Source organism: Arachis hypogaea, chromosome 14 (genome assembly GCF_003086295.3).
Source record: "Arachis hypogaea cultivar Tifrunner chromosome 14, arahy.Tifrunner.gnm2.J5K5, whole genome shotgun sequence".
Lineage (NCBI taxonomy): Eukaryota > Viridiplantae > Streptophyta > Magnoliopsida > Fabales > Fabaceae > Arachis > Arachis hypogaea.
In genome coordinates, this window is record NC_092049.1 from 96,800,161 (window position 1) to 96,944,339 (window position 144,179).

At 37.6% G+C, this 144,179-nt stretch overlaps 2 protein-coding genes, 1 long non-coding RNA gene and 5 other non-coding genes across 12 annotated transcripts; 3 read left to right on the plus strand and 5 right to left on the minus strand.

Moving 5' to 3' along the window:
- The first annotated feature begins 56,916 nt into the window (after nucleotides 1-56,916).
- On the plus strand, nucleotides 56,917-57,024 carry LOC112745845 (small nucleolar RNA R71). The gene has a single exon (XR_003173753.1). It is a non-coding gene; the product is annotated as a small nucleolar RNA R71 (small nucleolar RNA).
- Nucleotides 57,025-67,731: 10,707 nt separating this feature from the next.
- Nucleotides 67,732-67,839, plus strand: LOC112746603 (small nucleolar RNA R71). The gene has a single exon (XR_003174479.1). It is a non-coding gene; the product is annotated as a small nucleolar RNA R71 (small nucleolar RNA).
- Nucleotides 67,840-74,806: 6,967 nt separating this feature from the next.
- Nucleotides 74,807-75,651, minus strand: LOC140178309 (uncharacterized). The gene is made up of 2 exons (XR_011871005.1): nucleotides 75,505-75,651; nucleotides 74,807-75,263 (listed from the first exon to the last, which is right to left on the minus strand). It is a non-coding gene; the product is annotated as an uncharacterized lncRNA (long non-coding RNA).
- Nucleotides 75,652-75,723: 72 nt separating this feature from the next.
- On the minus strand, nucleotides 75,724-81,605 carry LOC112743532 (cystathionine beta-lyase, chloroplastic-like). 3 transcript variants are annotated; one of them, XM_072214325.1, is made up of 11 exons: nucleotides 80,305-81,605; nucleotides 80,181-80,226; nucleotides 79,714-79,784; nucleotides 79,514-79,605; nucleotides 78,111-78,263; nucleotides 77,896-78,009; nucleotides 77,644-77,811; nucleotides 77,410-77,515; nucleotides 77,280-77,321; nucleotides 77,131-77,187; nucleotides 75,724-75,854 (listed from the first exon to the last, which is right to left on the minus strand). In XM_072214325.1, the coding sequence occupies exons 1-5, from the start codon at nucleotides 80,346-80,348 to the stop codon at nucleotides 78,259-78,261; spliced, it is 258 nt and encodes an 85-aa protein (XP_072070426.1). In that variant the 5' UTR covers nucleotides 80,349-81,605; the 3' UTR covers nucleotides 75,724-75,854; nucleotides 77,131-77,187; nucleotides 77,280-77,321; nucleotides 77,410-77,515; nucleotides 77,644-77,811; nucleotides 77,896-78,009; nucleotides 78,111-78,258. The 3 variants fall into 3 exon arrangements, with proteins under 3 accessions (XP_072070426.1, XP_072070425.1, XP_072070424.1); XM_072214324.1 differs by lacking the exon at nucleotides 75,724-75,854 and adding an exon at nucleotides 76,901-77,052; XM_072214323.1 differs by lacking the exon at nucleotides 75,724-75,854 and having other exon boundaries at nucleotides 76,901-77,187.
- Nucleotides 81,606-82,624: 1,019 nt separating this feature from the next.
- On the plus strand, nucleotides 82,625-86,130 carry LOC112743533 (tropinone reductase homolog). 3 transcript variants are annotated; one of them, XM_025792781.3, is made up of 5 exons: nucleotides 82,625-82,981; nucleotides 83,332-83,539; nucleotides 84,293-84,509; nucleotides 85,140-85,252; nucleotides 85,744-86,130. In XM_025792781.3, the coding sequence occupies exons 1-5, from the start codon at nucleotides 82,893-82,895 to the stop codon at nucleotides 85,912-85,914; spliced, it is 798 nt and encodes a 265-aa protein (XP_025648566.1). In that variant the 5' UTR covers nucleotides 82,625-82,892; the 3' UTR covers nucleotides 85,915-86,130. The 3 variants fall into 3 exon arrangements, 2 of the variants coding, with proteins under 2 accessions (XP_025648566.1, XP_029147974.1); XR_011871006.1 differs by having other exon boundaries at nucleotides 82,761-82,981; nucleotides 84,279-84,509; XM_029292141.2 differs by having other exon boundaries at nucleotides 82,762-82,974.
- Nucleotides 86,131-92,378: 6,248 nt separating this feature from the next.
- On the minus strand, nucleotides 92,379-92,485 carry LOC112745233 (small nucleolar RNA R71). The gene has a single exon (XR_003173171.1). It is a non-coding gene; the product is annotated as a small nucleolar RNA R71 (small nucleolar RNA).
- Nucleotides 92,486-104,460: 11,975 nt separating this feature from the next.
- Nucleotides 104,461-104,564, minus strand: LOC112746715 (small nucleolar RNA R71). The gene has a single exon (XR_003174584.1). It is a non-coding gene; the product is annotated as a small nucleolar RNA R71 (small nucleolar RNA).
- A 32,015-nt stretch (nucleotides 104,565-136,579) lies between these two features.
- On the minus strand, nucleotides 136,580-136,687 carry LOC112745919 (small nucleolar RNA R71). Its single transcript, XR_003173824.1, has one exon. It is a non-coding gene; the product is annotated as a small nucleolar RNA R71 (small nucleolar RNA).
- Between the last annotated feature and the right edge of the window lie 7,492 nt (nucleotides 136,688-144,179).

Sequence of the window (144,179 nt, forward strand, 5' to 3'; positions counted from 1 at the left end):
GTTTTTATTTCTCTTGCTACTATGAATTCTCACCCATTTGGCTATGAGTTTGGTTACAATCATGTTGTAGGAAGAGGAGATTACAATGAGAGCTTGGATCAAGGATGGGACAATCAAAGACGGGAGGAGCCACAAGGATTTGATCAACCCTCTTGGCAACAACCACCTCCAAGGTATTATCAACAACCATTCTATGATACTTACCAAGACAATGGTTATGGTGGACCTCTTCGTGACAATCAACACCCACCACAATATACCTATAAACCCCCTCCTCAACATAGCTTTGAACCACCATACTCACAAGCCCCTTTCCACCATTCACCTCCATATGATCCTAATCCTCATCCACCATACCAACCACATTATGAGCCATATGAACCATATATACAACCACCCCAATTCCAACCTAATTACTTCCAAGAACCACCACCTCCATACACACCTTGTCCATATCCATCAACCCAAGAGGCGTATGATCCTAATTATAGAATTCAAGCAGAACAAGAGTCAAGGGATTGTCTCAAGGAAACACTGGATAAATTTCATACAACCCTTCATCAATTAGAGCAAGTGGACATCTGGAAAGTACACGAAACTCTCATGGCTAAAGCATCTCAACCTGAGAACAAGAAATTGAAGTGTGTTGTGCAACAAGAAGAAAAGATGGAGAGTGTTGAACCACCACAACCTTATTTTGATGAACCACCCTCATATCATGAACCTTTCCTCCCAAGTAATGAACCCTCATATCTACCCCAATCTTCAATGAATGACACTCTAAGTGTTCTTCTTTAAGGACAAAGAGAGATGCAAAGGACAACACAAGAGTTTGTAGCTACCTTGACCGAGGTAGTAGGTAATTTAGCCTCTCTGCGCTTCGATACTCAAAGCACTTCCATGGCTACATGTGGAGAATTATTAGAAGAGCATAGCATGAAGGAGACACTAGAAACTCCGGTGGACAATGAGGAACGTGATTTTATATTGTAACAAGTGGAGGAAGCCGTAATAGTTAAAGAGGAAGAAGTGGTTGAAGACTTAGGAGATGCTGAACCTCTATGGGAATCTAGAGTTGTAGAGTATTCCTACAAGAAGATTGAAATTGATGTCAAGAAGGCCAGTGCACAACCTCCATGGCATATTCCTTATGAAGACTTGGATGGGATAGATCAAGAAGCAAGTTCCCTTGGTGATGAGGATCATGAGTCAAGTCCTCCTAGTGATGAATCTACATCCGCAAATGAACTCCTTGAATATGAAGACTCTTATCTGATTGAGTCTAAGAAGGATGTGGAAGTGAAAGTCTTCGCAAGGGATGAACGGGAGTTGAGTTTGCGTTGTCAAGATCGTTGGAGACTTCTCTACCTAGGTTGCCATCTACTCCTTCACTTGAGTGGATAAAACTTATCTCTATTCGCTTTACAGTCCCACTTGAGTATGGTATTCTTGAAAGCGATGGTCAACTTAGGAAGCTTTGTGGCATTAAGCGTAAGAGAAGAATGTTCAGTGGTTGGAGTTGCAAGTCAAGGCTCATCAAGGTTGAGACTTCAAGAGCTAGTTGCAAGGGTTGGGCTAGTGATAATTTGGTTGGATCTAAGAGAAAAGTTTGGTATTGCATTGAGAATTCAGACTGCTTGCCACCCCGATTGGAGCGATAATGAGCTACTTACAGACGGGTGTAGAAACATGATTTGGGATCCTGTCATACAAGAGGATCACCTTTGGAAACTCAGAGCTTGTGAAGAACTCCATCAAAGCTTGGGGAATTTACTTGGTATTGATAGAGTTTATTGGAAGTCCAAGCATTGGTGGCAGTTTCAAGATGAATTCAAGCACAAGCCACCATGACAAGGAGCTCATCAAATGTCCAACTTAAGGACTTTAACTAAAAGTGCTAGGTGGGAGACAACCCATCATGGTATGATCTTTCATTTTTATTCTTAGTTTTATTTTATTTTAATTTTATTAGTGGTCATTCATAATTTCTGCATAATCATCTGCATTCTACATTCCGCATAAAAAAAGAGAAGGGGATCGACGCGCAAGGGTCTACGACGCGCACGCGTCATTTGTGTATGCGCAACTGAACAGAGAGTTGCGCGAGAGACGCGCGGGAGGGGTGCGTGGCGCACAAGCCACGCCACACGTACACGTACCTTACGTGTGCGCGTCCCCTGCAGAAAATTCAACCCACGCGTAAGCGTCAACGACGCGTACGCGTGGGGATGAAAATCGGCGTAATAAGTGTGCTAATCCAAGAGTTATGATGGTTTGGGGCTGGAACTGTGCTAGAGGCACAAAATCACCCGCGCGTACGCATCCCTGACGCGTGCATGTCCTTTCGCTTCCATACCACCCACGCGTACGCGTCGTATGGCTAATGCAGTTTTCACGCGCACGTGTTCTTTGCGCGCGCGCATTGCGCCCTGTTTCTCATTCCCTTCTCCTTTCTTCTATCCTTTCTACTTCTTTCTTCCTCCCTTCTTACTTTCTTCTTCTTCATTTCCTTAACTTCTCATCCTTATTCTCTTTCATTCTATTTTACATATCGTATTTGCATACTTTTCTTCCTTGCATTTTAATTTTGTTCATGTTTTTATTTTCTTTTCTAAGTTTATTATTTTCTCCGTTGGTATTCAATGTTCTTATTCAACTGTTGTATCTTTTCTGGTATTATTTTGGTGCTTAGTGCCCTGTTTTACATGAATTTATACTGTCTTTCATTACCCACACTCCCCCTCATTGTTACAATTTTTGCACTATTGATATGCCATGTGCCTCTACTGTTTTCTCACTTGCATGTTGTAGCTACCATGTAATTGAGACCCTCATTATTCGGCATTAACCCACCCATACTTTATTTGTTTTCTTATCTTTATTTCTGGGTTACTTTTCTTTCTTTTTCTCTTCTTTCAGGATGGCCACCGAGAAGGGAAAGGGAAAGCTTCTCAATGGGTGCGACAGACAAGTCCATCTGTACAATCTTTGGAGAAAAGCATCAGTTGTAGCAGCTCATCCACTTGCACATCTCAGCATGCACCGAGGACGGTGCACTCTTTAAGTGTGGAGAGGTCGATACCGACTTCCGTGGGTTAGTTATTTCCTATTTCAACACCAATGTTTAATTTTTCTTGTTAAATTAGTTGTTTCATTTGCATGTTTGATTGCATGTTTGATTGATTTTGTGCATGTTCTTCTACCACTGCTTGGTTGGAGTGATAATTCTTTTTCAAGAAATTATTTTATAGAATTTCACTAATTTGAATTAAAATTTTTATTGAACTTGTTTGAAGAAATATTATAGTGGAATATGGTTTAGAGCTTGAACACACAAAACCTGTGAGATTTTGAGCTTAATTATATGGTTATATTATTTAACCATGGTTTTTATTCTTGTGTGTTTTCTTCTCTATGATTGCAATCTATAATTTGTTCCATTATATATATTCATTGTTTAGCGTATTCGCATGCATACATATGATTGAGGCCATCATTTGTTATAAGCTCACTTATCCCAAATAGCCTACCATTTCAATTACCTTTATTTGCCACTTTGAGCCTTTTAATCCTCATTTGTTCTATATTTTACCACATCACTAGCCTTAAGCGAAAAAATAATTAATTACCCCAATTGAATCTTTGGTTAGCTTAAGATAGAGATTGTGTATCAATTAAGTGTGGAAAACTGTGGGAACTTGGGTTAATGGGAATGTATTGTGTTTCTGCTTTACGTGAATATTGGGAATTTGGGTACCTACTCATGTGAAACCAGAAAAATACCATGTGCATTGATATGTTATGTTTGCTTTCATGTTCAAAAAAAAAAAAAGAAAAGAAAAGAAAAATAAATAAATAAATAAATAAATATTACAATATAAATAAATAAATAAATAAATAGGAGACAAAGTTACCCCAATGTTAAGTTTAATAAAAGATCAATGCATATGTGGTGAAATTAAGGAAAATTTGCTATATGAGTATGTGATGAAAAAGTGGGAATTTTGGGTAGCTAGGCATGATTTTAGAATTACATAGAGAGTGTGTGTGTTAGGTAAGAGCTTAGGTTAGTCAAAGATTCATATTATAGCTCACTTGGCCATACATATATCCTCACCCTTACCTTAGCCCCATTACAACCTTGAAAAGCCCTCATGATGTTTGTATTTGTACATTAAATATTTGTTGATTGGTTAGATGAAGAACAAAATTTTAGAAAGCATTACCAGAGAAGATTAGAGTGAATTAACCCTAGACACATGAGCGATTAGAGTGCATATACTCTTCCAGTGAGGGTTCAATGCTTGATTCTGTGTTCCCGGCTTTCATGAGCTATCTTCTTACAAGTTTACTTGTCTCTTATTGTGTGATTTGAATTAGTGGAATCTGATTTATGTTTGTCTTGGAGAATTTGTTTACTTTTAACCAAGTAGGTAGAAGTATTTTTACATTCAGTTACATTCATATAGATATGTTGTATTTCATAAGTTTTACCACTCCTCTTCACTCCTTTATAGCTTCTCTTGAGCTTAGCATGAGAACATGCTAATGTTTAAGTGTGGGGAGATTTGATGCACCACTATTTTGTGGTACATTTTATGCTTAATTGAGTGGATTTCATCCACTAAACTCACACTTATGCATATAAATTGCATGTTTTACATTTTCCTTCCTAATTCTGTGCTTTGATTGAAAACATGCTTCTTTGGCCTTAAATTTGATATGTTTAATCCTCTCTTATTACCATTTGATGCCTTGATATGTGTGTTAAGTGTTTTCAGGGTTTATAGAGTAGGAATGGCTTAGAAGATGAAAAGGAAGCATGCAAAAGTGGAAGGAATATAAGAAATTGAAGGAATTGCTAAGTTGTCCAGCCTGACCTCTTCGTACTAAATCGATCATAACTTGAGCTACAGAGGTCCAAATGAGGTGGTTTTAGTTGCATTGGAAAGCTAACATCTGGGACTTCAAAACGATATACAATCTGCTATAGTTTCTATGCAGTTAGGTGATGCGCATGCATGCATCACGCGTACGCGTGACCTTGCGAAAGTTCAATCGACACCATGCATGACAGAGCCACGTGCTGGACGTATCAGAAAATGCTGGGGACGATTTCTGGGCTATTTTTGGCCCATTTCCAAGCCTGAAAACACAGAATAGAAGCTGCAGAGTGGGGGATTCATTCATACAACTTTCATTCACATAATTTTAGGTTTTAGATGTAGTTTTTTAGGGTTTAGGGTTTAGGATTTTAGGATTTTAGGTTTAGCTTTTCTTAATTTTAGATTTCTACTTTGCTTTAATTTAGTTTTCTTCTACTCTTATTTAGTCTAGCACTTTAGTTCTCTTCTCTTGACGATTTATTTATTTATCCACTTTAGTTTATGAACTCTCATGTTAGATTTGATTTTCTTATTAATGCAAGTTGAGGTATTTCATATTTATTGCTTCTTCTATTATTTGTGATTCATTGATGTTTGCAATTGGTTGTTTGGATTTAATATCCATTGCTAGTTTTCTATGTTTTTATGTTGTGACTTTCAAGTGTTTGATAAAATGCTTGGTAAGGTTTTAAATTAGATTTTTCTCCTCTTGGCTTTGGTAGAGTAATTAGAGACTCTTGAGTTATCAAACTCCTTTGTTGATTGATAATTGAAATTTGCTAGTTGATTTGAATCCCTCTAAAGCTAGTCTTTCCTTAGGAGTTGACTAGGACTTGAGGAATCAAATTAATTTATCCACATGACTTTCTTTCATAGTTAGAGGTTAATTAAGTGGGAGCAATGGACAATTGATGTCACAATTGATAAGGATAACTAGGATAGGACTTCTAGTTCTCATACCTTGCCAAGAACTTTTCTAGTTATTAATTTACTTTCTTGCCATTTTATTTCCTTGTTCCTTATTTCAAAAACTCAAAAAGATACTATCTCATAACCAATTATAAGTAACACACCTCCCTGTAATTCCTTAAGAGACGACCCGAGGTTTAAATACTTTGGTTTAATTTTATTGGGTTTGTTTTAGTGACAACCAAATTTTTGTATGAAAGAATTATTGTTGGTTTAGAAACTATACTTGCAACGGAAATTTACTTGTGAATTCTTTACTAGCAAAAATCCGTTCATCAAGTACAGATGCTGATTAATGGCAACTGTCTCAATAAGCTCTTGAGCTTATTCAATGGTCTTTCTCATGTGTATGAAACCACCAGCAGAGTGGTCCAAAGACATTCTAGCCATGTCTGAAAGTCCATAATAGAAGATGTCTAACTGTACCCATTCTAAAAATATTTTAGTGGAACATTTTCTTAGCATCCTCCTATACCTCTCCCAGCGTCATAAAGAGATTCACCATCTCCTTGTTTGAAGCCTTGGATGTCCAGCCTCAGCTGGGTAATCTTTCTTGGAGGGAAATATTGGTTTAAAAACTTGTCCACTAACTATTTCCAAGTTTTCAAGCTTGCTTTAGGCTGGTTATCCAACCACCTTTTTGCTTGATCCTTTACAACAAAAGGAAAGAGTAATAATCTGTAGAAATCTTGGTCTACTCCCTCACTATGTACTGCGTCAGCAATCTTTAAGAAATTTGCCAGAAATTCTGTAGATTCTTCCTGAGAAAACCCAGAATACTGGCAATTTTACTGCACTAGAGTAATGAGTTGAGGGTTTAGTTCAAAGCTACTTGCTCTGATGTGAGGTATGCTAATACTTCTTCCATAGAAGTCAGCAGTGGGATTTGTATAAGATTCCAGAGTTCTTCTGAACTCTTCATTCCCATTTGGGTTTATGATGAAGAAAGGTAGAAGATGAAGAAGGAAGAATGAAGATAGAAGGGGTAGAAGAAGAAATAGAAGTAGAGAAGATAAACAGAATTAAAATATTTTTTGTTTTTATTTTATTTATTTATTAATTTCAAAAATTAAAGTTAATTAATTAAAAGAAATTGAAAATTTAATTATTAAATTTCGAAAATATGAGAGAGAGAAGAAGAAGCGAATTTTCAAAAATTAGAAGAGAGAAGAAGTAGTTAGGAAGTTTTGGAAAAAGAAGAGAGAGAAGATAAGCAATTAATTAAGAAAGATTTGAATTTAAAATAAGTTAGAGGATAAGAAAAGATAAGATGAGAAATTAAAAAGATTTGAAAGAGATTTGATTTTAAAATTTTAAAAAGAAAAGACAAGATAGAAAAGATAAGATAAATTAGGTAAGATAAGATAAGATAAGAAAGTTAATAAAAGATAAGTTTTAAAATTAAAAAGATTTGAATTTTGGATTTTAAATTTGAAATTTAAATTTTGAATTTTAAATTTTAAAATTTTGAAAAAGTCAACAAGATAAGATAGAGATTTGAAAAAAAAGATTTGATTTTTGAAAAGGTTAAATTTTGAAATTTAAAATTTGAAATTTAAAATTGAATTTTGAATTTTGAATTTGAAAATTGAAAATTGAAATTGAAATTTTGAAAGTTAAAATTTTAAATTTGAAATAAGATAAGATAAGATTTTGAAAAAGATATGATTTTTTATTTTTGAAAAGATTTGAGTTTTGAAAATTGGAAACTAAGATAAGATAAGATAAAAATTCAAAAATTAAAATCTGAATTTTTAACTTAAAAATTTCGAAAATATGGTTAGGATAAAAATAGAAAAGATATTTTTTTATTTTTGAATTTAATGATGAAAGAGAAAAACAAGTAAAAGACTCAAGACTTAAAATTTTTTGATCTAATGCCCCTAATTTTCAAAAAATTTTTTGGAGGAAAATACAAAGGGACACCAAACTTAAAAATTTTAAGATCAAACACACAAGAAATACAAGAACACTTTGAAGACTAACAAGAACATAAAGAACAAGACTAAAAAACTCAAAGAACACAAGAACATGTAAAGAACACTAAACTTAAAACTTTTGAACATCAATCATAAAATTTTCGAAAAATTGAAAGAAAAACACAAGAAAACACTAAACTTAAGATTTTTAGAAAATCAAACACAAATTTTCGAAAAATATAAAGAAAATAAACAGGAAGACACTAATTTTAATAGAATTTTAGAAGAAGATCTCAGAATTTTTTAGAATTGGAAAGTAGGAACATGCAAGACTCACCACCAAGAACAACGATTAAACAAGGAAAATAAAAATAATTTTTTTTGAAAAACTTTTTAAATTTTTCAAAACAATTAAGAAGAAGAAAATAAAAATTAAAAGACTCAAACAAAATCAAAGATCAAACAAAGGAAAGAAAAATATTTTTGAAAAAGTTTTTAATAATTTTCGAAAATTGAAAAAGAAGAAAATAAAAATTAAAATACTCAAATAAAATAAAAATTACCTGATCTAGGGAGCAAGACAATCCGTCAGTTTGTCCAAATTCGAACAATCCCCGGCAATGGCACCAAAAACTTGGTAGCACGAATTCCCACACTTTTGTACTATTGTACCTGCAAGTGCACTGGGTCGTCCAAGTAATACCTGAGCGAGTTAGGGTCAATCCCACGAGGATTGTTGGCTTGAAGCAAGCTATGGTTATCTTGCAGGTCTTAGTCAGGCAGATCAGAAGGTTGTTGGAAGAGTTGTCAAATTTGCATTAAAGGATTATCATATGTAATACTCTATAAATAAAAAGGAATCAATAATAGAGATATGTTGAAGGATTAGAGTTGCTTTGTCTTTCTGAATTAACTCTGGTATTACTGTCTTTTTTGCTTGTGAGTGATCTTTTCTAGGCAGGCTGTATGTGATCAACGCTATGGAACGTGGTTAGTGATCTCCTCTGCTACAGATTGAACGCCATTGGCTGTGGTCATCCAATCTGACGAAGAGTGAAGCGCTTAACACTTCATTCTCTTGGCGATCCTACTCAAAACGCCACAGATAAGGTCGAATCTTCCAAATCAGAGAGTGTTGCTTCTTAGGGTTCTAGCCTATACCACGAAAACCCTAATCTTCCCGGAAATCGGATGAATTGGTGTCTCGAGAAGTCCCTAATGAAGTCGTGGATTAGCCGTCTGAGAGATGTATAAACATAGTTGTTGGCTCGTGCTTTCCAGTCACGTATTCACACGAACCCAAGTAGACGCAGGTATTTGTCAGGCACGTTCATCTTAATGTGATGAACAGAGCTGATTGTCTGATCATCCTATTCACCACGATGAAGATCGAGTATACATCTTAGAAATAAATCAAACACGGATTGAAGAAGAAACAATAATACTTTTATTAATTTATAGGACTCAACAGGGCTCCTCCCCTCAACCTAGGAGGTTTAGAAACTCATACTAAAAGTAAAAATACAAAGTAAAACGTGTATGATGGTAAAAGTGATGTTAAAAAGTATTCGAATAACATGAATAAAATACCTTAAATACTAAACAATGACTAGTAAGGGTAAAGCAGTCTTCTTAGTGCTAAAATCTATTTCTAGGGCCTACTCGGTGAGTGTTTGGGCTGAGTTTTGATAAGATCTATGTGCTATGAGGTCTCTTGGGCATGGAACACTAGTTAGGGGGTCCTCTCTGGGCGTTTGGATGCTAGGCTCTGCTCTTTAGGCACTGGACGCCTGGAAGGGGGTAGGAAGCTGGCGTTGGACACCAGTTTTAGGCCTTCTAATCCGAAGCAAAGTATGGACTATTATATATTGCTGGAAAGTGCTGGAAGTCAGCTTTCCATAGCCGTTGAGAGCGCTATATTTGGACTTGTGTAGCTCCAGAAAATCTCTTCCGAGTGCAAGGAGGTCAGATCCAAACAACATCTGCAGTGCTTTCTCTGTCTCTGAATCAGACTTCTGTTCCATCTCCTCAATTTCATCCAGGAATTACCTAAAATTGCATAAAAACACAAAAACTCATAGTAGAATCTAAAAATATTAATTTAACACTAAAACCTATAAAAACTTAATAAAAACTAAATAAAACATACTAAAAACTATATGAAAATGATGCCAAAAAGCGTATAAAATATCTGCTCATCACTACTCCAATTTTTTCCTTAGATTAGATTTAATTTCTGTTTTATTTACAATTTCTTGCAATTTATTGTTCTAGCGCCTTTGTTCCTCAATCCTACTTGCTTGTTATTTCCTTCGCTTTGTTATCCTTATGTTTATGCACTCTTGATACTTTAGATTTTTGTCAATGCAATTTATATGTTCATGTTGTTATTGCTTTCTTCAGTTGTCATTGTTGATTTCTTTCAATTGGTAGTTGTTAGATATTATTATTGTTGCAATTTTACCATGCTTTTATTTTGTGCCTACCAAGTGTTTGATAAAATGTTTAGTTGGATTTTAAATTAGATTTTTGTATTCTTAGCTTGGATTGAGTAATTTGGAGACTTGAATTGTCAAAGTCTCTTGAGTTTCTAGTTGGCTTGAGCTTCACTAACTCTAGTCTTTGATTAGGACTTGTGAACTTAAGTTGATTTGCTCAGTTGACTTTCCTTCAATTGTTAGAGCTTAACTAAGTGGGAGCAATTTGCAATTACCATTACAATTGACAATGATAATGAGGATAGGAATTCCGATTCTCAACCCTTGCTAGGAGCTTTCTTAGTTATTAGTTCGTTTTTCTCGCAATCTATATTTCCTTGTTCCTTATTTCAAAAACCCCAAAAAGATACAATCTCATAACCAATAATAAACTATACTTCCCTGCAATTCCTTGAGAGACGATCCGAGGTTTGAATACTTCGGTTAATTTTATTGAATTTGTATTTGTGACAAACAATCTAAACGTTGATTGAGGTTTAATTGTTGGTTTAGAACTATCCTTGCAACATGATAATTTTTGTGAGAATCTTTACCGACATTTTTCCTTCGTCAAGTTTTTGGCACCGTTGTCGGAGAATTACAAATGTGTGCCTTATTATTGGTTATTGTGAATGTTGTGAATATGTTTGCCTTTTCGTTTCTTTGTTAGTTGTTTCTAGTTTTAGGAGTTTATTTTCATTATTTCTTATTAGTTTTGGTTTTTATTTTCTCGTTACTATGAATTCTCACTCCTTTGGCTATGAGTTTGGTTCAAATTTTGTTGTAGAGAACGGAAGCTACAATGAGAACATGCATCAAGGATAGAACAATCAAAGGTGAGAGGAGCCTCAAACTTATGGGCAACCATCTTGGCAACAACCTCCTCCAATGTACTGTGAGCAACAACCATTCCATGATGTATAGCAAGACAATGGTTATGGTTGACCTCTTTGTGACAATCAACAACTACCATCATACACCTATGACCCTTATCCCCCACAACATAGCCTTCAACTATACTCACAAGCCCCGTTTTAGCAAACACCTCCCTATGACCCTAATTCTTATCCCCATACTAACCACCTTATGAGCCAAATGAACCATAAATAGAGCCACCCCAATTCCAACCCAATTACTCCCAAGAACTATCACCTCAATATATACCACCTCCAATGTATGTGAATTTTCAACCACAAGATGAATTTTTCTTTCCACCACAACCCTCCATAGGGGAATGTCTATATCATCAATCCAAGAGTAATATGATCCTAATTATGTTAGCCAAGCAGAACAAGAGCCACGGGATCATTTTAAAGAAGCAATGGATCGACTTCAAGCAACCATCCATCAAATGGAGCGAGAGAAAAGTCGAAAAGCACATGAAGCTCTCATGGCTAACAAATCTCAACTTGAGAACAAGGGACTGGAGTGTGTTGTGCAACAAGTGAAAAAGATGGATGGTGTTGAACCACCACATCCTTATCATGATGAACCACCCTCCTATTATGAACCCCTTCTCCCAACCAATGAACCCTCATATCTACTCCACTCTCCAATGGATGACACCCTTGGTGTTCTTCTTCAAGGGCAAAGAGAGATACAGTAGATGACACTAGAGTTCATAGCTACCATGACCGAGGTAGTAGATAATTTAGTCTCACTGCACATCAACACTCAAAGTACCCCATGGTCACATGTGGGGAATCTAATAAAGAATGTGGTATGAAGAAGAGATTAGGAACTCCGGTGGAAAATGAGGAATGTGACTTTGTTTTGGAACAATTGGAGGAAGCCGTAATTGTTGAAGAGAAAGAAGTGGTTGAAGACTTAGGAGATGTTAAACCTCCATGGGAATCTAGAGTTGTAGAGTATTCCTCCAAGAAGCTTGAAATTAATATTGAGGAGGATAGTGCACAACCTCCAAGGCATATTCCCATGAAGAATTGGACGGAATAGATCAAGAGGCAAGTTCCCTTGGTAATGATGATCATGAATCAAGCCATCCTACTAATAAATCTGCATCCACAAGTGAAATCCTTGAGTTTGAAGAGCCTTCTCCCGATGACATTGAAAGAAACGTTGAGATAGATTCCTCTCAACCTCATATTTATGATTTGAGTGACAAAGAAGAGTTGGATGAATTCTGTGAGGAAGAGCTTCAAAGTGAAGAATCTTTTCAAAAGGTGGAAGTCCTTCGGCAAGATTGGACAGGAGTTGAATATGCTTTGTCAAGATCGTTGGAGACTTCTCTACCTAGGTTGCCATCTACTCCTTCATTTGAGTGGGTAAAACTTATCTCTATTAGCTTTACTGTCCCACTTGAGTATGGTATTCTTGAAACAGATGGCCAACTTAGGAGGCTTTGTGGAATGAAGCGTAAGAGAATGATATTTAGTGGTTGGAGTTGCAAATCAAGACTCATCAAGGTTGAGATTTCAAGAGCTAGATGCAAGGGTTGGACTAGTGATCAATTGATGGGATCTAAAAGAAGAGTTTGGTACTTAATAGAGAATTCGGATTGCTGGCCACCCAATTGGAATAATGGTGATCAACTTAAAGACAGGTGTAGAAACAAGATTTGGGATCCCGGCAAACAAGAGGATCAACTTTGGGAGCTCAAAGCTTGTGAGAAAATTCATCAAGGCTTGGTGAATTCACTTGGAAATGTTGGAGCTTATTGGAAGTCCAAGCGTTGGTGGAAGTTTCAAGATGAGTTCAAGCACAAGCCACCATGACAAGGAGCTCACCAAATGTCCAACTTAAGGACTTTAACTAAAAGTGCTAGGTGGGAGACACTCTATCATGGTAAAATCTTCCTATTTTCTCTTTTATTTATATTGGTATTAAGTTGAATTTTCAATTTTAGTTGGGTTTATTTGGTTTAAGTTGTGGTTTCACCTTTTTAATAATTTTTGGCATTAATTTGATAGCTTGTTGGTTCAAAAAAAAATTTTCATCCCACGCGTGCGCATGGCTGACGTGCACGCGTGATATTGAATTTTCCTCTCTGGTATAAAAACCTGAGAGTTGTGCTGGAACCATGCGGGTGGGGTGCTAGGTGCACAACCCAACCCACGCATGCGCCTCACTGATGCGTACGCGTCACTTGATCCTTTGGCCATCCACGCGTAGGTGTGGACGACGCGTGCGCGTCGACGCCAAAATTTTGATGGTCTAGTACTAAAACCCGAGAGTTGTGCGGGAACTATGCGAGTGTTGTGCGAGGAGCACAATTCACACCCACGAATACGCGTGAAGACTGACGCGTACGCGTCACCCTTTCTTTTCTGCTTTTCACGCGTATGCGTGACTGATGTGTACGCGTTGACTCCTCAATCTGCAACCGACGCGTGCACGTGGATGACGCTTACGCGTCACTTCGTCTTCTCCTTTCTTCTTCTTTCTTCTCTCCTTTCTTATTCTTTCCTCTTTTCTTTCTTCTTCCTTTCTTACTTTATTCTTCTCTCACTTTTTCAAATTTTACTTCTCATTTTTTTCTTATCTTTCTTTTCTTTTACTTATTACATTTGCATACTTGCATCCATTGTATTTTAATTTTGTTGTTTTTCCCTTCTTCTCTTTTCTATATCTGTTGTTTTAAAATTGGTGTTAAATGTTCTTACTCAACTGTCGACTATTTCTTCCATTGTTTTGGTGCTTAGTGACTTGTTTCCTATTGTTGAGTGATATTATTTAGAGGTCAATGCTAATCTTTTATGACACTTGTATTTCTTTTGTATTGATATGAATTTATATTGTCTTTCATGACCCACTCTCTCTCCCCCATTGTTGCAATTCTTGCACTATTGATATGCCATTTACTTATACTGTTTTCTCACTTGTATGTTGTATATTCTTTGGTATTAACCCACCCATATTTTATTTGTTTGCATATCTTTGTTTGTGGGTTATTCTTCTTCCTTTTCCTCTTCTTTCAGGATGGCCACCAAGAAGGGAACCAGAAAAATTCTAAATGGAGCGACAACAAGTCCCGCCGCACAATCTTTGGAGAAAGCGCATCAGTTGGAGCAACCCGTCCACTTGCACATCTTTGCATGCACCGAGGACGGTGTAATCTTTAAGTGTGAGGAGGTCGATACCGACTTCCACGGGTAAAAATTCCTTTTTCCCAACACCAATTCTTACTCTTCTTTGTTAGTTAGTTATTGCATTGCATAATAGATTGCATGTGTAGTTAGTTGCTTGCATAATAGTACTACTTGGTTGAAGTGATGAATTCTTTTCCAAGAAACTATTTTATAACATTTCACTAATTTGAATTAAAATTTTTGTTGAACTTGCTTGAAGAAATTTATTTTGGAACATGGTTTAGAGCTCGAACACATAAAATCCAGTAAGATTTTGAACGTATTTGATTGGTTGCATTTTATCAACTAATACTTTTTTTGGTGTGTGTTGTTCTCTCTAAAATTATGATCTTTGTCTTGCTTGATTCTATATTTCCATTGTTTGATGTATGCATATACTTACATGATTGAGGCCTTTGTTTCACTATAGCTCACATACCCATATGGCCTTACCCTTTCATTATCCTTTGCAAACCAATGTTGAGCCTATTTCACCCCATCTGTTCTTTACTTTAGCACATCATTAACTCTAAACGAAAAATAATGAATTACCTTAATTTGAATCCTTGGTTAGCTTAGACTAGTGAAAGTGTTCATGATTTAAGTGTGAAAAAGTTGGGTTTGGCAATATTTAGTTTGGAAATTGAGTATGTTAGACTTTTTTGTGAAAATATGAAAAGAATGGTGAGGACATGTTCATGCATTCAATACCTTAATCGTATGCATTGAAAAAACCAAAGAAAAAGAAAAACCAAAAATAAAAGAAAAAGAAAAAGAAAAGAAAAATAGCAAATAAAAAAAGGGAGGACAAAATGCCCCAAAGTAAATGGTGGTAGCAATGCATGTTATGAATATGTGGTAAACATAGTTAATGGGTAGTTAGATTTTGTATGTTGATTACATGGATTGTCTTAAGTTAGGTGGAAAGTTTAGGTTAATCAAAGATTCAGATTTTTGTCCACTTGACCAAATACAATCCTACCCTGACCCTAACCCCATTACTGTAACGACCCAATTTCTGGTACGTCATGATCATACTAGAAACTGAGCGCTACCAACTTGTCTACCTATCTATTATCTATTATTTATTATATGAGCCTGATTCGTTGTTAAAAGCGTAGTTATTTTACGAGGTAATTTTTTTTTTAAACATTTGGATTAATAGACGAAATCATTCATAAGCAATTCACAACTGATAGCAGATAAAACAGTTATAAACAACCACACATAAATACATCTCAAGTAGTTAACAACATTCAGTGATTCAGCCTTTATTATAGTATATAGTTTTAGTTAGAACACCCCTAGATATAGCTAGATAATAACTATATACATATATATACATACAACATCCCAAGCCCTGACCTGTTCAAGAAGTCCCTAAGCTGGCGCTCAGGCTAGCCTAGACTCTATACTCACCTAGTCCCTCTAAACTACTAAAGCGAGGGAAACTACGTTCTAGGTCTTCAAAACTCAAGTCAAGTGGAACGTCATCAAAAGATAGAACATCATCTGCTACTCCTCTGCACGATCAGACTTTTCCACAAGACGTCTCTCTAGTACCTCATGAAGTAGCCACACAATAGGAATCTCGTACACAGGATTTAGGTTAAAGTGCGCATACGAACGGGGTGCAGACGTTGGCTGGTCTCACAGTATATACATGTAAACAGAGAACGATATTTACCCTAGACTCCGAAGACTATCTAGAGCAGAATCCTCTTCTTGCGAACAGTCATCAGCGAACTATGGTAAGGTACTCTTATTTCCATCTGAAGGGGGAAGGGAGAGAGAAGGGGTAAGAACTGGGGAGTTCTTAGTAGGGTCGGGGTTATTAGTTACGTTCATTTACTTGGGGTCGATTAGCAAACAAATAACATAATACAGCGAAGCAGTAAACAGAAGATAAAGATAGAAAGAGAAAGTAGAGGCAATAGAAAGTAGAACACAAACAAAAGAATACAATAAAACACAGAAATAGTATGCAAGCAGACAAACATAAAGAAATAAACCACACACAGAAAGGAATGCAACAGAGAATGATGCGCAGACAAGAATGATGCATGTCTAGCCCTAGTGCAGGTAATGAGCTCATCTGTCGGTTACTAACCCGCTCCCGACATTATCTAGCAACCTCTGTCTGGATAAGGCTTTCCTATTGGCTATACCCCTGTGTACAGGAAATAACCCCTCTGCCACCACAGGGTCCACTGCACGCAGGAAATAACACATCTGCCACTGCAGGGATGTATGCCGACACACCTTCTGTATACAGGAAATAACCCCTCTGCCACTACAGAAATGGAACAGGTGGTCACGGTACTTCTGTAGCAGGAAATAACCCCTCTGCCTTACAGAAATAAAATATGGATCTGTACCGCAGGAAAGCGTTCTCAGTGATCACACCATTATCTATCTGACTGCCTCTCTGCAGCAGATGATTATACAAGTATATCTGGAGTTGCCTTAACGCAACAAATGAATAAACACATCTCTTGGGCCTACAGAAATAACACCTCTGTAAGTGAACTTCGGCTTACAGAAATAGCGCCCCTGTAAATGAACTTCGGCTTACAGGTATCACAACTCTCTCTAGGTAAACTTTGGCCTACAGGAGCAACACCCTGAGATACACAATTGATATTCACTGCAGGTGAACTTCGGCCTACAGGAATAACAACTCACTGTAGGTGAACTTGGGCCTACAGGACCTCTAGGGCCAATGGAAAAGCAGCAGATGAACATCCAACCGAACATCATGCTACAAGGCTTAACTCTTTATTCTTATACTCTTCTCTTTATATCTCTTTACTCTGTTCTGGTTTCTCTTTTCTCTGTATCTCTCTACTCTGCTCTAATTTCTCTATTTAACGTATGTATTTAAAGCTTATGTAAATTTCGGTATGAATAGTTAGTCTGTCCCAAGTATAGGTTCATTAAGTCTATACTAAAACAGTTTAACTTTTCATATAATACCTAACCCTAGTCGCGACTCAAGTACTAACTAAGTTGCCCTAGTTCGTTCACTAGTTTGTGTCTGTTTTTCTGTCGTTAAAACTTTACAGACTTTTCTTTGGTTTTTATCTTTTCTTTAACTTTTTATCTTTCCTTTATCTTTGCCTCACTAATATGTTCTTACCACTCCCTAAGTGTTTTATGAAGGTAATTATCAGATTCTGCGCTTAAAGTTGTCTTTCTAAAGCTTTTACAGAAAACTGCCTTTTCCGTATTATTTTATTATTTTTATTAAAATATTATTTTTAATTAAATATTATTATTTAATATTTTATTATTATTTATTATTTTATTATTAAATTTTCGAAAATTAACTTACTTTTACTTTTAACCTTTAAAATTCACTTTTTACCACCTGTAACTTTTAATATTTCTACTTTTACCATCCTAACTTCCAGAAATTACAAAATAACCCCTCAAACACCAAATTAATTACTTCCTTGCCCTTTTATGAATCAAAAAGGTGTTCTTCATTGTTCTTCATCACACTCAAAGTGTTCTTCATGTTCTTCATAAATTCTTCAGATTCTTTCTCTGTTTTTACCCGTTTTTCAGTCTTTTCAGCAACCGATTTTTACCAAAATTCAAAATAAAATTGCAGCCACTAAAACCCCATCTTTTCTACATGATTTTAACACAAATTGAACCCCAATTTAAGGTCTATGGTTCGTTTTTCCAGCAGCCATGAAGAACACAAATTCAAAGTTGAATATCATCAAATTTCATCAAATTTTCACCAAAATTTCAACAAGAATTACTCATATAAACAATCAATTTCAAGCATAACCAAACCATATCATAATCACACAACTCAAACACAATCAATCAAGATTAAATTCGTCAATCCCTACCTGGTTTTGCTGCTCCTAATTTGGTTAAACTTTCAGGTGATCCTTAAGCACTTTTTCCTCCTAAATCACATCAAGAACAACTTTAAATCCAAAAACTCTCAACTGACCAAATCTCACTCAGTATGTTAGGAAGAGATATCTCACCTTAGACTTGCTGGAAATTCACGTTTCTTGGCCCTCAAGTCAAGTTAAGCATGATTCCTAAGGAAGAACATCAAGAAAACACATGTTTTGCATGGTTTTCCTTGAAAACCGAATTGAAATGGGAGGGAGACAGCCATCTCACCTTATTTCCATCCTTGATAAGTTACATGGTTATGTAGAGGAAGAAGAGAGGATCATTTTGGTGAAAACGGAGTTTTGATTTGAGTTTTAGTTCAGAAGAAATCAAGCTTTGAAGATTAAGTGTTCATGAAAGTTTCTCTCTTTTCTCTCTTGTTATTTTCGGCCAAAATGATGAAATGAGACAGCCTTGGAGGTCTTGGGGGTGTAAGGTGAGTTGTGATTGGTTGGCTTGGAGGTGGATTAAAATAATATTAAAATATCTCTGGTGTACAACTACTAAAACTAGGTGTACTGGAACACTCGTAAAAATATCTCTAAAAATTATTTTTTGAGCTACTAGCATAAATGACACTAGTAACATATTTATTATGAGAATAGAAAATTTATAATGAGGCCTTAGCATTGCTAAATTCATCAGAGAGTGCTGGTGCTAAGCTGCACCAGTAAACCGTAAACCCGGTTAAACCGATTTTCTGTTTTTAACAAAAACAGACCAGATAACCTTATAATGTCATTCAAGCATTTTTAATACTAATATAATGATAATATTATACTATTATCTCTCTCCTCTCATGAATCGAGTCCGGTTCGTCAAACAGAGACTATTTACGAAAATCAGAATCAAAACTGCCAACCGATACGGTTCAAAAACTAGGTTCTTCGCGATTGTATTATCGAGCTTGCCTCAAAGGAGGTTCTAGCTTAAAGATGACATAATGATAATGAGGATTGAGATGCTTGATGATATAGCAGAGGTGTTCCCTTTACTGATCTTCCGGAGAAATCCGTACTTTCAGAAAAGATCTCATGTACTCGAAAATTAGGGTTGTTACAATTACAACCCTTAAAAGACCTCTTGATATGTGTATTTGTGCATTAAATTTTTGTTGATTGGTAGAAGAAGAGCAAGCCTTAGAAAGCAAGGTTAGTAGAGAATTGAGAGAATCAAACCTTAAACACTTGAGTGATTAGAGTGTATACACTTCCGGTGAGGGTTCGATGCTCGATTCTTTGTTCCCGACTTTCACGAGATTTCTTCTTGCAAGTCTATGTGTACTTCATTTTATGATTTGAATTAGTGGAATCCAGTTCATATTTGTTTTTGGAGAATTTGATTTACTTTTAACCAAGTGGGTAAAAGCATTTCGCATTTAGTTGCATTCATTTAGATAGGTTGCATTTCATAAATTCTACCATTCCTCTTCACCTCCTTTATAGCTTCTCTTGAGCTTATTCTGAGGACATGCTAATGTTTAAGTGTTGGTAGATTGATAAACCACTATTTTACGGTTTATTTTATATTGAATTGAGTGGATTTTATCCATTATTCTCACACTTATACATATAATTTGCATGTTTTACATTTTCCTTCCTAACTTTGTGCTATGATTGAAAACATGCTTCTTTGGCCTTAAATTTGCTAATTTTAATTCTCTCTTATTACCATTCGATGCCGTGATATGCGTGTTAAGTGTTTTCAGGTTTTATAGGGCAGGAATGGCTTAGAGGATGGAAAGGAAGCATGCAAATGTGGAAGGAACACAAGAAATTAAGGATTTTAGAATTTGGTAGCGACGCGCACGCGTGGGTGACGTCTACGCGTGGCCAGTGAAAAGTCTAGCGACGCGTACGCGTGGCTGACGCGTACGTGTGACGAGCGTCATGTGCTACATTAAACAGAATTCACTGGGGGCAATTTCTGGGCTGCTTTTGACCTAGTTTCAGGTCCAAAATTACAGATTATATGCTATAGAGTGGAGCTAGAAGGGGAATCATTCACTTCTCATTCACACTTTAGGTTTTAGGGTTTCTACTCCAATTTTTTTCTTAGATTTAGATTTAATTTCTGTTTTTATTTACAATTCCTTACAATTTATTGTTCTAGCACCTTTGTTCTTCAATCCTACTTGTTATTTCCTTCGCTTTGTTACCTTATGTTTATGCACTCTTGATACTTTGGATTTTTGTCAATGCAATTTATATGTTCATGTTGTTATTGCTTTCTTCAGTTGTCATTGTTGATTTCTTTCAATTGGTAGTTGTTAGATTTTATTATTGTTGTAATTTTACCATACTTTTATTTTTTGCCTACCAAGTGTTTGATAAAATATTTTGTTGGATTTTAAATTAGATTTTTGTATTCTTAGCTTGGATTGAGTAATTTGGAGACTCTTGAATTGTAAAAGTCTCTTGTTGGTTGGTGATTGAAAGTTGCTAGTTGGCTTGAGCTTCACTAACTCTAGTCTTTGATTAGGACTTGTGAACTCAAGTTGATTTGCTCACTTGACTTTCCTTCAATTGTTAGAGGTTAATTAAGTGAGAGCAATTTGCAATTACCATCACAATTGACAATGATAATGAGGATAGAAATTCCGATTCTCAACCCTTGCTAGGAGCTTTCTTAGTTATTAGTTCGTTTTTCTCGCAATCTATATTTCCTTGTTCCTTATTTCAAAAATTCCAAAAAGATACAATCTCATAACCAATAATAAACTACACTTCCCTGCAATTCCTTGAGAGATGACCCAAAATTTGAATACTTCGGTTAATTTTATTTGGTTTGTATTTGTGACAAACAATCTAAACGTTGATTGAGGTTTAATTGTCGATTTATAATTATACTTGCAACATGATAATTTTTGTGAAAATCTTTACCGACACTTTTTCTCCGTCAATAATGCTTGCAACAGTAGTAGTACTTCACTCGAGTAAACTTACGTATACAACACAACTATTCTTTGAATGTTGTTCTTAAAAAGGAGCTTGATTATATTGGCAATAAAAGATTCTCATATATTTTTAATATAAAACAAAAAATAAAGGAATTTTAAATATTATTTTATCATTTTAAATTACTAAATTTTAAGTATAAAAAAAATCAGTGTATTGATATAAGAAATTTAGTGTTATTAGAACTAACATTAGTTAGAATCATTAATTTTTATATCTATTAATTTAAATAATTTAAATATTTCTTCTCTTAATCCTTTTAGTTTACTTAATGGCTTACTTTCTCCCATAGGTATTAGTTTTAAACTATGGCTAAACTAACATCTTTCATTACTTTCTCCCATAGGAATTTGTTTTAAAGAATGGCTAAACTAGCATCTTCATCGAATCGAATGATGCTTTTGGCATTTTTAGGTTTAATTATTCTATTGGACCTTATAATTTTGTGAAATTTTTAATTGAGTTTTTATATATATATTTTTTAATTGGGTCCCTGTACGAATTTTTTTTCAATTAGGTCCCCCTTGATAGTAATTGACTTAATTTATAAGGACCCAACTAAAAATATTGGTGCAGGGACCCAAATAAAAAAAAGTGTATGGACCAAATTAAAAAAATTTTTGGTATAAGGACTCAATTAAAAGAAAAAAAAGTACAAAAACCTAATTAAAAATTTCACAAAACTATAGAAACCAACAGAATAATTAAACCGCATTTTTATTAGAGTAGATGTTTAAATAAAATTTAATTACAGGTATGTTGTACACCTTCTCTGTATCTTATGTATATTATGACTATGTTGGTGGGTATTGTCTACAACACCTCCAATATTCTACTGACGTGGCTTTCCAAGGTTTTTTACAACTCTCCAATCGTCATGGTATCTATATCATTGGATTCTAATATCGTAGCCACCACATGGTCATATTTCATCGGTAAGGTGCGAAGAATTTTTTTCATCATTTTATTATTGGACATATTTTTTTCATAGACTCTCATCTTATTGACAAGATTTGTAACACGAATAAAATATTGCTCAACAGTTTCTAAGCTAGACATCTTGTACCTTTTATATTCTCTTCGCAAAGACTATAACTTTGCTTTTTGGGCTTTATTTATACCTTTGTACGACAACTTCAACATGTTCTATGCCTCTTTTGTACTTTTAGTATTTGCTATTTTGCCAAACATCGTATAATCTACACCTTAATGAATTTAAGATAGCGCCAATTGATCTCTTTTTTGTTGGGCAACATCTGCTCCTTCTTGTAAACCCAATTCAATGAAATTCCACAGGTTTTGAGCCTTCAAATGAGTAGACATCAAAGTCTCCCAATAACTATAATTGAATTTTTTTATCTAATTTGTGATCGGATCACACAATATTAAAAGTGTCTGCCATATTGACTCTATGAACAAATTATGTGAGAATTCTCCCATACCTGACGAATTTTCAAAGACTTGGCACTGGATTATACTGGCTCTAATAACAAATGTAAATAGAATACCTACAATTAATTAGTCTTAAAATCACTTACTCATATAAATAATATTATCATAATTATTTTTATTTCTCAAATTTATCAACACTCATTAAAATAATAGAATAAAAGAGTACTTCTCATAATCATGTTTATTTTCATTTCAAAGAACACATTATAAAATACACAAGTATAAACCTATGGTGAATTATAGTGTACAGAGCAAAAAGTCATACAGATTTAAAGATATGCTTACGTGGCAAAACCTAAACCACACATTCTAAAGCCACACTTTTCACTTAAAACCGTAACTCTTCACAAAGAAAAGCGTCACCTAATGGAAAAAAGTAAATTAGAAGATTTAAGAGAAGAAATAATTAAGTTATCAAAATTAATAGATCAAAAATTAATGATTTTAACTAATGTTAACTGTAATGACACCGAATTCTTAAAATCAATACAAAATGATTTTTCTCAAAATCTTTATTTTACTATAAGTTTTATTGAAGGACTTCAAAAACCTGAAAAAACTTATTTTTCACACGGAATTTCTAAAAAATGTTACCATGAAAATGATTCCCCACATCTTTATCATACTTTTAACCCACAATTAAATTCTATAGTAGATATGCTTGAAGAAATATTAGTATCCATAAAATTTCAAAGAAATAAGGAAAAAGAGAATCCCAAAGAAGAAAAATTTCAAAATATAATCAACATAACAGATTTAAAAGTAAAACCACCACTAAAATTATGAATATTGAAGAAAAATTAGAAGAAGTTACAATGCTTTTTAAACAATTAAAAATGGCTCAAGAAAATAATATTATGGAACAGGGATTTCAAATAGAAGAAGAATTAGTAAATTCTGAAAATATAGAAAATGAAGAACACATTCTAGATTATTCAAGTGATGAAGAACCAGCAATTCCAATACAAGTAAAAAATAAAGCTGGAACATCTAAGGATAATCAATCTCAATTTAAATGGGAAACAGGTTTTGATAATTATGCTTTTAAAAAAGAGTTTATAAATAAAGATTCAAAATATACAAAAATACCATCAAAATACGTTCCTAAAATCCAGGAAATGAAAGGAGAAAGAATGCTCGATTTAGACTGTAAAAAGAATGAAAAAGAAATTTTCGAAAACTGGTTGAATTCCTTCTTATTAGAAGCCTTTACTAATCCAAAACATAGTGAATTGTCTGGAAGAGACATTTGGAATTACATAGGGTTTCATACTAAAGGAACTATAAGAGATTATATGACATCAATAGAAAACCAAATAATAGAAGAATTAGCAACAAAAATAACAGCTTATGATAAGATATTATATATAATGATGATTCTATATAAAGAATTTTTTGGAAAAAATATTATAGATCATAGACAAGAAGTCTATAATAAAGAATATCAAGAAGCAAAAAACCATTTAGCTAATATTCAGATATATGATTTATGTAATGTGGAGTCTTATATATGTGAATATAGAATACATTATTACAAATTAAAAGAAGAAGATAAAAATCATTATCTTAGTATGTATATAACAAAACTTCCATATCCTGCTAATGAATTTATAATGGGAAGATTTATAAGAGAAATAAATAGAGGGACAATTGAAAATAATTTTGGTGGAGCAACCTCTGCAATAAGAGAGGAAATAAAAGAACGTTGTATGCAAGAAGCGACTCAAAAAAGATTTGCAAATATAATTAAAATTTGCTGTCAGGATAATGAAGAGATACCTCAAAAATATGGTCTTAATAAAAATTTTCAAAGAAAAAGAAAATATCAATTTAGAAAAAGAAAATACTATCCAAACTGGAGAAAAAAGAGGTATTTTAGAAAGAGAAATAACAATAAAAACAAAAGACAAAAAAATGACTATTGCCCAAATAAAAAAGAAAATTGTAAGTGTTGGTATTGCCAAGAAGAAGGACACTATGCAAATGAATGTCCAAAAAAGAAGGATAAAAAGGATCTTACCAAACAAATAGAAATTGCTAAGTTTTGTTTCATGGAACCATTAGAAGAATCTGATGATAACCTAGACTATATTTTTGAATATGTCTCAGAAACAGACTCAGAGACTGAGTAATAATGCCACATTTATTACTATAAAAATATCAGAAAAGTTTATAAATGCTTTCATAGATACTGGAGCAACACAATGCTTTGCTAGTACAAATATAAAACTTGATTGGAAAAAATTAAAGAAACCATTAAGAGTTAGAATAGCTGACAAATCAATACATAAAATTGACCAAAAAGCAGAGATGGCTGAAGTTTTTATTCAAAATTATAGGTTCATTGTTCCATCTATATATATGTTAGATTCTGGAATGGATTTTATCATAGGCAATAACTTTTTAAAGCTATATCATCCATTCATTCAAGAATTAACATATATAGTTTTAAAAGCTCCACACGATTCTTCAATAAATCAAAAATCAAAACGTATAAAAATACCAACTACTACTATAGATAAGATCTTAAAATTTAAAATATTTTCTATATTAGAAACATGTTATTTAAATTTATACTTTCAGATAAATATTCCAAAAAATAATCTTGAAATAAAGATAGAAGAACTTTTGGATGAAATTTGTGCTGAAAATTCTTTAGATATTAAAAATACAAATAACGAATTAGTAAGCATTAAATTAAAAGATCCTACAAAAGAGATAAATGTTCCAAATAAAATTCCTTATTCCGCAAGAGATAGAGAAGAGTTCTCATTAGATTGTAAAGATCTTTTGGAAAAAGGAATTATAAGATTAAGTAAAAGTCCTCATGCGGCTCCAGCTTTTTACGTCGAAAACAATAATGAAATTAAAAGGGGAAAACGAAGAATGGTTATTAACTATAAGAAGATGAATGAAGCAACTATTGGTGATGCTCATAAACTTCCAAGAAAAGATTCTATTTTAGAAAAAATCAAAGGAGCAACTTGGTTTTTATCTCTTGATGCAAAATCAGGATATTGGCAACTTCGTTTAGACGAAGAAACAAAGAAATTAACTGCTTTTACTTGCCCAACAAAAGAATCAACAAGTGTGTTGCTCTATGAATGGAATGTATTACCATTCGGATTAAAACAAGCCCCAGGTATCTATCAAAGATTTATGGAAGAAAATCTAAAAGAGTTAAATGAATTTGTTTTAGTGTACATTGATGATATACTAATTTTTACAAAACAGGATAAAGAAGATCATCTTCAAAAATTATTAATAGTTTTAGAAAGATGTAAAGAAAAAGGATTAGTTCTTAGCAAAAGGAAAGCAAGAATAGCAAAACAAGAAATAGAGTTTCTTAGATTAATTCTATCCACTCAAGGAAAGCTAAAACTTCAACCAAATGTTTTAGAAAAGGTAAATTTATTTCCTAATAAAATAGAAGATAGAAAACAATTACAAAGATTTTTAGGGTGTATAAATTATATTTCTGATTAAGGATTTTTAAAGAATATAACAGAATACACTAAAAGCTTATTTCCAAAAATAAGTACTAAAAAAGAATGGAAATGGGATGAAAAAGATAGTATGCAAATTCAAAGAATTAAAGAATTATGTGAAAAACTTCCAGAACTTTATATTCTAGAAGAAAACGACTACTTAATAGTGGAAACAGATGCTTCAGACATAACCTGGTCAGGATGTCTAAAAGCTAAGAAAGCTATAAAAAGTTTGGAACAAGAAAAAGAATCACTAGATTCTAAATATTCCCTAAAGGAATTACTTTGCAGGTATATTTCAGGGACTTTTACTCCAACAGAACAGAGATATACCACTCATGAAAAGGAAACTCTAGCAGCAATTAAATCTCTTAAGAAATGGAAAATTGATTTACTACCCAGAAAATTTACATTAAGGACAGATTCAAGTTACCTAACAGGTTTCATACGATATAATTTAAAAGTTGATTATAATCATGGACGATTGGTAAGATGGCAATTATTTTTGTTACAATATCCAATAAAAATTGAATATATTAAGGGTGATAAAAATGTTATTGCAGATACATTAACAAGAGAATGGAGTTCGTCTACAACACATTAGATCAAGAAATTCAAAAATATGAGAACGAACTCGAAAAATGCAAGCATTGTCAGTAAATAAGGACACAGATCCAATCCCTCAAGAAGGCCATTGAAGCAATGAAATCAACACAACAAGTAAAACCATCAGAGTTCAGCCAGCTAAGCATGGTGGACAAATCAGGTGAAGAAAAAATTTCAGAAAATAAAACAATTGCTGAAATCATTAAAAAATCCACCCAAGATAAAAAATATTATGTAATTTATAATGGCCCCATGAAAGGAGTATATGATGCCTGGGAAAAAGCAACACCATTCACACATCAATCAAGGATAATTCATAAAGGAGGGTTTCTAACACTGGAAGAGGCAAAAGAATCCTTCAGGGAATATGAAGCTCTCCATCCAGAGCAAACCCTAAAAAGAGTAGATAAAGCTCCAATTCAAACCCAGAGAACAGGGATAATAAGAAACATTCCTACAAGGGCTGAAATCAAGGAAAAGAAAAGGGTCTGTAGATCTAATCTCAGAGAAACCCTTAACATAGTCCTGAATTGGACTGAAGAAAAAAGGGCAATTTTGGGATATTATCTTATTGCCAAAGAACAGCTAACAAAGCTGGTTATATTTCCAGATGCTTCCCCATCTGACACCTATCAGTTTTTCCAGTATGGATTAATTGATACAATTTTAATTTTTAATGATCTAAAAATTATTAGTGAGTTTCCTGCAGGATTCGTTGATGCAGTAAAGAGATTTAAAAATATGATTGACAATGTAAATCCAAGGGATATATCCCTAAAATTTACAAACAGTCAACCTATTTTTAATGAAGAAGAAGAATGCTTGGTTCTAGCACACCAAGTAATATTCATGTCCGTCTTCCCAGGAAATTTTCAACCAATTGATCAGATTCAAGATTTAACAATTTACAGTCATGAAGGAAGGCTAGCCAGCACATTAGCAAGGGTCTTTGAAAGAACTCAAAAAATAACGAAGGAATCTCACACAAGGATTAATTATAAAAGTAGAAATACCCTGCTTGTGTCCAGTAAAAGAAATGAAATTGAAGAAAGAGAGATGAGACTCTTGGTGGAATTTGAATCAGCATTCTACAACTTATCTGGACTTTTAGAAAAGCTCCCTGAAGGGATAAAGAGGAATCTCTGCTATTTGATAAAAGACAGAGAAGACCACAAGTGCCAGATATGTGCCTCAGAGATATCTGAAGAAAGCAATAATGAAACAGAATCAACTCACATGATGAAGGAAGAAGACAATGCATCTGAGGGTCACATGATAAAAGAGGAGGACAGTGCATCTGAAGCATCTCTCAACATTATTGCATAGTGACGTAAGTACTTAGGTCATAGAGCACCAACAATGTAGCTGGTGCAAGAGAACAAACAATGACGTAAGCAATGACGTCATAAGAAGGGTAAGGATGAGAATTGTCCATCAAACCCAACTATTATAAATAGGTTGCTTAGGCAATTGTAGAAGGCATCAGACAATAGGAAGCAGGAGGTTAAGAGTACTCATATGCTAGGAGAGCAAGGAGGAAACTGCCGAGGCGATTCTATAGTCTGAGGAAGAATTCCCTTAGGGAAAAATAATTCTAAACTCCCCTCTGGAGTTAGTATCTACAATCTCCCCTCTGGAGATAAAAACACCTTATGTAAAATATACTAAATAAAGGAAGTTTTTCTCCAGAAAGGTACATCTTTATTCTAGTCTTTCAATTATGAATTATTTAGAAAGTTTAGAATTAACAGAAGAATCTGATTATTATAGATTAACTGCTTTATTAGATAATAAAAAACAGACTGTTCTAAAAACAGAATTAAATCTCAAATCAAATGAAAATTTTAATAAACAAAATCTTTTAAAAGAAGTTTTTAATAGAAAAAATATAATATACTATGGAAAAATTCAACTTGAAGCCCCTATAAAGATAAAATCCGCCAATGGAGAACTTGAAATAGCTTTGATAAATGATGAAGAATTGAGTAAACAGATTGAGAAAATTAAGGATCAACAAAAAAGATCTAAAATTGGATGGATTCATATTAGTACTATACAAGTCTTAATCAAATCTACATATATGAAAGGAATTAATTCACCAATAAGCTTAGCAATCTGTGACAAAAGAATTACTGATGACCCAATAGATCAAATAATTGGAATTGTTCATGGAAACTTGGCAAACGTAAATGTTAAATTCAATGCCCATCATGGATATGCTATACCTTTATCAACTGAAAATCTTGGAAGATTTATAAGTTTGGCTTATAAATTTCACAGAAAGAATCTAATGGAACAAGACGATTGTAAGACCCAGAACTTTTGAAAAGTCTTATTATGATCAAGTCTCAAATCATATAGTTATTTATAGCCTTAATTTCGAAAATCATTTTATTAAAGATGATTAAGGCAAGTTTTGATTTATTGAATTTGAGATAAGTTATGGTTATTATCCAATTTTACAATTATTGGATTATTTTCTATATTTAAATCATATAGTTGGTAGTTGTGAAATAATAAGGATTTTTATATGATTCGGATTAAATAATTAATATTTTAAATATTAATACTGTTACTTTGGAAAATAAAGGGTTTAATTATATTATTTCTAATTATTTTGATTTGGACATTTTATTGAAAATAAAGTGTGAGATTGATGAGTAAATAGTATTTTTATACATTATTATTGTTGGGTTAGAATTTATTTTTAATTACTATATTATCCTTATTTTTTAAGTAAAATTACTAAAATGCCCTTAACCCTAATTTTTGAAAATGAAACCCTAATTCCTAACTCTCAGCTGCCACACCCCAACCCTTCCTTTGCCACAACAGAATGCAGCAGCCCTCTCTTCTTCCCAGCAGAACGCAACACACAGATTTGTGAAAGAAAGAGAGATCCGGAAGGGAGAAGGAGGAAGAGCGGCGCCGGCGGGCGTCACTAACGCCGCACCGCTGTGTTGCACCGAGGAGGGGGAACCGGAGACGTGGGACTGTGCGGTGCCGGCAAGGAGTGTTGTCACTATTGCTGGCGCCGAGGAGAAGGAGAGACTGCGCGACAATGAAGGAAGGGGACGCGGGCCAGAGACGCGAGGAGCGCCGCCATCGAAGCTGCCCCGTTCATCCCTGCCAGTCGTGGTTCTGCCACCCATCACCCTATTTCGTCGCTGGAGACCTCGGAGCCGCTGCTCGTTGCGCCGTCCTTGTCGCCACCACTGCTTCCATGTCTTCCAACGGCGCTGCTATCGCCACCGTGAGTCCAGAAAGGAAGCGTTGCAGCAACTGAATCCCGAGAGGGACACGTTCACGAGACAGGAGAAAGAGCTGCGGGGAGAGGGAGGCCATGCGTCCCGTTGCGCGTGTCACTGCCCAAGGACCACTGCTGATCTGTGCTGTGCGAAGCCAACGGCGCTGTTCCTGCCGCCGTTAGCGCTGCTGGGGTTCCGGCCATCACTGTCGTTGAGGGAACTCATCGGAGTCGTTGGAGGTTGTCACCGCTCTTTGTGGTTCTGTGTTGAGTTGCGCCGGTAAGCCTTTGCGGCCGGAAAATACCCCTGCTGCCGTCGCCGGAAAATTCTGCCGGTAAGGGTCTTGTCATTAGCCTCCGTCCTTTTGAATTCCGAGAATATTATGGTCACTACATGTTGGTTTCAATTGTCGTGATTGGAATTCGTCGCCGCTGCCGCTTGAGGTGGCTGCCGGGCTGCCGCCGAACTGGTTCGGAGACCGCCGCTATTTTGGTTCAGCCATTCCTTCTTCGGTTCGGTAAGCGTTTTCGATTTTAAAGCCCCTTAGTTACTGTTCTGTTATCATACGCTGAGGTTTGTGGCGTTAATTGCTATACGATTGAGTTTCGGTTGTTGTATGTTGCGATTAGAGTTGTTGAGATTGTTGCGAAAGTGGCTTGGAACCGAGGTTTTGGTTGCCGGGATTTTGATTGTTGATTTCGGGTCGAGGCGGAAAGGATTTTGTGACGCGTTTGGGCTATGGTTTTGCGTTTTGAGGTAGGGGCACTTTCCGAAAACTATAGTTTATTATTGGAATTATTACATATGGATACTTTTGTGAGATATTGTGTATTTGGTGATTGTATCTGCCTTATGTGTTATTTGATTGACTCGAATGATTATGGATGTTGGTTTGGTTGAATGGTTGAGCGGCTTTGTGAAATGTAATGTTTTGAAGTGATTCTTTAAAGATTTGAAATCTGAGTTTAATCCGTTGAGGATTGATTTGATTTGAGTCAATTATTTGATGATTGTGAAAAGTCGAATGCACTTTTGAATTCAGCCTGGTTTACTTTAATTGACTTGATCTTGGACAAATGATTTGTTACTGCATCGTTTCTTTAAAGCTTTGGAAATGAGTTAAATCGGTTGATATTGAGTTGATTTTGAAATGGTTTTCTTGAGATATGCCACTGAGGCGACTGTTGGATTTAGCTTGCCTTGAATTGATTTCTGGTTTTGAGCTATTGAAAAGGAATGAGAAACGGTTTAGTTGGGACCCGAACCGGGTGGCAAAAGTCCAAGTTTTAGGGGAGGTGCTGCCGAAATTTCTACAAAATCCTAGTCTTGTTTAAAAAGTTATTTAAAAAGGGTTGGATTTGAGAAATTGTATTATTTGATTTATTAAGAGAATATTTATGTTTTCAAGCTTAATTTATTTAATGAACTTTATGCGTTGAGTTTGGCCCATTTAGAAATGAGCTATTTCTACCGTTTGAATCACTGAAGGAAAGAATGATGCTCTAATATTGATTCCAATATAAAAAGGGTCTTTTAGTGATTTCAAAGGAATCTAGACTTTTAATTGAGTAATTAAGTTTGAGGCATTTTGGAAGAGTTAGAAAAATGGGTTCCAAAAAGAAACCGGAAAGTGGTTTGATTCAAATGAACCGGTTCTTTTTCAAATGAGTTGATTTTTGGACCGGGTTGGAACTTGTGATTTTGTATGGCCGGTTTTATAGTAAATTCAGTTTTATTTACTTGAACCGAGAATCTATGATTTTAAGAGTTTCAATGAATTTTAAGGAATTGATATAGGTTGACCTTCCCTAAAGACTTGGGACTCTGTCGAGAAGCTTTTGTTATAAAATCCCATTGTTGGATGAGTGATTTTGAATACTTTGAAATAAATCCTTAACTTGCCATGGTTTTGGAAGTTTTTGAAAGAGAATGCCGAGAGTGGCTTTGTTTTCAAAAGGAGACTCACTTTGAGTAAATTTGGCTTATGAGCCTGAGATGATTTGAGAAAATGAGATCTTTAAAGCCAAGGCTGAAAAGAGTTGAAATTTGATTTCAGAGTGAAACGGCTTGAGAAAAGTAATTTATGGCTTAAATTCCGGTTTTTTGAATTTAATGATGTTGAACGGTGGAAGTGCTATTTTGTTATGGGCCGGAATGGCTGTGTATGATTATGAATATTGCCTGGTTTTAGATTGAACCGTGAGCCGGAATGGCTGTGTATGATATTGATTTATGGCTGAATGCCGAATGAGTTATGGGCCGTATGGCTGACTATGAATTTTGAATTTAAGCCGGATGACTGAGATGGATGTTGATCCATGGCTGGAACTGAATGAATATATGTTTGAGATACCTGGGTAGTAGCAAGGGTTGTGGTTCGTCCCACTTGCTCCAGGTCAGAGACTGTGACGCCTGGGTAGTAGCGGTAGTAGTGGTGATTCCACTCGCTCCAGGTTGAGCTTTTAAACACCCGCCTGGGTAGTAGCCGCAGTAGTGGTTATTCCACTGGCTCTGGGTTGAGCGGGTAGTAGCAATGGGGTTGTAGCTCAAACCTACTTGCTCCGCGATGGGTGTTTCTGTCCATGGTTAGCTACCAGGACGTGTCGGGTTGGCTATATAACCGACAGATGATATCATCAGCCACTAGGGACAGGCATGCATCATATGCATTTGTGTGACATTGGTTGGGTGTGCATATTATACTTGGTTTGCCTATGTGATTAATTGCTAACTGTTCTACTTGTAATAACTGTTTGTTTGTGCTTGAACTTCCTATCTGTGTTTGCATCTGGGACTCTGTTGGATTGTGGTGATTGGTTGTTGGTTGGATTGTTTGGGCCTAGGGCCGTGGTTGGAAAGAGATGAACTGATGGTTGATTTCGGTTTTGTGTTTCTGGTTTGGAATAAAATTATGAAAGGCTATTTTGGTTCCGCATAGATAAACCGTTTTGAAAGGCTTTTGAGTTTTTGAGAATTGAACGGTTCCTCTTTCAGAAAAGATTTCCGACTTTACCTCATTGAAAACTGTTGTTTTTGAAAAGAGGCATAAGACAGTTATTAATCACTGGTGCGGTTATCTTCATGTATCCTATTACAGTAATTCCCAAAAACCCTCTACTGAGAACCCTTTCGAGGATGATGTTCTCACCCCCTACATTTTTCCCCTTTCAGGATATGGGCGCAGAAGTTACGAAGAGCTTATTTAATTGTTGTTGTGATGCTCTGTATTGTTTTAGTTATGGTTTATTGTACCCTCGCCTTTATCTTGATATATATTCTGTAAGAGGGATAGGAATTGTATTGGTTAATGCTTGTAATAATATTTATATATATGTATGTATATATATATGTATGTACTCTTTATGAGTTTCTGTACGTTGTATGGTATGCATGGATGTACGTTGTATAGCAAAAGTATTTTTGGGAGCGGTATTGCGGTTTAAAAGTTTTAAACGGGCTCATATTTTAGTATTAAATAGTATAAGTATCGTCGTAATGTCCGAGCTATCAGAGTCGCGCAGCCGGAAGCGTGAGCTTTGGTAGTTAGGGTGTTACATTATGGTATCAGAGCAGTTCTTCCTGTAGAGCCTGAGGAATGGACTGACTATGCTTCAATTGCATACTCTAAGCTTTTGTCATGTATTAGGTCTTGTCGGATGACGAGAATTAGAGTTTTATGCACATGACGATCTATTGATTAACGCTGTTAGTCTTGCATTGCATGATTCTTGGTATTAAGTTTGGCCGGCTTAATACTAGTGAATTATGTACATGAAAGCACTAATGGGTTATCATAGATAATATGCGAGTTTTGAGCAAAGCAAATCGCGGGTTTTGGGAACGTTGGAAACTATTTCTCGAGGCTATTCAGTTGTGTGTTTTGGATTTGTTCGAGTCGACCTGTTCTTTCATAGCCTAACTTGAAGTTCTTGTTTGCTACTCCTCTTGAAAAGTAATTTGATGTTTCCACTCTGTTTCTCTATTCATATGCAATCTTGTTTGATCTTAAGAGCATATGCTTGCTTAAAATCCTTGTTGCATCTATCTTCCTCTATTTGAATTCTTCTTGAATCATGTATTCTTTGATATGGCTTTGAACTTGTCCTAATGCGCTGTGCATTTTTAACTCCGGGATTTCGAGTCCATTCTTAAAGAAATTGTTGATTCGGTTTTTCTCTTATTTGACAGTGATTACAGCCAGTTTTGAGACTTTTATGAAAATTGCTGTTGAATAGATGTATACTTATCTATATATGAAACTTTGAAGATTTCTTACACAGTTTGACAACTATTTATTTCTAATGCCTCGCCTATACTTTTACTGGTTTACTGAACTGTATTTACTTTAAATACAAATTTACTTTCTAGTAATTTTACTATAGTTCCATCGCACACCTTTATCTGATTATGCATTTGGGCATTTTTCGAAATTCTGGGAAGAAGGAATTCTTCGCTTTTATTCCGGTTGATTTTTGTTGATAAACTTTACCTAAATTATTTTTAACTTGAGTTCGGTTTAGCATACTACATTGTTGATGCCATTGTTGTTCTTTTGAAAATGTTGGACTCATAGCTTTCTTCTTATGAACGGACTCGTTCCTTCTTAAGTTTTTCACCTCTATGAATGTCATACATGATTCTGTTTTTAACTAATCTTTTACATCTTTTAAACATTACCATTGATCTTGGTTTTTCTTCTCTGGCGAATCTCATCCTTATGTGATTCAGTTTGATTCTTTTCGAATTAGTGCATCGTTATCCTCTCATTGTCTTTACAAGAGTTTTTCGTCAAAGATTTATCCTTGGGAAATTACTAATGATTGAGTCGCCTTTCGTATGACTTTTGTATTCTTTTGGATCAATTGAAAGCTTGTTTGATGACTCATGCCTAGTGAATCTTGTTTGAACTACTTTGGTTTAAGCTCCTTTCTTGTATAGCTTGACTCCTTTTTTTGTACATCTTAAACTTCTTGAATGTTCTTCTGAGATGGTGATTTCAAGAACACTTTTGGAGTCTTGTTTTTAACTTTTAAAGGAATTTTGAATTTTCTTTGAAGAAATATTAAACGGAATTTATTTTCTGTTGCTTGATTGAGATTGAAACCATTGTTCAATTTTGACGAAGTTAATTTAAAGTTGGCATGCGCTATTTTAAATGAGGTTTTGGAAAGCTTCCTTGTTTAGTGGAAATCGGTTCGCTTGTAACGCACCACTTATTTCCTTTACCAAATTGTAAGCAAATCTTTACCTCGGAGTTTCTTTTCTAAAGAGAGTTTAACTTCCTCTTTCGTCCTTGCTATAAATGTTATGCACGCTTGTTTGAGTATGAACTTTGAGAATTTTTGAACAAGCATTTGATTACTTCCGAGTTTTTATGAACTGCTTTTGGTTAAGTTGTGCACCTAATTATCTTTCTAAAAGAGTTGAGGAAATATTTTTGCTCTCAGCTAAACTTGTGTATAGTTGTTTTTAAAACTCTACATAATCTACTTCGACGTGAAATTGAACTAGAGCAAAGCCACGTTTATGCTTTTGTTACTCTCTTGAAGGATATTTGTTGCTTAACTTTTCTTTTAGATTGCGAGGTGATTTTCCTGCAAGTTTTCGATTCTTTTAAGAACAATGTATTCAGAAGTATTTTTAATCATGCTCTTGAGTTTTGTGAGCTTTGCCTTGGGTTTGAGATATTCTCTTTTGTGAACCTCATACTTCTTCGACTCAGCTTGAATTTGTTCAAACTGATGCACTGATTTTCTTCTTATTGATCCTATTTAACTTCTTCGATCCAAGGGTCATCTTTGAAGTTGTCAATTAAATTGAGTCTAGCAAACTTCATTGCTTGAGTGTCCTTGTTTATCTGGATCTAGATACATTCTCCCAAATCTTTGAGTACTATCCTTGACATTTGACTCTCCTTTCTAAAGTCTTGTATCCTTCTGAGTAGACTCGAGAATTATTTTGATATCACGTGCGACCTGTAGACGTATACGTAACGCGATGCGTTAGTTCTTTAAGGCGTGATGTGTGCATACGAAGTTAAAGCGGTAGGTGTGCAACGTATGAGTTGTGCAACGTGATGTGTGCATACGAAGTTAAGGCGTGATGTGTACTCTTTATGAGTTTCTGTACGTTGTATGGTATGCATGGATGTACGTTGTATAGCAAAAGTATTTTTGGGAGCGGTATTGCGGTTTAAAAGTTTTAAACGGGCTCATATTTTAGTATTAAATAGTATAAGTATCGTCGTAATGTCCGAGCTATCAGAGTCGTGCAGCCGGAAGCGTGAGCTTTGGTAGTTAGGGTGTTACAACGATGAACCATTTTCAATTACATATGCAATAAATTATACTTTAACAAATAGGCATCATAGTATAATATTTAAAAACAGAGAAAGAATTTATGTCGATGAATTATTTCAGAAAATTGTAAAAACAGAAATACCAAAATATAAAGCTATTGAAAACCCAGTTCTATTATTAAAAGAACCATCAGGAAAATTAGTTTCATCGAATTTTCAAATAAGAGAATCTAAAATTAATAGCCCTTTAAGTTTATCTAAGTTAAAGATTAAAGAAGAAAATTCTGAAATAAAAGAATTAACAAAAAAGGTCGAAAAATTAAATGAAACCCTAAACACTAAATTATGACAATAAATAAAGAAAAAATATATGTAACTTATCAAGACAAGAAACAAGAGCTCTTTGAAAGAGAAAATCGGTTGAATTATTTACAGTTTTTTGAAATAAATCAAAGAGCATTTGAAGCTCTAAAAATAATCTATGACAAGTTGAAAAGAGAAGTTGAAGAGCTAGAAAAATTAATAGAATCTCTAGAAAATAGTGATGAATCGATGATAGAATTTGCAGAAATTCTAAAATAAATAATGAAGCATACAAAGATTGAAAGACCAGAAAATAAAATAAAAAGAAAAAGGGCGAAAAAATTAAAAAGTAAAATAAAGGAGTATAAAAGGGAATTAAATAATCTTCAGTTTGAAATTGATGACCTTATAATAAAAATGATAGAAATAAGAATAAATATAAACAAGTTGGAGTTAAACTTAAAAAATTTATAAATGCCTGGAAAACCATATTATGACTTAAAAGAATTAAAGCTGTTGAAAGAAAAAATGGAGAATGAAGTTGAAAAATTAAAAAGATATTTAGAAACAACAGAAAGTGTAGAAAAAAAAGAAGTTTTTGAAGATTTGAGAAATTATATTAATGAAAAAGACAAACAGATAAAAGATTTTATATACAATAATCCATGCAAAAAAGAATATTATAAACTAAAACAAGATTGAAAAACTATAAAAATGAAATCAGAATTATAAATACTAGTAATAGTAGAAATAGTCAACACTTTTAATTATGAATTTGCAAATTATTTAAATAAAGCACCACCAATCGAATCTATACAAATTATAAACTTATTCGAAGTAAAATATGAAGAGTTAATAGAAATTTCGAAAAAGAAATTAAAAGAAAAGTCGACTTTAAAAAATTGGTATCAGAGCCAAGTTAACGATTAAGGGTAACACTTTCTCGTTAAACAACACTTTTAGTGATACGCTTTTAAATCAATAAACAACCACAAAAAAAATATCTGTATAAAATATGTATAAAGTGAATCTTTACACTAGTGTGACCCTAAACCTATTTATAGACAAGATTATTTAAACAAGATAATATTTTTTAATTGCTAAAAATCAAAGGCTGTATATATATAGGCAGCTAATCTTGCATTGTCACTTCTCGATAACACCACTTGCTTGATATTTTCGTAGCCTTGTATTTGATAATGACACCAAATTGATTATAATGCGTGTTGATGAAGGTTGTCGAGTCTTCTATGTTGACGAAAGTTGTACAAGTTGATAATGAGTTTGTAGAGTCTTAAAAATGAACCATAAATTTGTAATGACTTTGAATTTAAATTAAATTTTGTTTTTGACTTTTTAAACTTTGTTACTTGCATACAACTTAATTTAATTTTACAAACATTTTACTAAGTATAAAACATAAGAAGAAAATCGAATTAATAAGATTAGAAGATTATGAGAAACCATAACGAAAAACATTACAACAACTCAGCAAGTACTCAAATCAAATTTATATAATAATGAACAAGTTTAACCGACTCGGGTCGGGTGACAGAGCCCTAGCCCTAACTGGTTTAATGATTAAGCCAGATTACTGAATTTAGTTTCGTGTGTTAACTAGATCTGAATGAAATTTAGCCAAATCTAGCCCAAACCAATCAAATTCAAGTTGGACTTTCAAGTCAAATCAGACTATGAATATCCCTAGATAAAATTATAATGTTGGAAGAAAGAAAAAAACGAAAAAAGAAGTAAAAGAATAATTTCAAAAAATTATGAGTGACCGATTGATTATTGGCTTTCAGGCATGATTGATTAATAAAATATACATAAATAAAAGTTAGTGAACTTATTGTAACACTTTTAGCATAAAAAAGTTGTCTTTTTTCCCCTTAAAATACTGACTATACTAAATGGATTTTTGGGAATAAACCAAAAATAAGTGTTTATTAAGTGAAAAATATGAACATAAACTATTGCTATTTATTTATTGGGTGTAGTCGTTTCTGTATGCACATACCCGAGTAATCATCCAAATTCAAGGTCTTAACAGGGCCGGGTGTAACGGCATTTACTGGAATTTTATCTTTGGTCCATTCAATGCTTGGTTCGTAGTCAATTGATTCATTGCTCTTGAACATGGTTGATGTTCGGTTGGTCGGATACCGGACGGATCGGGTTGGTATACTGGTTGGTAATGGGGGTCTCGCCTCGTCGTGAACTGTTGGTCTGGTGCAGGCGGGGTCCCGAGCACGTCTTGTAGAGAGGGGGGTGTCACCTACAAAGACACTCCGACGCTCTAGTCAGTAATGTGCAGGCGAAAAAGGGGGGAGAGTGATGTGTGACGTACCGTGGGGGAAGGGTAAAACCTTCCCCTTATATACTGTGTCAGAGGTGGGCCCTACAAGGACAGGCCCACTTTTTCCGAGACGTTCTCCCACAGCTGTAAGTGAGCTGTCTGGGATGCGTGTCCGGGTCGGTTGCGGGCGCCTCACCCTCGACCGTCCGGGACGGGTGGCGCTCAGGTCGGGCCGACCCGTGGAGGGTTTGGGCCAGGTCGTAACAGTGCCCCCACGCGCCAGTGATAGTCGTGGGAGCTATTAGTGGCGTGTTATTTCATGTTCCATTCATCGTCGTCAGGTCGGCCGCCCGTGGAAGGGACATGCCCCCTGCGCGCGTGTCTCTTGGTTGTTGAGGCAACCGTTTCGTCGCTTCGTTCTTCGTGCTGAGCATTAAATGCTCATAATGGGTTGCAAAACCCCATGCGCAAATACTATTTTGCCCCCAAGTCTTTCGCGCTTCCTGAGTGGCAGTTTTAAACAGTTTGCCTCAACTTTTTTCCCCTTTACACTCCTGTTTCTTTCATTTCCCTGCTATCTCCCTCTTCTTCTTTCTCAAATTTCAGAGCGTTGTTGCAGTATCCTCGTGCATCTTCCCTTCATCCTTCTCAGTTTTCGCAACAAATTCAGGTAATCCTTGGACCTCTCTCTTTTCTGCTTTGTTGTTGTACGCCTGTTGTTTGCATTTGCTTTGTGTTCTTGCTGTCTTGTTTGGTTTTTGTTGCTAGATGATCTTTTAGTGCTAAGTTGATGTGTTAGGGGAGGGGTACCATTCCAGTGTAGGTTTTTAGGTGGCTTGCGTGATAGGTGTAGCTTTGGCCATGCTTGAGCTTAACTGTTGAATAGGATGGACATAGTTTCTGGGTTTTTTCCGGACTCCCGATCTCATAGACTAATGGAGTGGTACCCCAACTGTAGGTATGCCTCGCGTCGTCTCCCGGGCTTCTGTTTCCGCCGCGAACTATGACCCCTACGCCTGGGTGACCTCAGATGTGAAGGACTCGCTGAACCAGATGGATCTGGAGGAGTTGACGGAGTTCCGGCAAGCCGGGTATCTGTGCGGGGGGACAGATGAGGAGGCCAATTACGAGACCTTCGTTCCTGCCCCCAACGAGCGATTGTATGAGATTAATTTCCGTTCTCCCCAGGTCGCCGACTGGATTTGGTTTTACAAAGCCATGTTCACCCAGGTTGGCGTTCGCCTACCATTTTCTGATTTTCAGATGTCGCTTCTTAATCGGATATCCGTGTCGCCATCGCAACTCCATCCGAACAGCTGGGCTTCTATCCGCTGTTTCGAGATGGTTTGTGAATATCTCGAGCTGCCGGTGTCAGTGGATGTCTTCTTCTTCTTCTTCAACCTTACCAACCCCTCCAAACAAGGGAATGCGAGGAAAGGGTTCCTGTCCTTCCGGTCTGCCCAAGGCCGGAGGATATTTGGCCTGTTCGAGGACTCTTATCATGGGTTCAAGGACAAATTCTTCAAAGTTCGTCCCGTTGAAGGTCGCCATCCCTTTTGGTTATCGTTAGAGGGGGAACGCCTCATCCCGACTTATTGGAGCTTCGGAGCGGGGTCTAATTCTTTCATTAAGGTGACCTACAAGGGAATGTCCCTTGTAAATAAGAGGATTGCTGATGTGCTGTTTGCTCTTTTTGGAAAGAACCCCGTGAACCCCCACCTCTTTATGGGTGAATGGGAGTCCGCCAGGAATTATATTTGTGAGCTGTTCTGTCTTGTGCTTTTGCATTGTTTGCTTTTTAATTTGTTCTTCCCGACTTCACGACTAACGTATTTGTTTCTCTGTTGTAGTGGAGATGTTTGCTTCGGTGACCGGACTCGAAAATTTGGTCAAGACCTTCTTGGAAGATAGCGATGAGGAGAAGGCTGACGAGAAGGATGCCGGGAAGCCGAAAGGCCCTTCCGGGGATAATGAGAATCAAGCTGTACCTTCCTCCCGGGACGTCGAGACGTCCGATAAGAATTCCGCCGGGAGGCAGGCTTCTCCCACTCCCGGTGAGACGGCCGGTATTGAGCAGTCGCCCCCTACTCAGCGGGAGCATGATGATCTGAAGCTTGTCCCCACTCCCAAAAGACGAAGGGCATCTTCCAGCCCAGAGGGAGCTCTCACCGTGATGGAGAGGAACTTCAATGCTGGGGCCTTTATTGATAATCAACTGATTCCCGGTACGGAGGATCACTTCCTTGGAACCGAACTCGCAGGGCAGGCGAGGTGGATGTACCGTACCCTTCTCCGTGGGGCGGTGATAGCCCGGAAGGCCGAGTTCGAGTTGTTGGGCATGCAGGCGTTGCGAAGGAAGCTCGATACTGCCGCCCAGGCCAACAACGAATTCAAGGTCCAGGTTGAAAAGCTTCAGGAGCAATTGGCCGCGGCGGAGAGGGAGCGCAAAGGATGCCGAGGAGAAGGCCGCGTCCTTTGAGGAAAAAATAAATGCCTCTGACGCCACCGTCTCCCGTTTAACCGAGCGGGAGATGACTCTAGAGAGCCAGCTCAATGTCGCGCAGGGTCGGGTGGTCGCTGCGGAGGAGGAACGTGACGCGGCCGTCTCGTCGGCTGAGGCTGTGCGAGCTGAGGCGGGAGAGTTGAAGAGGAAATACAAAGCTGTCAGGGAGCAGGGAAATAACGCGATATTTATGACTGAGGAGGCTCTCAAGGCCCAGGTGAAGATCGTGGCCCCAGAATTCGATACGTCGGCTATTGGAGTCTTCAAAACAATCCAGGACGGCAAGGTTGTTGATATGCCTCGAAAATGAGCTCTTGTAACTTTGTGTTTTTGTGTGGCTTTGTAAGATACTTGTTATAACTGTTGAGACCTTTGCTACTTTTTAGTGGTCGCCTGGTCGGCCTTTTATTATTGCCTTTATTCTATTTGTTTAGTAGCACCTATGTTTTGTTACCGTTTTTCTGGTGTGGACTTATTGTTTGTGTCTGTTTTGCCGTTTATGTTGGTAACGGTTGGAACCGTCTTGGTCGTGTTATCACGGCCGTTAGTCATGGCTATGATCCGACTGGCTCCCGGGGTGATCAGTCCCGAATTGCCGTTGAAGAACGCGATTGTGTGGAATACGTATTGGGAAATAGTAGATAAAAGAATTTAGACAAGTAAAAATTAGTCGTTAGCCAAACAAATTCGTGAACATGGCAGGTACTTGATAAAGATAAATAGCTAAGAATTAACACGTGAATAGAGTAAGCGTCTATTGGCTCATCAGGCCGCTTGGCCAGTGTGCCCAAGCTACGAATAGAATCTCCTTAGGTTACCTTTATTCCACGTTCTTGGGATTTCTTTGCCGTCGAGTCTCTCCAGCTTGTAGGCGCCTTTGCCGAGCACTTCTTTGATTCTGTAGGGACCTTCCCAGTTTGCCACCAGCTTTCCTTCTCCTTGAGTCAGTAAACCGACGTCATTGCATCGCAGGACGAGGTCTCTTTCCTCAAATTCCCTCCTGAGGACTTTAATGTTGTAGCGCAGAGCTATTCTTTGTTTCAGTGCTGTTTCTGACAAGTGGGCCATCTCTCTGATCTCGTTCACCAGGTCCTTTTCCACTGCTTCACCTACTCCTGCGAGAAGTAGTCGTGGACTCGGTTCGCCAATTTCCACAGGTATCACCGCATCGACCCCGTATGTTAGGCGGAAGGGGATTTCTCCAGTGGAGCTTTGCTCGGTTGTCCGGTAGGACCAGAGGACCGAAGCGAGCTCGTCGGCCCATGCGCCTTTCTTGTTGTCTAAGTGCTTCTTGAGGCCTAGTAGGATGACTTTGTTTGCGGACTCCACTTGTCCGTTCGTCTGGGGATGTTCAACTGAGGAAAACTTTTGTTTTATCCCCAGGCCGGTAAGGAATTCCGTGAACTTCTTGTCAGTAAATTGCATCCCATTATCCGAAATGACGACCTCCGGGATACCGAAACGGGTTATCACCTGTCTCCACATGAACTTCCTGCAATTGGATGAGGATATGCTGGCTAGTGGTTCAGCCTCTATCCATTTGGTGTAGTAGTCGATGGCAACTATGAGATATTTAACTTGTCTTGGGCCGACAAGGGAAGGGCCCCAAGAGGTCGACTCCCCATTGAGCGAAAGGTTGGGTAGACGTCAGTAGGCTCAGCTCGGAAGCCGGCGCTTTGTGGAAGTTGGAGTTTTCTTGACACTTGACGCATTTTCTGACAAATTCTCTGGAGTCTTTCATCATTGATGGCCAGTAATACCCAGCTCGGATGAGCTTCCTCGCTAGGGCTTTGCCCCTGATGTGGTGGCCGCAGCATCCTTCGTGGACTTCTCTAAGTATGTAGTCCGTCTGGTCGGGGTGCAAGCACTTCAATAGGGATTGGCTGAGTCCCTTTCTGAACAGTTGTCCTTGTATGATTGCATATTTGGCTGCCTCCCTTCTCAACGTTTTGGTTGTCTTCTCATCATCAGGTAGTTTGCCATGTTCCAGGAAGTTTGTGATGGGGTCCAACCAGGATGGGCTTGATTCCGTCAAATGGAGGGCAACCGTTGGCTCCTTTACCATGCCCTGGATGAGGGATCGGTTGCCCGCTCCCGGTTTTGTGCTTGCTAGTTTAGATAGGAGGTCCGCCAGTGTGTTCCTCTCCCTTGGAACGTGTTGGACCGTGACTTCCTGGAATTACCTGGTCAGTTCTTTAACCTTTTCCAAATACCTTTGCAGCAACGGGTCTCTTGCTTGATAGCTTTCGTTCACTTGCGAGGTGACGACCTGTGAGTTACTGCATACTTCCAGCCTTGTCGCCCCGACTTCCCGGGCTAGGGTCAGTCCTCCCAGGAGGGCTTCATATTCCGCTTGATTGTTCGATACGGGGAATTCGAACTTGGTCGATTTCTCGTATACGACCCCGGCTGGGCTCTCTAAGATGACCCCGGCGCCCCCGGACGTCTGGTTGGAGGCCCCGTCCACATGGAGCCTCCACCGTGTACCCGTCTCCTCTAGGGGATCGCCTGTTACCTCCACTAGGAAATCTGCCATTGCCTGGGCCTTGATTGCATGTCGGGGGCTCGTAGTGCAAATCATATTGGGAGAGCTCGATGGCCCAAGTCGTCATCCTTCCTGCTAAATCAGGCTTTTGGAGCACTTGGCGAATTGCTTGGTCCGTTCTCACGATAACACGGTGGCTCTGGAAGTATTGCCTCAGCCTTCGAGAGGAGGTTAGGAGTGCCAGCGCCAGTTTCTCTAATTTGTTATACCTCAGCTCTGCTCCTTGTAACGCCCTGCTTGCAAAGTAGATTGGTTGCTGAGCCTTCCCTTCCTCTCGTACCAGCACTGCTGCAAGCGCTTCCTCCGTTACGGCCAGGTAGAGGTAGAGTGGTTCTCCGGCCATTGGCTTCCTGAGCACCGGAGGTGATGCTAGGATCTCTTTGAAGTGGTTGAACGCTTTCTCACATGCAGGAGTCCATTCGAACGCTATCCCCTTTTTCATCAGATTGAAAAAGGGCAGGGCTTTTGCTACCGATGCGCCGAGAAAACGGGATAATGCCATAAGCCTTCCTGCCAATCGATGTACGTCTTTGATGCAACCCGGACTCTTCATCTGGAGAATCGCTTGGCATTTCTCAGGGTTGGCTTCTACCCCTCTTTGGGTTATCATGAACCCTAGGAACTTCCCGGCTTCCATGGCAAAGGCGCATTTGAGCGGGTTGAGCCTCATGCCGTTTTCTCGGAGGGTCACGAACACGCCCCCCAGGTCATTTAGGAGATCGTCAGGTCGTGTGGTTTTCGCAAGGATGTCATCCGCGTAGACTTCTACTGTCTTGCTTATGAGCTCGCTGAATATCTTGTTCATCAGCCTCTGGTACGTGGCGCCAGCATTTTTCAAGCCAAACGGCATCACCTTGTAGCAATAGATCCCTTCAGGCGTTATGAACGCCGTTTTGTCTTCGTCGGGCTGGTCCATCGGTATCTGATTGTACCCAGAGTAAGCGTCCATGAAGCTCAGATACTGGTACCCCGCCGCCGCGTCGACGAGTGCATCGATGTTGGGAAGGGGATAGCAGTCCTTGGGGCATGCCTTGTTGAGGTCGGAGTAGTCCACACACATTCTCCACCTCCCATTGTGCTTTTTTACCAAGACCACGTTCGATAGCCAAGTCGAGTTGTCCAGCTCTCGGATGGACCCCGCTTTGAGGAGGCTGGCCGTCTGCCTGGCCACCTTCTCTGCCCTTTCCTGCGACATCTTCCTCCTCCTTTGGGCCACTGGTTGGGCTTCCGGCTTGACGGCCAGACAGTGCGACATGAGTTGGGGATCTATCCCCGACATGTCGGCTGGTGTATGTCCAAGCGAACAGGTCGGCATTGGCTCTGATCATTTCCATCAAAGGTCCCTTCAATCCATGGGGGAGATTTCTGTTTATGAACGTGAAATTCTCTTCCGTGTCCCCGACCTTAAATTTTTCCAGGTCCCCCTCTGGCTCGGGTCTAGGTTTGTCATCTATTCTGGCGTCCAGGTCGGCTAGAAAAACCCGTGATGCTTCTTTAGACTTTTTCCTCAAGGAGAGGCTGGCGTGGTCGCAGGCGACTGCCGTTTTCAGATCTCCTTTGATGGATCCTATAGATCCGTCATCAGTAACAAACTTCATTACAAGCAGTTTTGTGCTGATCGCCGCGCCAAGATCGTTGATGGTTTTTCTCCCTAGAATGATGTTGTAAGCTGTGAAATCTCGCAAGACCACAAATTCTGCCATTACTGTCCTCCGCCCCTGTCCTTGTCCCACTGAGGTCGGAAGGGAGATGATCCCGTCCGGCTTGATGAAGTGGTTGCCCAGCCCTACCACACCGTGCTGGTAGGTCGCTAGGTCGGTGTCACGCAGCCCCAGGGCGTCAAATACGTTGCGGAATATGATGTTCGAGTCCGCTCTCGTATCCACGAGGATCCGCTTGACGAGGCCGGTTCCGACTCTGGCCGTAACGACCATAGGGGGACTTTTCAGTATCTCGTCAAACCACTGGTCTTCGGGACCAAAGGAGATGGATGGGAGCCCCCGGGAATTTCTCGCAGATGAGGAGGAGACGGCCAGGACCTTGGCGTCTTTCTTCTGTGCCGCTTTCAATCTCGGGGCCGAATTCCTGGCAGTTACTACGTTCACCACCGTGAGGCCGTGGTCGTCTCCCTCCGGTTCTTGGCGTCGCCTTGTCGCCCGGGGCCTGTCTTCGCCTTCGTGGTCGCGATTCCGTCTCCTTGGCTCTCTAATGAGGTGGGAGAATTCGGTGAGCTTCCCATCCCTGATTGCTTGCTCTAGCGCGTCCTTTAGGTCAAAGCAGTCTTGGGTCTTGTGTCTGTATCCTTTGTGATATTCGCAATAAAGGCTCTTGTTTCCTCATGTTCGGTCCTTTAAAGGTCGGGGTTTCGACAGTATTCCTTTCTCGGCTATCTGTTGGTAAACTTCAACGATTGGTGCCGCCAGGGGGGTGTAGTTGGTGAACTTCCCGACTCGGGAAAACGGCCTTGGTGTTTTGCTCGGACCGCCGTCCCTGGCGTGTTCCTTTCGCCTTTCTCCGCCCTCGTGGTGCCGGTTTTGGGTGTAGGGAGGTTGCCGTTTATTGGCAGCCACGACCCGGCTGACTTTTTCGTCATTAATGTACTCCTTAGCCACACATTGGATCTCCTGCGTTGTCCATACTGGCTTCATAGTGAGGTGCTTTCTGAAGTCCTCGTTCAGGAGTCCGTTCGTCAAACACAGGCTTGCCACTGAGTCTGTTAGCCTGTCGATTTCCAGGCACTCGTCGTTGAATCTGTCTAGGTATTTCCTGGTCGACTCGTCGGGTCGTTGGGTCACTCCAAGCAGGTTGATTGGGTGCTTCGCCTTTGCAATTCTGGTCGTGAATTGGGCTAAGAAGGCATGGCTGATGTCTGCGAAGCCGGTCACCGAGTCTTGCGGGAGGTTATTGAACCACCGTATTGCAGGTCCTGCCAGAGTGACCGGAAAAGCGCGGCATCTTACCTCGTCCCCCACTCCCTCCAGGTTCATCGTGGCCTCGAAGGCCGTGAGGTGCTCCAGAAGGTCTTGCGTTCCGTCGTATCTCATGTCCGTGGGTTTGTCAAAATGTTTTGGCAGCCGGACTTCGAGTATGGAACGATGAAATGGGGTCGCTCCCATTATCACGGGTCCTCGTGTTCTCGTCGTTCTCCCTTCGTCGTTCTCCCCACGGGCATCTTCGGTTCCGCGATCTGTAGTACGCCGCCTCTCATGCCTGGCATAAATGACGGGGTCGTGGCGTCTTCTCGCGCGTCCCCTTTCCCCAACGCTCTCGGACTCAGCTCGGGGGCTGGGCATGCGTCTGGAGTGGCTCCTTGAGCGGGAGCGGGAGTGGCTTTGTTCTGGGGTGTGCTGATCGTGTTCTCTTTCCGCCAGCCGACGTTCCAAGTCTTGCATTCTGTGGCGTAGCTCTTGTATTATTCTGGCGTGGTTGTCGCTAGTTCCCCCGAAGGGGCGTCTCTCGGGAGGTTGTGTTGTGCGTCTCCGAGGGGATCCTGTGCGCTGCCAGGGAGCAGTCGCGGCGGGGTCCCCTACGGGCTCGGCCTCGCGGGCTGTCTCACCTTGGACCAGTACGAAGTCCATGGACGATCCCCACAGACGGCGCCAGTGTTCGGTTGGTCGGGTACCGGACGGATCGGGTTGGTATACTGGTTGGTAATGGGGTCTCGCCTCGTCGTGAACTGCCGGTCTGGTGTAGGCGGGGTCCCGAGCACGTCTTGTAGAGAGGGGGGTGTCACCTGCAAAGACACTCCGACGCTCTAGTCAGTAATGTGCAGGCGAAAAAGGGGGGAGAGTGATGTGTGACGTACCGTGGGGGAAGGGTAAAACCTTCCCCTTATATACTGTTTCAGAGGTGGGCCCTACAAGGACAGGCCTACTTTTTCCGAGACGTTCTCCCACAGCTGTAAGTGAGCTGTCTGGGACGCGTGTCCGGGTCGGTTGCGGGGCGCCTCACCCTCGACCGTCCGGGTCGGGTGGCGCTCGGGTCGGACCGACCCGTGGAGGGTTTGGGCCAGGTCGTAAGAGTTGAGTATGTTATTTTTGGAGGAAACAATAATAAAGAAACAAAGGAAAACCGAAAACTAATTAGCTTTGGAGGCTGAATAAATAGACAAAGCCGGAATAGATTTGAAACTCGCAATTGAGGAGATGAATACTATGCTACCATATCCAGGTGCTTTTAGAAGTGGGTGTGCAAGTTGGCATAAATAGAAACTGGACTCAAAATTGGTACCCATTAGAGCTGAAATATCTTCGGCAGTGTAATCTGTAGCTATCTTTGGTATAGTTATATACTCCTGCATTGTTACCTTAATAAAAACCCGTTATGATATCATCTCAACTCAAATAAAATGCAGTTCATTCGGCAATAAAGGAGAAATAATCTTTAATAAAGAAATAATTGATTTTAATGCACTATCAATATAAAATAGTTTTACACATGTATTTAATTAAGTAATTTAACGTTAGTAGAAATAACTACTTTTTACCTTGATTGTATAGCTATATAAAACACTTTACAATGTCAGTGCATCAAAATTAAATTAATAAAAAATAGATATGATTCTTCCTTCACATTAATTTATTGTCTCGAATATTTAAGGAAAGAGAAAAAAGAATAAAATATAAAAATGAGTGATCATAAAATATATAAAATACAAGTTTTTTCTTCCACAAAAGATCAATAATAAAATATCTCCAACAAAAAAAAATAAATAAAAGAGTGGTTGAAAATGTATCCAGCGTAATAGCCTAGTAGTAGCACTTTTAAGAAATTTATTTTGATTAGAACGTATTTGAAAGACAATTAGAATTGATTTGGTTTTCAAATCTGATTTTTTGTTTGAAATGCATAAAAAATAGAAATTGAATTGATTTGTAGATTCTACTTATTTCAAATCTTCTTATTTTTTAGAGAATTTAGTTAGAATAAAAAAGATTTAGTGTGTTAAAAATATAAAAATAAATCATTTTAACCCTTTAGATATTATTGTGAAAAAGAAGTGTTTGGAGAAAGAAAGAGGTATGGTGGTGATCAAGCTAAGTTATTAGCGGCAGCAGTCCGACCACATCAGTGGTGATGGGGGCAGTAGTTATTGATAGTGGGAAAGATTGTGTGATAAATAAAAGATAAAACTACAAATTAAGTCATTATATCAATTTGTAAATCAAAACATTTTCTATTTAATTTGTATAACTAATTTCAAAACTAAAAAAATCATCTCCAATTCAATTCATTTTAAATTTAATCAAATCAATTTTAAAATATTTTGTTCCTAAATCATCCATAATGAATATTTAGAAAGAGAAATTTGTACATACTAATGGAATTACTTATTTGAATAAACGAAATTTGCTAAAGGCATATTTGTTTAAAATTTGAAAAAAAATATTATTTTTAATTTTTGAATAATTTACATAAATAAATAAAGTAAAGACTCAAATTTATATATATATTTTAATTCCATCTTGCATATATGTGTGTTCTATTCTTTTTTATATAAATCATATCTGATAAATTTGTTTTAAAAAAGTTATACGTAAATCAGTGGAGAGAAATTTAATTTATGTTCATTTAACACAAACAAGTAATTTGTAATGGTCTAATTTGATTTAGTAGTGGATGAGAAAGAGTATTTTATTTTGGGTTGTAGGGTTTTGTATCCTAGTTAATCGGTGCTGTCAAAATCGATTCATACACAAATGAGAGTTAAAAGTAAATCCAATGAGGTCAATTTGAGTAACTAAGAGTAGTAGATATCACAAATTGGAGCAGTGGAATTCGATTTATGAATAAACTAGAAATTTTAAATCAAAATTGCATGCATTATTTAGTTTTGCGTTGTCTATTTAAGGTTTGATTTCAATTCATACGATTTACTATCATTCTTCTATACTTACATACATGGGAGAGAATTTAGAGGGCAGAAAAGCAACAAACTTTAAAACTGTTGTTAGGGAGGACGACACAGATCGTCTCTACTGACTAGATGGAGTTGTCCATGCTATTGGTAATATCAATAAAGATGTGTACACGAAATTTTTTTGTCCATATTATATTAGAAATGTTAGCGATTCATAGTGACTTTGAATTATTAGATTAAAAATGTTAGTTAGAGTAGTGATTTGGAATTATTAATTAAAATTTTCAAATTAAAGATGTTAGTGATAATAATGATTTAGAATTGTTGATCATAGTTAAATTAGAATTGTTGGAATTTGATTTTTGTGAATAAGGTTAGAGTGGCATATGTGGTGGAGACACTAAAATTAGATTTTGCATATAATGACATGATTGAACTTTAATATTTTAGGATAATATTTTCATCGCATTTGATAATAAGAATTAGTTAATATATGATTATGAATTGATATTATATAATTTTTTTAATGGGTTACAAATTTGTTATTAATTTTTTTTATTTGAATAATTTGTTGATTGTTTAAAGTTTGTTATAAATTCTTAACAATTTTTTTACTATTCTATAGTCGATCTAATGTATTACCGGCATTAGGAGACAATATTATGACATGCCTTTAGACGATCAGATCATTTTATACCTGGAGATTACCGGCTTATACCATCCTGTTAGACTCGTCAACAACCATTAGTTTAAGTTAGACGAGCTATTTTTTTTTTACTAAAGATAGGGAGACTCGAACCCGCAACCTCTTAGATGAGTATGGGGAGACTATGCCATTTGAGCTATAACTCATTGGCAGCTAGATGAGCCACTTAATAGCACTTTTATTGAGAGATGGCATCTCGAGACTCATTGGTTTTAGATGCCATTCGGAAAATGTCCCATTGCGTTATAGGATGTGGCATGCCAATTAGGTCTTTCGATTGATGGTGACTATGTGAGGGGTGCCTGACAGACTTTGACAAGTTTATTGAGGGTGGAAGACTTGCTTGGACTTGGTTCGAGGAGCTGCTTGGTGTGCTACCTCCTGTGAACTCCATTGGCATGTATACTGTGAAATATAATTGGATCCAAGAGACGTTCAATGAGCTCCCTCCAGATGCAGATAAGGAGACCGTGAGGAGATATGCCTGGGCGTACATTATGATACTGCTATCAACTTAGCTATTTAGTGACAAGTCTTGGTCACATCCTCACATTCGATGGCTGCCTTACGTAGCTAGGTTAGACCACTTGGGTAGATACCTTTGGGAGTCTGCTGCTCTTGCATGGTTATATTGATGCATGTGTTGGGTTGTGGTGCACGAAATCGTGATTGTTCATTCCCTGGTAACGGCGCCAAAAACTTAATACGCACGTTCATAATCTCAATTCTTTTTCACAACTTCGCACAACTAACCAGCAAGTGCACTGGGTCGTCCAAGTAATAAACCTTACGTGAGTAAGGGTCGATCCCACGGAGATGTTTGGCTTGAAGCAAGCTATGGACATCTTGTAAATCTCAGTCAGGTAGATTCAAATGGTTATGGAGATTTGATAATTAAAATATAAAATAAGATAGAAATACTTATGTAATTCATTGGTGAGAATTTCAGATAAGCATATGAAGATGCTTTGTTCCTCCTGAACTTCTGCTTTCCTATTGTCTTCATCCAATCATTCATACTCCTTCCCATGGCAAGCTGTATGTTGGGCATCACCGTTGTCAATGGCTACTTCCCGTCCTCTCAGTGAAAATGGTCCAAATGCGCTGTCACCGCACGGCTAATCACCTGTCAGTTCTCGATCATGTTGGAATAGGATCCAGTGATCCTTTTGCGTCTGTCACTACGCCCAACACTCGCGAGTTTGAAGCTCTTCACAGTCATCCCTTCCCAGATCCTACTCGGAATACCATAGACAAGGTTTAGACTTTCCAAAACTCAGGAATGGCCGCCAATAATTCTAACTTATACCACAAAGACTCCGATCTTTCGGAATGGAGGCTAAGAGATGAATGCTCGATCTAAGGTAGAACGGAAGTGGTTGTTAGACACGCGTTCATAGGTTGAGAATAGTGATGAGTGTCACGGATCATCATATTCATCACGGTTGAAGTGCAAGCGAACATCTTAGAATAGGAATAAGCTTGAATTGAATAAGAAAACAATAGTATTTTGCATTAATTCATGAGGAACAGCAGAGCTCCACACCTTAATCAATGGTGTGTAGAAACTCTACCATTGAAAATACATAAGTGATGAAGATCCAGGCATGGCCGAATGGCCAGCCCCCTAAACGTGATCTCTGAACATAAAATTATTCAAAGACTAACTAGAGATATATAATAAATCACTAAAAGTAGTTTTTATACTAAACTAGTAGCTAGGGTTACATAAGAAAAGTAAATGATGTAGAAATCCACTTACGGGCCCACTTGGTGTGTGCTTGGGCTGAGCATTGAGCTTTCATGTGTAGAGACTCTTTTTGGAGTTAAACGCCAAGTTGTAGCCTGTTTCTGGCGTTTAACTCCAGAATAGGGCAGGAAGTTGGCGTTTGAACGCCAGTTTGCGTCGTCAAAACTTGGGCAAAGTATGGACTATTATATATTTCTGGAAATCCCTAGATGTCTACTTTCCAACGCAATTGAGAGCGCAGCAATTGGGTTTCTGTAGCTCCAAAAAATCCATTTCAAGTGCAGGGAGGTCAAAATCCAACAGCATCTGCAGTCCTTCTTCAGCCTTTGAATCAGATTTTTGCTCAAGTCCCTCAATTTCAGCCAGAAATTACCTGAAATCACAAAAAAACACACAAACTCATAGTAAAGTCCAAAAATGTTATTTTTATTTAAAAACTAATAAAAATATACTAAAAACTAACTAAATCATACTAAAAACTATGTAAAAACAATGCCAAAAAGCGTATAAATTATCCGCTCATCACAACACCAAACTTAAATTGTTGCTTGTCCCCAAGCAATTGAAAATCAAATAGGATAAAAAGAAGAGAATATACTATAAATTCTAAAATATCAATGAAACTTAGTTCCAATTAGATGAGCGGGACTAGTAGCTTTTTGCCTCTGAACAGTTTTGGCATCTCACTCTATCCTTTGAAGTTCAGAATGATTGGCATCTATAGGAACTCAGAATTTGGATAGTGTTATTGATTCTCCTAGTTCAGTATGTTGATTATTGAACACAGCTACTTTATGAGTCTTGGCCGTGGCCCTAAGCACTTTGTTTTCCAGTATTACCACCGGATACATAAATGCCATAGACACATAACTGGGTGAACCTTTTCAGATTGTGACTCAGCTTTGCTAGAGTCCCCAATTAGAGGTGTCCAGGGTTCTTAAGCACACTCTTTTTTTGCTTTGGACCTCGACTTTAACCGCTCAGTCTCAAGCTTTTCACTTGACACATTTACGCCACAAGCACATGGTTAGGGACAGCTTGGTTTAGCCGCTTAGGCCAGGATTTTATTCCTTTGGGCCCTTCTATCCACTGATGCTCAAAGTCTTGGATCCTTTTTATCCTTGCCTTTTGGTTTAAAGGGTTATTGGCTTTTTGCTCTTACCTTTTGGTTTAAAGAGCTTTTGGCTTTTTCTGCTTGCTTTTTCTTTTTCTCCTCTTTTTTTTTTGCCATTTTTTTCGCAAGCTTTATATTCACTGCTTTTTCTTGCTTCAAGAATCAATTTTATGACTTTTCAGATTATCAATAACATTTCTCCTTTTTCATCATTCTTTCAAGAGCCAACAATTTTAACATTCATAAACAACAAATTCAAAAGACATATGTATTGTTCAAGCATTCATTCAGAAAACAAAAAGTATTGTCACCACATCAAAATAATTAAACTAATTTCAAGAATGAATTCGAAATCATGTACTTCTTGTTCTTTTGTTTTTAGAACATTTTTCATTTAAGAGAGGTGATGGATTCATAGGACATTCATAAGTTTAAGACATAGACACTTAAACACTAATGATCATGTAATAAAGACACAAACATAAATAAACATAAAGCATAGTAAATGAAAAAAAAAAACAGAAAAGTAAAGAACAAGGAAATTAAAGAACGGGTCCACCTTAGTGATGGCGGCTAGTTCTTCCTCTTGAAGGTCTTATAGAGTGTTTTAGCTCCTCAATGTCTCTTCCTTGCCTTTGTTGCTCCTTCCTCATAGCTCTTTGATCTTCTCTAATTTCATGGAGAATGATGGAGTGCTCTTGGTGCTCCATCCTTAGTTGTCCCATGTTGGAACTCAATTCTCCTAAGGAGGTGTTGATTTGCTTTCAATAGTTTTGTGGAGGAAAGTGCATCCCTTGAGGCATCTCAGAGATTTCATGATGAGGAATTTCCTCATGCTTTTGTTGAGGTCCATGAGTGGGCTCTCTAGTTTGCTCCATCCTTTTCTTAGTGATGGGCTTGTCCTCTTCAATGAGGATGTCTCCCTCTATGAGAATCCCAGTCGAATTGCAGAGTTGACAGATGAGATGAATCTCTCCATCTCCCATGACTCGGAGGTGGAAGTAATTGCCTTCCCTTTCCTCTTTCTAGAGGTTTCTCCAGCCTTAGGTACCATTAATGGTTATGGAAAAACAAAAAAAAAGTGCTTTTTCCACACCAAACTTAAAATATTTGCTCGTTCTCGAGCAAAAGAAGAAAGAAAGGAGGAGAAGAAGAAATAGAGGAGATGGAGGTGTGTGTGGGTTCGGCCAAGGTGGGTAGTAGTGTGTATTTAGGGTTGGGTTTGGGAGAGAAAAAGAGTTTTGAATTTGAAGGTAGGTGGTGTTTTGGGGAAAAGTGAATGAGGTGATTGGTGAAGGGTATTTGGGAATAGATATAGAGGTGATTGGGGAAGGGTATTTGGGGAAGAGTGTTATGAAAAGGTGTGAAGAAGAGAGAGTGAGTTGAGGTTGGTGGGATCCTGTGGGATCCACAGATCCTGAAGGGTCAAGGACTTATCATCCCTGTTTCATTTAGGTGTGTAAATGCCCTTAGAGTGCAATCCTGGCATTTAATGCCAGACTGCTGCTTGTTTCTGGCGTTAAACGCCAGCTTTTCTCCCTTTATTGGCGTTTAACGCCAAGTTGGTGCTTGTTTCTGGCGTTAAACGCCAGACTGTATCTTGTCTCTGGCATTTAACGCTAGCTTGATGCTTCTTTTTGGCGTTAAACGCCAGTCTGATGCTTCTTACTGGCGTTTAAACGCTAGTAAGCTCTTCCTCCAGGGTGTGCTGCTTTTGATGCTGTTTTTCATTCTGTTTTTGATTTTTCAGTTGTTTTTGTGACTTCACATGATCATCAACCTAAAGAAAACATAAAATAGCAGTGGAAAATAAATAGATATAATTAAATAACATTGGGTTGCCTCCCAACAAGCGCTTCTTTAATGTCAATAGCTTGACAGTGAGCTTTCATGGAGCCTCACAGATAATCAGAGCAAGGTTGGGGTCTCTCAACACCAAACTTAGAGTTTGAATGTGGGGGTTTTGTTGGACTTTATATTGAGAGAATCTTTTCATGCTTCCTCTCCATGGTTACAGAAGGAGAACCTTGAGTCTTGAATATAAGGTAGTCCTCATTCAACTGAAGGACCAACTCTCCTCTGTCAACATCAATTACAGCTTTTGCTGTGGCCAGGAAGAGTTTGCCAAGGATGATGGATTCATCCTCATCCTTCCCAGTGTCTAGGATTATGAAATCAGCAGGGATGTAAAGGCCTTCAACCTTTACTAGCACGTTCTCTACTAGTCCATAAGCCTGTTTCATTGATTTGTCTGCCATCTCTAGTGAGATTTTTGCAGCTTTTACCTCAAAGATTCCCAGTTTCTCCATTACAGAGAGTGGCATGAGGTTTATCCCTGACCCCAGGTCACACAGAGCCTTCTCAAAGGTCATGGTGCCTATGGTACAAGGTATGAAGAATTTTCTGGGATCCGATTTCTTCTGACGTAATGTCTGCCTCATTAATGCACTCAGTTCATTGGTGAACAAGGGGGGTTCATCCTCCCAAGTCTCATTACCAAATAACTTGGCATTCAGCTTCATGATTGCTCCTAGATACTTAGCAACTTGCTCTTCAGTGATGTCTTCATCCTCTTCAGAGGAAGAATATTCATCAGAGCTCATGAATGGCAGAAGAAAGTTCAATGGAATCTCTATGGTCTCTGTATGAGCCTTAGATTCCTCTGGTTCCTCAAAGGGAAACTCCTTTCTGTCCAGAGGATATCCCATGAGGCTTTTCTCACTGGGACTCATGTCCTCCTGACTTTCTCCAGGTTCGGCCATGTTGGTCATGGTTATGGCCTTGCACTTTCTCTTGGGGTTTTCTTCTGTATTGCTTGGGAGAGTACTGGGAGGAGTTTCAGTAAACTTCTTACTCAGCTGACCCACCTGTGCCTCCAAATTTCTAATGGAGGACCTTATTTCATTCATGAAACTTAGTGTGGTCTAGGATAGATCAGAGACTATGGTTGCCAGGCCAGAATGGCTCTGTTCAGAATTCTCTGTCTGTTGCTGGGAAGATGATAGAAAAGGCTTACTATTGCTAAACCTGTTTCTTCCACCATTATTATTGAAGCCTTGTTGAGGCTTTTGTGGATCCTTCCATGAGAAATTTTGATGATTTCTCCATGAAGAATTATAGGTGTTTCCATAGGGTTCTCCCATATAATTCACCTCTGCCATTGCAGGGTTCTCAGGATCATAAGCTTTTTCTTCAAAAGATGCTTCCTTAGTACTGTTGGATGCAGCTTGCAATCCATTCAGACTATGAGAAATCATATTGACTTGCTGAGTCAATATTTTGTTCTGAGCCAATATGGAATTCAGAGTATCAATTTCAAGAACTCCCTTTTTCTGAGGCGTCCCATTGTTCACAGGATTCCTCTCAGAGGTATACATGAACTAGTTATTTGCAACCATTTCAATGAGTTTCTGAGCTTCTGCAGGGGTTTTCAGATGAAGAGATCCTCCTGCAGAATGGTCCAATAACATTTTTGACAACTCAGACAAACCATCATAGAATATACTTATGATGCTCCATTCTGGAAGCATGTCAGTAGGACACCTTTTGATCAGTTGCTTATATCTTTCCCAAGCTTCATAGAGGGACTCACCTTCCTTCTGTCTGAAAGTTTGGATTTCCACTCTAAGCTTGCTCATCTTTTGAGGTGGAAAGAATTTGGCCAGGAAAGCACTGACCAGCTTATCCCAAGAGTTCAAGCTTTCCTTAGGTTGTGAATTTAACCATGTTCTAACTTTGTCTCTTACAGCAAAAGGGAAAAGCATAAGCATGTAGACCTCGGGATCAACTCTATTGGTCTTGACAGTATCACAGATTTGCAAGAATTCAGCTAAAAACTGATGAGGATCTTCCATTGGAAGTCCATGAAACTTGCAATTCTGCTGCATTAGAGAAATTAATTGAGGCTTAAGCTCAAAGTTGTTTGCTCCAATTGCAGGAATTGAGATGCTTCTTCCATAGAAGTTAGAAGAGGGTGCAATAAAGTCACCAAGCATCTTCCTTGCATCTCCACCATTGTTATTAGGTTCGGCCATGTCTCCTTTTTTTCGAAAATTTCTGTCAGGTTCTCTCCAGAGTGTTGTGCTTTAGCTTCCCTTAGCTTCCTCTTTAGAGTCCTTTCAGGTTCAGGATCAGCTTCAATAAGAATGTCTTTGTCCCTGTTCCTGCTCATATAAAAATTAAGAGAATAGAAAAGAAAATATGGAATCCTCTATGTCACAGTATAGAGATTCCTTATGTAAGTATAAGAAGAGAAGAATAGAAGAAGGAGAAGAGAAAAATTCGAACACAGAGAAGAAGAGTGGGTTCGAATTTTTGAGTGGAGGGGGGTGTTAGTAGATAAATAAATAAATAGAAAGATATGAGAGGGGGAAGAATTCGAAAATAATTAAAAAGAAAAAATATTTTTGTTTTTATTTTAAATATTAATTAGAATTCGAAAATTAAGAAGGAAAATAAAATTAAATTGAAATTTAAAACAATTAGTTAATGAAAAGAAATTTTTGAAAAAGAGGTTAGTGATTTTCGAAAATAAGAGAGAGAAAAGTAGTTAGGTGGTTTTGAAAAAGATAAGAAATAGTAAAACATACAAAAAATCAAGTAGTTAATTGAAAAATATTTGAAAATCAATTTTGAAAAGATAAGAAGTTAGAAAAGATTTTGAAAAAGATATGATTAGAATAGAAAAAGATATGATTGAAAATCATTTTGAAAAAAAAAGATATGAAAAGGGAATTACAAAGATTTGATTTTGAAAATTAAAGTTGATTACTTGACTAACAAGAAACTAAAAGATATGATTTTAAAATTTAAAGATTGAACTTTCTTGATAGGCAAGTAACAACTTGAGATTTTTGAATCAAAATATTAAATGTTAGTAAAGTTTTTGAAAATATGGAATAAAATTAAGAAAAAGATTTTGAAAATCAATTTTAAAAATTTTCGAAAATATGAAAGGAGAATGAAAAAGATTTGATTTTTGAAAAAGTTTTGAAAAGATAGGATTTTTAAATTGAAAATTTGACTTGACTCATAAGAAACAACTAAATTTTGAAAATTTTTTGAAAATATCAACTCAAATATTCGAAATTTTATGAGTGAAATAAGAAAAGATATATTTTTTTATTTTTGAATTTTTAATGAAGAAAGAGAAAAATATAAAAATGATGCAAAATATGAGAATTTAAGATCAAAACACATGATGCATGCAAGAACACTTTGAATGTCAAGATGAACACCAATAACTTATTTTTGAAAATTTTTAAGAAAAGACACACATGCAAGACACCAAACTTAGAAATTTTCAATGTTTCGACACTAACAAATTGAAAATGCATATGAAAAACAAGAAAAGACACAAAACATAAAAATGCAAAGATCAAACAAAGAAGATCATCAAGAACAACTTTGAAGATCATGAAGAACATAATGCATGAGTTTTCGAAAATTTTAATGAAAATTAAAAAAAATACAATTGACACCAAACTTAAAAATTGACACTAGACTCAAACAAGAAACACAAAATTATTTTTGGTTTTATGATTTTAAAATTTTTTTTGTATTTTTCAAAAATTAAAAATAAAATAAAATTACCTAATCTGAGCAACAAGATGAACCGTCAGTTGTCCAATCTCGAACAATTCCCGTCAACGACGCCAAAAACTTGGTGCACGAAATCGTGATTGTTCATTCCCTGGTAACGGCGCCAAAAACTTAATACGCACGTTCATAATCTCAATTCTTTTTCACAACTTCGCACAACTAACTAGCAAGTGCACTGGGTCGTCCAAGTAATAAACCTTACGTGAGTAAGGGTCGATCCCACGGAGATTGTCGGCTTGAAGCAAGCTATGGTCATCTTGTAAATCTCAATAAGGCAGATTCAAATGGTTATGGAGATTTGATAATTAAAATATAAAATAAGATAGAAATACTTATGTAATTCATTGGTGAGAATTTCAGATAAGCGTATGAAGATGCTTTGTTCCTCCTGAACTTCTGCTTTCCTATTGTCTTCATCCAATCATTCATACTCCTTCCCATGGTAAGCTGTATGTTGGGCATCACCGTTGTCAATGGCTACTTCCCGTCCTCTCAGTGAAAATGGTCCAAATGCGTTGTCATCGCACGACTAATCATCTGTCGGTTCTCGATCATGTTGGAATAGAATCCAGTGATCCTTTTGCGTCTGTCACTACGCCCAACACTCGCGAGTTTGAAGCTCGTCACAGTCATCCCTTCCCAGACCTTACTCGGAATACCACAAACAAGGTTTAGACTTTCAGGATCTCAAGAATGGCCGCCAATAATTCTAGCTTATACCACGAAGACTCCGATCTTTCGGAATGGAGGCTAAGAGATAAACGCTCGATCTAAGATAGAACGGAAGTGGTTGTCAGGCACGCGTTCATAGGTTGAGAATAGTGATGAGTGTCACAGATCATCATATTCATCACGGTTGAAGTGCAAGCGAATATCTTAGAATAGGAATAAGCTTGAATTGAATAAGAAAACAATAGTACTTTGCATTAATTCATGAGGAACAACAAAGCTCCACACCTTAATCTATGGTGTGTAGAAACTCTACCGTTGAAAATACATAAGTGATGAAGGTCCAGGCATGGCCTAATGGCCAGCCCCCGAAACGTGATCTCTGAACATAAAATTATTCAAAGACTAACCAAAGATATATAATAAATCACTAAAAGTAGTTTTTATACTAAACTAGTAGCTAGGGTTATATAAGATAAGTAAATGATGTAGAAATCCACTTCCGGGCTCACTTGGTGTGTGCTTGGGCTGAGCATTGAGCTTTCATGTGTAGAGACTCTTTTTGGAGTTAAACGCCAGGTTGTAGCTTATTTCTGGCGTTTAACTCTGATTTCCATCCTGTTTCTGGCGTTTAACTCCAGAATAGGACAGGAAGTTGGCGTTTGAACGCCAGTTTGCGTCGTCAAAACTCGGGCAAAGTATAGACTATTATATATTTTTGAAAATCCCTGGATGTCTACTTTCCAACACAATTGAGAGCGCGCCAATTGGGTTTCTGTAGCTCCAGAAAATCCATTTCGAGTGCAGAGAGGTCAGAATCCAACAGCATTTGCAGTCCTTCTTCAGCCTCTGAATCAGATTTTTGCTCAAGTCCCTCAATTTCAGCCAGAAATTACCTGAAATCACAGAAAAATACACAAACTCATAGTAAAGTCCAGAAATATGATTTTTATTTAAAAACTAATAAAAATATACTAAAAACTAACTAAATCATACTAAAAACTATGTAAAAACAATGCCAAAAAGCGTATAAATTATCCGCTCATCAGGTTGCCAATAGAATCGTCGTCAGGTTGGCTAGCCCATTGTAACTACTACAGTCATGGATCTTTTGGCAGTTTCCTACTTTGAGGACCTTTGGGTATGAGACATTTTGTTGGTTGTTCATGTTGAGGTATACATATTTGTATTATATGTGTTATGTGGTTTATTAGTCATTCCATTTTTTGCCATTATTGATTTTATATATTGGTTTGCAAGAGGGTGGGATATCTACCATCTTTCTAACGAGAAAAAGCCAAGAGTCATGCAATGGAGGCTTAGGACTTGTCTTTAGCACCGTAATACTACCTGCCATTATATACGTCATTACAATCCCCATAAATCTGTGCAACTACCTTCTGCTTAGCCAACTGGTGCATGAAATTGTGATTCACACTTTTCACAATTCCGCATAACTAACCAGCAAGTGCACTGGGTCGTCCAAGTAATACCTTATGTGATTAAGGGTCGATCCCACGGAGAATGTCGGCTTGAAGCAAGCTATGGTCATCTTATAAATCTTAGTCAGGTGGATTCATATGGTTATGAGGTTTTGATAATTAAAAGATAAATAAAACATAAAATAAAATAAAGGTACTTAAGTAATTCATTGGTGGAAATTTCAGATAAGCGTGTGAAGATGCTTTGTTGCTTCTGAACCTCTGCTTTCCTATTGTCTACTTCCAACCATGCGCACTCCCTTCCATGGAAAGCTGTATGATCCTCTTGGATGAAAAATACCAGGTACGATCTCTGCACGGTTAATCAACTGTCAGATTTCTCGTCTCGGATGAAAAATACCAGGTACAGCTACCGCACGGCTAATCATCTGTCGGTTCTCGCTAGCATTGGAATAGAACCCTTGTCCTTTTGCACACTGTCACTGAGCCCAACATTCGCAAGTTTGAAGCTCGTCACAGTCATCCTTTCCCAGATCCTACTCGGAATACCACATACAAGGTTTAGACTTTCCGGGTCTCAGGAATGGCTACCAATGGTTCTAGCCTATACCACGAAGATCCTAATCTCACGGACTCGGTCCATGTATTAGAGACCCAAGAGTATATACTCCGGCTGTCGTCCAATGACTATGTTGAACATCATGTAGACCGCTTTGTGGTTGTCAGGCACGCGGATCTTAGCTAAGCGAGTAACGAAGCTTGGGTGATTGTCACGGGTCACCCTTTCATTCTGACTTAACTGAATTAAGTACGAGAGTATATCTTGGAGAAGAAGTAGGCATGAATTGAAATAAAAACAATAGTACTTGCATTAATTCATGAAGAACAGTAGAGCTCCACACCTTAATCTATGGGGTGTAGAAACTCTACCGTAGAAAATACATAAGTGAAAAGAGGTCTAGGCATGGCCGAATGGCCAGCCTCCAAGTCCAAGTCTCAGATCTAAAAATGATCAAAGATGGTAAAGTCTCCCAGTATGCGAATGAAATAGTAAAAAATGCTATTTATACTAAACTAGTTACTAGGGATTACAGAAAATAAGTAACTAAGTGCAGATAGTGCAGAAATCCACTTCCGGGGCTCACTTGGTGTGTGTTTGGGCTGAGCATTGAAGCTTTTACGTGCATAGACCACTCTTGGAGTTAAACGCCAGCTTGGGTGCTAGTTTGGGCGTTTAACTCCAGTTCTAGTGCCAGTTCTGGCGTTTTACTCCAGAAAAAGGGTCTCAAGTGGGCGTTAAGACGCCAGTTTGGGCCATAAAATCTCGGGAAAAGTATGGACTATTATATATTGCTAGAAAGCCCAAGATGTCTAATTTCCAACGCAATTAAAAGTGCGCCAATTGGGCTTCTGTAGCTCCAGAAAATCCATTTCGAGTGCAGGAGGGTCAGAATCCAACAGCATCTGCAGTCCTTTTTCAGCCTCTGAATAAGATTTTTGCTCAGGTCCCTCAATTTCAGCCAGAAAATACCTGAAATTATAGAAAAATACACAAACTCATAGTAAAGTCCAGAAATGTGATTTTTGCATAAAAACTACTAAAAATATAATAAAAAGTAACTAAAACATACTAAAAATTATGTAAAAATAATGCCAAAAAGGGTATAAATTATCCACTCATCACAACACTAAACTTAAATTGTTGCTTGTCCCCAAGCAACTAAAAACAAAATAGGATAAAAAGAAGAGAAAATATAATAAATCTCAAAAATATCAATGAAGATTAGTTTTAATTAGATGAGCGGGACTTGTAGCCTTTTTGCTTCTGAACAGTTTTGGCATCTCACTTTATCCTTTGAAGTTCAGAATGATTAGCATCCATAGGAACTCAGAATTCAGATAGTGTTATTGATTCTTGTAGTTCAGTATGTTGATTCTTGAACACAGCTACTTTATGAGTCTTGGCCGTGACCCTAAGCATTTTGTTTTCCAGTATTACCACCGGATACATAAATACCACATACACATAACTGGGTGAACCTTTTCAGATTATGACTCAACTTTGCTAGAGTCCCCAGTTAGAGGTGCCTAGAGCTCTTAACCACACTCTTTGCTTTGGACAATAACTTTAACCGCTCAGTCTCAAGCTTTTCACTTGACACCTTCACGCCACAAGCACATGGTTAGGGACAGCTTGGTTTAGCCGCTTAGGCCAGGATTTTATTCCTTTGGGCCCTCCTATCCATTAATGCTCAAAGCCTTGGATCCTTTTTACCCTTGCCTTTTGGTTTCAAGGGTTACTGACTTTTTCTGCTTGCTTTTTCTTTCTTTTTCTTTATTTTTTTCGCACATTTTTTTTATTTTTCGCCATTCTTTTCCTTCTTTTTTTTCACAAACTTTTGTTTTTCACTGCTTTTTCTTGCTTCAAGAATCAATTTTATGATTTTTTAGATTATCAATAATATTTCTCCTTTTTCATTATTCTTTCAAGAGCCAACAATTTTAACATTCATAAACATCACCATAAAAAATATGCACTGTTCAAGCATTCATTCAGAGAACAAAAAGTATTGCCACCACATCAAAATAATTAAGCTAATTTCAAGATAAGTTTCGAAATTCATGTACTTCTTGTTCTTTTGCAAATAAAAATATTTTTCATTTAAGAAAAGTGAAGGATTCATAGGACGTTCATAGCTTTAAGACATAGACATTAAACACTAATGATCATGTAATAAAGACACAAACATAGACAAAACAGAAAGCATAGAATTCGAAAAACAGAAAAATTAGAACAAAGAAATTAAAGAACAAGTCCACCTTAGTGATGGTGGCTAGTTCTTCCTCTTGAAGATCTTATGGAGTGCTTTAGCTCCTCAATATCTCTTCCTTGCCTTTGTTGCTCCTCCCTCATGGCTCTTTGGTCCTCTCTGATTTCATGGAGGATAATGGAGTGCTCTTGGTGCTCCATCCTTAATTGCCCCATGTTAGAACTCAAATCTCCTAAAGAGGTGTTGAGTTGCTCTCAATAGTTGTGTGGAGGAAAGTGCATCCCTTGAGGCATCTCAGGGATTTCTTGATGAGGAATTTCCTCATGCTCTTGTTGAGGTCCATGAGTGGGCTCTCTTGTTTGCTCCATCCTCTTCTTAGTGATGGGCTTCTCTCCTTCAATGAGGATGTCTTCTTCTATGACAATTCCAGCTGAATTGCATAGGTTACAGATGAGATAAGGGAAGGCTAACCTTGCCAAAGTAGAGGGCTTGTCTACCACTTTGTAGAGTTCTAGAGGTATGATCTCATGAACTTCTACTTCCTCTCCATTCATGATACTATGGATCATGATAGCCCGGTCTATTGTCACTTCAGACCGGTTGCTAGTAGGAATGATAGAGCATTGGATGAACTCCAACCATCCCCTAGCCACGGTCAAGCCTTCTTAATTGAACCGGCTTGCCTCTTGAGTCTCTCTTCCATTGAGCTCCTTCCACACAGATGTCTATGAGGACTTGGTCCAACCTTTGAACAAAGTTGACCCTTCTGGTGAAAGGGTGAGGATCTCCTTGCATCATTGGCAAGTTAAATGCCAACCTCACATTTTTTGGACTGAAATCCAAGTAATTCCCCCGATCCATTGTGAGCCAATTCTTTAGGTTCGGGTTCATACTTTGATCATGGTTCTTAGTGATCCATGCATTAGCATAGAACTCTTGAACCATTAAGATTCCGACTTATTGGACGGGGTTGGTGAGAGCTTTCCAACTTCTTCTTTGAATCTCACGTCGGATCTTCGGATATTCACTCTTTTTGAGCATGAAGGGGACCTTGGGGATCACCTTTTTCTTGGCCACTACTTTATAGAAGTGGTCTTGATGGATCTTTGAGATGAATCTCTCCATCTCCCATGACTCGGAGGTGGAAGCAATTGCCTTCCCTTTCTTCTTTCTAGAGGTTTCTCCAGTCTTAGGTGCCATTAGTGGTTATGAAAAAACAAAGAGCAGAGCTTTTTCCCACACAAAACTTAAAATATTTGCTCGTCCTCGAGCAAAACTTGAAAAAAAGGAGGAGAAGAAGAAGAAATGGAGGAGATGGAGGGGGTGAGTGGTTCGGCCAAGGGGGGAAAGAAGTGTTTGTGATGTGTGAAATTGAAGGTGGTGATGAGGGGTATTTATAGGGTAAGAGAGAGGGGGAATTCGTGTAAGAATGGGTGGGTTTGGAGGGGAAGTAGTTTGAATTTGAATGGTGGGGTAAGTGGGGTTTTATGATGGATGGATGTGAGTGGTGAAGAGGTTGTGGGGACGAGGGTAGGATTTGATAGGTGAATGGTATTTGGGGAAGAGGTATTGATGGAATTGGTCAAGGGTATTTGGGGAAGAGTGTTATGGAGAGGTGTGAAGAGGAGAGAGAGTGAATTAGGGGTAGGTGTGGATCCTGTGGGTTCGCAGATCCTGAGGTATCAAGGTATTCTGCTCCCTGCACCATTCTGGTGTTCAAACGCCCTCTGTGTGCCAATTCTGGCATTAAACGCCAGCTCTGCTACCTTTTCTGGCGTTAAACGCCAGGCTGATGCCCCTTTCTGGCATTTAATGCCAGCCAGGCACCCTTTTCTGGCGTTAAATGCCAGTCTGTCTCCCATTTCTGGCATTTAACGCCAGCCAGACACCAGACACCTTTTTTTGGCGTTAAACGCCCAAAGTGCTGCCCATTCTGGCGTTTAACGCCCAGAATGCTGCCAGACTGGGCGTTAAACGCCCATTCTGCTATCCTTACTGGCATTTAAACGCCAGTAAGCCTGTCCTCCAGGTTGTGCTGTTTTTGATGCTGTTTTTGATTTTGCTTTAATTCTGTAGCTGTTTTTATGACTTCACATGATCATCAACCTAAAGAAAATATAAAATGACAATGGAATATAAATAAATATAATTAAATAACATTAGGTTGCCTCCCAACAAGCGCTTCTTTAATGTCAATAGCTTGACAGTGAGCTCTTAGAGAGCCTTACAGAGACTCAGAGCTTAATGATGGTCTCCTAACACCAAACTTAGAAGTTGAGTGTGGGAGCTCTGTTTTACTCTGTATTGAGAGAAGCTTTTTATGCTTCCTCTCCATGGTTACAGAAGAAGATCCCTGAGCCTTAAACATAAGGTAGTCCCCATTCAATTGAAGGACTAACTCTCCTCTATCCACATCAATCACAACTATTACTGTGGCTAGGAAGGGTCTTCCAAGGATGATGGATTCATCCTCATCCTTCCCAGTGTCTAGGATTATGAAGTCAGCAGGGATGTACAGGCCTTTAACCTTCACTAAGACATCCTCTACAAGTCTATAAGCCTGTTTCATTGATTTGTCTGCCATCTCTAGTGAGATTCTTACAGCTTGTACCTCAAAGATCCCTAGTTTCTCTATTACAGAGAGTGGCATGAGGTTTATTCCTGACCCCAGGTCATACAGAGCCTTCTCAAAGGTCATGGTGCCTATGGTGCAGGGTATTAAGAACTTTCCGGAATCCGGTTTCTTCTGAGGTAATTTCAGTTGAACCAAGGCATTCAGTTCATTGATGAGCAATGGAGGTTCATCCTCCCAAGTCTCATTACCAAATAAATTAGCATTCAGCTTCATGATTGCTCCTAGATACTAAGCAACTTGCTCTTCAATAATATCTTCATCTTCTTCAGAGGAAGAATACTCATCAGAGCTCATGAATGGCAACAGTAAGTTTAGTGGAATCTCTATGGTCTCTGTATGAGCCTCAGATTCCTTTGGTTCCTCAATAGGTAACTCCTTAGGGATCAGTGGACGTCCTTTGAGGTCTTCCTCACTGGAAATCATTGCCTCTTCCTCCTCTATAGGTTCAGCCATGTTGATTATATTTATGGCCTTGCACTCTCTTTTTGGATTCTCTTCTGTATTGCTTGGGATAGTACTAGGAGGGATTTTAGTAACTCTTTTACTTAGTTGACCCACTTGTGCCTCCAAATTTCTGATGGAGGACCTTGTTTCAGTCATGAAACTTAGAGTGGTCTTAGATAGATCAGAGACTATGGTTGCTAAGTTAGAGAGGCTCTACTTAGAATTCTCTATCTGTTGCTCAGAAGATGATGGAAAAGGCTTGCTATTACTAAACCTATTTCTCCCACCATTATTATTATTGAAGCCTTGTTGAGGCTTCTGTTGATCCTTCCATGAGAAATTAGGATGATTCCTCCATGAAGGATTGTAGGTGTTTCCATAGGATTCTCCCATGTAATTCACCTCTTCTATTGTAGGATTCTCAGGGTCATAAGCTTCTTCTTCAGAGGAAGCTTCTTTAGTACTGCTGGATGCAGCTTGCATTCCAGTCAGATTCTGAGAAATCATATTGACTTGCTGAGTCAATATTTTATTCTGAGCCAATATGGCATTCAGAGTATCAATCTCAAGAACTCCTTTCTTCTGAGTCATCCCATTATTCACAGGATTTCTTTCAGAAGTGTACATGAACTGGTTATTTGCAACCATTTCAATGAGTTTCTAGGCTTCTGTAGGCGTCTTCTTTAGATGAAGAGATCCACCATCAGAGTGATCCAATGACATCTTGGACAATTCAGACAGACCATCATAGAATATACATAAGATGCTCCATTCTGAAAGCATGTTAGAAGGACACATTCTGATCAATTGCTTGTATCTTTCCCAAGCTTCACAGAGGGATTCACCTTCCTTCTGTCTGAAGGTTTAGACTTCCACTCTAAGCTTGCTCAACTTTTGAGGTGGAAAAAATTTGGCCAAGAAAGCATTGACCAACTTTTTCCAAGAGTTCAGGCTTTCTTTAGGTTGTGAGTCCAACCATATCCTAGCTCTGTCTCTTACAGCAAAGGGGAAAAGCATAAGTCTGTAGACCTCGGGATTAACCCCATTGGTCTTAACAGTGTCACAGATTTGCAAGAATTCAGCTAAGAACTGATGAGGATCTTCTAATGGAAGTCCATGAAACTTGCAATTCTGCTGCATTAGAGAAACTAATTGAGGCTTAAGCTCAAAGTTGTTTGCTCCAATTGCAGGAATTGAGATACTTCTTCCATAGAAGTCAGAAGTTGGTGCAGTAAAGTCACCAAGCATCTTCCTGGCATCTCTACCATTGTTATTGTTTTCGGCTGCCATCTCTACTTCTTTTTTGAAAATTTCTGTAAGGTCCTCTCCAAAGTGTTGTGCTTTAGCTTCTCTTAGCTTCCTCTTCAAGTCCTTTCAGGTTCAGGATCAGCTTCAACAAGAATGTTCTTATTCTTGTTCCTGCTCATATGAAAAAGAAGAGAACAGAAAAGAAGAGGAATCCTCTATATCACAGTATAGAGATTCCTTTATGTGAGTAAAAGAATAGAAGAATAGAAGAATGAGGTAGAGAGAAAATAAAGAGAATTCGAACACAGAGAGAGGGAGAGGGTTTGAATTTTAAGAAGAAGAGAAGTGTTAGTAATTAAATAAATAAATAGAAAGAGATGAGAAAGAGAGAGTATTCGAATATTAATTTAAAAGAAAAGAAAAATATTTTTTTTATTTTAATTATTAGTTAGAATTTGAATTTATTAAAAGAAATAAAATAAAATTAGAATTTAATACAATTAGTTAATAAAAAGAATTTTGAAAAAGTGGGTAATAGTTTTCGAAAATTAGAGAGAGAGAAAGGTAGTTAGGTGGTTTTAAAGAGGATAAGAAATAGAAAACTTTTTAAAATCAAGCAAAAAGTCAAGTAGTTAATTGAAAAAGATTTGAAAATCAATTTTGAAAAGATAAGAAGTTAGAAAAAAGATTTTGAAATTAAGTTTTGAAAAAGATATGATTGAAAGATATGATTGAATTTTATTTTGAAAAAGATTTGAGAAGGAAATTAAAAAGATTTGATTTTTAAAATTAAAGTTGATGACTTGACTAACAAGAAACTAAAAGATATTATTCTAGAATTTAAAAATTGAACCTTTCTCAACAGGAAAGTAACAATACTTGAAATTTTTGAATCAAAACATTAAATGTTAGCAATGATTTCGAAAATTATGAAATAAAAATGAAAAAGATTTGATTTTTTTTTTGAAAAAGATTTGAAAAGATAAAATTTTTAAATTGAAATTTTGGCTTGACTAACAAGAAGCAACCAAATTTTGAAAATTTTTGACTAAGTCAATCCAAAATTTTGAAATTTTTGAGTAAAATAAGGAAAATATATTATTTTTTTATTTTTGAATTAATGAAGGAAGAGAAAAACAACAAAAAAGACACATGACATAAGAATTTAAGATCAAAACAAATAATTCATGCAAGAACACTTTGAATATTATGATGAACATCAAGAACATATTTTTTGAAAATTTTTAAGAAAAGAAACACATGCAAGACACCAAACTTAGAAATTTTTAATGTTTAGACACTATGAATTTGAAAATGCATATGAAAAACAACAAAAAGCACAAAACAAGAAAATCACAAGATTAAACAAAGAAAATCATCAAGAACAACTTGAAAAGCAAAGAAGAACACAATGCATATATTTTCGAAAATTAAGAAAATTTTAAAAACATGCAATTGACACCAAACTTAAAATTTGACACTAGACTCAAACAAGAAACACAAAATTTTTGGTTTTTATGATTTTATTAAAATTTTTTTGTATTTTTCAAAAATTATTTTGGAAAAGGAAATAAAGAAATTCAAAATTTTTAATAAGAATTCCAAGATTCGTGCAATGCTAGTCTAAAGCTTTGGTCCAAAAGAATTAGACATGGCAAATGGCCAGCCAAGCTTTAGCAGAGCATTACATACAACAGCCAAATTGATGGGAACCAAAAGGCTCTTGCAAAGATAAATGAAAACTTCGGTCCAAAGGATTAGACATGGCTTAAAAGCCAGCCAGGATTCAACATATCTCAAGAAACTCTAGAATTCATTCTTAAAAACTCTGAAGAACAATTTTTGTTTGTATTTTTTTTCGAAAATAAAATAAAAGGCTTAAACATAAAATAAAATTACCTAATCTAAGCAACAAGATGAACCGTCAGTTGTCCAAACTCGAACAATCCTTAGCAACGGCGCCAAAAATTTGATGCACGAAATTGTGATTCACACTTTTCACAACTCCGCACAACTAACCAGCAAGTGCACTGGGTTGTCCAAGTAATACCTTACGTGAGTAAGGGTCGATCCCACGGAGATTGTCGGCTTGAAGCAAGCTATGGTCATCTTGTAAATCTTAGTCAGGCAGATTCATATGGTTATGAGGTTTTGATAATTAAAAGATAAATAAAACATAAAATAAAATAAAGGTACTTATGTAATTCATTGGTCGGAATTTCAGATAAGCGTGTGAAGATGCTTTGTTGCTTCTGAACCTCTGCTTTCCTATTGTCTTCTTCCAACCTTGCACACTCCCTTCCATGGCAAGTTGTATGATCATCTCAGATGAAAAATACTAGGTACGATCTCTGCACGGCTAATCAACTGTCGGATTTCTCGTCTCGGATGAAAAATACCAGGTACAGCTACCGCACGGCTAATCATCTGTCGGTTTCCGCTAGCATCGGAATAGGACCCTTGTCCTTTTGCACACTGTCACTGCGCCCAACATTCGCAAGTTTGAAGCTCGTCACAGTCATCCCTTCCCAGATCCTACTCGGAATACCACATACAAGGTTTAGACTTTTCGGATCTCAGGAATGGCTGCCAATGGTTCTAGCCTATACCATGAAGATCCTAATCTCAGGGACTCGGTCTGTGTATTAGAGACCCAAGAGAATATACCCCGGCTGTTGTCCAATGACTACGTTGAACATCATGTAGACCGCTTTGTGGTTGTCAGGCACGCAGATCTTGGCTAAGCGAGTAACGAAGCTTGGGTGATTGTCATAGGTCACCCCTTCATTCTGACTTAACTGAATTAAGTATGAGAGTATATCTTGGAGAAGAAGTAGGCGTGAATTGAAAGAAAAACAATAGTACTTGCATTAATTCATGAAGAACAGCAGAGCTCCACACCTTAATCTATGGGGTGTAGAAACTCCACCGTAGAAAATACATAAGTGAAAAGAGGTCTAGGCATGGCCGAATGGCCAGCCTCCAAGTCCAAGTCTCAGATCTAAAAATGATCAAAGATGGTTAAGTCTCCTAGTATGCGAATGAAATAGTAAAAAGTGCTATTTATACTAAACTAGTTACTATGGATTATAGAAAATAAGTAACTAAGTGCAGATAGTGCAGAAATCCACTTTCGGGGCCCACTTGGTGTGTGCTTGGGCTAACCATTGAAGCTTTCACGTGCATAGGCCACTCTTCGAGTTAAACGCCAGCTTGGGTGCCTGTTTGGGCGTTTAACTTCAGTTCTGGTGCCATTTCTGGCGTTTTACTCCAGAAAAGGGTCTCAAGTGGGCGTTTAGACGCCAGTTTGGGCCATCAAATCTCAGGCAAAGTATGGACTATTATATATTGCTGGAAATTCCAAGATGTCTACTTTCCAAGGTAATTGAGAGCGCACCAATTGGGCTTCTGTAGCTCCAAAAAATCCATTTTGAGTGCAGGAAGGTTAGAATCCAACAGCATCTGCAGTCCTTTTTTAGCCTCTGAATTAGATTTTTGCTCAGGTCCCTCAATTTCAGCCAGAAAATACCTGAAATTACAGAAAAATATACAAACTCATAGTAAAGTCCAGAAATGTAATTTTTGCATAAAAACTACTAAAAATATAATAAAAAGTAACTAAAACATACTAAAAACTATGTAAAAACAATGCCAAAAAGGATATAAATTATTCTTTCATCACCAACCAAACCTTCATGTAACTTGATCTGATATCATAACTTGCCTCTGTTGCATTTTGCAAGGCCTAAATCGACATAACCGTGTTAGCTCTAACCATAGGAAAGATGAAAAAGCACATATGAGATGGTAATCAAGCTTTTGTAATCACTAAAAATCTTTGTGGCTAGACATGTATGAGGTCCGTTATACTTTCTGATCTCCTAAGTACCCTTTTGCTGTCTAAGAGTGATCTGAATAAATCAACTGAACTTGTTACAAATTTCTTATACTTTTCATGGTACTTGATGTGATCTAACTCAACAACCCTATGATGGATGTTGTAAGTCATGACATTGAGCACTAAGCATGATTTCCTCTTTACTTTGAAACTATTGTTCAACTTGAAACGCATTTGGAGTAGATATATCATGTGAATCTCTGCCCTCAAATCTGGATCATACATTTGACAAACCGTGGTGTGCCATGGCCTCCAAGTTTAAAGTTGAAAAGTGCAGTAGATATTGTTACATTCCGAAACTTGAGGGGCCACCCTGATTGACTGAAATGTTTCTTCCTAAATTCTCATTGCTATCCTCAACTATCATGGGGGGCTCCACATCCTCGTCATCTTGCAATGCATCTTCCATAGGATTTGGTTTTTCACCCCTAGCTGAAGATGGTATCTTCCCAGGAGAAGCAACTATTGCAATCACAAGCTCACCAAAAAAACGATTATCACCAATGTCACAAGCATTATCATTAACACAATTTAAATCAACTGCGAAGGACGGAGATACCACTAACATTACTTCAAGTGCAACTGCAAGCTCAAATCTAGAGGCAACTACAAGCATTGAGCTAAAGGCTCCTGAAAGTTCTACAGATTGAGAATTATGATTCGATCCTCCTGAATTAGCAACCACATCTCCAAGCTTGGCCAGCAATTCATGGATTCTCACCTCGAGCTAGAAACTGACGATGACATTAAAACAAAATTTACAAATCTTCATCACTCTCTATAACATAATAATCGTACTTCACAAAATCTCGCACAACAAAAATGAAAATGATATAAAATAAATACTCCACATGATTGATGTCATGGACTTCTAGTTTCTGTAGCATGGTACTTTGCAGCTCAACAAAAGTAGTAGATTGTCAGATAAAGACATTCAATAAATCTTTATCAGTAAATTTTATTCCTTCTTGCACTTTTTTTTTTAATATTTTCTCTATAGTGCTCAAGAATTAGAAATTTATCATTACTAGTCATTGTGAATGTCACTTTAAATAACAACAAATGTTTTGGATGTATTTACAGACCTTACCTATTGCTAAATTGGATTACCTTATTTCGTAATATATTAAGGTGTAAATCAAATTACTCTGATTCAATTTACCTATACTTTCCTCTTTCTATAAATCAATTTTTCCTGCATTGATTTGATAGGTTATCTAAACCCTAAACTCCTTCAAAAAGTAAATCGACGATGTGGTTAATGTTAATTTACGTCTTTTGAGCTTTTGAACATAGATCAAATTTGGCTTTTTCGATTTATGTGTAAATGGATAATCGAACTTAGCTTATGCGATTTACATAGATTAAAATACAACTGATGTATAACCAAACTAAAGAATTAAGACATCTATATAATTTTGATGTCCAACTGTTTTATTAAAATAAATTACCCACAACTTTATTAGGTATTGGCAGGCAATATCCATGTAAAATTCAATAGTTTTCAAATTTTTATAATTGAATTAAATTCTTAAAAAATATTTGTACATATTATTTTATAATAATATATTTATACTTATTATGCATTAAAAATTAAGAATTTTATACGATGTAACAAATATTATATTATTTTGTATCAAATTTGTTTTTATATAAAATATATATTCCCTTTCTTGTAGTTATTTTAATTAAAATAATGATGTAACAAAAATAAATTGGTTAAATAATTTTCTCATCTTCTGGAAACAAAAGAAGTCGTATATATATGGCATCTGCATGTATTTATTTTGCCCTTAGGAAAGGAATCAAAGGATGAAGATGTTATGTGGTTGAATGATAAAATAGAAAATTTAAAATAATTATATAATATATAGTAAACTAGTACTAGCTACAAAATTTAACACCCCCCCCCCCCAAAAAAATTTAAATTTTGTGACTTGTTTAATATGCAATTGAATTAATTATTTGATTAATCTAAATTAATTAGTTAGAGAGAGAGAACTGAAATTGTATGTACTTAAATATTTATTTAAGACATAAAAAGAAAAGAAAATAAAATCTTTCTAAAATATTGAGCTTTCCCGTGAAAAATGGAGGCAACGGTTTCCATTAATTTTTTGCGTTGATCAGAAGGTAGTATTTTTTTTTTGTGACAATCAGAAGGTAGTATATGTAATTACAAGCGGACCCTGTGACACTAAATTTTTTAGACTGTGTTTGGTTATCGTCTCAAAATTATAAAAATAGAGACACAAATATATAAAAATATAATATATAAATATAAAAAAATATTAATTTTACATTGTGTTTGATAATTAAAAAATAGACAAAATATACTATTCATAATTCTATTAAAAAGTTAATTTTATTCTTATTATGCTATTATCATTATTACTTTTGTTTTTTTTATTCTTCTTCTTTCAAAATTATCACAATTTATCATGGTATCACTGTTTTTAAAACCAACACAAATTTTTTTATTTTTAGTAATTCTTCATCCAAAATAAAATCAACTCTATAAACATCAAAGCAAAATTGCTAAAAATTATTAACATAACAAACACAAATCTCCATCAACTCAAAGAGAGAATAAATTATCATCCCACCTACAATAAAAAATACCACAAATAAAATTTAATTCCAAATTCAATTATTCAATATTTATAAAATAAACAAAAGTTCTTTAATATTATCCTAATTGAATAATACAAACAGATTCAAAATTTTATTAAAATATAAATTTTGAAACAAATACAAATTGAATCTGAGGTAGAATAAGACAACAAAGTAGACAAAAGAAAAGAAGGAGATAAAGAATGATGAAAAAAAGATAAAGATGAAAAGAGGTGAAAAAAGGGCAAGGCCGACAAATTAAAAAAATACCAGTAGATCTATAACGACGATGAGATATGTGGTTGCTTTCATTGTAAATCTACAGTTGCTCTGGGGAGGGAGGGAGGGAGGGAGGGAGGGAGAGAGAGAGTCCGTCGTTACAGCAACTGTCGCTGCTGTCGCTATTGATGCTGACCGAATGGTGAGGCAAAAAGATCTCTTTTTTGCTGTGACGCTACCAAGAAGAAGACGAACATCGCCGCTAGAGAAAGGATGGAGGCGACACCATCGAAGCCCAAAGTCATGCAACAACAATGGCAAAGTATGGAGGCTACAGAGAGAAAATGAAGAATGGTTGAAGAAAAGGAAATTAGGTTAAAGATACTAAGGATACGAATAGAATTACAAAAATATTAGAGGAATAAAATTATAAAAATTTTAGTGTTTTAGACTGAATATTAGTGTCTTACCTATTGGAAAAACACAATACATATTTTTTTTATAGATATCTCTATATAACCGTATCTCTTTTAATTTTGTGTCTTACGTACCAAACAAAGAACACGTCCTACCGTATTTCTATCTTTGGCATACATAGATATCCCTAATGCCGCGCCTTACTTCTCCACTCTTCCAAACACTTATAAAAATCTGCTTTGTTACGTGAACATGTACGAACAGTTGCTCCAAATTCAGCCAACTCTCCCACAATGGCATGCCTAATTCAAAATAAAAATAAAAAATATAGCTTTTATAACATAAGAGATAATTAAAGTTTAGGCACGAACGAACCCTATGCCTCTTGTTTTACCGGTCACCAGTGAGGTCATTCCGTGGAATGACCATCTTTCGCCTTTGGACTTCAACTTTGTTTCCTCCATTTTTTTTCCTTCCAATTAAAGAGTGCTGCTTCTGCTGGTCTCTGTAGTTTCTTAGGCATGGAAAAAATGTCTAGTTATGAGTGAATTTTTACATAGAATTCAATATCTATTTTATCTCTATGACTCTATATTAATGAAGTTTGTTCCATTCACAAAACAAAAAGAAGTTTGTTTTACTATAGGATGTAACTCGTGCAATGATTCTGACAGTGAAAAATATTATTAAAAGGTATTTAACAAAATAATAAATTATTTATAGTATCTTAATTCTTAATAGATATTTTTTTATATGAAAAAATAACTATTTGTATTCATGAATTTTGCGAACGTTAATAAAAGTACTCATCAAACAAAAAAATTAACATTATACCTATAAAAGATGGGCTCCGTGTGATAAAATTACCTAAATCCTAATTTTTTGTTGACTTTTTAATAAAAAAATTTTCAAATCACCCACATCCACTACAAGATTTTTCTTTATTTGTGGCAGTTTTTTTTCTTATTTGTGGAGGTTTATAACCCCCACCAAATGATTTGCGGAGGTTTCTAAAACCCCCAAAATTTGAGGTGCCACGAGATCTTTTGTGTAGTTTTTAGAAACCTACACAATCTATTCAGTGGGAGTTTTGTATGTGTTTAGTGGGGTTTTGTATTGAATTTTTGTGGCAATTTTAAATCACTTTTGTGGCAGTTTAAAACCTCCACAAATTAATTTTTTAATTTAACAAAAATTAACTATTTTGTGAGATTTTCAAACCTCCACAAATCCTGTAATTATTTATTTATTTTTAATTTCAAATCATTCATTAATCTCATCTCATTTACATACTCTCAAATTAGAAATTTATTTTTTAATATCAATTTAAAAACTAAATCTTTTATAATACAATTTCTCCATATAAAACAATTCTATATATAAAAAAATTTCTCAATGTCAGTAGTTCCAAACATAATTGTATATGGTATTGTGTTACATAACTATTACTGTTTTTTTTTTTAAAAAGTAAAATAAAACAACTTTAATATCTCAATATCATCTAATTACATAAAATAAATACACAAAAAAATTTAAAGCATACACACAAACTAAGCTCTAAAATTTTAACATTAATAGTATATAATTACACTGAAGGTCCCAATCCTAAAAGACCTTTTAACATTATCAAGTTAATTTATGTTACTTTCTGTGTAGCTGAATTTCTTCCTCAGTAGAACCACATAGCTCAAGTCCTCAATCACCTTAATTCATTAATCACTAATTAACCACAATTACACACTTAATTATTTCAAATCATATATATAGAGTAGAGACAGAACCTTGTGAATTGCTCCCAATTGAACAACACCTTCTCTTACAGCAATGAGAGCTATGGTCTGCATCAAGAAACAATAAAGATCCTATAATGTAGACACATGAATATAAATGTTTATTATTTTCTTATCATAATCATCATATATAATACTACCTTTAGTCGAGATTGGAACTGTGCTTCCCAAGTCCTAGGATGCTGTAATTAAGAATATAATTAAGCATGAAATCATGAAGTTGTAATAAGAGTAAGATTATTAATGAATTAATTAATAAGTAGTATTAACTGAATCAGTTGAATTATGCCACGCTGACAAGAAGTTGATTTCTTGTTCATTAGGCTCTTTGTATATCCATTTGTGACTCTGATCTGCAGCAACTTTTCCTATCAACCTGCACTTATTCAATTCCACCCATCACAATAATAATTAATAATTGTATTATTGATAATCACATAACATAAACAGAAGAAGAAGAACCATTATTATTATTATTATGATTATTATTATTAGGACAATCACCAGAGTTTATTTCAGGTGCTGCTGCTGACGCTGCACAGTTTTAAGCTATAGCGCATGAGAGAATTTACGATGCAAAAACAGTTCCTAAGGTGAGCTGTGGTATCACTAGATTATTGGTGGGTATTGCTTTTCCTGCTGCCTGACCCTTCTTTTATACTCTGTAGCATCCTGCAAAAATAAGACAATACTACAATGTTAAGAGATCTTTTATAATAAGAAAGAAAAAAATGTCCAATTTCCTAGGTTAGATACCTAGATAAATAGATGATATCCCTCTGTCTGAGCAGGATCAACAGGATTTGGCTGGTCAAGCAAATCCTGGATACTAACAAGAATTTACTTCACTGTTATAGCTGGTCTCCACCCCTACAATGACAATAAATCTGTAAACCTGTTTGCTCACTGACATGCAAATCAAACTATATAAGTTAGTCTCAAGCAGTCCTACACAAGAGAGATGAACTTACACTATCCTCATTAAGTATAGACAAGCAAACAGTTCCAGATGGATAGACATTAGGGTGGAAGAAGCCTTGTGGGAATTTACACTTCGGAGGCTTGCTAGGGTAGTCTTCACTGAAGTGCATTGTAAGGGGAAAAAAGCCACCTTTCCAATTAGTCTGCAACATATGAAATGTAAACTTGATAGAATGCAAATAACAGGCTCACTATTCAACAAGCTGCTTTTTTAGGTGGGACACAGCTCACAGTTGTCAACTGAAATTATGACCCACACAGCAATTACACACAAAAACACAGACACAAAGGGTGCTTAGAAGCTAGAATCAAAAGTGGGAATGGAAACAGTACTAGAAAAAGTTTTAACAAAGCAGTAAAAGAACAATCAAGAAAAGTAACAACCAAAGCAGTGAAAAATAGCACTTTTAACAAACATCCAATTAAAAAAATGCAGTTACTAAAAATTGAAGGGAAAAAATAAGAACTGAATCTCAGCAAACAGCTAATTGTAAAGGGTGTTTTGAAATCATTGCAACTCATGATACAAGTATGATTCAAAGTCTGCCATTATCAAATTTCAGCAACAACAAATCAGATCATGTGCGATCTAAATTATGCATCCAGAAGTTCTAGTTCTAAGCATGATACTAGTGGCTTACAGCCTTTCAATAATTGCAAAAGACATTAACAAGGGGAAAAATGTTCCTATCCTTCTAACTCACTAAACACGGTGACTAAGGGGTAGAATGTCAAGATCATTAATGTTAAAAATTAATAGTTGCCAATCTTTTCGACTGCCTAAAAGAATCAATCTTTTATTTTAATTGCTTATTTAGTAATTGGTCTTTTTCATTTAATTTGCCTAAAAGAATCAAACCACCAAAGAGTAATTAGTCTTTTACTTCATGGAACAAACAAACTTGATTGGTTTGTTGCCATAATTAATTACTGGTTATGAAAAAAAATGAACAAGCATAACTGACAAGTTAAACTAACTTGACTACAATGCCATTCTTTGGAATTACTCGGGACAGCAACCTGTCTGTTCCACCATATAGATCATCTCCAGCAACAATTTCCTCACTTACATTATATTATATTATCAGCGCAAAATATCAGAAAATATAATTTTTGCATCAAAAAGGGGAAAAAAGAACTGTCCTTTGAGAATTCATGGCTTTCAGTCCCATAGTGCATTAATCGGTAAGTTTTAAAAATGAATCCAACAAACGAATAATCTAGGAAAAATACCAATAGTGATGACACGGCACTGCATGAGTGAATGCATGCAGAGACTCCAAAGCATGAAACTACTCATATTCTTAAATTCTCAGTGATGAATTTAATCTAAATTTCACAACTAAAAATGAAGAAAAACCATATTATAGCACAATGAAGAAAGAAAAGGCACCAGCTTGAACAAGATGAGAAACAGCACTCAGAGCAGCCATTCCACTGGTGAAGCATAGAGCTCTATCCGCCTTATCAAGTTTCGCCAACAAACTAAGAACACAACATGCAAGGTAAAACATGGTGAGAAAAGAAAACATTAATGCCACAATATTGGCAGTTGCAATGGTAAACAAACACAACTAACAGGACATAGTGAACCTTTCTAAAGCATCTCGAGTGGGATTTCCACATCTGGTATAATCATAGGGACCATTTTCTATTGCATTAGGCTGCATAAATAGGAGTACTGGTCAATAAACATAATGAGATCAAGAGAAAAGTACTCCCTCCATTCCAATTAGCACTCTTACTTTTTCGGTACATCAAAAAATCAATGTATCTAGACACATTTATGTCCAAATACATTGGAAAGGTTCATGTCATAGTGTGTATAAAAAAATCAAATCTTCACCTGCTTAAAAGTAGTAGTCTAATAGAGTCGGATTACTGAATGCTCCAAAAGGATCATTGCATTGAGTCAATAAGATAATTGCATTGAGACTTTGGCAAAGAAAACAAAATTAAGTAACATTCAAACAGAATAACAATGATCTTCGTTGTAGAAAAAAAAGCCTCATGAAAAAGAATCAAATCATCGAGAAGTGATTGAAATTGAAGAAACATACGTGGCTGGCATTCTTTCCAATTCCTGTTTGTTCGAACACCGCAATCCTGAAATATAATAAACAATGCGTCATTCAAAGGAGTAATATCAGCAAATTAATAGGGAAGAAGAAGAAAAAGAAGTACCAGCAGCAGTTCAAAGGAGAAATCGGAGTGAGAAAAAGCGTCATTGAAGAAGAAGCTCCGAAGTGAATAGATCTGAAAATCCGTTGTACCACGGCAACTACGGTGGCATCGACGGCAGAAACTGTGGCGGCAACAGCGACGAAAACTGCAGTGGCAATAGTGGCAGCAACGACAGCATAGAGAGAACAGATGCATTAATAGAAGAGGTGGCTCGATTTAGAAGCTCTCTCTTGCAATAGACACGGCAGTGATAACGGTGCCAGCGGCAGAAACAGCAGCGAGAACGGTAGCAAAAATGGTGGTAGAAAACTTAGGGTTTCATGCCCCTCTCTCGGCTAACTCAGTGCCTCTCATTTGGGGAAAAAGAGAAAATGAGCATGGAACAAAATGGAAATCAAGCAACCACGCTCAAATTTCATTTTCACACGATATACTTTCCATTAATAATTTTGAATTTTAATTAATGGAGGTTTTTTAAATTACCATAAATAAAATGTGTTGGTGAGGTTTTAAAAAACCTCCATAAAAAAGTCCCATAAATAAATAGAAATCTTGTAGTGATCTTTTATCTTTAACCTCTACTCCACCACCATCTCTTCTTCCCTAAATCCCAAACTTTTGAAATCCTCACCATTACCACCACCTCCTTGATTACCACTGCCTCCCATCTCCCTCTCCATTGCCACTACTTGCTATAATCATAATACTTGTTGCACAATATGAAAAAGCAGTGTTAGTTTCTCTGGAGGAAGTCTAGTTAGTTTTTTCAAAAGCGGCGTCCGATTCAACATCAGAGTTGTCGTTGGAGTTGTCGTTGAACTAGTTATAGCGCGATTATGGGAACACTTAACGAAAACTGAGTGCTTATTATCATGATTATCTTCTATGAAACTGTGCACCATTCTCACTAGACACATAATTTAGTTCCAAATTAAATCGGCACCAGCTACGATCTTGCCGAAATACGCATCGTCACTGGCATTCTTCTCCACCACCACTGCCGAGCTCCTCAGAATACTGGGGAATTGGCGCTTGAAGAGGCGCTTCAACCGCCACTTGGCCACCAGCTTCACCAATTCCTACCTCCTCATCTCTTAACAGACGTTAGAATTAATCGGCTGAATCTTCATTGTAAAAGGCATGATGATGATGATGATGTACAAGAAGATGAATGGTGAGTGGTGGTAATGGAGAGGGAAGGGGAGGCCAGGGAGTTGTAATCAAGGGCGAGGTGGTGGTGAGGGTTTTGAAAGTTTGGAATTTGAAAAAGAAGAGATGGTGGTGGAGTTGAGGTTGAAGATAAAGAGTGGGAGTAATTTAAAAATTTTATTAAAAAGTTAACAAAAAAAAAATCTAAGGTGGATATTTTTGTCACACAAAACTTATTTTTTATGGGTATAACATTAGTTTTCTTGTTTGATGGATATTTTTGTTAACATTTATAAAGTTCATGCTATAAATAGTTATTTTTCCTATTCATAATTAAATGTTAATGCATTAATGGTCTTTCTTATTTAGAGCTTGTATTGATGAGTTTTTAAGAAAAAAAAATTAAGTGATTTTTTAAAAATAAAAAAAATAATTTAATGTTTGAGTATCTTAAGTAAAAATATTTTTCTATCGATATAAAAATAATTTATTTATTTATTTATTATGTTAAAGTATTTTTTTTAAATAAAAATATATTTTTTAGAAAATTTATAAATTGTAACTCTTAAAAAGATGTTTTTAATTTTTTATTATTTTTATTTTATTATTAAAAATTTAATTATCAAATATACTAAAAAATAAAAAAATTTTAAAAAAAAATATTTTATTAACATCTTAATAAGTTTGTTTGAGTGCTATTAAATTATTGAAAAATATTTTTTTAATAAAATTCTTTTTTTCAATTTTTATAGTGTGTTTGATAAATTTTTAATAGTAAAAATAAAAATACTAAAAATTTAAAAAAATATCTCTTTCTAAAAGCTATAATTTATATTTTTTTGAAAAGATATTTTTACTTAAAAAAAATATTTTAATATAATGAATAAACAAAAAATATTTTTATATTATTGTATTTAAATGTAATTAATAAATAAAAATATTTTTATTTCTGAATTTAAATATTAAATTACTTTTTTTTTTATTTTTTTAAAAAATAAATAAATAAATTAGAAATCACCTGAACAAGTCTCCTTAATTACTTTGGACCACTGATTTTGGATTTTGATTTGTTTTATTAGACTGGCCTACATATGAAATTATGAATACAAATTTTCTTAGTAGTACGTACTAAAAAGACGTTATAATTGAAACAAATCACATCTAGCGTTTTCTTCAACAAAACACAAGGCGTGTTCTGACTTTATTCATTGTGATAAGATTGAAACAAACAATGCAAGAACCACAAGATTGATCGGACAAATAATCATCTGTTCTCTATAAATATCTCCACTAGTAATATATTATATTATATAAGACATATTTTGAAAACATAAAGCCTGTGGTACAACAAATCCGAGATAATTATATTGTACTATGCATGTAATTTTGAGGAGTCCAAATTAAAGGGTTTCGCTAAGTCTTTGCTGTGAACAAGAAAAATGGCGGAAAGGAAGTTGAACTTCAAAGATAAACGATGGTCACTCCATGGGATGACAGCTCTAGTCACTGGAGGATCTCGAGGTATTGGGTGAGTTTTCTAATTATGTTAATCCCACTTCATCTTTATAATATATATAAAAAATATTAGATGAATATAAAAATATTAACTACTATATATTTATATATATTTATACACATCACTTACGTTTGTTTTTTTAACAAATTAATCAATCACTAGAGTAACTAAAACTATCATAACAAAATAATCGAATATTTAATATCATAGTAAAAAATTTTTTTGTTAATATCAAATATATATATATATATATATATATATAATTTGTATACAGAAATTAATTTTGTTTTATTTACTACTTTTTAAAAAAGACGTGTGTTTTTGTTTTCTCATGAAAGTTTTACAATCCTCCATTTCTTTAGGTATGCAATAGTGGAAGAGTTAGCAGAATTTGGAGCAGCAGTTCATGTATGTGCACGAAATGAAGCAGATATTAATAAGTGTGTGGAAGAGTGGAAAAACAAAGGATTAAATGTTACGGGATCTGCTTGTGATGTTTCATCCCGTGATCAACGTCAACATTTAATAGAAATTGTTGCCTCCATCTTTCATGGAAAACTCAACATTCTAGTAAGTTATATTTTAAGTTTGGGTTAGACAAAAATATTATTTTAGATAGTTATTAGTTTTACAAACTTGATTAAACAGTAAACTGTACTTATTGATGTTGTATATTGATACTCTGGTTTCAATGTAGGCCAAATTCACTTTTAATTATTAATCTTTCACAAATATTAAAAATTAGCTATGACAAATCATTTGCCATGTCTTATTTAATATATATTTTGTCTTCAGCAAGTTAATTAATTATTAAAATAATTAATTTAAAAATAAAATATCACTTTTTTGAAGCAGTAGTATAATTAAATATTTTTATAATAAAATAATTTTATAAATATCAAATTAGTTAATTGAACTCATTTTAGTCTTTATACCAATATAAAATCTGTTAACTAATTTAGTATATTTATTTGATCATACTAAAATATTAGCCACTTCACCTTACTATTAGAGATGTCATATCGACACTATAACCCTAATGTTAGCACTGTATTAATAACAGTTGAATTAAAGATAATAGAGACTCAGAAGTCACAATATATAAATTTAAGGACCAATTTAATCATTTTCAAAAATCAAAGACCATCTTAATAAGCACAAAAAATTTCAGAGACCAAAAATTGTAATCACCATTATAACATGGTTAAGAAAATGTGCATTATTTTTTACATTGACATAGAAAATAGAAAAGCTATTATTTTCCTGGTTTTTTTTTCCACAAATTCATTAATTCGAATTGATTTGTTAGATTTTATTTCACAGATAAATAATGCTGGAACAACCACACCTAAACACGCCATAGATTATACTGCTGAAGATGTGACAACTATAATGAGTACCAATTTTGAATCTGCTTACTATTTGTGTCAACTTTCTTACCCACTTCTAAAAGCTTCTGGATATGGGAGCATAGTATTTGTGTCCTCCGTTGCTGGTTTGAAAGCTTTGCCTTATTCTTCTATCTATGCATCAACAAAAGGTATGTTCTCTTTTCTCAAAATTCTTTTAAGTCAAAGGCAAAATTAGAATTTTAGTTTGCAATTATAGTTTGAAATATAGCCCCAACTGCTATTGATACAATAGATCACTTGATACAGTATCTTTATATACAGATATGATATTTTTTATTTAATCAAGTACTTAAATTTTTTTAATTTTCTGTAGAAGTTTACAATAAATAATTGGGTTAATCCAAGACGTAGTAATCTTTCGACTACACAAACTGTAAGGATATATAATCATAATACTCTAGTTTTAGTTAAGAGTGGGTTGTTATAACTGGTTTAACTGTTTCTGTTATAACAGTGTTCGTTAGGTTGGTTAAAACTAGTGTAATATATACACCACCTTGTATCAATAACAGAAATAACAATTTACCTTTTCTAATTATAATTCTTCTATTCTCTTTTCTCTGCTTTCCTTTTCATACAAACATTATAAGATTATTCACACCTTGCATATTGAAAATGGACCAAGTACACAACCATAATATTGCATTCAAATTATACAATATGTTCTGCAGTTTACAATGACGATGGTCAAAACTTAACGTAAAAAGTTTTGAGCATAGAAGTAACATATAACCATTTTGAACTTATGATGTTAACAGGAGCCATGAATCAACTCACCAAAAACTTAGCACTGGAATGGGCAAAGGATAATATTCGTGTAAATTCTGTAGCACCAGGAAATGTTCAGACCAAACTTTTGAATGATATCCTGGTACGCAAAGCTCTTGTTCAAAAATTTTGAGAGCAATCTTAAGACGTAATACAAATTTCGAGAAGTGTTTTAGATTTTATTCAACAACTTTTTGACCAAATAAAAAATCAATAAAACCATTTTTTAGTACAATACGTAAGGCTAAATTTTTAAATATTAGGGTAATTTTAGTATTTTTTTAAAATATGTAGTGATTTTCATGTTTTACATAAATGTGGAGGAATCTAACACACAATTTGACAGTGTCAATTTATCATTTATTATATTTTTTAATTTTTGAAAAATACAAAACGATAGTGTTGTTTTGTCATTTATCATTTTCTAATTTTTAAAAAATCAAAATGGAGATGCCATATTGTGTTTTTTCACAATCTTATACAACACATATATTCAATCATGTTTGGAAATTACACCCCTTTAAAGCCAATACATTAAAAAAGTTCTAGTCACTGATAAGTGTGAAGTGTGAACTATGCCTACTTTTCTTGTAGAAAAATATTGGCGAAGGTGAAAAGATTGCGAGTGCTATGACGTCTCAAACTCCACTGCAACGCATTGGAGAACCAAAAGAAATATCATCATTGGTTGTTTTTCTTTGTCTTTCGGCTGCTTCATTTATCACTGGACAAACTATAACTGCAGATGGAGGCTTCACAATTTAAGTTGCATTTTCAGGACTCAAGACTTTAAAGTTTAAGTATATGAAAACTTTCAATTATTTCAGTAATACCATGTTCCAATTATTTTAGTCATGAATTTTAGATTTAATTACTCTCTTACTCCCTATAATTTCACCAAATTTGTAATTAAATTTCTATACATTTTTTTTCTTTCAATTAAATCCTTATATATATATATTTTAAAATTTTGTAATTAAATTTTTTCTGTGTCAAAAATATTAAAATTAATAGAATATTCCTCCTAAAAAATATGTAGTAAAAAATCTAATTAGGTTTTTAGTTATGGGTACTTTTAATTTATAAAAAAATATTCTGTTAACGCTAACATTTGAATAAGAACCATGGTATGTGGTATATCTTAGACATCAACAATAAAAATCTATAATGTCGTAGTATCACGATGGGCCGCAATGCATATGAAGTGGTATGCCTATATAAGTACTACAAATCTCCATGACAATTGCTGGCAGTTATCAAAGTCTAGTGGCAGTGACAACTATCAAATATGGCACATGCACGCACTCTACATAGCCCATTTTCACGTTTTTTATTTAGTTTTGAGTTCGACACCAATATGCCTTATGGCTTTTTGCTATGGAGTTGCATCCTGGATATTTTGACCTTAGTTTCTTAATCCAGTGGATCTTGAGCCTGAGTCCCCACTATTATTGCACCTTGATTCCTCTCAGTGGTTTGATCCAGAACCTTAATCAACTGTTCCACAGGAGCCACAGCCGGACTATCAGCCTTTAGATCACTACAAGAAAAACGGTGAGTACTATCAAATTTATCGACAAATTTAGTGTCGGGTATTAGCAACGGATTTACTGTCATAATTACCGGTGGATCAGGCAATAAATTCATCTGGTAAAGATATTACTGTTGGATTAGATTTTTTGCAGGTATATACGCCAATAATATTTGGAGAGAAGAGAAGGAAATTTGGCGCGTTCTATACCGTTGGATAAATCTGCCAGTAAATCTTACTTAATGAAATGCTGTGTTTGTCATGCGCAATGAAGTTACCGGCGGACAAATACGTCGGTAAATCCAACGATAAAATTGGCGCTAAATTGGAATCGCGCATTCTTTCTCCCTCATTTCAAAAGACAACTATCTCTAACATTGGTGTTCCCTTTTCTCTCTCCATCTCCCTCCCCCAAATTAAACCACCTTTGACAGCCTCTCCGCCATCGTTGGCCACCACAACAGCCTCTAAAGATTGTGTGTACTGGTCGTTGCCACCACCAACTTTCGTCGCGTGGAACATTTTCGTGTCGCAGCTGATTTTGTCGCCGTTGTTGCTCGCCAGAGCTGCCTCCTTCCTCTGTCTGGGAAGGTTGTCGTCCTTCCTCTTTATATTGTATCCTACATTTTCATTTTTTTAACTAAAACCCAAAATACAGTCTTGCAAGTTGGTCATCGCCGCTACCACTGCATCGTACATGCTGAGTCTACCCTGCCAGAGAAGTTTTTTGCATTGCCACTGTCTCTAGGTAACTCACTGACCAAGAAATTTAGATTAGTTAAACCTTAAACCTTAGTTTATAAAATTTCAATTTGTTATGTATTAGAAAATATGCAATTAGAATGACGATTACTAAGTTATAAGTTGTTAATTTTAATTTTTTGTCTAAAACATAAGATCAATTACAAATTTTTCATGTTAAAATTTGATGAAAGTAAATATACATTTAGGATTATTAATTTTTTATTTTTACTTGCTTTATTAATTTTTCAGGTTAGATTTTTTAAGTTTTGATTATTAGTTTTTAGATTTTACTAAGTTCACTTCTATTTTAGGATTTTTTTTAAAGTCGTGTAGCTTTAATCGTAGGTTGTTTGTGTAGTTCTCAGGTTGATTTTCTATCTCTAAATATACTATGTTGTTTATGTTTTATATATGCTGGACTTACTTTCTCTAAGATAGAATTTCAGAACCGAGGCACCTTCTCGAAATCCTTGTTTGTTAGAAAACTGTGGAGTAATAAGGGGTTGCACACTAGAACGGTTAGGATTTGATATTTTATTGAGTGCCTGTTTGTTCTAATTTATGCCTGCAACTGTTTTCTCTATGCAAAATTGATAAATTTATTTGGTGGATGTGTCTGAATTAAGTAGAAGTTCGGTTGATTTTTTGTTTAAATTGTTTGAAATGATAATTGGATTTGGTGGGAGATTCTAATTATAGAAGAAACTCTGCTGAATTTTCTAAAAATTTTAATAAGTTGTATTATTGGTTGAATTCTACGTTGTTTGTGACAAAATGATTCCAAGTCATTGATGAGCGGATAATTTATACGCTTTTTGGCATTGTTTTTAGTATGTTTTTAGTAGGATCCAGTTACTTTTAGGGATGTTTTTATTAGTTTTTATGTTAAATTCACATTTCTGGACTTTACTATGAGTTTGTGTATTTTTTTGTGATTTCAGGTATTTTCTGGCTGAAATTGAGGGACTTGAGCAAAAATCAGATTCAGAGGTTGAAGAAGGACTGCTGATGCTGTTGGATTCTGACCTCCCTGCATTCAAAGTGGATTTTCTGGAGCTATAGAACTCAAAATGGAGCGCTTCCAATTGCGTTGAAAAGTAGACATCCAGGGCTTTCCAGAAATATATAATAATCCATACTTTGGCTGAGTTTAGATGACGCAAAAGAGCGTTGAACGCCAGTTCTACGCTGCAGTCTGGAGTTAAACGCCAGAAACATGTCACGAACCAGAGTTGAACGCCAGAAATACGTTATAAACTGGCGTTCAACTCCAAGAATGACCTCTCCACGTGTAAACTTCAAGCTCAGCCCAAGCACACACCAAGTGGGTCCCGAAAGTGGATTTATGCATCAATTACTTACTTCTGTAAACCCTAGTAACTAGTTTAGTATAAATAGGACTTTTTACTATTGTATTAGACATCTTGGGACGTCTAGTTCTTAGATCATGGGGGCTGGCCATTCGGCCATGCCTGAACCTTTCACTTATGTATTTTTCAACGGTAGAGTTTCTGCACTCCATAGATTAAGGTGTGGAACTTTGCTGTTCTTCAAGGATTAATGCAAAGTACTACTGTTTTTCTATTCAATTCAACTTATTCCGCTTCTAAGATATTCATTCGCACTTCAACATGAATGTGATGAACGTGACAATCATCATCATTCCCCCAGGAATGCGTGCCTGACAACCACTTCCGTTCCACCTTAGATTGGATGATTATCTCTTGGATCTCTTAATCAGAATCTTCGTGGTATAAGCTAGATTGATGGCAGCATTCATGAGAATTCGGAAAGTCTAAACCTTGTCTGTGGTATTCCGAGTAGGATTCTGGGATTGAATGACTGTGACGAACTTCAAACTCGCGAGTGCTGGGCATAGTGACAGATGCAAAAGGAGGGTGAATCCTATTCCAGTATGATCGAGAACCTCAGATGATTAGCCATGTCGTGACAGAGCATTTGGACTTTTTTCACAAGAGGATGGGATGTAGCCATTGACAATGGTGATGCCTCCAGATGATTAGCCATGCAGTGACAGCGCATCGGACCATTTTCACAGAGAGGATGAAAAGAAGCCATTGACAACGGTGATGCCCTTACATAAAGCCAGCCATGGAAAGGATTAAGACTGATTGGATGAAGACAGCAGGAAAGCAGAGATTCAGAAGAACAAAAGCATCTCTATACGCTTATATGAAATTCTCACCAATGAATTACATAAGTATTTCTATCTTTTCTATTTATTTATTATTATTCAAAAAATCCATAACCATTTGATATCCGCCTGACTGAGATTTACAAGGTGACCATAGCTTGCTTCAAGCCGACAATCTCCGTGGGATCGACCCTTACTCACGTAAGGTTTTATTACTTGGATGACCCAGTGCACTTGCTGGTTAGTTGTGCGAAGTTGTGAAGTTATGCTTGGACCATGGTATTGTGCACCAGTTTGTTGGCGCCATTACTAGGGAGAGAACGAACAACAAATTTTACAACCTTTGAGTAACAATTTCGCATATATCAAGTTTTTGGCGCCGTTGCCGGGGATTGTTCGAGTTTGGACAACTGACGGTTCATCGTGTTGCTCAGATTGGGTAATTTTCTTCTTATGTTATTTTCAAAAAGTTTTCAAAAAAAAAAAATTCAAAAATCTTTCAAAAATTTTCCCTTTGTTTTCAAAAATTATTTCAGAAATTTTAAGAATGAATTCTAGAGTTTCATGAAGCATGTTGAAGTCTGACTGGCTATAAAGCCATGTCTAAATTCATTTGGACTGGGGCTTCCAACCTAACATTATCAAGAGCAAGCTAGTTCTTGCTAATCCACCTGCTGCTGTTCCTGATCCACTTGATTTACATGCTAAAGCTTGACTGGCTATTAAGCCATGTCTAACCCTCAGATTGGAGCTTTAGACTAAGAGTGCAAGATTCCTGAAATTCATATTAAAAATTTTGGAATCCTTATTTTTCTTTTTCAAATAATTTTCTAAAAATAAAAAAAATCATAAAATCATAAAAATAAAAAATATTTTGTGTTTCTTGTTTGAGTCTTGAGTCAATTTTAAGTTTGGTGTCAATTGCATGTTTTAAAGTTTGCATAAAATTTTCGAAAAATTCATGCATTCATAGTGTTCTTCATGATCTTCAAGTTGTTCTTGGTAAGTCTTCTTGTTTGATCTTGATGTTTTCTTGTTTTGTGTGTTTTCTTGTTTTTCATGTGCATTTTTGCATTCATAGTCTCTGAACATGAAAGATTTCTAAGTTTGGTGTCTTGCATGTTTTCCTTGCATATAAAATTTTCAAAAATATGTTCTTGATGTTCATCATAATCTTCAAAGTGTTCTTGGTGTTCATCTTGACATTCATAGCATTCTTGCATGCATTCATTGTTTTGATCCATAACTTTCATGCATTGAGTCTTTTTCATGTTTTTCTCTTTCATTATTGAAAATTCAAAAATAAAAAAAAATATCTTCCTTTTTTTCACTCATAAATTTCAAAAATTTGGATTGACTTTTTCAAAAATTTTTAAAATTTAGTTGTTTCTTATGAGTCAAATCAAATTTTCAATTTAAAAATCTTATCTTTGTCAAAATCTTTTTCAAAAATCAAATCTTTTTCATTTTTTTATTTATTTTCGAAAATTATAAAAATATTTTTCAAAATTTTTTTTTATTTTATCTCATAATTTTCGAAAATATTATCAACAATTAATGTTTTGATTCAAAAATTTCAAGTTTGTTACTTACTTGTTAAGAAAGATTCAAACTTTAAGTTCTAGAATCATATCTTGTGAATCAAGTCATTAATTGTGATTTTAAAAATTAAATCTTTTTCAAAACTAATTTCAATCATATCTTTTCAAAAATATCTTTTTATCTTTTTTCAAAATCATATCTTTTTAATCATATCTTTTAAAACATATCTTTTTCAAAAAATTGATTTTAAAATATCTTTTCTAACTTCTTATCTTCTTATCTTTTCAAAATTGATTTTCAAATCTTTTTCAACTAACTAATTGACTTTTTGTTTGTTTCTTATCTTTTTTAAAACTACCTAACTAACTCTCTCTCTCTAATTTTTGAAAATATCTCCCTCTTTTTCAAAAATTCTTTTTAATTAACTAATTATTTCAAAATTCAATTTTAATTTATTTCTTCTTTTAATTTTCGAAAATCACTAACCATTTTTTAAAAATAATTTTCGAAAATTCTCTCTCTCTCATCTCCTTCTATTTATTTATTCATTTACTAACACTTCTCTACATCTCACATCTCTGTTATCCTCACCCTTGTGTTTGGATTCTCCTCCCTTCTCTTTCTTTACATTACATTCTTTTCTTCTTCTACTCACAACAAGGGAACCTCTATACTCTGGTAAAAAGGATCCCTATTATTATTTTCTGTTCCCTTCTTTGTCATATGAGCAGGAGCAAGGACAAGAACATTCTTGTTGAAGCAGATCCTGAACCTGAAAGGACTCTGAAAAGGAAACTAAGAGAAGCTAAAATACAACAATTCAGAGACAACCTTACAGGAATTTTCAAACAGGAAGAGGAGATGACAGCTGAAAATAATAATAATGCAAGGAGGATGCTTGGTGACTTTACTGCACCTAATTCCAATTTACATGGAAGAAGCATCTCCATCCCTACCATTGGAGCAAACAATTTTGAGCTTAAACCTCAACTAGTTTCTCTGATGCAACAAAACTGCAAGTTTCATGGACTTCCATCTGAAGATCCCTTTCAGTTCTTAACTGAATTCTCGCAGATCTGTGATACTGTTAATACTAATAGAGTAGATCCTGAAGTCTACAGGCTCATGCTTTTCCCTTTTGCTGTAAGAGACAGAGCTAGAGTGTGGTTGTACTCTCAACCCAAAGATAGCCTGAACTCTTGGGATAAGCTGGTCAAGGCTTTCTTAGCCAAGTTCTTTCCTCCTCAAAAGCTGAGTAAGCTTAGAGTGGATGTTCAAACCTCAGATAGAAGGAAGGTGAATCCCTCTATGAAGCTTGGGAGAGATACAAGGAACTGACCAAAAAGTGTCCTTCTGACATGCTTTCAGAATGGACCATCCTGGATATATTCTATGATGGTCTATCTGAATTAGCTAAAATTTCATTGGATACTTCTGCAGGTGGATCCATTCACCTAAAGAAAACGCCTGCAGAAGCTCAAGAACTTATTGACATAGTTGCTAATAACCAGTTCATGTACACTTCTGAGAGGAATCCTGTGAGTAATGGGACGCCTCAGAAAAAGGGAGTTCTTGAAATTGATACTCTAAATGCCATATTGGCTCAGAACAAAATATTGACTCAGCAAGTCAATATGATTTCTCAGAGTCTGAATGAAATGCAAGCTGCATCCAACAGTACTCAAGAGGCATCTTCTGAAGAAGAAGCTTATGATCTTGAGAACCCTGCAATAGCAGAGGTAAATTATATGGGTGAACCTTATGGGAACACCTATAATCCTTCATGGAGAAATCACCCAAATTTCTCATGGAAGGATCAACAAAAGCCTCAACAAGGCTTTAATAATGGTGGAAGAAACAGGTTTAGCAATAGCAAGCCTTTTCCATCATCCACTCAGCAACAGACAGAGAACTCTGAACAAAATACCTCTAATTTAGAAAACTTAGTCTCTGATCTATCCAAGACCACTGTAAGTTTCATGAATGAAACAAGGTCCTCAATTAGAAATTTGGAGGCACAAGTAGGCCAGTTGAGTAAAAGGATCACTGAAACCCCTTCTAGTACTCTCCCAAGCAATACAGAAGAAAATCCAAAAGGAGAGTGCAAGGCCATTGATATAACCATCATGGCCGAATCCAAGGAGAAAGGGGAGGACGTGAATCCCAAGGAGGAAGACCTCCTAGGACGTCCAATGATCAATAAGGAGTTCCCCTCTGAAGAACCAAAGGAATCTGAGACTCACCTAGAGACCATAGAGATTCCAATGAACCTCCTTATGCCCTTCATGAGCTCTGATGAGTATTCCTCTTCAGAAGAGAATGAGGATGTTACTGAAGAGCAAGTTGCCAAGTTCCTTGGTGCAATCATGAAGCTGAATGCCAATTTATTTGGTAAAGAGACTTGGGGAGATGAACCTCCCCTGTTCACCAATGAACTAAATGCATCGGATCAACTGAGATTGCCTCAGAAGAAACAGGATCCTGAAAAGTTCCTAATACCTTGTACCATAGGCACCATGACCTTTGAGAAGGCTCTATGTGACCTGGGATCAGGAATAAACCTCATGCCACTCTCTGTAATGGAGAAACTTGGAATCTTTGAGGTGCAAGCTGCTAAAATCTCATTAGAGATGGCAGACAACTCAAGAAAACAGGCTTATGGACAAGTAGAGGACATGTTAGTAAAGGTTGAAAGCCTTTACATCCCTGCTGATTTCATAATCCTAGATACTGGGAAGGATGAGGATGAATCCATCATCCTTGGAAGACCCTTCCTAGCCACAGCAAAAGCTGTGATTGATGTTAACAGAGGTGAACTAGTCCTTCAATTGAATGAGGACTCCCTTTAGTTTAAAACTCAAGGACATCCTTCTGTAAATATGGAAAAGAGGCACAGTAAGCTTCTCTCAAAACAGAGTCAACCAGAGCCCCCACAGTCAAACTCTAAGTTTGGTGTTGGGAGGCCACAACCAAACTCTAAGTTTGGTGTTGAACTCCCATATCCAAACTCTAAGTTTGGTGTTGGAGAGTCTCAACAATGCTCTGAACATCTGTGAGGCTCCATGAGAGCCCACTGTCAAGCTATTGACATTAAAGAAGCGCTTGTTGGGAGGCAACCCAATTTTTATTTAATTATATTTTTATTAGTTATATGTCTTCATATGTTCATGATCATGTAGAGTCACAAAAACAACTGAAAAAATTGAAGAAAAATAAAAAACAGCATTAAAAACAGCACACCCTGGAGGAGGAGTTCACTGGCGTTCAAACGCCAGTAAGGAGCATCTGGCTGGCGTTCAACGCCAGAACAGAGCATGGAGCTGGCGCTGAATGCCAGAAACAAGCATGAAGCTGGCGTTCAACGCCAGAAATATGCTGCATCTGGGCGTTGAACGCCCAGAACAAGCATCAGTTCGGCGTTTAAACGCTAGAATTGCATGCAAAGGCATTTTACATGCCTAATTGGTGCAGGGATGTAAATCCTTGACACCTCAAGATCTGTGAACCTCACAGGATCATCTCAGGATCTGTGGATCCCACAGGATCCCCACCTTCCCTCCTCATAATCCTAGTTTCTTCTACATATTCTTCTTCATCTATTCTTTCTTCTCCTGCTCGAGGGCGAGCAACATTCTAAGTTTGGTGTGGTAAAAGCATTGCTTATTTTGCTTTTCCATAACCATTGATGGCACCCAAGGCCAGAGAAACCTCAAAAAAAAAGAGAGAGAAGAGAAAAGGGAAGACAAAAGCTTCCACCTCCAAGTCATGGGAGATGGAGAGATTCATGTAAAGGATCTATAGCTCAGTGGTAGAACATTTGACTGCAAATCAAGAGATCCCTGTGATATCTCAGGGGATACATTTTCCCCCACACAATTATTGGGAGCAACTAAGGAGGAGCAACAAAGACAAGGAAGAGACATAGAAGAGCTCAAGGATATCATTGGTTTCTCAAGAAGAAAATGCCACCATCACTAAGGTGGACTCATTCCTTGTTCTTAAATTTTCTGTTTTTCGTTTTCTTATGTTAAATGTTTATCTATGTTTGTGTCTTTATTACATGATCATTAGTGTCTAAGTGTCTATGCCTTAAAGTAATGAATATGAATCCATCACCTCTCTTAAATGAAAAATATTTTTAATTCAAAAGAACAAGAAGTACATGAGTTTTGAATTTATCCTTGAACTTAGTTTAATTATATTGATGTGGTGACAATGCTTCTTGTTTTCTGAATGAATGCTTGAACAGTGCATATGTCTTTTGAAGTTGTTGTTTATGAATGTTAAATATGTTGGCTCTTGAAAGAATGATGACAAGGAGACATGTTATTTGATAATCTGAAAAATCATAAAAATGATTCTTGAAGCAAGAAAAAACAGTGAATACAAAAGCTTGCAGAAGAAAAAAAAATAGCGAAAAAAAATATATACAAAAGCAAGCAGAAAAAGCCAAAAGCTCTTAAAACCAAAAGGCAAGAGCAAAAAGCCAATAACCCTTAAAACCAAAAGGCAAGGGTAAATAAAATGGATCCCAAGGCTTTGAGCATCAGTGGATAGGAGGGCCTAAAGGAATAAAATCCTGGCCTAAGCGGCTAAACCAAGCTGTCCCTAACCATGTGCTTGTGGCGTGAAGGTGTCAAGTGAAAACTTGAGACTGAGCGGTTAAAGTCAAGGTCCAAAGCAAAAAAAGAGTGTGCTTAAGAACCCTGGACACCTCTAATTGGGGACTTTAGCAAAGCTGAGTCACAATCTGAAAAGGTTCACCCAATTATGTGTCTGTGGCATTTATGTATCCGGTGGTAATACTGGAAAACAAAGTGCTTAGGGCCACGGCCAAGACTCATAAAGTAGCTGTGTTCAAGAATCAACATACTGAACTAGGAGAATCAATAACACTATCTGAACTCTGAGTTCCTATAGATGCTAATCATTCTGAACTTCAATGGATAAAGTGAGATGCCAAAACTATTCAAGAGGCAAAAAGCTACAAGTCCCGCTCATCTGATTGGAGCTATGTTTCATTGATATTTTGGAATTTATAGTATATTCTCTTCTTTTTATCCTATTTGATTTTCAGTTGCTTGGGGACAAGTAACAATTTAAGTTTGGTGTTGTGATGAGCGGATAATTTATACGCTTTTTGGCATTGTTTTTAGTATGTTTTTAGTAGGATCCAGTTACTTTTAGGGATGTTTTTATTAGTTTTTATGTTAAATTTACATTTCTGGACTTTACTATGAGTTTGTGTGTTTTTCTGTGATTTCAGGTATTTTCTGGCTGAAATTGAGGGACTTGAGCAAAAATCAGATTCAGAGGTTGAAGAAGGACTGCTGATGCTGTTGGATTCTGACCTCCCTGCACTCAAAGTGAATTTTCTGGAGCTACAAAACTTAAAATGGCGCGCTTCTAATTGCGTTGGAAAGTAGACATCCAGGGCTTTCCAGAAATATATAATAGTCCATACTTTGGTCGAGTTTAGATGACGCAAAAGGGCGTTGAACGCCAGTTTTACGCTGCAGTCTGGAGTTAAACGCCAGAAACACGTCACGAACCAGAGTTTAACGCCAGAAATATGTTACAAACTGGCGTTCAACTCCAAGAATGACCTCTCCACGTGTAAATATCAAGCTCAGCCCAAGCACACACCAAGTGAGCCCCGAAAGTGGATTTATGCATCAATTACTTACTTCTGTAAACCCCATGATCTAAGAACTAGACGTCCCAAGATGTCTAATACAATAGTAAAAAGTCCTATTTATACTAAACTAGTTACTAGGGTTTACATAAGTAAGTAATTGATGCATAAATCCACTTTCGGGGCCCACTTGGTGTGTGCTTGGGATGAGCTTGAAGTTTACACGTGGAGAGGTCATTCTTGGAGTTGAACACCAGTTTGTAACGTATTTCTGACGTTCAACTCTGGTTCATGACGTGTTTCTAGCGTTTAACTCCAGACTGCAGCGTAGAACTGGCGTTCAACACCCTTTTGCGACATCTAAACTCGACCAAAGTATGAACTTTTATATATTTCTGGAAAGCCCTGGATGTCTACTTTCCAACGCAATTGGAAGTGCGCCATTTTGAGTTCTGTAGCTCTAGAAAATCTACTTTGAGTGCAGGGAGGTCAGAATCCAACAACATCAACAGTCCTTCTTCAACCTCTGAATCTGATTTTTGCTCAAGTCCCTCAATTTCAGCCAGAAAATACCTAAAATCACAGAAAAATACACAAACTCATAGTAAAGTCCAGAAATGTGAATTTAACATAAAAACTAATAAAAACATCCCTAAAAGTAACTGGATCCTACTAAAAACATACTAAAAACAATGCCAAAAAGCGTATAAATTATCCGCTCATCAGTCTTCGTCTGTGGATCTATGATAGGGATAATGGTGGATCGGGGGTGTTTAACCTGAGTTCTTTGAGGGGGTTGAAGAGTTTGACGAACCGGACTTTTTGCTAGTAAAGAATTTTATAAAAATAATCGCGTTGTAAGTATAGTTTCTAAACCAGCAGAGAATCCTTTCGTACAAAAGTTTGGTTATCACAAGTAACAAAATCCAATAAAATTTATAACCAAAATATTTGAACCTCGGGTCGTCTCTCAGGGAATTGCAGGGTAGTATGATTTATTATTGGTTATGGAAAAGTATCGTTGGGTTTTTGTAATAGGGAACAAGTAATTTAAATGGCAAGAAAAAAAATAAATTAATAATTAGAAAAACTCTTGGCAAGGTATGAGAACTGGAAATTCCATCCTAGTTTTCCTTATCAGGTGTGATGAGAATTGTTATTGCTCCCACTTAGTTAACCCTTACTAAATAAAAGAAAGTCAAGTGGACTAATCAATTTGATTCCTCAAGTCCTAGTCTATTCCTGTGGAAAGACTAGCTTTAGAGGGATCTAAATCAATCAGCAATTTCCAATTTTCAATCAATAGCTGAGTTTGACAGCTCAAGTGTCACCAATTACTCAACCAAAGTCAAAAGGGAAAAAATCTAAATTATTTATATCATAAATGGAAGAAAACAATCTTAAATCTAAAATATCTCAATTTATATTAAATGGAAAATCAAATTAAACATTGGAATTCATAAACCAAATTGGCAACATCAAGTAATCAACTAAAGTAATAGAATGAATAAAGGTAGAAGAGAAACTAAAGTAAAGGAACATTGAACCTGGATTGAAGAAATAACCATACTCTAAGAGAAATCCTAATTCTAAAACCTAAGAGAGAGGAGAGAGCCTCTCTCCCTCTAAAACTACATCTAAAACCTAAAATTGTGTATTTTAAATGTTCGTTGAATGAATGATTTGATTCCCTCATTCTCCAGCCTCTATTATGTTTTTCTGGGCTTGGATTTGGGCCGAAAAAGGGTCCAAAAATCGCTGGGGGCATTTTTTGCAATTTCCTGCACATGGCGTCCGTCACGCGTGTGCGTCATTGGAGATTTTCCTTGCCACGCATATGTGTCAGTCACGCGTACGCGTCATTTGTGCTCTGTGCCAGGCACGCGTCTGCATCATCCATGCGTGCGCGTCGCTTGCGTTTTTGCTCTAGGCAGGCATCCGCGTCGTCCATGCGTGCGCGTCGCTGCCATTTTCTTCAAAACTCCATTTTGTGCGTTCCTTCCATTTTTGCATGTTTCCTTTCTGTCCTCTAAGCAGGCCCTATGAAGCCTGAAAATACTTAACACACAGATCATGGCATCGAATGCTAATAAAGGATAATTAAAATTAAAATTTTTAAGGCATAGGAAACATGTTTTCACATATATCATAGAATAAGGAAGGAATTGTAAAACCATGCAATTCTTATGAATAAGTGGGTGAAGAATTGATAAAAAATACTCAATTGAGCACAAGATAAATCATAAAATAGTGGTTTATCAACCTCCCCACACTTAAACAATAGTATGTCCTCATGCTAATTTTAAGAGAAAATGAAAAAGAGTGAAAGTAGAATGGTGAAATCTTATGCAATGCAATCTATTCTAAATGCAAGCTACCAAAATGCATCATGCAATTCTAATTATTATCCACCTATATATATAGAGCTTACATGTGGTTAAATTGAGTTAAATTCTTCAAGGAAACATATATGCACAGCCAAGGCTAAATTATGTTAAAACACATTCACAATTGAGTTGAGTTAATCAAAAGATTTCACAAACTTGCAAGATAATCAATAATTAAATATGGATATATGGAAATGAGCCATTGAACCCTCACTGGATTTGTGTATACACTCTAGTCACTCAGTGTTTGGGGTTAATCACTTTATTCTTCTCTAGTCATGCTTTCTAAAACTTTGTTCTTCATCAAACCAATCTACAAATATTCAATGTACACATGCAAATATCATGAGGTCTTTTTCAAGGTTGTAATGGGGATAAGGTAAAGGTGGGGCATATATATAAGGCTAAGTGAGCTATAAATTGAATCCTTGATTAGTCTAAGATCTCACTTAGTATATACATACTCTGTACAATTTTAAAATTATGCCTAGCTTCCCATAATTTTCCCACTTTCTTGTCACATACTCATGCATCAAAATTTTTGTAATTTTATCCTATGTGCATTGATCTTTTTACTAAACTTATTATTGGGGTAATTTTGTCCCCTTATTTATTTATTTACTTAAAAGATTTTTTTTTAAAAAAGAAAACATAACATTATCAATGCACATGGATTCTTTTAATTATTTAAGTTTCACACGAGCATGCTCCCAAATTCTGATTATTTTATCCATTTAATCCTTTCCTATCAACCCATGTTCCCACATTTTCCCACACTTAATTGTTACACAGTCTCTATCTTTAGCTAACCAAAGATTCAATTTGGGATAATTGATTTGTTTTTCTGCTTAAGGCTAGTGATGTGGTTATAGAATAGAAGAGGATTAAAAGGCTCAAGGAGGCTAACAAGGGTGACATAAAAGGATAGTCTTATTTTGGAAAAAGTGAGCAAAGAACAAGTGATGGCCTCAATCATATGCAAGAATGTAAATACATTGAATATTGGACATATAGAATGAAACAAAGTAAAGTCTGCAATTATAGTGAAGAAGGGAAAAACACACAGGAATGAAAACTATGGTTAAATAATGTAACCATGCAATTAGGCTCAAAAACTCACGGGTTGTGTGTTCTTTGGCTCAAAAACCATATATCAGTTATGTATATCATGCAAGTAGGAATTAAGAGTTTCCATTCAACTCAATGTGAATCTTTGAGTGGCTCGTATAAAAATAAGTATTTTCTTTGAAAAATGTTGTCAATTTACCAACATTTATTGTTATATATATATAAAGTGGGTGGATTGTTGTGATTCTGAAAGCCTAAAATTTCTAGTTTACTCTTTTATTTTCAATTAAACCAAATTATTATATGCTAAAAGGGTAAACTAAACTAAATAATCCATATCTTCTATATCACAACTAATAAGCTAAAAGTGAAAATTAAGCTAAATATCTAAGAAGGGTGTGAAGAAGTGTCATCTCCGGAAGGGTGCTCTGCTGGTGTCTTTATGGTGGCTTGAGGGGCTGCAGTCTGTGTGAGTGTCTGGGGATCTGCCTGCTGAAGCGGAGGCTCTGTCTGTAAAGGGACCTGTGGATCGGCTGGCTGTATCTGCTGGGGCTCCTCATGATGTGGCGCAGCCTGCTCGGGTCCTGCCTACGCAGCCTTGGTGCACGAAATTGTGATCTCAGGCAACGGCGCCAAAAACTCTGTACGCACGTCTTAATAAATTGTTTTTCATTCACAACTTCGATACAACTAACCAGCAAGTGCACTGGGTCATCCAAGTAATAAACCTTACGTGAGTAAGGGTCGATCCTACGAAGATTGTCGGCTTGAAGCAAGCTATGGTCACCTTGTAAATCTCAATCAGGCGGATATAAAATAGTTATGGAGTTTTCGAAAATAAATAATAAATAGACAGAAAATAAAGATAGAAACACTTATGTATATCATTGGTGAGAATTTACAAGTGTAAGGACATCACCATTGTCAATGGCTACTTTTCATCCTCTCTGGAAAATGGTCCGATGCGCTGTCACTGCATGGCTAATCGTCTGGAGGCATCACCGTGGTCAATGGCTGCATCCTATCCTCTTGTGAAAATGGTCCAAATGCTCTATCACAGCTGATGCCAGGGCATCTTGGCCAGTTTCACTGACCTTTTCTTTACTGTTTTTAGGTTAGTTTCATGCATTTCTTTAGGAAATAAGCTAGTTTTGGGTAAATATTCACTTATGCCTTGACTCAAGCATACATTGTGCATTTTACATAATTTCATGAGGATTTTGCATAAGTTTAGTGACAAATATTATGTTGCATTACTCATGACTTGGACTAGAGCTTTGATGCACTTTGTTGCTTGATTTCAGGACCAAAAAGAAGCAAGAAAAGGGGAGGTAACTTGCAAGATTAATGAGAAAAGTGATTGCCAATAACACTCTCAAAAAGCCATCAATGCCCATGTTAGAGAGTCACGTTAACCAAGTTAACGTGAACTCTAACGTGGAGAAGAGAAGTTGAGCCAACGTTAGTGACACTCAACATTGTCATTAACGTTGGCAATTACTCATAAGTGGCCACGTTAAAAGCCACGTTAACCTAGTTAACGTGGCCTCTAACGTTAAGGAGGGAAGAGAAGCCAACGTTAGTGACACTCAACATTATCACTAACGTTGGCCTATGGTGCAAAGTACCACGTTAACTCCCACGTTAACTTGGTTAACGTGGGAACTAACGTAGAGGATGAAGAGTTGTCGACAACGTTAGTGACACTCAACATTGTCACTAACGTTGAAGCAACCACACAACCCCCAAGAGTCACGTTAACTTCCACGTTAACTTGGTTAACGTGGAAGCTAACGATGAGAAATGAAGGATGAGCCAACGTTAGTGACACTTAACATTGTCACTAACGTTGGGATGGCTAAAAGATGGCCACGTTAGAAGCCACGTTAACCTAGTTAACGTGGACTCCAACGTGAGACCTAGGGGCACATTGGAACGTTAGTGACAATGTTGAATGTCACTAACGTTCTCGAAGGATGGCAAAGGCCACGTTAGAAGCCACGTTAACCTAGTTAACGTGAGCTTTAACGTGAAGCAAGAAGGGGGACACTGGAATGTTAGTGACAATGTTGAGTGTCACTAACGTTCTCGAAGGTTGACAAGGCAACGTTAAAAGCCACGTTAACCTAGTTAACGTGAGGCAAAGGGGTGCATTGGAACGTTAGTGACAATGTTAAGTGTCACTAACGTTCCCGAACTTAGACTTTCACTAAATGATTAACACTCCTTACGCCCTGAGCTGAAGTCTCTGCCCACTTCGCACTTTCTCTCTGCAAGTAAAGCCAAGCCCAAATAAAGAAAGGAACTGCTTCAAACTCAAGATCCAAAGGCCCAAGACTTGAAGAGTAAACTAGAAGCTGAGAAGAGTAGTATATATAGGAGTAGCTTTGAATTGTAAAGAAGTTCTGGAAGCTGGGGGAAAAAGGAGAACTACTCTCTGTATTTTACTTTCTTTGCAAATTTCTAGTTTTATGATGTATTCTCCATCTTTGTTTTCATTTTCAAGAGCTATGAACAACTAAACCCCTTTTATTGGGTTAGGGAGCTCTGTTGTAATTTGATGGATCAATACTAATCTTCATTATTCTTCTTCTATCTTTCCTCTTGATTTTACTTGAAAGCTTTCGATCTTCATCCAATTGAGTAGTTATCTTGGAAGAGAAGCTATTCAAACTTGGATCTCTTTTGAACCTTGGAAGAGGAATGAAGAGATCAAGCTAGAAATGCTTTCTCATGCTGGACCAAATTGGGTTTGGATGGGTATGTGACTATAACCCTCTCAATACTTGGTTTGGGAAATGCATGTGGTATAATCAGTGACCATACTTCATCTCTTCTCATGAGCAATTGACCAAGGAATTGGCTATTGATCAAGATTTGAGAGATTGAATTGCAAGAAATTGCAATTCAATCACTTAAGATTGCCAAGGAGATCAATGAGTGCATTGATTGAGGAAGAGATGAAAATGAACTTGATCCAGAGAATTGCAACATCTCATAAGCCCAATGAACTCCCCATCTCTGATCTTACCCATTCTCTTTAATTTCTGCCATTTACTTTTATGAGCAAATCCCCCATTCCCATTTACAATTCTGCAATTTATTTTCAGTTATTTACTTCCAGTCCTTTAATTCTAGCATTTACTTTTCTGTTATTTTACATTCCTGCCATTTTATTTTATGCAACTCTTAACCCAATTTCTAGATTAGCTCAACTAGAACATTCTTCTAATTAAAGTTGCTTGATCAATCAATCCCTGTGGGATTCGACCTCACTCTATTGTGAGTTTTTACTTGACGATAACTTCGGTACACTTGCCGAAGGGAGATTTGTTGAGAGACAAGTTTCCCCCGCATCAAGTTTATGGCGCCGTTGCCGGGGATTAATTGTGCATCAACAATGATTAGATTGGAAGATCACTAGATTGAGCATTTTATTTTGTGAATTTCATTTTCTGTTTGAGTGATTTACTTTTTGTTTTAGTTAAACTTCTTCCCTTCTCCCTCTACTCTTTTATTTTTCTTTGTTATTTTCAATTCTGTTTGCTAACCCACTAACTGTTTGATATATTGCATCACCCACAACTAACAGCAATTCTGACACAAATACTGTTTGCACCTAATTTCTCTGCTTGTACTTGTTAGTTGTATGACAGGGAGAAGAAGTGGGGCTTCAACTTCCTTTGATTCTGAACCGGAGAGAACCTTCCTTAGACTAAGGAGGGAGGCAAAAGAAAAACGAGTAGTTGGTGCTGAAGAAGAGGAGGAACAGTTTGAGGAATACTTTGAACCAAACATAGAAGAAAACATGGAAAATCATCATGAAGAAGAGACTCACAACCATGGCAAAGGAGGTGGAGCAAATCATGCTGGGGAGGATAGAAGAGTTTTGGGCTCTTACATTAATCCAAACCCAGGCAACTGTGGAAGTAGCATCCAAAAGCCAACAATCCATGCCAACAACTTTGAACTTAAACCACAGCTCATCACCCTTGTTCAGAACAACTGTTCGTTTGGAGGAGGTGTTCAAGAAGACCCCAATCAACATTTGACCACCTTCATGAGAATATGTGACACAGTGAAATCTAATGGTGTTCATCCTGACGCCTATAGACTGCTCTTATTTCCCTTCTCACTCAGAGACAAGGCAGCCAAGTGGCTGAAATCCTTCCCAAGGGAGAGCTTGACAACTTGGGAGGATGTGGTGAACAAATTCTTAGCAAGATTCTACCCTCCTCAACGAATCAATAGGCTGAGAGCTGAGGTTCAAACCTTCAAGCAACAAGATGGTGAGACTCTGTATGAAGCATGGAAGAGGTTCAAAGACTTAACAAGGAGGTGTCCACCTGACATGTTCAACGAATGGGTCCAGCTGCACATTTTCTATGAAGGGCTCTCTTATGAGTCAAAGAAGGCAGTAGACCATTCATCTGGAGGATCCTTGAACAAGAAGAAGACCATTGAGGAAGCCATAGATGTTATTGAAACAGTAGCAGAAAATGACTACTTCTATGCTTCCGAAAGAGGGAACACAAGAGGAGTGATGGAGCTAAACAATATAGATGCTCTGTTGGCCCAAAACAAGCTCATTACCCAGCAGCTGGCTGACCTCACCAAGAAGATGGAGAGGAACCAAGTAGCAGCAATCTCCACTTCATCAACAACACAAGAAGGAGTGAACGAAGAAGCAGAGGGGAGTCAGGAGCAAGCCAACTACATTGGGAATTCACCAAGGAAAAACTATGATCCATACTCTAAGACTTACAACCCTGGATGGAGAAACCACCCAAACTTTGGGTGGGAAAGTGAGCAAGATCAAAACCAAGACCAGAGACGTTACAACTCCAACAACAATGCAGCGCACCAACAATTCACCCAGAGGACATCTCAACACCCCCACAACAACACTTCTCCACATACTTATCAAAACCAAAATAGCACATCTGCTCCGAACCACTCATCAATTGATGACAAGCTCTCTAAGATTGAAACCTTCATTGAAGGAATATGCAGAGACATTCAAGACAGTAAAGCATTCAGAGAGGAAGTGCAGTCAAACATGCAGAATCAAAATGCTGCCATCACAAAACTGGAAACACAAATCAGCTATCTGTTTAAGCAACTTCCTAACCACAATTTTTGCTATGATGCCCATTCAAGCAAAAGGGAGGAGTGTCAAGCTATTACACTTAGGAGTGGAAAGGAACTGAAGGAACATCCCCAAAAACCACAAGAAGAAGGCTCAAATGAAAAGGGAGAAGAGCAAGATGGAATGCAAGCCCCCACGCCAAGTCTGCAGAAAGAAAAGAAGATACCCCAACTAAACATCTCAAGAGCTCCATACCCCCAGCTATTGAAGAAAAAGGAAGATGACAACCAATTCTTGAGATTTTTGGAAATCTTCAAGAAACTACAAATCAACATACCATTTGCCGAAGCCATAGAACAAATGCCACTTTATGCCAAGTTTTTGAAGGAGCTAATGACTAAGAAGAGAAGTTGGAAGAACAATGAAACTGTGATACTAACTGAAGAGTGCAGTGCTATCATTCAGCATAAACTACCTCAGAAACTGAAGGATCCTGGGAGTTTTCAGATCCCTTGTATTATAGGAGAAATCACAGTAGAAAAAGCTCTTTGTGACTTAGGGGCCAGCATCAATTTGATGTCAGTAGCTATGATGAGAAAGATGAAAATTGAGGAGGCTAAACCAACAAAAATGGCTCTACAACTGGCAGACCGGTCGTTCAAATTCCCTCACGGGATAGTCGAGGATTTGCTAGTAAAAGTAGGAGATTTCATATTCCCAGCAGATTTTATGGTGCTGGACATGCAGGAAGATGCCAAGACCTCCATCATCTTGGGAAGGCCATTCTTGGCCACTGCTGGGGCTGTCATTGATGTTCAGAAGGGTGACCTCACCCTGAGATTACACAATGAAAAGATGACATTCAATGTGTTCAAGGCCATGAGTTACCCACCGGAACAATTGGGGGAATGCATGAGGTTAGATGCACTTGAGGATGAAGTGCAGGAGAATTTTGAAGAAGATGAACCTGAAGAAAACGAGAGATTGGTGGAGGAAGAAGCTGAATTAAGTGAAAAGGCAGTTACAGCAGAAATACATATACCAGATGCACCAAAGGAAGGGAACGAAAAATCAGAAGCACCCAAACCTGAACTCAAAGTATTGCCACCCACTCTCAAATATGCATATCTAGGAGAAAATGAAAACCACCCAGTGATCATAAATTCATCCCTCAGTCAAGATCAAGAAGACGAGCTACTCAAGGTGCTGCGGGAGCATAAGGATGCCATTGGATGGACCCTTGCTGACTTGAAGGGAATCAATTCAGCCATATGCATGCATAAAATACTATTGGAAGATGACGCCAAGCCATCCATTCAATCCCAAAGAAGGCTGAACCCAATCATGAAGGAAGTGGTACAGAAAGAGGTTATGAAGCTTTGGCAAGGAGGAGTCATATACCCAATTTCGGACAGCCCTTGGGTTAGCCCCATACATGTTGTACCAAAGAAGGGAGGGATCACTGTGGTTACCAATGAGAAGAACGAGCTCATACCTACAAGGACCGTCACAGGATGGCGGATGTGCATAGACTACAGGAAACTCAATGAGGCTACACGAAAGGACCATTTTCCCCTTCCATTCATGGATCAGATGTTGGAAAGACTTGCAGGGCACGCTTATTATTGTTTTCTCGACGGTTATTCAGGATACAACCAAATAGTGGTTGATCCAAGAGACCAAGAGAAAACCTCATTTACCTGTCTGTATGGAGTGTTTGCCTATAGGCGCATGCCATTTGGGTTATGTAATGGCCCTGCAACTTTCCAACGCTGTATGCTTTCTATCTTTTCAGATATGATAGAAAAATTCATTGAAGTTTTTATGGATGATTTCTTGGTATTCGGAGATTCTTTTCCTAGTTGCCTACATCACCTCGCCTTGGTATTAAAAAGGTGTCAAGAGACCAATTTGGTCTTGAACTGGGAAAAATGCCACTTCATGGTGACAGGGGGGATAGTCCTTGGTCACAAGGTCTCTCACCAAGGCATTGAGGTTGATAGAGCTAAAGTAGAACTTATTGAAAAATTACCCCCACCCAGTGATGTCAAGGCAATTAGAAGTTTTTTAGGGCATGCTGGTTTTTACAGAAGATTTATTAAAGATTTTTCAAAGATAGCCAAGCCCTTAAACAATCTTCTTGTATCTGATACACCATTCATCTTTGATGAAACATGCATACTAGCATTTGCACATTTGAAAATGTGGTTATCCTCTGCTCCTATCATTTCCCCACCTAATTGGAACCTACCATTTGAATTGATGTGCGATGCATCTGATTTTGCAGTTGGGGCAGTGTTAGGACAAAGGAAAGATAACCTAGTTCGTGTGATATACTATGCTAGCAAAGTCCTTAATGAAACTCAAAGAAATTATACCACTACTGAAAAAGAGTTGCTAGCAATAGTTTTTGCATTTGACAAATTTAGATCATACCTCATTGGTGCTAAAGTGATCGTTTTTACAGATCACACAGCACTTAAATATTTGTTTGCCAAGCAAGAATCAAAGCCAAGACTAATAAGGTGGATCTTACTGTTGCAGGAATTCGATATTAAAATCAGAGACAAGAAGGGAGTGGAGAACAAGGTGGCAGATCACTTATCTAGAATCCCTCATGATCAAGGTGGAAAAAATGATACAAATGTGAACGAGCTCTTCCCTGATGAGCAGTTGATGATAGTTCATAAAGCACCATGGTTCGCAGATATTGCAAATTTCAAGGCAACTGGGACATTACCCCCAGGGATCAATAAACATCAAAAGATGAAGCTCATGAATGATGCAAAATACTTTGTTTGGGACGAGCCATATCTCTTCAAGAAATGTTCAGATGGAATTCTTAGAAGATGTGTTTCGAAAGAGAAAGGGAGAGAAGTCCTGTGGAACTACCATGGTTCATGCTATGGCAGGCACTTTGGAGGGGACAGAACTGCAGCAAAGGTGTTACAAAGCGGATTCTTTTGGCCCACTCTTTTCAAGGATGCCAAGGAACTAGTAAAAAGCTGCAATGAATGCCAAAGATCTAGAAACCTGCCCAAAAGAAATGCCATGCCACAAAATTTCATCTTGGAACTTGAACTGTTTGATGTGTGGGGAATTGATTTCATGGGACCATTCCCAACCTCATATGCAAACAATTACATCCTGGTAGCAGTAGATTATGTTTCCAAGTGAGTAGAGGCTATTGCAACCCCAACTAATGATAACAAGGTAGTCATGAACTTCCTCAGGAAGAATATCTTTAGCCGGTTTGGAGTCCCAAGAGCCCTCATCAGTGATGGAGGGAGCCACTTTTGTAACAAACCACTAGAAGCTCTCCTCTTACGATATGGGGTAAAACACAAAGTAGCCACACCTTACCATCCTCAAACAAGTGGGCAAACTGAGATATCCAACAGAGAGCTGAAGAGGATCCTGGAAAAGACTGTGGGCGCATCTAGAAAGGATTGGTCGAAGAAGTTGGATGATGCTCTGTGGGCATACAGAACAGCATTCAAAACTTCACTTGGAATGTCTCCATATCAATTAGTCTATGGGAAGGCTTGTCATTTACCACTGGAGCTGGAACACAAAGCTCTTTGGGCTATCAAGATACTAAATTTTGACAGGAATGCTGCTGGTGCAAAAAGAATCTTGCAGCTGCAAGAGATGGAGGAATTCAGGTCACAAGCCTATGAAAACACTAAGATGTATAAAGAGAAGGCAAAGAGAAAACATGACATGCATTTGGCACCCAGGAGTTTCGAAAAAGGGCAGCAAGTACTCCTTTACAATTCTAAATTAAGGTTGTTCCCAGGAAAACTCAAGTCAAGGTGGTCCAGACCTTTCTTGGTTACAAAAGTATCACCATATGGCCACATCGAAATCGGATGAAGGTTCAGAGAGGACTTTTACAGTGAATGGACAAAGACTCAAGCATTATCTGGGCAACATGGGGGAAGACCCCAGAGTAAAGTACCATCTCAAGTAATTAAGGACTCGTCGAGCTAGCGACGATAAAAGAGCGCTCTGTTGGGAGGCAACCCAACCTCAGGTAGTTTCACTTTCATCTTTATTTCAATAAAAGTCACAAGTTGTTTCTCCTGTATTGTAAGGAGCTAAGTTTGGTGTTCCACACCAGAACAATCCAAGAGTGATAGTGTAATTCTAAGTTTGGTGTTCCACTAAAGGACATTGGTTAGAATTACACTCCACTCCCAAAAAACATTGCTAGCTCCATCCAATCAAGAGAAATCACTTAGATGTAGTTAGACTATAGGTGATCATTGCTTTGTTGATAACAAGATATGAGGGTCTCTGCATATATGCAATGTTGTGTACTGGGCAAAGAACTAAGTTTGGTGTTCACACACCAAATTGAGTTCAAGAGGCACAAGCATACATGTAAGCTAACTATGTCTCAAGTGCTTTGGGAACAAGCAACTTCCAGTAACCTTGTAGGAATCTTATAAGGAAATGGTGCACCTTCACCCAAAGAAGCGAGGTAGCAAAAACTAGGATGATGACAAAGAGAGAGAGGGACCAGAGATCATCACCCGAAGGTTGTATTGTTACCTAATTCCATTGTACTTAGAATTGTTGAAAGTTGGAGGTCCGAATGCACTTTTGATTTGCAGTTACTCGTAGTTGAACCCTTTTTAAATTCTGTCTTTTAAGTTTTGCATCTGAATAGGTCCATGATTTCTGGTTTAAATGTCACTGCACCATCACTTAACCTACTTGTAAGCTTGTCCCTTTTAAATCAAATAAAAAGAGAATGATTATGTTTGTAAAAGACCATAGTGGAGTTTATATTGTGGAAGTGCATTCATGAATCTTTGGGGTAGTCATAAGTTAGCTAAGTTGGTTCAACCACAAGGCTAGGAGGACAACTATCTATCCTGAATACTTTGCTTTGGATACACTCATGAGACTAAGTTAATAACAAGATCCTAAGAAGAGAAAAGGGAAATAACTATGGAAGTGAAAAACAAAAGAAAAAGAGTAAGCAATAAGGCTAGGCATCAATGGTTTTAAGCTTGAGGCAAGTGTCTATGGTGCTCCTGTGTGAGGGATCTACTTGGATGAATAAGCTCTTAGGGGTGCCTTATCACTTGGTAACTTGGGTTAACTAACTCGGGATTATCAGCTGAAAGTCCACTATCAAGAGTAACCTTCACTACAGAACACTTAGTAACCCAAAGAGGTGCTGGACACCAAGGTCTCAAGAAAAGAAAATAAATAAACTAAATGCCTGTAGTGTGTATGTATGGGGGATAGGCTTGAGGGAGTAAGTCCTTAGGGGTGTCTCAACACCTAGCACCTTGAACCAACTGGTTCGGGAGTGTTGGCTGAAAGCTTATCTTAAAGAGTTGCCCCCTTACAGAGCACTTAGCCTAAATAACACAAACAACCCTTGTAATAACAATAAAAGGATCAATGAATAAAAGTCTCATGGGATATGAACAAAGTGGGTGTTTTAGGACAGAATAAAGGTCTGAAAGCCAGTAATGGAATGAACCTAAGTTGCTATGCATGAAACCACCATAAAATCAATAATATGACTTCCACAAGGATGACTCATTCCTCTGGATATTCCATTCATCATTCTCTTGTTCCAGTACTTGCTTAGGGACAAGCAAGCTTTAAGTTTGGTGTTGTGATGCCAGGGCATCTTGGCCAGTTTTACTGACCTTTTCTTTACTGTTTTTAGGTTAGTTTCATGCATTTCTTTAGGAAATAAGCTAGTTTTGGGTAAATATTCACTTATGCCTTGACTCAAGCATACATTGTGCATTTTACATAATTTCATGAGGATTTTGCATAAGTTTAGTGACAAATATTATGTTGCATTACTCATGACTTGGACTAGAGCTTTGATGCACTTTGTTGCTTGATTTCAGGACCAAAAAGAAGCAAGAAAAGGGGAGGTAACTTGCAACATTAATGAGAAAAGTGATTGCCAATAACACTCTCAAAAAGCCATCAATGCCCACGTTAGAGAGTCACGTTAACCAAGTTAACGTGAACTCTAACGTGGAGAAGAGAAGTTGAGCCAACGTTAGTGACACTCAACATTGTCACTAACGTTGGCCTATGGTGCAAAGTACCACGTTAACTCCCACGTTAACTTGGTTAACGTGGGAACTAACGTAGAGGATGAAGAGTTGTCGACAACGTTAGTGACACTCAACATTGTCACTAACGTTGAAGCAACCACACAACCCCCAAGAGTCACGTTAACTTGGTTAACGTGGAAGCTAACAATGAGAAATGAAGGATGAGCCAATGTTAGTGACACTCAACATTGTCACTAACGTTGGGATAGCTAAAAGATGGCCACGTTAGAAGCCACGTTAACCTAGTTAACGTGGACTCCAACGTGAGACCTAGGGGCACATTGGAACGTTAGTGACAATGTTGAATGTCACTAACATTCTCGAAGGATGGCAAAGGCCACGTTAGAAGCCACGTTAACCTAGTTAACGTGAGCTTTAACGTGAAGCAAGAAGGGGCACACTGGAACGTTAGTGACAATGTTGAGTGTCACTAACGTTCTCGAAGGTTGACAAGGCAACGTTAAAAGCCACGTTAACCTAGTTAACGTGGGTTTTAACGTGAGGCAAAGGGGTGCATTGGAACGTTAGTGACAATGTTAAGTGTCACTAACGTTCCCGAACTTAGACTTTCACTAAATGATTAACACTCCTTACGCCCTGAGCTGAAGTCTCTGCCCACTTCGCACTTTCTCTCTGCAAGTAAAGCCAAGCCCAAATAAAGAAAGGAACTGCTTCAAACTCAAGATCCAAAGGCCCAAGACTTGAAGAGTAAACTAGAAGCTGAGAAGAGTAGTATATATAGGAGTAGCTTTGAATTGTAAAGAAGTTCTGGAAGCTGGGGGAAAAAGGAGAACTACTCTCTGTATTTTACTTTCTTTGCAAATTTCTAGTTTTATGATGTATTCTCCATCTTTGTTTTCATTTTCAAGAGCTATGAACAACTAAACCCCTTTCATTGGGTTAGGGAGCTCTGTTGTAATTTGATGGATCAATACTAATCTTCATTATTCTTCTTCTATCTTTCCTCTTGATTTTACTTGAAAGCTTTCGATCTTCATCCAATTGAGTAGTTATCTTAGAAGAGAAACTATTCAAACTTGGATCTCTTTTGAACCTTGGAAGAGGAATGAAGAGATCAAGCTAGAAATGCTTTCTCATGCTGGACCAAATTGGGTTTGGATGGGTATGTGACTATAACCCTCTCAATACTTGGTTTGGGAAATGCATGTGGTATAATCAGTGACCATACTTCATCTCTTCTCATGAGCAATTGACCAAGGAATTGGCTATTGATCAAGATTTGAGAGATTGAATTGCAAGAAATTGCAATTCAATTACTTAAGATTGCCAAGGAGATCAATGAGTGCATTGATTGAGGAAGAGATGAAAATGAACTTGATTCGGAGAATTGCAACATCTCCTAAGCCCAATGAACTCCCCATCTCTGATCTTACCCATTCTCTTTAATTTCTGCCATTTACTTTTATGAGCAAATCCCCCATTCCCATTTACAATTCTGCAATTTATTTTCAGTCATTTACTTCCAGTCCTTTAATTCTAGCATTTACTTTTCTGTTATTTACATTCCCGCCATTTTATTTTCTGCAACTCTCAACCCAATTTTTGGATTAGCTCAACTAGAACATTCTTCTAATTAAAGTTGCTTGATCAATCAATCCCTGTGGGATTTGACCTCACTCTATTGTGAGTTTTTACTTGACGATAACTTCGGTACACTTGCCGAAGGGAGATTTGTTGAGAGACAAGTTTCTCCCGCATCAACAGCACGGCTAATCATCTAAGGTTCTCGATCATACTGGAATAGGATTCACCCTCCTTTTGTGTCTGTCACTACGCCCAGCACTCGCGAGTATGAAGTTCGTCACAGTCATTCAATCCCAGAGTCCTACTCAGAATACCACAGACAAGGTTTAGACTTTCCGGACTCTCATGAATGCCGCCATCAATCTAGCTTATACCACGAAGATTCTGATTAAGAGATCCAAGAGATAATCATTCAATCGAAGGTAGAACGGAAGTGGTTGTCAGGCACGCGTTTGTGGGGGAATGATGATGATTGTCACGTTCATCACATTCATGTTGAAGTGCGAATGAATATCTTAGAAGCGAAATAAGTTGAGTTGAATAGAAAAACAGTAGTACTTTATATTAATTCATGAGGAACAGCAGAGCTCCACACCTTAATCGATGGAGTGTAGAAACTCTACCGTTTGAAAATACATAAGTGATGAAGGTCCAGGCATGGCCAAATGGCCAGCCCCCAAACGTAATCAATATGATCCTAAGATGAACTAAAAAATCATAAGATGTCTAATACAATAGTAAAAAGTCCTATTTATACTAAACTAGTTACTAGGGTTTACAAAAGTAAGTAATTGATGCATAAATCCACTTCTGGGGCCCACTTGGTGTGTGCTTGGGCTGAGCTTTAGCTTTCCACGTGCAGAGGCTCCTTTTGGAGTTGAACGCCAGTTTGTAACGTATTTCTGGCGTTCAACTCTGGCTTGTGACGTGTTTCTGGCGTTTAACTCCAGACAGCAGCGTAGAACTGGCGTTCAACGCTCTTTTGCATCGTATAAAATCAGCCAAAGTATGGAATATTATATATTGATGGAAAGCCCTGGATGTCTACTTTCCAACGCAATTAGAAGCACGCCATTTTGAGTTCTGTAGCTCCAGAAAATCCACTTTGAGTGCAGGGAGGTCAGAATCCAACAGCATCAGCAGTCCTTCTTCAACCTCTGAATCTGATTTTTGCCCAAGTCCCTCAATTTCAGCCAGAAAATACCTGAAATCACAGAAAAACACACAAACTCATAGTAAAGTCCAGAAATATGAATTTAACATAAAAACTAATAAAAACATCCCTAAAAGCAACTAGATTCTACTAAAAACATACTAAAAACAATGCCAAAAACCGTATAAATTATCCGCTCATCAAGCCTCTGCTCGTGCATCCTCCTCTTGGTCATCCGCCTCCTCCTCAGATGGCTATGATGGTGTGTCAGGCTCGGAGGGGATGTCATCGTGGCCTGACCGGATCATCAACTTCAAATGCTCATAGCGTCGCTTGCTGCGACTCTCAGACCTCTCATATCGCCGCTGGTTGCGGCGCTCCATCTGGTCTAGCCGCTCAAAGAGGCGGTGCACTAAGTGGTAAATGGGCTCGGAAGCAGGTGAAGGTGCTGTGGTGGTGGCTGGTACGGCAGGTGCTGAAGGAGCATCAGAGGATGTGGCTGCATTAGCAGAGGCAGTGAGAAAGGGTGGTCTGTATCCCAGAGCCATGAACTTTCTGCCATGTGGGATGAACTTCTTGCAGTCGGAAACTGGTGGCTTCTCATCCGCAAGCTCCCAGGGTACCTCAGCTCAGCGGCCCATCTGAGTAATCAAATAGGGGAAGGGCAGAGTGCCTCGGACATAAACCCTGGACATGGAATACCGGATAAATCTGGGAAGGTACAGGTTCTTGCCCTCCATCACGCACCAGATAAAAGTAATCATGGCAGCTGGCACCTCAGTCTCGTGAGTGCTCGGCATCACATAATTGCTTAGGATTTGTTGCCATAGCTGAGCCTCATCGTTTAGGTAATTGATCTTGATGCCTTTTGGGGTCACTATTGACTTACCCATAACCCATGGGACAGCAGGGTCAATAGCTATGGTGCACTTCACTGCTTCCCAATCAAACCTCATAAATCTCATATCGTCTTCAGCCTGCTGATAACCATCCGGTTGATCAGATTTAGGCATGAGATAGAAGACGTCTTCAATCGCCTCCTCAGTAACTAGAATCTGTTTGCCTCTGAGCTGCACTGCATCCAGGGTCATTTTAAAATAGTTGCAGTAAAATTCCCTGACCCAGGATACATTTACCTTAGTCAAGTTCCTCTCCAGAAAGAACCAGCCTCTCTGTTTGATTTGGTCTATGGTGTACTGTAGTAATTCGGCTGGAATTTGGAGGGTCTTTTCTAGATATAAGTTCTTTGAAGTTTCAAAGACTGGATACTTCAGTTCACAGTATCGGTTGGCAAACTTGACTGGGTCGGTTGTAGGCACTAAATGGTCAGCTTTTTCTTGCAGAGTAAAATTCTTCTCCCGCTAGGAATCATCATGCAGGATATCCAGGATAGCCATAGAGGACTTTCCTCTTTTCCTTTTTCCTATGCCTGTTTTGGCTTTTCCTTTGCCTTTTGGGTCAGACATCCTGAAAAGCAGAGGTTCCAGGATACAGTTTATTAAACTAACGCAGGAAAATAGGTAAGCAAATCGTATTTGAGCAATAGAAGCATAGCTGGGCAAAAGAGGAATAGAATAACAATAGAAGCATGAAGTGAGTTTGATAGATGTAGAATGTTGGACTGTATGCAAGCTAAGAGTCAAAGAATTGAAATAAAAATCACAATCCAAGATCTATGATATGCGGAATGCTTGTTTATCAGGAACAACAATAATCATGCTTTGAAATGGGTTGAAAGTAGGTAGTTGAAAAACTAAGAGAGAAGTTAGAAGGTTAATGCAGTTAAGAGTTAAAAAGTGTAGTTAAAGTGAGTGGCATGGTATTGTAGTTCCTGATTAACAAAAATTGCATAAACTTGAAGAACCAACAACTCACATTCAAGCAGAGAATGCAGATTAATGATGATAAAAAGAAGTGCAAAATGAATAAAATCATCAATAATGTGATTTAACTAAGAAGGGAACCAGAATGATTAGGAATGCTAGCCCATTCATCCATGAATTGGCTTGGTTGAAATCAATTATTGCAGAGTTCAAAAGTACCAAAGCCAATTTATGAATGGGGGTTGAGTGAAACGATGTGCGGAAAATCGGGCAGCATTCCGGCTATAAATTGGATGTTCTCGGGTAATAAACAGCAGCAGAAATTCAGTTCATATGACATTAAAGTAGTGCATAAAAGAGTATCAAATAGCAAGTCATATGAATTTAGAAAAAATGAATTCAATCTGCAGCAAGAATTGTAATTTAAATGGAATAATATCAAAACAACATTAAACAGTAATGAACAGATTATGAGCACCATCAATAGCACAACAATTTCAAAATTGCAAAACAGATAAAGCAAGCAGCAAGAACGGCGCAATTATCAGGCCTAAATCCACTAACCACATCCTAGCTACCTAACCACCTAAAATCCACTATAAACATGCATCTCTAACTATCCTAATTTGAACAGAATTGAAACAAAATATGCAAACTAACGAACTGGAACGGGAAAGGAATCGGAGTGCAGTGGAACCTGGTGTGCGCAGTGACATAAATTGAACGAAGAGAGAGGGTGGTGGTGTAGTGGCGCTGGTGGGCGGCACGGCTGATGCACGGAAACTTGTCCTTTAACAAATCTCCCTCGGCAAGTATATCGAATTGTCGTCAAGTAAAAACTCACAATAGAGTGAGGTCGAATCCCACAGGGATTGATTGGTCAAGCAACTTTAATTGGAAGAATGTTCTAGTTGAGCTAAGCAGAAATTGGGTTGAGAATTGCAGGAAATTAAATGGCGGGAAAGTAAATTGCAGAAAATAAATGACGGAAGGTAAATTACAGAATCTTAAATGGGGAAGGGGAGTTTAGCATGAAAGTAAATAGCAGAATGTAAAGAGAATGGGTAAGATCAGAAATGGGGAGTTCATTGGGCTCAGGAGATGTTGCATTCTCCGGATCAAGTTCATTTTCATCTCTTCCTCAATCAATGCATTCATTGATCTTCTTGGCAATCTTAAGTGATTGAATTCCAATTCCTTGGTAATTCAATCTCTCAAATCAGATCAATAGCCAATTCCTTGGTCTAATTGCTCATGAGAAGAGATGAAGTGTGGTCACTGATTATACCACATGTATTTCCAAATCAAAGTATTAGGAGAATTATATGTCACCATATCCGCCCAAACCCCAATTTGGTCCAACATGAGAAAGCAATTCTAGCATGATCTCTTCATTCCTCTTCCAAGGTTCAGAAGAGATCCAAGTATGAATAGCTTCTTTTCCAAGATAACTACTCAATTGGATGAATATTGAAAGCTTTCTAGTAAAATCAAGAGAAAAGAGAGAAGAAGGATAATGAAAACTATTATTGATCCATCAAATTACAACAGAGCTGCCTAACCCAATGAAAGGGGTTTAGTTGTTCATAGCTCTGGGAATGAAAAGCATAGATGGAGAGTACATTCTGAGAATTAAACTAAAAGTTGCAGAGAAAGTAAAATACAGAGAGTAATTCTAATAATGCCAAAAGCTCCTTTCTAGTTCAAAGCTCTCCCTATTTATACTATTCTTCTGATCTTCTAGTTGGCTCTTCAAGTCTTGGATATGGGCCTTTAGATCTTGAGTTGAAGCAGTTATCTTCTTCAGTGGGCTTAGCTTTACTTGCAGAGAGAAAGTGTGAAGTAGGCACGGATTCTAGCTTAGGACGTTAGTGGCGTTAACGTTAAGTGAAAGTGTGGGTTCGAGAACGTTAGTGACAATCACCTTTTTCACTAACATATCTAACCCAAGAATGGTCCACGTTAACTTCAACGTTAGTGGCACCAACGTGACCACTAACGTTGCCTCTTGGTCCTTCGCACACGTTATTGGGACTTACTTTTTTCAATAACGTTGAGAATCCTCCTTTCTCCCTACGTTAGAGTTCACGTTAGTGTGGCTAACGTGACCTTTAACGTGGGCTTGCCACATCTTCGAGAACGTTAGTGACACTTACCTTTGTCACTAACGTTCCAAAATGCCCCTACTTCCCACGTTAGAGTTCACGTTAACTAGGTTAACGTGGCTTCTAACGTGGTATTGCTAGCCATCTCCAACGTTAGTGACAAAGGTGAGTGTCACTAACGTTGGCTCATCATCCCTTTTACTCACGTTAGCTTCCACGTTAATGTAGTTAACGTGGGAGTTAACGTGGCTCATCCCAACGTTAGTGACAAAGGTGAGTGTCACTAACGTTGGCGATTCTTTGCTCCCTCCAGGTTAGAGTGCACGTTAACTGAGTTAACGTGGCAACTAACGTGGCTCAAAGTGGCTTAGCTCAACGTTAATGACAAAGGTGAGTGTCACTAACGTTGGTCATTCTTTTATTTCCCCACGTTAGAGTCCACGTTAACTGAGTTAACGTGGCTCTTAACGTGGCCAATATGAGCTTGGTCCAACGTTAGTGACAAAGGTGAGTGTCACTAACGTTGGCTTCATTTTCTTCTTCCACGTTAACTACCACGTTAATGTAGTTAACGTGGCAATTAACGTGGGCTGGGATGGCTTCGAGGACGTTATTGGCGATTACTTTTCTCATTAACGTTGCAAGCTAGCTCCCTTTCCACGTTAGAGGTCACGTTAGTTAGACTAATGTGGCTGCTAATGTGGTTCTTCCTTGCTTCCTTTGTCCTGAAATCAAGCAATAAAGTGCATCAAAGCTCTAGTCTAAGTTATGAGACATGCATCATCCAATTTGTCATTCAATTCATGCATAATTATCATGAAATCATGTAAAATTCACAATGTTTGCTTGAATCAAGATGTAAGTGATTATTTACCCAAAACTTGCTTATTTCCTAAGAAAATGCATGAAACTACCTTAAAACCATAAAGAAAAGGTCAGTGAAACTGGCCAAAATACCCTGGCATCACAACACCAAACTTAAAGCTTGATTGTCCCTAAGCAAGTACTGGAACAAGAGAATGATGAATGAAATGACAAAATGAATGAATCATTATTGTGGAAGTCATGTTCTTGGTTTTATGGGGTTTCATGCATAGCAACTTAGGTTCATTCCTTTACTGGCTTTCAGACCTTTATCATGCCTTGGAATACTCACTTGATTGCACCCTTTGAGACTTTTATTTATTGATCCCTTTGTCTTTCCAAGGTTTATTTCTTCCTTAGGCTAAGTGTTCTGTGAGGGGGTGACTCTTTAAGATAAGCTTTCAGCCAACACTCCCGAACCAGTTAGTTCAAGGTGCTAGGTGTTGAAACACCCCTAAGGACTTACTCCCTCAAGTCTCTCTCCCCCATACATGCACACCACAGGCACATGATTTGTTATTTTCTTTCCTTGAGGTCTTGGTGTCCAGCACCTCTTTGGGTTACTAAATGTTCTGTAGCAAGGTTGCTCTTGATAGTGGATTTTCAGTTGATCATCCCGGGTTAGTTAACCCAAGTTACCAAGTGATGAAGCACTCCTAAGAACTTATTCATCCAAGCAGATCCTTGGTACAAGAGCACCACAGACACATCCCTCAAGATTCAAGCCCTTGGTGCCTAGCCTTATTCTTTATTAACTTTTCTTTCTTTTTCAACCCTTATTGTTCTTTTTCTTTTTCTTATTAGGATCTTATTATTTACTTAGTCTCATAGGGTGTGTTTCAAGCATATGATTTAGGACAGATAGTTGCCTTCCCACCTTGTTGGTGAACCAACTTAGCTAAGTGATTACTACACCACAAATCTAAGAACTTACTCCACAAATTGAACATCACTCTGGTATTTCATAACATCTCTTTTTATTGGACTTAAAAGGACAAGCATACAATAAGCAAGATGAAAATGAAGGCAGGCAATTTGACTAGCAAGCATAGACCTAGGCAAAAGCAAACTTAAAGACAGAATTGAAAATTCCTAAGCTACTATGGAAGCATGTTCTATTTCATACATGATTTTCCTTATTTAAAAAAAACTTGAAAAAGAAAGATGGAACAATGAGGGAACTCCACCACCTTTTACTCTTGGGGGTGCTCATGCTCTCCTTCCTGTTTGTCCTCCTTGTGTTTTTCTTGAGTGCTTGCACTCCCACTTCCCTTGTTTTTTCCAAACAACTTCTTCCAGAAGCCAGCATCTTCCATCTTCTTTTTCAATGTTTTCTTCTGCTGTTTCACCTTCCTTTTCTCTTGTTCTGTGAGATCTTTTTGGACCTCATCATACCTAGGGATTGCAGAGTGTAGATTATGCATATGACTAGACATATAGTTCAACTTGGCTTGAGTGTTTATGTTAAACTCCTCCCTATGTAGTTGCCATCCTTCATTCAGTACGCTGAACTCATTGAATGCCTTCGTCTGAGCTAGCTGGCGTTGGTTGAGTTCTTGAAGGCGTTTATCTTGACGCTCTTGCCTTTCAGTCACTTGATTAATGACTTGAGTGAGCTGGGAATAATGTTTCATTTGCTGTTTCTGCCACTCCCCTTATTGATTCATCCAATTAGAAAGGAGTTCTTCTTGACGATCCATCCTTTGGGCTTGAACGTGCAATTGTTGTTCTTGTCCCTCCATATAACTCCTCGCTAGCTCCTCGATGGCTCCGTGAATGTGATTCAAGTTGATGTTGGTTGGATCATAGTACTCTTTTTGCTGATATTCTTTCTGTTGAGGTTCTTCTTGGTGAGGTTCTTCTTGTGGTGTTCTTCTCCCTATTTGAGGCCTTCTTTGTTGTTGGGCGGGTGTCACATACGTTATACGCTGGAGCGTAACCATCCTTCCAGGGTTTACTCAAGTTGGGTTGCTGTCCTCGAAGACTACCTTGGCTTTCGTACACAGCCTAAGAGGATGGTGCTGGGTAACCAAAGTCTAGCACCTGGATCATTCTTCTCGGCTGATTCTTGAATCCCCTCAGCTATAATTTCGTTCACATTGATGCGTCCACCCTTTACTAAGTAGTGTACCATAGTAGCTCGAGTTACGTTGACCTCAGAATTGTTTGCAACTGGGAGGATAGATCTCCTCACAAGTTCAAACCATCCCTTGGCTTCCGGGATGAGGTCTCCTCTCCTGATGAACCGAGGTCTTCTATCTGAATACCTTTCCCAGTCAGATCCTATAACACACATATCATTCACAATTTCTTCAAGTTCATCATTGTCGGGGCCATTACTTATTCTCACATGATAACTGGGCTCATCAAAATGTGGTGATTTCAGCTGAAGAACCCTTGTTATGGCATTGGGGCTGAAGTCCACCTCTGTTCCTCTCACGTAACTTTTGAAGGTGGGGGCCTTGGTTTTGTCTTCTCTGACCACATTTGCATAGAATTCTTTGATGAGGTTTGCATTTATCTTTGCTTCTAGGTTCGTGAGCCTTTGCCAACCCCTTTGTTCGATCTTCTCTCGAATCTGTGGGCATTCATCTTCGTTGAATTGGAATGTTAACTCAGGCAATATCTTCTTGAGCTTTATCCGTTCAAATTCACGGTCATGGAATGCAGTTTTGAACTTTCCTTCATCAAAAGGAATGCTCTCCACCGGTTCCTTCCTCTTTTGCCTCTTGGAGCTTGATGATGCCATGAGTAGGAGTTGATGTGTGAAGGTGGTGGAAGGTATGGATAGATAAGGGAATTCGGTTGGGTTAAGATTGGGTGTAGTGAAGGGATTTGATTTCCAGAGGTGTGGAGTATAAGGAATGGGAATTGGAATGTGGAAGGGTTATGAACTAAGAACCACTTATATAGAGAAGTGGTGAGTGAATAGAAGGTGTGGATTGATGGGGTGGTTGTGTGATGGACGGATGGGGTTTAGCATGGGATGAGCACAAGGATCATCAACTTTATGATGGTGTTGGTTCAGTTTCCAAGCTTGTTCTTTTTCCAATGTTGCATGGCAACAATTCCCAATGCAATCCCCTTGGAGACACGTGTATAGTCCTATCCTTTTGTGGTAGCCGAACCCTTCAACTGTCCCATCAATTCTCCTACAAAATAAAAGAAATGTGATTAAAAGAAAACTTGTGGAAAGTGGCGGCAAAATTAAAAGAATAACTACTTTTTAAAGTTTTTGTTTCTAACTACTAAGTGCTGTTCATGAGTGCACACCAACTGACTAACTCAACATCCATGTATGCAACATTGGCAACACCAAACTTAGTTTGGTGCCATGTGGTGTAAAAGATTTGTTCAAGGCCCCTAAGAGTGACATGATATGGGTTACATTTATGTTCTCTTAGTGTGCCTTGAACACCAAACTTGTTCCTCACTATATGTTGCACAAAAGGATTCATTCAAGTGCATGTCAAGTTGAGTTGAAATCCCTGAACCTTGCTTTATTAACTACTTTTAAAAGCATGTAAAACATGGGTTGCCTCCCATGAAGCGCTTCTTTAGCGTCACTAGCTTGACGTTCTGCCTTTGTCATGGTGGTTGGTAATGCTTCAGATCTTCCCCTCTTGTAGTAAACCTATATCCATTGGCTTCATCAATGATCTCCACATGTTCTAGGGAGAGAACTTTGTTGATGGTGAAAACCTTAGGTAACTGAGATGGGATGGTGGGGAGATGAGGTGGGATATCTAGGAAGTAAGCTGAGATCACTTTATCCCCTGGAGAGAAATCTTCTGTAGGGATCTTTTTATTCCTCCATCTCCTTGGTACTTTCTTCTTTGTTTCTTTTGCTGTTATCCTGCTCTTTGTGGTCTCTTTCCCTAGGGAGATTTTGTTGCTGGTCTCATATGATTCTGGTGGTTTTGGCTCCACTTGAGTTTCCTTTAGCTATGACAGCTGCTGATTCTCTTGTTCATCACCCAAAGGAATTCCAGGGTGTACAGCTTGTGCTTCAATGCTTTTTTCTTCCACCATTGCTCTGTCATGCTCTGCCCTTAGTTCCTTGCCTTCCTGGCTTGCTTCTTGTGAGGGTTTGAAGACGTTGAAGGTGAGTTGTTCGTCATGTATCCTTAGTATTAGCTCTCCTCGCTCCACATCTATGAGCACTCTGGCTGTAGCTAAGAATGGTCTTCCCAATATGATTGGGTGAAGGTGACTTTCTTCCATTTTCAGTATGACAAAGTCTGTGGGAAGGAAGTAGTTCCCAACCTTCACCAGCACATTTTCAACCACTCCAATTGCTTATTTTTGAGTTTTGTCCACCAGCCTGATGGCTACGTCTGTGGGCATCAGCTCATTGATTTGCAGCCTCTTCATAAGGGATAAAGGCATTAAGTTGATGCTTGCTCCCAGATCACAGAGTCCTTTGTCAAACATTGTTTCTCCTATGGCACAGGAGATGTGAAAACTCCCTGGGTCCTTCCTTTTTGTAGGCAGCTCTGGTTGAATGAGAGCACTGCACTCCTTGTTCATCACTATGATTTGTCCTCCCTTGAGTGAGCTTTTCCTGGTCAGCAGCTCCTTCATATACTTGATGTATGAGGGCATTTGTTGGAGAGCCTTGATGAATGGTATGTTTACATGGAGGGATGCAAATATGTCAAGAAACCTTGAGTATATTCTCTTCTCTACACCACCATTTAGTAATTGGGGAAAGGGTGCATAGAGCCTCAGCAACTCTTTCTGCGTAATCGTGGTTTCATGAGGATTCTCTTCCTGCTTTCCTGCTGATGTATCTTCAGATTGTTCTGATGGTTTGTTCAGCTCTTCCTCAGTCTCCTTATCACTTATAGTAACCATCTTGCAATCTTCCCATCTGACTTTCTTTGCTTTACCTCTCGGATTTTTCTCTGTGTCACTTGGAAAGCTATCAATAGGTTTGGGAATCTTCTCAGATAGGTATCCCACTTGAAATTCCAGACTCTTGATGGTGTCTCCCTGATTCTTGATATTGGCTCGCACCTCCTCTTTGAACACCTTGTTATCTTGAATTTCCTTGCACATGCCTTCAAGTAGGGTTTCAATCCTGGAGAGTCTATCTTTAGATGATGGTGAGTTGAGATTGGAGGGGTGAGAAGGGCCATTTTGCCTTTGGTATGGATGTTGAGGTGTGATGTTAGGTGGGTGCTGATATGATCTCTGTGTGGAATGTTGGTGAGTTGCATTGTTGCTGGGGTTGTGGCGTCTCTGATCTTGGCCTTGATCCTGTTGATTTCCCCACCCAAAGTTTGGGTGGTTCCTCCAACCAGGATTATATGTTTTGGAGTATGGGTCATGATGCTACCTAGGTGAATTCCCAATGTAGTTGGCTTGTTCCTGATCACCCTCTGTTTCTTCATTCACTCCTTCTTGGGTTGCTGCTGAAGTGGAGATTGCTGCTACTTGATTCCTCTCCATCTTCTTGGTGAGGTCAGCTAATTGCTTAGTAATCATCTTGTTTTGAGCTAGCAGTGCATCCATATTGTTCAGCTCCATCACTCCTCTAGTGTTGCCTCTTTCAGAAGCATAGAAGTAGTCATTCTCTGCTACAGTCTCAATGACATCTATGGCTTCTTCAATGGTCTTCTTCTTGTTCAGAGATCCCCCGGATGAATGGTCTACTGCCTTCTTTGATTCATACGAAAGGCCTTCATAGAAAATGTGCAACTGCACCCATTCATTGAACATATCTGGCGGGCATCTTCTTGTCAGGTCCTTAAACCTCTCCCGTGCTTCATATAGAGTCTCACCATCCTGCTGCCTGAATGTTTGTACCTCAGCTCTCAACCTGTTGATCCGTTGAGGAGGATAGAATCTTGCCAAGAACTTATTCACCACATCTTCCCAGGTTGCTAAACTCTCCTTTGGGAAGGATTCCAGCCATTTAGATGCTTTGTCCTTGAGTGAGAAGGGAAACAGAAGTAGTCTATAAGTGTCAGGATGAGCACCATTAGACTTCACAGTATCGCATATCCTCAGGAAGGTAGTTAGATGTTGATTGGGGTCTTCTTGGACACTTCCTCCGAATGAACAATTGTTCTGAACAAGGGTGATGAGTTGTGGCTTTAGTTCAAAGTTGTTGGCATGTATGGTTGGCCTTTGGATGCTACTTCCACAGTTTCCTGGGTTTGGATTGATGTAAGAACCCAGAACTCTTCTCTTTGCCTAGCCTGATGTGCTGGACCTTCTCGGCCATGGTTGTGAGCCTCTTCTTCATGATGGTTCTCCATATTCTCATCCATATCTGGTTCAAAGTACTCTTCCTCTTTCTCAGCACCAACTACTCTCTTTCCTCTTGCTTCCCTCCTTAATCTAAGAAAGGTCCTCTCAGGTTCAGAATCAAAGGAAGTTGAAGCCCCGCTTCTTCTACCTGTCATACAACCAACACGGCACAAGCAAGAGAGATAGATGCAGACAGTAATTTTTACATAAATGCTGTCAGTGTGAGCGATGCAATATATCAAACAGTTAGTGGGTTAGTGACTGAATTGTAAACAACTAAGAAAATGGGTAGGGGAAAGGGAAGAAAATAGCTAAACAGAAAGTAAATTACTCAAATGAACTTAAATTAAACAAAATAAAAACAAATGCTCAATCTAGTTATGCACCAATTTAATCATTGTTGATACAAAATCAATCCCCGGAAACGGCGCCATAAACTTGATGCACGGAAACTTGTCCTTTAACAAATCTCCCTTGGCAAGTATACCGAATTGTCGTCAAGTAAAAACTCACAATAGAGTGAGGTCGAATCCCACAGGGATTGATTGGGCAAGAAACTTTAATTGGAAGAATGTTCTAGTTGAGCTAAGCAGAAATTGGGTTGAGAATTACAGGAAATTAAATGGCGGGAAAGTAAATTGCAGAAAATAAATGACGGAAGGTAAATTGCAGAATCTTAAATGGGGAAGGGGAGTTTAACATGAAAGTAAATAGCAGAAAGTAAAGAGGATGGGTAAGATCAGAAATGGGGAGTTCATTGGGCTTAGGAGATGTTGCATTCTCCGGATCAAGTTCATTTTCATCTCTTCCTCAATCAATGCATTCATTGATCTCCTTGGCAATCTTAAGTGATTGAATTCCAATTCCTTGGTAATTCAATCTCTCAAATCAGATCAATAGCCAATTCTTTGGTCTAATTTCTCATGAGAAGAGATGAAGTGTGGTCACTGATTATACCACATGTATTTCCAAATCAAAGTATTGGGAGAATTATATGTCACCATATCCGCCCAAACCCCAATTTGGTCCAACATGAGAAAGCAATTCTAGCATGATCTCTTCATTCCTCTTCCAAGGTTCAGAAGAGATCCAAGTATGAATAACTTCTTTTCCAAGATAACTACTCAATTGGATGAATATTGAAAGCTTTCTAGTAAAATCAAGAGAAAAGAGAGAAGAAGGATAATGAAAACTATTATTGATCCATCAAATTACAACAGAGCTCCCTAACCCAATGAAAGGGGTTTAGTTATTCATAGCTCTAGGAATGAAAAGCATAGATGGAGAGTACATTCTGAGAATTAAACTAAAAGTTGCAGAGAAAATAAAATACAGAGAGTAATTCTAATAATGCCAAAAGCTCCTTTCTAGTTCAAAGCTCTCCCTGTTTATACTATGCTTCTGATCTTCTAGTTGGCTCTTCGAGTCTTGGATATGGGCCTTTGGATCTTGAGTTTAAGTAGTTATCTTCTTCAGTGGGCTTAGCTTTACTTGCAGAGAGAAAGTGTGAAGTAGGCACGGATTCTAGCTTAGGACGTTAGTGGCGTTAACGTTAAGTGAAAGTGTGGGTTCGAGAACGTTAGTGACAATCACCTTTTTCACTAACATTTCTAACCCAAGAATGGTCCACGTTAACTTCAACATTAGTGGCACCAACGTGACCACTAACGTTGCCTCTTGGTCCTTCGCACACGTTATTGGGACTTACTTTTTCCAATAACGTTGAGAATCCTCCTTTCTCCCTACGTTAGAGTTCACGTTAGTGTGGCTAACGTGACCTTTAACGTGGGCTTGCCACATCTTCGAGAACGTTAGTGACACTTACCTTTGTCACTAACGTTCCAAAATGCCCCTACTTCCCACGTTAGAGTTCATGTTAACTAGGTTAACGTGGCTTTTAACGTGGTATTGCTAGCCATCTCCAACGTTAGTGACAAAGGTGAGTGTCACTAACGTTGGCTCATCATCCCTTTTACTCACGTTAGCTTGCACGTTAATGTAGTTAACGTGGGAGCTAACGTGGCTCATAGTGGCTCATCCCAACATTAGTGACAAAGGTGAGTGTCACTAACGTTGGCGATTCTTTGCTCCCTTCACGTTAGAGTCCACGTTAACTGAGTTAACGTGGCAGCTAACGTGGCTCAAAGTGGCTTAGCTCAACGTTAGTGACAAAGGTGAGTGTCACTAACGTTGGTCATTCTTTTGTTTCCCCACGTTAGAGTCCACGTTAGCTGAGTTAACGTGGCTCTTAACGTGGCCAATATGAGCTTGGTCCAACGTTAGTGACAAAGGTGAGTGTCACTAACGTTGGCTTCATTTTCTTCTTCCACGTTAACTACCACGTTAATGTAGTTAACGTGGCAATTAACGTGGGCTGTGATGGCTTCGAGGACGTTATTGGCGATTACTTTTCTCATTAACGTTGCAAGCTAGCTCCCTTTCCACGTTAGAGGTCACGTTAGTTAGACTAACGTGGCTGCTAACGTGGTTCTTCCTTGCTTCCTTTGTCCTGAAATCAAGCAATAAAGTGCATCAAAGCTCTAGTCCAAGTTATGAGACATGCATCATCCAATTTGTCATTCAATTCATGCGTAATTCTCATGAAATCATGTAAAATTCACAATGTGTGCTTGAATCAAGACGTAAGTGATTATTTACCCAAAACTTGCTTATTTTCTAAGAAAATGCATGAAACTACCTTAAAACCATAAAGAATAGGTCAGTGAAACTGGACAAAATGCCCTGGCACCAACGGCGGCGCTGGGAAGCGGCACGATGGCATTGGAAGTCCCTCGGTGGTGGCAGGGGGTGTAAGAGGGAGGGGAAGAGAAGGGAGGAAAAGAAGGAGGGGAAGGGGGTGGTACGGCCGCAGAGCGCGTCGACGGTGGCCCTACGGCGGGCTAGGCGGTGACAGGGCAGGGGCAGTGGTGGTGCGAGAGGGGGAAGGAGGAGGAAAAGAGAGGAAGAGAAGGGGGAAAAGGGGGGGGGCTAAGGGCGGTGCGGCGAGGGGTGGCGACGGCGGCGCTGCGGCAGGCTGGGCGGCGGTGGCAGTAGGAGGTTGGGGGAGAAGAGAGAGATGGGGGTGGAACGTTGGGGAGGGGGGAAAAGTGACGCTGGGGTTAGGGTTTCGCGTCGGGGGGGGGGGGTTAAGTGATTTCAAATCCATGCAGACGCGTGGATCACGCGAGAGCGTGGCTGGGGCAGAAGTGCAACGACGAGAAAGCGTCATTGACGCGAACGTGTGAATGAGGGATAAGGAAAATGACGCGTACGCGTGAGACACGCGTATGCGTCGACTAGATATGTGCTAAACGCACAATTCCAGCGTCGTATTGGCGCAACTCTCTGTTTCAATTAGGGGAGGCAAAATTTTCACGTGACGCGTATGCGTTGCCCACGCTTACGCGTGGTGTGTGTAAATGAAAATGACGCGTACGCGTCGTTGACGCATACGTGTGGCCCAAATTATGCCTAACGCATACCAGCATCATGATTCCAGCCCAACTTTCTGGGCGTTGGATGGCGACGTTGATTTAAAATCGACGCCCACGCGTGGCCCATGCGCACGCGTGGTGTGATTTTTTTTTTGGATATGCAGAATGCAAGATGCAGATGCTGATGCGGATGTTATGAATGAATTTAGGGAAAATAAGATAAAATAAAATAAAATGAAACTAAAAACAAACAAAACGAAATAAAATTAAAATTGAAAAAGGAATGATCATACCGCGGTGGGTTGTCTCCCACCTAGCACTTTTAGTTAAAGTCCTTAAGTTGGACATCTGTTGAGCTCCCTGTTATGGTGGCTTGTGCTTGAACTCATCCAGAAATCTCCACCAACGTTTGCAATTCCAATAGCCTCCGGGGTCCCGTACTAAGCACGTAAAGCCTTTGAGCGAGTTAAAGCAGGTTTTCAGGCTCTAGGAGTATTGATTTTCATGATAAATTCCAGGATCCCAAACCTTGCTTTTGTGCCCGTCTTCACTTCTATCTTCATTATTCCAACCGGGCGGTACACAACCCAAATTTCCACTGAGATATCCAAACTTCTTCTGAAATTCATTCAATCGAGCTCTATACCAATCCTTGCACTTCCATTTAGAGCATGGAACCGTATTGAACTTTGGATGCCAGCTCCTATTACTAACCATTTCCCTTGTACTCTTAAAGCCACAAAGAGCTTTAAGTTGGCCATTGGTTTCAAGCAAACCATATTCAAGTTGAAAGGTAAAGATAAACGCTAAGGATTTTACCCACTTGAAGTTTGTATTGGGTGGTAATGGCCTTGGGAGAGGTGTTTCCAGTGGTTCTTCAAGCTCCACTTCCTTGTACTCCTCTGTGAATTCTTCCATTTCCTGACAAATCTCTTCAATTGCAACCTCGTCTTGATCAAAGTCTTCAATTTCTTCCTCATCACTCAAGTCATAAGTTGGAGGTTGAGAAAAGTCTACCTCCACATCATCCTCATATTCACTTGGGGAAGATTCTTCTAACTCAAGGAGTTCAATTATGACTGCGAGGTCATCGTTAGGAGAGCTTGATTTATGATCATCATTACCAAGAAAAATTGCTTCTTGATCTGTTCCGTCCAGTTCTTCATAAGATACATGCTTTGGGGGTTGTGCATTATCTTTCTTAGCATCAGTTGCAAATATCTTGGCGGGATTCTCTACAATTCTCGATTCCCATGGAAGTTCGGCGTCTCCTAAGTCTTCAACTAATTCTTCTTCTTCGATAATTTTAGCTTCCTCTACTTGTTCCAGTACAAAGTTATGCTCTTTACTGTCCACCGGAGCTTCTAGTGTCTCCTTCGTACTGGGGGCTAATCGATTTATCGCTTGCTCCAATTGATGAAGGGTTGCATGAAATTGGTTCACTGTGTCCTTGAGACGATCCTGTGATTCTTGGTTCGATGGACATGGATATGGTGCATATGGGAGTTGTGGTTCTTGGAAATAATTGGATTAGGATTGTGGTGGATATGGATTAGGGTCATATGGAGGTGAATGGTTGTGGTTGGCTTGTGAGTATGGTGGTTCAATGCTATGTTGAGGAGGTAGTTTATAGGCATATGATGGGGCTTGTTGGTAACTACAAGGGAGTCCACCGTATCGATCATCTTGGTATGCACCTCAGAATGGTTCTTGACCATAGTAATTTGGTGGAGGTGGTTTGTCACGAAAGGGTCCACCATAACTATTGTTTGGGTATGCATCGTAGAATGGTCGTTGTCCCTGGTACTTTGGAAAGTGTTGTTACCGAAAGGGTTGATTAGATCCTCGTTGCTCCTTCCATCTGTGATTGTTTTGACCTTGATGCATGTTCTTGTTATAGCTTCTATTCCTTTCAACAACATTAGAACCAAACTCAAAGCAACGGGGGTGAGAGCTCATAGTAGCTAATAAAAATTAAATACAAAAATAAAAACAGAAACAAATAAACAAGCAAAATAAAATATTTACAATAACCAATAATAAGGCACACGTTTGCAATTCCCCGTTAACAGCGCCATTTTGACGAACCAGACTTTCCGCTAGTAAAGAATTTTATAAAAATAATCGCGTTGCAAGTATTGTTTCTAAACCAGCAGAGAATCCTTTCATACAAAAGTTTGGTTGTCACAAATAACCAAACCCAATAAAAGTTATAACTGAAGTATTTGAACCTCGGGTCGTCTCTCAAGGAATTGCAGGGTAGTATGATTTATTATTGTTATGGAAAAGTATCATTGGGTTTTTGAAATAGGGAACAAGTAATTTAAATGGCAAGAAAAAAATAAATTAATAATTAGAAAAACTCTTGGCAAGGTATGAGAACTGGAAATCCTATCTTAGTTATCCTTATCAGGTGTGATGAGAATTGTTATTGCTCCCACTTAGTTAACCCTTACTAAATAAAGGAAAGTCAAGTGGACTAATCAATTTGATTCCTCAAGTCCTAGTCTACTCCTGTGGAAAGACTAGCTTTAGAGGGATCCAAATTAATAAGCAATTTTCAATTTTCAATCAACAGCTGAGTTTGACAACTCAAGTGTCACCAATTACTCAACCAAAGCCAAAAGGAGAAAAATCTAAATTATTTATATCATAAATGGAAGAAAACAATCTTAAATCTGAAATACCTCAATTTATATTAAATGGAAAATCAAATTAAACATAGGAATTCATAAACCAAATTGGCAACATCAAGTAATCAAATAAAGTATTAGAATGAATAAAGGTAGAAGAGAAACTAAAGTAAAGGAACATTGAACCTGGATTGAAGAAATAACCATACTCTAAGAAAAATCCTAATTCTAAAACCTAAGAGAGAGGAGAGAGCCTCTTTCCCTCTAAAACTACATCTAAAACCTAAAATTGTGTATTTTGAATGTTCATTGAATGAATGATTTGATTCCCTCATTCTCCAGCCTCTATTATGTGTTTTTGGGGTTGGATTTGGGCCGAAAAAGAGTCCAGAAATCGCTGGGGGCATTTTCTGCAATTTTCTGCACGTGGCGTCCGTCACGCGTGCGTGTGGGTCACGCGTGCGCGTCATTGGAGATTTTCCTTGCCACACGTATGCGTCACTCACACGTACGCATCATTTGTGCTCTGCGCCAGGCACGCATCCGCGTCGTCCATGCGTGCGCGTCGCTGCCATTTTCTTCAAAACTCCATTTTGCACGTTTCTTCCATTTTTGCATGTTTCCTTTCTGTCCTCTAAGCCATTCCTGCCCTATGAAGCCTGAAAATACCTAACACACAGATCACGGCATCAAATGGTAATAAAGGATAATTAAAATTAATATTTTTAAGGCATAGGAAACATGTTTTCACATATATCATAGAATAAGGAAGGAATTTTAAAACCATGCAATTCTTATGAATAAGTGGGTGAAGAATTGATAAAAACACTCAATTGAGCACAAGATAAATCATAAAATAGTGGTTTATCAGAGGTATAAGGATAGGATATATGTGCCGAACGACGAAGTTTTTCTATGAGAGATTTTGACAAAGGATGTAGCAGGATGTTCTGGTGGCCAAGAATGAAGAAGGATGTAGCAGCATTCATTTTAAAATGCCTCACTTGCCAGAAAGTTAAGATTGAACTTCTGAAGCCATCAAGGACTCTTTAGCCTCTCAAAGTGCCATTATAAAAATGGGAAGTGATTACCATGGACTTCGTCATAGGATTGCCGAGGACTGCTTTGGGGTATGATGCGATATGGGTAATTTTGGATAGATTGACTAAGTCAGCACATTTCTTTCCTATCCGAACAAATTACTCCTTGGAAAAAATAGCTAGCTCTACTTTCGGGTAAGATTACATGGTGTACCCTCCAATATCGTGGTAGACAGAGACCCACATTTCACTTTAAAGTTTTAGGGAGTGTTTCAGAAGCTATTTAGGACCTGTTTGTACATGAGTACCGTATATTATCCTCAGACAGACGGTCAATCAAAACAAACCATTTAAACCTTAGAAGATATATTGAGATCTTGTGCTTTGGACTAGAGGGATAGTTGGGATAGGTACTTGCCGTTATTAGAGTTTGCTTACAATAACAGTTATCATGCAAATATCAGGATGACACCATATGAAGCTCTCTACGGATGTAAGAGTCAGTCACCTTTATGTTGGTATGAGCAAGGCGAGTCAAGTGTTTCGGAGCTGGAACTAGTTCAAGAAAACCAGTGTAGGTCGATGAGAGAAGGAAACCCTTAGAGTTCGATGAGAGTGGTCATGTTTTCCTAAAAGTTACACCCACTACCAGTGTAAGTCGTAGTCTCAGGACTAAAAAGCTAAACCCTAGATTCATAGGTCCTTTCCAGATCCTCAAGAGAGTCGGACCACTTGCATACCATATAGCTCTTCCTCCGTATCAGTCAAATCTTTACGATGTATTCTTTGTCTCCCAACTTAGGAAGTATAATCCTGATGAGAGTCATATTTTAGAGCCTGAGACAGTACAGTTACAGAATGACTCGACATTCCAAGTACCACCAGTAAGGATTGTCGATTAGAGTGTTAAACAGATGAGAAGCAAGATGGTTCCCTTAGTTAAGGTAGCCTGTGAAAGAGATGAAATAGAAGAGTACACGTGGGAACTAGAGACTATCATGAGGATAGATGTTTTTGCATCTATTCTCAAGTAACTAAAATTTTGAGCGCAAAATATTTTTTAAGTAGGGTAGAATGTAAGAACCCAATTTTTCATAGAATGATTTTTTGGAATTTCTATTATGAGAATTTGCAAAATTCGAGAATCACGATTCACTTCTTTCTAACAAGACGGACCCACATCAAAAATAAAAAAAGTTCCCGTTAAAATATTAACTTTTATATAAGACAGAAAATACTTCTTAATGATGACATTTAACTACTGGGTCCAAATTCAACCGATAATAAACTTTTACGAATATTCTTTATTCTGTTTAACTTCACCATAATATTTTAGAGATATTTTGGAGCTGAAATAATATATGATACCAGTATCTCCCATAGTGGTATAATTACGACTTTTGATACAGTAAAAATAAGTGATCAAATAATTACCACTTTTGATAATTGTCCTCCAAGAATTCATCCTAGTCACATGTTTTTCCACTCATACAATACAAGAAAAATGATGAGTACTATCAGATTTACCATCGAAAAAATAATTAAAATCCAATGGTAATTAAATTACCGTCAAATTTACTATCGGAATGAATCAGACGGTATAAACTTCGCCGGTAAATAGTTATCGTCATATTTTTTTTTTGACAGTAACTATCGTCGAATTTTGTGATAGAATATAATGAGTATGAAAATGAATTATGATGAACGTTATCGGCAGAATTTTTCCAATGGTATCGTTGGCGCCAAATCATACATTACCCGCCAACTTATCGTCGGATTAATCCGACGAAAACGATTTTAAATTTTTTTTTTTTGAAAAATGGTTGGGCTGTTACCGTTGGAATATTTCGATGGTAGTTCCGACGGTAGTCTTTTTATCTTTTAAAATATATTTTTCCCATCCGTCTATAATGTACCCCTAATAATTAATAATTAAAATAGTGCCTTAAACCTAATGTGAAATATCAAAAATTTAAATTCAAGATACAGAATGACTTGGAATTGAAATATCTGAAACAAAGCTACCTATATTACATTCTCCGCAAATTTTCTTAAAGAAATACATATCACAGAACTATATGTACATATATTCTATTCAAATTCATCATCTTCTTCCTCTGGTTTACTATCCTCCTCTTTCGAGGTAATTTCCTGATTATCTGATAAACCACTATTTTATGGTTTATAATGTGCTTAATTGTGTGGTTTTATCATGATCTTTACCCACTTATTCATATGATTAGCATGCATTTATACTTCCTTCCTGAAATTATTACATGCTTAAAAACTTGCTTCCTAGAGACTTTTAATTATTTATTTTAATTCTCCTTTATTCCATTCGATACCGTGATCTGTGTGTTAAGTGTTTCAGGCTTTATAGGGCATGAATGAGTCGGATATTGGAAAGGGAGCTTGCAAAAATGGAAGGAACACAAGAAATTAAGGAGATGATCAGCGAGAAGTGATGCGGCCGCATGGCTCACGCGACCGCGCGAAAGAGAGGAAATCGCAGCGACGCGGCCGCATGGCTCACGCGACCGCACGGATTGGAATAGCACAAGTGACGCGGAGGCGTGGACGACGCGCCCGCGTGGCAAAGCAAAACGCCGAATGACGCGTCCGCATGAATGACGCGATTGCGTGACGTGCGCGATCTGCATAATCTGCAGAATTCGCTGGGGGCAATTTTGGGCCCTGTTTTGACCTAGTTTTCGGCCCAGAAAAGCATACTAGAGCCAGAGAACATGCAGAAACCAAGGACAACATTCATTCTACACAGTTTTTGTTTTTTTTAGATCTAGTTTACTCCTCCTCTAGGGTTTCTCTCTACACATTCATAGTTCTTAGGATTTTTATTTCTATTGCTCTTTGCATTGGGATAATGAGAAGAGTTATTACCTCATCAAGACTTCGTCATTCTAGTTCGTTTTCTTTACTTGGCTTTACTCTTCCATGTCCTTTAATTTACTTAATTTTACTATTGGATTCTTTTAGAATTTATTAATACAAGAATTACTTTTATTTTTAATTAATTTCTTTGAGTTTTATTTATCATGTCTTTCTTTAATTCCCTTTCCTATGTTATGAGTTCTACATTCACAATGAGCGAGTAGTTTCCTAACTTGATGGGGAGTTGATTGAAAGGAACCCTTGAGTTGGGATGCTTAAAAGAAAAATTGTAATTGGGTTTATTGTTGGAATTCTCTCTAGTCACTGACATTAATCCTTTTCAATTAAGCGGATTGGAACTTGTGAATAGAAACAGCATTCCAACTTGTTTGACTTTCCCTTACCTAGTAAGGGATAACTAAACAGAACAACCTTCAATTATCAATTAATCTTGAGAGTACTTCAACAAGAATAGGGCTTCCAACTAATCTACTCCCAGTCAAGGCTTTTATTTAACTTACTTAATTTCTCCAATTTAATTTCCTGTTTATTCAACTCAAACCCTTTTTGAAAACATCTGATTAATAAAATAGCACACCTTTCTGCATCTCATTGGGAGATGACCTGGGATTCATACTCCCAGTATTTTAATTTTAATTTTTGTGACAATCCTTCTAAATTGATAAGCGGATTTCTAGTTGGTTAAGAACTATACTTGCAACGCATATCTCATAACAATTCTTAATTCGCCAATTTCTGCTACGTCAATTATTGGTGCCGTTGCCGGGGAGTTGTAATAGAGTGCTAAAGTTAGTAATTGGAATTTATTTATTTGTAATTTATTTTATCTTGCTACAATGAGCTGCTTGTTTCTTTCATCAGATGACGCGTTCACTTCCTGATCCAAGCTTGCCAGTATTCGATCCTGAGATTGAAAGAACTATTTCATGAATAAGGCAAGCTCGGTGTCGGTTAGTCCTCTCTGAGGGCGGATCTGAAATGTCATTTAAGGAAGAAACCAACTCCCGTTCTACTGATTCGGTTGATTTACGTACAAGTAAAATGGCAGAACCTAGGAGAGTTACTATCCAGGAGGCTGGAGCCCCTGATTTTATAATGCAACCATTTCAAGCGCATCCCCCAGCGGTGGCTACAGACTTTGAAATAAAGATTGCACTGCTCAATTTGATGCCCAAGTTTCATGGCTTACCTGCTCAAGAGCCTATCAAGGACCTGAGAGATTTTCAAGCAGCCTGTTCTACTGTCAGGCGTGATGGTGCAGATGAAACTTCAATTTTGTTGAAAGCTTTCCCATTTTCTCTTGAGGGAAAGGCAAGAGAGTGGTACTACACTCAACCCGCAACAACTGTATCCAACTGGGATACACTTAGAAGAGAATTTTTGGAAAAGTTCTTTCCAGCTGAAGTTACTGATAAACTGAGGAAAGACATTTCCATGATTGTTCAGGACGAATCTGAGACTCTCTATGAATACTGGGAGCGCTTCAATAATCTTCTGGAAGCATGCCCCCACCATATGATTGACAAGATAGTGTTGCTCAGTTACGTCACATAGGGCATGAGGCCCCAAGATAAGACCACATTGGAAAGTGCTAGCAATGGGTCTATGAAAAAGTACAAGACCACTGATGAGGCATGGCAATTGATCAGCGACTTAGCTGAATCTACTCGGAATCACAGGCAGAAACAAGGCCGTTCAAAAGCCATTGCAGAAGTATCCTCTAGCAGAGAGGCTGCTGCTCTAACTCAGAGTATCTGTGAAATGACCAACTTGCTGAAGCAGATGCAATTGAATCAACAACAAGTTCAGCAAGCTCAACCTTTTCCACGACAGCAAAACCAACAGTTAGTCCCACAAAGAGTTTACGAAATCTGTGCTGATTATAGCCATTATACTGACGAATGTCCGCAGCTCCAGCAGGAAGACAACACTGTGGCAGCCACTCATAACTTCTATGACCGCCCCAACCAAGGGTACAATCAAGGTGGCAATTACAGCCATGGATGGCAGGACAATTCTAACCAGAATTGGAGGGACAACAACAACAGAGGAGGCAGAGACAATTAGGGAAATCAGAGGTTGAATAACAACAACAACAACAGGCAGCAGAACCAGAACCAGCCTTACAGAGCACCTCACCTGAGGCAATCTCAAGGACCACAGAATACCCAACAGCAGACCTCTCAAATTACTTATCCTTCTTCATCTGCTAATGATGACTTACTACAATCTATTGATCGAAGACAACAGACCATGGAAAATAACCTTTATGCTACACTAAATGGTCTGAACTCTACCCTGCAAGCTCTTGTCTCACAGATTGGATCAATGAATAACTCCAATAACCAGTCTTTGAGCTCCAGTGGAATTCCCTCTCAACCATTACCCAATCCAAAGGGTGGCATTAATGCCATCACCCTAAGGTCTGGAACCACACTACAGGAGAGGAATCAGGAGGAGCCAAGCCCACCAGAACATGCCTCAGCTGAAGAGGTAGTGGAAATAGAAGATGTTAAAGAGGAAGAGGACATACAGGATATAGATGAAAAAGAAGAAGTTCAACCATAGGAGGAAGCACCAAAGGGCGCAGACACTGCAGAAGACACCACTCCCATTCCATTTCCACAACTTGCAAGGAAGCCCAGGAAGCAGCTGGAACCTGATCCCAAAATGGTAGAAATATTCAAAAAGGTTGAGGTAACTGTTCCTCTTTTTGATGTTATTCAACAGGTACCTAAATATGCCAAGTTTCTAAAAGATTTATGTATACATAAAGACAAAATTAAAGAATTAGAAACTATTCCTTTAGGTAGTTCCATATCTGCTTTAATGGGAGGTTTACCTGAAAAGTGTAGTGACCCAGGTCCATGTATGGTTAATTGTACTATTGGTGGTGTGGTATTTTCTAACTGCATGTGTGATTTAGGAGCATGTGTGAGTATAATGCCTTTGTCTATATATGATATTTTGAGGCTCCCTCCCTTAAAAAGGTCGACAGCTCATTTTTTGTTAGCAGATAAAAGCATTATTACAGTGGCTGGAGTTGCTGAAGATGTATTAGTGGGAATTAAGGGGCTCACATTTCCCATTGATTTTTATATCTTGGAGATGCCCCAAAATGATTCAGAGAAGCCATCATCAATCCTACTCGGAAAACCATTCCTGAAGACCTCGAAGTTCAAATTAGATGCTTTTTCAGGAACATACTCTTTTGAAATAGATGGCCGAGTAGTAATCTTCAATCTAAATGGAGTTATGAAACATCCTCCGGAGGATCATTCTATCCTCTAGTGTGACATCATAGATGAAACCGTGGCTGAGGTTCACCAGGAGGAGTTTGAAGAGAAGCACATAGGACAAGGTCCAAGTGTGGGGACATTCTCAGAGGACAATGACAGTGCTTTACCATTGTCACCAGCTCCAGACAACCCAGAGCCTGACCATGATCAGAAGTTAGAATTAAAACCCCTTCCTCCACACCTCAAATATGCTTATCTTGAGGACGAGCAGAAGTTTCCAGTTATCATTGCAAGGGAACTCACTTCTCAACAGGAAGAACAGTTACTTAGTGTGTTGAGGAGGCACAAGAAGGCAATCGGTTGGAGTTTGGCAGTTACTTACTTAATTGTGTGATTTTATCATGATCTTTACCCACTTATTCATATGATTAGCATGCATTTATACTTCCTTCCTGAAATTATTACATGATTGAAAACTTGCTTCCTAGAGACTTTTAATTATGTATTTTAATTCTCCTTTATTCCATTCGATGTCGTGATCTTTGTGTTAAGTGTTTCAGGCTTTATAGAGCATGAATGAGTTAGAGATTGGAAAGGGAGCTTGCAAAAATGGAAGGAACACAAGAAATTAAGGAGATGACCAGCGAGAAGTGACGTGGCCGCATGGCTCACGCGACCGCGCGGATTGGAATAGCACAAGTGACGCGGAGGCGTAGACGACGCGCCCGCGTGGCAAAGCAAAATGCCGAATGACGCGTCCGCATGAATGACACGATCGCGTAACGTGCGCGATCTGCATAATCTGCAGAATTCGCTGGGGGCGATTTTGGGCCCTGTTTTGACCCAGTTTTCGGCCCAGAAAAGCAGACTAGAGCCAGAGAACATGCAGAAACCAAGGACAACATTCATTCTACACAGTTTTAGTTCTTTTTAGATCTAGTTTACTCTTCCTCTAGGGTTTCTCTCTACACATTCATAGTTCTTAGGATTTTTATTTCTATTGCTCTTTGCATTGGGATATTGAGAAGAGTTATTACCTCATTGACGTTAGGATTTTTACCAGTAAAGAGATTCATAGAAACAGTTGCGTTGTAGATATAGTCTCTAAACTGACAAAAATCCCTTCGTACAAACGTTTTGGGTGTCACAAGTAACAAACCCCTTTAGAAATTGTTAACCGAGTATTCAAACATCGGGTCGTCTTCTCAAGGAACTGCAAGGAAGTATGTTCTTATTATTGGCTATAAAGGTTGTAATCGGGGTTTAGAAGATGAGAAGCAAGTAATTTAAATGACAAGTAAAGTAAATGGCAATTAAAATAAATAAATACTGTAAAGCAGACTTTTGGCAAGGTAAGAGAAGTTGGAGGTCCAACGTAGTTATCTCTCTCAACTATAATGAAAGTTGAATCTAAATTCCACTTGGTCAACCTTTACTAGGGCAAAGGAAAGTCAGGGGACTAATTAAATTGACCTTTGAATCCTATTTATTTCCTAAGAAAAGGATGGGATTACTTAAGTTCAGCTCAATTAGCAAGATAACGATTATCAGTTATGTTGAGTTTAATAACTGTTGAGTTACTGAATTCTTAACCAGGACCAAAAGGGGAAAAAGTAAAATTGCTGGAATAATAAAAATGTGCTTAGATGGGAAGCAATGGTAACTTAAATCAAGAGAACAATCATAAACTGAAAATACCTCAACTATCATTAATTCAAATAACAGTCTGTACACATGGAAGAATTCTTAGATCCAATTATAAGGGTAAATAGCCAACTCAGGTACTGAAATAAATAAATAAAGTGAAAGGGAAGTTTAAAACAAAGAAATATAAAACCTGGATTGAGAGTCACTCTTAAAGCAAGAAGAAATCCTAAATCCTAAGAGAGAGAGGGGAAGATCTCCCTCTCAACTAAATCTAAATCATTGAAAAATAAAATATATGCGAGCCCCCTTTGAATGGATGCATTCCCACACTCTATAACCTCTGGTCTATGTTGTCTGTACTTGGATCTGGGCCAAAAAGGGCTTCAGAAATCGCTATGAGCGTTTTTTGCAATTTCTGGTGCGTGGCCTCTGTCACGCGTCCACGTGGGTCACGCGGTCGCGTCATTTGGAGCTTTTCCTTGCCACGCGGTCGCGTCAGTCATGCGACCACGTCATGTGTGTTCTGCTTAAGGCGCGCGGTCGCGTCAGTCATGCGGCCGCATCGCTGCTGATTCGTGCTTGGCACGCGATCGCTTCGTCCATGCAGTCGCGTGGATACCAGTTTCCTTAAAGCTCCATTTTGCCTTCTCCTTCCTATTTTGTATGTTTCCTTTTTCATCCTTTAAGTCATTCTGCCTTAGAAAATCTGAAACTACTCAACACGCTAATCACGGCATCGAATGGAAATAAAGGTAATTAAAATAATTAATTTTTAAAGCTTAGGAAACATGTTTTTCACAATATGACATAATAAGGAAGGGAAAGTAAAACCATGCAATTAATGTGAATAAGTAGGTGAAGGATTGTATAAATCACTCAAATTAAGCACAAAAGAACTCATGAAATATAGGTTTATCAACCTCCCCACACTTAAACACTAGCATGTCCTCATGCTAAATCCAAGGTAAATAATTAAGGTTAAAGTGATGGAATGTCATGCAATGCAACCTAATTTAAATGCAACTACCTAAATGAATGATGCATCATGCAACTCTAATTTATTCACTTATATATAAAGCTTACATGTAGCCATGTTAATTCACATTCTCAAGGAGTCATGTATATATATATATATATATATAGCCAACCCTTAAATAATAAAGCATTTTAGCGAATGAGATGGGAAAGAAAACATTGTACAAACTTGCAAAACAATTAGTAAATTTAAGCACAGATATATGTTGATGAGTTATTGAACCCTCACTGGATTTTGTTTACTCTCTAGTCACTCAGTATTTGTTGGGTATATTCACTCTATTTTTCTTTTTATTCTTGCTTTCTATAGCTTTGTTCTTCATCTAATCAATCAACAATTATAGAATATAGTCATACCAAAAAGTCATGAGGTCTTTAATTGAGGTTGTAATGGGGTCAAGGTAAAGGTAAGGATTTATGTATAGGGTCAAGTGAGCTAATAAGTGAATCCTTAATTAGACTAAGATCTCACCTAACATACATATTTAGTAAAACAAAATCTCTTTACCTATTTTCCCATATTATCCCATTTATTGTTACATACTCATGTTTCACTTTTTATTTTTTTATTCCATGTGCATTACTTTTATTTTGCATTGGGGAATTTTTTTTGTATCCCCCTTTATTTAAATGCTGAAAAATAACTCTTCTCTTTTTTTTTTCAAGGCACATGGCAATTAAATCACTTTGATTTTCTCATGAGCATGCTTCCCAAATTTATTTTATTTCTTTTAACTTCTCTACCTTTTGTTTCTATCATCCATGTTCCCAAAAGGTTTCCCACATTTAACTCTGTTCATGATTTTCTATCTTAAGCTAACCAAGGATTCACTTGGGATTTTCTTTTGTTTTTCTGCTTAAGGCTAGTAATTTGGCTAAATAGAATAAAGGGGTTTTAAAAGGCTCAAGGGGGCTAACAAGGATGATGTAAAATGTAGGCTAATTTGGGGTAAGTGAGCTGAAATCAAATGATGGCCTCAATCATTCTCTTGGTATGTATCTACATTCTATATTCTATAATTGGACATATAGATTAAAGCAAAGTAAAGAATATCAGAATAAAAAGAAATGAAACACACAGAAATGAAATTATGGTTTGAATGCAACCATACAATTAAGCTCAAGACTCACAGGCTGTGTGTTCTCTAACTCAAGCATCATATATCATTTATATATTGTATGCAGGTTTAGTTAAAAATTCCCATTATTCTCATAAAAAATTTATTTAGGGTAGCTTTTAAAGTTTTAATGTTCCTCCTTGATGAAATGTTGTCAGCTTAACTACATCATGTAATGCTATATATAAGGTTTGTGGATTGAAATCTGATATGTTCAATTTCCTAGCTTACTTCCTTTTTATATTTTTCTATTTAAACTATACTATCTTATGCTAAAAAGGGTAAACTATACTAATTAATCCACTAATAAATCAGAATTGCAAACTAAACTAAATAACTAAAATAAACTAAATGGCTAAAATATGAACTAAAGATGCAAAATGCAGAAAATAGAGTAAAAAATACATAAAAGCAATGTATAAGTACTCAGAAAATAACAGTAAAAAGAAAAATACAAAAAAATATCCAAAATAAAAGAAAAAGTATGTAGTGGTTCACCAAAATAAACGCTAGAGATGGCGACCTCCCCACACTTAAAAGGAAGCATCGTCCCCGATGCTCAATCAAGCTGGGTGTGAAGGAGTGTCATCACTGGGAGGAACAGTAGCTGGAGTCTCAGTGGTGGTGGTGGGCTGAGGGTCTGGCTGCTGTGGAGGAGGTGCTGACTGGATCGGGATCTCAAGACCCGCAGCCTCAATCTGATGTGGGACCGCTGCCTGTGGTGCGGCTGGTGCTACCTCCTGGGGATGGGTCTCTGCCTCGGGCGCATTCGCCTCCTCCTCAGATGCCTCGGACGGTGTGTCGGGCTCGGAGGGGATGTCACCGGATCATATCATCAGCTTTAGGTGCTCATAGCACCACTTGTTGCGACGCTCCATCTAGTCAAGTCGTCGAAACAAGCGGTGCACCAGATGATAGACGGGCTCTGTGGCAGGTGGAGGTGCAGTGGTGGTAGCAGGGGTAGGTGGTGCAGCAGTGGAGGAAGAGGGTCCAGCAGACGGTGGGGCTGTCGCATCAGTAGCAGTGAATGGTGGTAGTCTGTGGCCCAAGGCTAAGAAGTTCCTGCTGTGAGGAATGATCTTCCTGCAATCCGCCGCTGGTGGTCTCTCATCGGCATCCTCCCATGGCACGTCAGCTCGACGGCCAAGCTGTGTAACCAGATACGAAAAAGGGAGGGTGCCTCGGACGTGGACCCTAGCCATATAGTGCCGAATGAAACGTGGTAGAGAAAGGTCCTTACCCTCCAGCACACACCAAAGGAGGGTGATCATAGCAGTCGGGATCTCCGTCTCGTGAGTACTCGGCATCACATAATTACTCAAAATCTGGTGCCATAACCGAGCTTCATCATTTAAGTATGCTCTCTTGATCCCTCTAGTCATGGTATTGTCCTGACCCATCTCCTAAGGAACTGTCGGGTCGAGAGCTATCCGTGCCTTCATGAAATGGTTTGGGTAAAGCAGAGTAAAACAGGGTTCAGAAATGCCAAACCAAAACATGAATGAAAACAATTTTCAAAAAAATTTGGGCAGCATTCCGGCTAAAATTGGATTGTCCTGGAAAATAAACAGCAATCATAGCAGTTCATATGAATTAAAAACTTGCTGTAGTTACCAGTAATGAATTAAAACAGGAAAATTTAGAGTAACAAGCAGCAATTGCAAGAAATCACAGCATGTGAACGAGGTCACAGGAACAACAGAATTGCAGTTATGATAAAATATAAACAGGAACAGTGCAAGTAAACAGACCTAGATCCACTAACCACAGCCTAAGCTACCTAACAACCTAAAAATTCCACTACAACATGCATATCTATCTATCCTAATTATGAACAGAAACGGAAAAAATTACAGAAAAACGACGAACGGATAAAAGGGGGTTGCGTTTTGTGGAACCTGGTAGGCGGGAGGGGTGGAACGGGGAAGAAGGTGGCTGTGGCGGCGTCCGGCGCGGTGGCGGGGCACGGTGTCG

Coding starts and splice junctions, on each gene's coding strand:
- LOC112743533 (XM_025792781.3), top strand. CDS start 82,893: ATGGCGGAAAGGAAGTTGAACTTCAAAGATAAACGATGGTCACTCCAT. Junction 83,540..84,292: donor ATGGAAAACTCAACATTCTA/GTAAGTTATATT, acceptor TTTATTTCACAG/ATAAATAATGCTGGAACAAC. Junction 84,510..85,139: donor TATCTATGCATCAACAAAAG/GTATGTTCTCTT, acceptor TGATGTTAACAG/GAGCCATGAATCAACTCACC.
- LOC112743532 (XM_072214325.1), bottom strand. CDS start 80,348: ATGACGCTTTTTCTCACTCCGATTTCTCCTTTGAACTGCTGCTG. Junction 80,227..80,304: donor TCTCCTTTGAACTGCTGCTG/GTACTTCTTTTT, acceptor ATTATATTTCAG/GATTGCGGTGTTCGAACAAA. Junction 79,606..79,713: donor ACTCGAGATGCTTTAGAAAG/GTTCACTATGTC, acceptor TTGTGTTCTTAG/TTTGTTGGCGAAACTTGATA.